The sequence below is a fragment of the Euleptes europaea genome, chromosome 1 (genome assembly GCF_029931775.1).
Source record: "Euleptes europaea isolate rEulEur1 chromosome 1, rEulEur1.hap1, whole genome shotgun sequence".
NCBI lineage: Eukaryota > Metazoa > Chordata > Lepidosauria > Squamata > Sphaerodactylidae > Euleptes > Euleptes europaea.
Window position 1 is genome coordinate 128,328,357 of NC_079312.1, and position 142,569 is coordinate 128,470,925.

At 44.7% G+C, this 142,569-nt stretch overlaps 6 protein-coding genes across 6 annotated transcripts in view; 4 read left to right on the forward strand and 2 right to left on the reverse strand.

Annotated features, from left to right (window-relative positions):
- The first annotated feature begins 12,361 nt into the window (after window positions 1–12,361).
- On the forward strand, window positions 12,362–17,612 carry MIF4GD (MIF4G domain containing). The gene is made up of 5 exons (XM_056857640.1): window positions 12,362–12,500; window positions 13,114–13,223; window positions 15,132–15,287; window positions 17,022–17,114; window positions 17,379–17,612. The coding sequence occupies exons 1-5, from the start codon at window positions 12,419–12,421 to the stop codon at window positions 17,604–17,606; spliced, it is 669 nt and encodes a 222-aa protein (XP_056713618.1). The 5' UTR covers window positions 12,362–12,418; the 3' UTR covers window positions 17,607–17,612.
- Window positions 17,613–27,129: 9,517 nt separating this feature from the next.
- Window positions 27,130–33,057, reverse strand: MRPS7 (mitochondrial ribosomal protein S7). The gene is made up of 5 exons (XM_056857627.1): window positions 32,981–33,057; window positions 31,030–31,221; window positions 29,425–29,488; window positions 28,639–28,806; window positions 27,130–27,603 (listed from the first exon to the last, which is right to left on the reverse strand). Exons 1-5 carry the CDS (start codon window positions 33,055–33,057, stop codon window positions 27,382–27,384), a joined length of 723 nt encoding a protein of 240 aa, XP_056713605.1. The 3' UTR covers window positions 27,130–27,381.
- A 3,647-nt stretch (window positions 33,058–36,704) lies between these two features.
- GGA3 (golgi associated, gamma adaptin ear containing, ARF binding protein 3) lies at window positions 36,705–79,371 on the forward strand. Its single transcript, XM_056857590.1, has 17 exons — window positions 36,705–36,770; window positions 50,938–51,022; window positions 52,251–52,326; window positions 60,310–60,408; window positions 61,309–61,432; window positions 62,122–62,225; window positions 63,875–63,955; window positions 66,612–66,749; window positions 67,513–67,594; window positions 68,684–68,800; window positions 71,960–72,244; window positions 73,611–73,678; window positions 74,095–74,399; window positions 75,683–75,945; window positions 76,503–76,672; window positions 77,251–77,361; window positions 78,716–79,371. Exons 1-17 carry the CDS (start codon window positions 36,731–36,733, stop codon window positions 78,824–78,826), a joined length of 2,259 nt encoding a protein of 752 aa, XP_056713568.1. The 5' UTR covers window positions 36,705–36,730; the 3' UTR covers window positions 78,827–79,371.
- A 2,348-nt stretch (window positions 79,372–81,719) lies between these two features.
- NUP85 (nucleoporin 85) lies at window positions 81,720–111,618 on the reverse strand. The gene is made up of 19 exons (XM_056857602.1): window positions 111,551–111,618; window positions 107,009–107,102; window positions 106,420–106,582; window positions 105,345–105,415; window positions 103,910–103,953; window positions 103,357–103,426; window positions 102,326–102,447; window positions 98,878–99,012; window positions 98,272–98,394; window positions 96,982–97,113; window positions 96,060–96,166; window positions 95,646–95,729; window positions 92,757–92,822; window positions 91,049–91,200; window positions 90,803–90,920; window positions 87,517–87,617; window positions 86,583–86,734; window positions 83,813–83,899; window positions 81,720–81,884 (listed from the first exon to the last, which is right to left on the reverse strand). Exons 1-19 carry the CDS (start codon window positions 111,581–111,583, stop codon window positions 81,786–81,788), a joined length of 1,953 nt encoding a protein of 650 aa, XP_056713580.1. The 5' UTR covers window positions 111,584–111,618; the 3' UTR covers window positions 81,720–81,785.
- Window positions 111,619–123,704: 12,086 nt separating this feature from the next.
- Window positions 123,705–131,052, forward strand: SUMO2 (small ubiquitin like modifier 2). The gene is made up of 4 exons (XM_056857663.1): window positions 123,705–123,935; window positions 126,376–126,507; window positions 128,747–128,818; window positions 130,425–131,052. The coding sequence occupies exons 1-4, from the start codon at window positions 123,708–123,710 to the stop codon at window positions 130,485–130,487; spliced, it is 495 nt and encodes a 164-aa protein (XP_056713641.1). The 5' UTR covers window positions 123,705–123,707; the 3' UTR covers window positions 130,488–131,052.
- Window positions 131,053–134,132: 3,080 nt separating this feature from the next.
- Window positions 134,133–142,569, forward strand: part of JPT1 (Jupiter microtubule associated homolog 1) — a 23,077-nt gene continuing 14,640 nt past the window's right edge. The window contains exons 1-3 of the mRNA XM_056861504.1: window positions 134,133–134,195; window positions 139,908–140,050; window positions 141,430–141,527. Of these exons, the coding sequence (XP_056717482.1) occupies window positions 134,140–134,195; window positions 139,908–140,050; window positions 141,430–141,527 (297 nt within the window). The 5' untranslated portion in view covers window positions 134,133–134,139. The remainder of the gene's footprint in view (window positions 134,196–139,907; window positions 140,051–141,429; window positions 141,528–142,569) is intronic.

The following is a 142,569-nucleotide window of genomic DNA, read 5'->3' on the forward strand; positions in this document are numbered from 1 at the left end:
AAGGAGAGAGTCCCTGTTCCAGCCCACTGGTGGCTGTGTTGGTCGGCCAGTAGTGGTTTTTAATGAAGAGTACACAGCAGCAGAGCATTTAGGGATGCACCTCTGCTGTGGGTCTCTGTCCTGATACACTGGACACATCTGTGTGAATTCATATGGCCTGTTTTGAGGGCTAGAAGTAGTGGTCCTAGTCCTCATTTCAATCTATGGCAGGTGGCACTTTTTTTTCTAGTTTAGGCAACTGTCTGTAACAACATTATGGCACAGATGGTTCTGTGCGCTGCTGGAGTATGTTACAGTGGTTTGGGGAAGCAGGAGACTCAAGTCCCTGCCCCTTCGATAAGTCGAGAAGATGACCAAGTTTGGGATCTCATGCTGGGGTTCTTCCTTATACACTCATGGTTTTTATTTAACTGGCACATGTGATACGTTTTGTGAGATTCACATTGCTTCCACTAAGTGGTGTTGGCAGAAAGTTGGCCCGTATAGCCCTTGACTTGCTGAAAACAAAAGCTGTTTGTACCTCTGAAATGTTTACTCTGGGCTGGCCCATACTTTCACTCTCTCTCTCTACCCATGCAACGTTTTCTGTTTGGCCTTCAAAGTTGACAAGGTGATTCTCTTTCATAGCAGTCACTCAGGGCAGAAGATAGATAGATAATTTATTTGCGGCACTTAGCCAGTCAAATCAGGGCAGAAGTACACATTGGGTGGCCAACGAAGCGTTCCCAAACCCATGTCGATTTGTAATGCTCATGTTAGAAGGGGGAACTTGGCAGGGAAAATGGAGGCTGGAGGAGAGGTTAAGCACACACGTGCTCTTTCTAGCACAGGTTATCCCCTGCAACCTCCCCCCATTTCATGTTTACTTTGGCTAACTCAGTATGGGGGGGGGTATTTTTTTCTGAATGAAATGTGCAGTTCTCTCAGAGCCACTTCAGATGCTATTAAAGAAATAAAGCCAGCCAAAAGTGCAAGCAGTTTTCCATTCATCCGGTGGCACTTCTTGTAATAGAGCAACTTGGGACAGTTTTTGCTGTCGTCAGAAGCGTAAACTTGCAATGCTGGGCCCACCACCATGGTCAAATGCACAGTCTGCCTTTGTGTCAGGAGTTTGCACTTCTGACCACAGGACACTTCTTCAGTAACACCTAAAGTTTAGGTTTGGCGTCAGCAACCTGGTGTGAATATGAGGGCTCTACCAGAATGTTGCCCTCTGCAGTTCATCTTCCACACCCCTTAGTCCTACAGCTTTATTTTACTCTCATTCCATCCCTTTGTCAAGGTGCACTTCACTAAGCAAAACTGCTGGTTCCAGCAGTTTTGCTGGGTGTCTTGGTATCAATAATACCCACCCACAATGGAGTCTTTAGGCAGCTGTGCTGTTGAGATCTCCGCTCCAATTATCTGTAATAGATCTAGGGTTGATTTTTTTTTTTTTCCAAGTTGCTCTTATTATCCGAGTTGCACAGCTAACACGCTACATCTCCACATGCTTAGCACAAGGAATAAATGTTTTGGGATCCATTACTGTAAGATGGTTTTGTTTTTCAACTCCTGTTGTTACATTAACACTTAACCTGGTACAGCATTTGTTTGTTTCTTAATATAAACGGATCTTTCTCAAGAGCAGCATTCTTTCAAGGATTTGGAGCATTCTCAGTTTTTTTCATTTTGTATGGAACATGTGCTACTTTTGGAAGAAACATATTAAATATATTTAACAAATATTTCTGGGGACTACTGGGCTTTTTTTTTGCAGCTGTTGTCCATTATCCTGAGAATTGAAGGAGGAACACCTTGAAATTTGCCTTTCCCCCCCCTTTCTCACTACAAGAAAGCAAAGGTCTACAAAGGATCAAGAAGGGAGAAGCTGATACATTCACACTGGTGGTCTTCATAATTAGCACCATATGTGCGTGCTTAATGTTTGAGGATCCATTACCAAGTACAAAACATTCTGTGTAAAGCAGTACGTGGCCATCTGTATTTTTAGCAGGTTGCCAACCGATTAGAAAAAAAGGGTCTGGCCTGCTCTTGTGCCTTTAAAAGCAGTTTAATGTGCACCGACCAAATGCAGCTTTGTTAGCATGGAGCTCAATGTTGCCAGTAGCTCGTGTCTCCGCATCATGCTGCACAGGAACAGGGTTGCGCTTGAAGCTGGCAATCCCGGTGGATGATAAGCAGAATGCTTGCCAAATGTTTTGGGCTAGATGCCAGTATTGATAGGGTGTGGCTTCCAAAGCTTTTGGCAATATTTCATTGTTTCTGTAGTTCACAGTCCTGCTCACAAGGGGGCACTGTTCCTGCACAGCAAGGCAGAGCTTGCTTTTTTCCTACAGTGGTATCTAATAAGATCAGCATAAGCTTCAGTCAATCCAGGAGGCATGAAAGGACTTTTAAAATAACAGATGGCTGACCTAATTGGTGCATCCAGGGCAGACAGAGGGCTGGATACCGTTTTCTCAAAAACAAGAGCAAAGTATGATGCAGGGAGGCAGGGTTAGTACTGTTTATGTTAAGTGTTTGCTTACAAGGAAGGTGCCCCATTGAGCTTTCAAAGGACTTCCAGCTTCTTCCAACAGCAAACTGCCTTTAGAGAGTGAGAGAGAGAGACACTACAGCACGGCGTGCATGTGGGTCGACACTTGGAGGATCGTGCGTTACTTGACAGTGTGTGTTGCAGAGAAGCAAAGTGCTTGCTGCCGAAGCTAACGTGGGAGCGGACTACCGCTGTTTTGGCAAAGTAAGTGTGACTACAACCCCTTTTCAACTGTTTGCCCATTTTGATCATCTGAAGGCAAAGGGCAGGGGCTCACGAAGGTTTCAGGCTGGGATTGAACCAGAGGCCTTCTGCAAGAGCTATTGCCGCCGCCACCACCTGGCGTTCCTTCCTTTGTCAGCCTTTGCAGAATATTCATCTCCAAAAGAGACTTGAGTGAGTCCTGGAGCTAGGGTTGCCAACTGCAGGAGGTCTGCTAATTCAACTGATCTCCAGCCAATAGAGATCAGATCACCTGGAGAAAAATAGCCGCTTTGGCAATTGAACTCTATGGCATTGAAGTCCCTCCCCTTCCCAAACCCCACCCTCTTCAGGCTCCCCCCCCCAAAAAAAATCTCCCGCCGGTTGAGAAGAGGGACCTGGCAACCCTACCTGGAGCTGTGTATTCCAGCATGCAGTTGCTCTCAACAGTCACCAGTAGCCTTGTGTCCCGGGAGTGTCTTATAGGCAGCTTTAGAAGCAGCTCCAGAGTAGGGTCACCTGCCTTCTAGTTGTGTCCTCCCCCCCCCCCCGCACATACACACAGGGAATATCCATAAAGTAGGAGTAGCAAAGTTGTGACGAAGGGTGAAAAATGAGGCAAAAGGTAGGATGGGCCGAGGTTTTAAAAGGCCTTTTAAAAACGGCTTGCTTTGGCTGCTCCCAGGATAACATGGCAACACCCTACATGTTTAGTAGAAAGGGAATTCTTAGATGGATCCCTGCCTCTCCAGAAATACCGAGTGAGGAGAGGGATCTTGTGGGTGTAATATTTACCAAACTGAAGTCCTATGAGAAAAGGTTGAAGGAGCTGGGTATGTTTAGCCTGAAGAGGAGAAGACTGAGCGGTGATATGGCAGTGATGGTGAACCTTTTAGAGACCGAGCGCCCAAACTGCAACCCAAGACCCACTTATTTATCGCAAAGTGCCAACACAGCTAGAAGTCCACATGGGGCTAAGGGTTGCCAGGTCCCTCTTTGCCACCTGCGGGAGGTTTTTGGGGCGGAGCCTGAGGAGGGTGGGATTTGGGGAGGGACTTCAATGCCATCGAGTCCAATTGCCAAAGTGGCCATTTTCTCCAGGTGAACTGAAATAGCAGATCTCCTGCTACTACCTGGAGGTTGGCAACCCTGCATGGCTGACCGAGCGGGGAAAGGAAAGCAGCTGGAGCTTAGCTCCCACCCCTTCAGTTTGGTTCTTTTTCCAACTGTTATCTTCATACAGATTTCAAAAGACTGTTATGCGGGGGGGCTGATGGTGGGGACAGCCCTCTGAACGCGCTCAGAGGCACCTTCGGTTGCATGAACGAGCAGAGTGGAAACCTGAGCTAAGCGAAGGGCTCGGCTCCAGCACAAACGCCAGGCGGGCCCCCGTTCGGCCCTCACCGCCAATCCCCCGCGCTGCAGTCACCAACCAGCCCGCCGCAGATGGCCGCCCAGGCGTCCCACTCCAGCCCCGTCCCAGCACCGCCTCTTCCAGTCTTCGGCAAAAGGCTCGTCGTTGTCTTCGCTTCCAGACCACGCAGCCGGCGACTGCGGAGAAGGCGCTGGGAAAGAGCCCGGTGCTTCCCGGAGGAGCCGGGAAGGCACCACTGGTCCCCAGCCTCCTCAGCCGGGGGAACGAACTCAGGCGAACTCTGCTGGGGCGATGGCACACATGCCCACAGAGAGGGCTCTGAGTGCCACCTCTAGCACGCGTGCCATAGGTTCGCCACCACTGTGATATGGTAACCATCTTCAAGTACTTGAAAGGCTGTCATACAGAGGATGGTGCTGAGTTGTTTTCTGTTGCCCCAGAAGGTCGGACCAGAACCAACGAGTTGAAATTAAATCAAGAGTTTCCGTCTAGATCACTGGTTCCCAACCAGGGGTCCGTGGACCCCCAGGGGTCCGCGAGAACTAAATTAAGGTCCACGAAATAAAGTTATAAACCCATAATACATTAATATTTTCAATTAAAAGTTCTCTATTATAAAAATATATATTCAAATATTATTCTAAGTTTAACTAACAGTTATGATTAAAGTTTATTTTCAAATTCTCGTAATTTTTATTTTGAACCTTGGGGTCCCTGCACTGAACAAAAAAGTCCTAGTGGTCCCTGGTCAAAAAAAGGTTGGGAACCACTGGTCTAGATATTAGGAAGAATTTTCTAACAGAGCGGTTCCTCAGTGGCTTTCTCGGGAGGTGGTAAGCTCTCCTTCCTTGGAGGTTTTTAAGCAGAGGCTAGATGGCCATCTGTCAGCAATGCTGATTCTATGACCTTACGTAGTTCATGAGAGGGAGGGCATCTTGGCCATCTTCTGGGCATGGAGTGGTCACTGGGTGTCTGTGTGGAGGAGGCGGTTGTGAATTTCCTGCATTGTGCAGGGGGTTGGACTAGATGACCCTGGTGGTCCCTTCCAACTCTGATTCTATGAATGGAAAATACTAGTTGTATTTGGTCATAAGCTAGAGTGACTTTCTGTGTATGGCGTGCCTCCCCTCCATCTGCACCTGTCTTTATAATGTAGTATGTTTATTAATGTGTACTGAATATTTGCCTTGTAAGGGGGGTGTTGATTGATTCTACCTGTGATTTAAGTTCTCTCTCTTCGGTTCCTGATTGGTCATTGTTGGAAGGTAATGAAGTAGAGTTGTGATGCGGGTAGAGTGGATTGGAGCTTTCATTCAGACAGTGCTTCTTTTCAGGATTACGTGTGTTATCTGCAAGATCAGTGGTCCTACGCAGAGGGTAGCCTTTATTATATACAATTAAATGTGTGCCTGGTTAGAGCAGTAATAAGCATTAATACAATACAAAGAGTGTTAATAGATAATCTTTTTGTAGACTACAGTTCATTTCTCCATGCGCCGTTTCTGCAAAACCTTATGTTTTTTAAGGCGTTGCCAGACTCTTTATTTTTGCTGCAGTGGGTTGTCAGGGGCTCCCTCCGGGGTTGCCAGCAACCTGGAGGGGAAAAAGGTCCTGTTTAATGGGATGTTATGTACCATGTGATGTTTTTATTTACTCCCATGCCATAAGAACCTTCAACTGCCCTTTCATTTTATTGTATTACAGCCAAAGGCCAGCATAAAATATAAAATATACATCCTATGATAAAATTATACCGCTCCCACTTACAGCATCTCGTCCTTCCACTGCCCATTTCCTCATATTAAGCCTCTGTTAAGGAGCGAGGGCACTTTTTCTCCAGATTGTTGATAACCCTAATTACTTCTTGGGAATGATATCTCACTTTGGTGAGAAACGTGGACTCTGATCTGGAGAAGCGGGTTTGATCTCCCACTCCTCCACATGAGTGGCGGACTCTAATCTGGTGAACCAGGTTGGTTTACCCACCCCTACACATGAAGCCAGGTGGGTGACCTTGGGCTAGTCACAGCTCTCTTAAGCTCTCTCAGCCCCACCAACCTCACAGGGTGTCTGTTGTGGGGAGGGGAAGGGAAGGAGATTGTAAGCCGGTTTGATGCTTCCTTAAGAGGTATAGAAAGTTGGCATATAAAAACCAATTCTTCTCCTCCTCCTTCTCCTTCTCCCCCACCCCCGAAACCTGAAACGCTGCTCCTGGAACGAAAAAGTTGCTCCTCTTGAAAGAGGGTTGCCAACCTCCAGGTACTAGCTGGAGATCTCCTGATATTACAACTGATCTCCAGCCGACGGAGATCAGTTGACGTGGAGAAAACGGCCGCTTTGGCCATTGGACTCTAAGGCATTGAAGTCCCTCCCCGAAGCCCGCCCTCCTCAGGCTCCGCCCCAAAAATCTCCAGGTATTTCCCAATCTGGAGCTGGCAACCCTATCCTGAAAAGAGATCTTTTTTTTATTAATAAATTTTTTAAATTATTTTTCAAACTAGTGCACATTCTATTTTATCATTCCATATATATAGTATATAATATAAACAATTTCTATCTTATCACTTTTTAAATTATTTTTCAAACTAGTTCACATTCTATTGCATCATTCCATACATATAGTATATAATATAAACAATGTCTATCTTATCACTTTATAAATTATTTTTCAAACTAGTTCACATTCTATTGCATCATTCCATACATATCGCATATAATATAAACAATTTCTATCTCATCCCTAAACACATATATATAACTGACTTCCCCTCTCCCCTCCTCTGTCCATTTAATATCCTCCTTTCTCTCTTTGTACTTAATGCCTAATCCATTATAAGAAACCACATTGATCATTATCTTAAAACCTGATCTTTAACCTTGGTATCTTAATTGCTTCCCAAAGTTTGAATGAGATCAAACTGAAAAGAGCTCCGTCACGCGCTTCACGGTTTGTCCGTGCGAACGCAAGCAAGGGGTGGGGGGGGGGGGAGAGAGAGAGAGAGAGTCGAGGACCCTTCGTCCAGCAGGTGGCGCCCTTGCCGCCGCGCTGTCCCCGCCCCTCCTCCCCCTTCTCGGCAGGGCTGGCTAGGAAATGACCTCAGCGGAAGCCCCGCGGGTTGGCCCAGCCGTGGCCGGGAGCCGCCGCCGCCGCCAGGCCGCGGCGAGGGTGACCCGGAAGAGCGGCGGCCGGCCGGGGGCTCCGCCTGCCTCGGGGCGGCCCGGCGGCAGGATGCCCCTTCTGCACCTGCACTCCATGCTCGAGCTGCTGCCTTTCCTGCTCCTCCTCCTGCTGTTCTTGGCCGTGGGCTTCCTCGTGATCTGCCTCCAGCGACCCGACCCGGAGTCCAAAAAGCATTAATGCGCGTGGATCGGGGAGGGCCTGGGGCTCCTCGTCTCTCCCGGCTGAAAGTGCAGGAAAAGCAGGTGGGTGACACTTTTTTTGGGGGGGGGCTCCTCTGGGCCTTTCTAACTTGCCTTAGGGCGGTTTCGGAAACAGACTTGCAGCTTTGAAGTGTGTGTGTGTGTTAAGTGCCGTCAAGTCGCTTCCGACTCATGGCGACCCTATGAATGAAAGTCCTCCCAAATGTCCTATCTTTGACAGCCTGGCTCAGATCTTGCAAACTGAAGGCTGTGGCTTCCTTTACAGAGTCCATCCATCTCTTGTTGGGTCTTCCTCTTTTCCTGAATGAAAGTCCTCCAGAATGTCCTATCTTTGACAGCCTTGCTCAGATCTTGCAAATTGAAGGCTGTGGCTTCCTTTATTGAGTCAGTCCAATAAAGCTTTGAAGTGGGTGGAGCCATTTCTGTGCTGACTTGGCTTGGCTTGCCCTGGGGTTTAATTCACGGCGGGTAGCCGTGTTAGTCTGTCTACAGTAGCAGAAAAGGGCAAGAGTCCAGTAGCACCTTAAAGACTAACACAAATATTTTCTGGCAGGGTAGGAGCTTTCGTGAGCCACAGCTCACTTCTTCAGAACAGATCTTCTTCAGATCTGAAGAAGTGAGCTGTGGCTCACGAAAGCTCCTACCCTACCAGAAAATATTTGTGTTAGTCTTTAAGGTGCTACTGGGCTCTTGCCCTTGCCTTAGGCAGCTTCAGAAACAGACTTTCAGCTTTGAAGTGTGTGTGTTAAGTGCCGTCAAGTCGCTTCCAACTCATAGCGACCCCATGAATGAAAGTCCTCCAAAATGTCCTATCTTTGACAGCCTTGATCAGATCCTGCAAATTGAAGGCTGTGGCTTCCTTGATTGAGTCAGTCCAATAAAGCTTTGAAGTGGGTTGGAGCCATTTCTGTGCTGACTTGGCTTGGCTTGCCCTGGGGTTTAATTCTCGGCGGGTAGCCGTGTGAGTCGGTCTGCAGGCGTAGAAAAGGGCAAGAGTCCCAGTGGCACCTTAAAGACCGACTCAAATATTTTCTGGCAGGATAGGAGCTTTCGCAAGCCACAGCTCACTTCTTCAGACCCCCGCGGTGTTAATAGGCTGCCCTCTGCACGTGTTCAGGGGCAATTAAAGGCTGATTCAAAGATTATACGGGTGGTTTAATTGAAATCGCGTAACATGCAGACAACGGTATAGAGAATCCATAGAGAATCAGTCTGTACAGAATTGCTAAAAGGAGGCGGGGCTGGAAACAAAGCATCATTTTCTAATTTGTAGATGTTAGCGAACTTTTAAAATAAACATGGGAGACAAATAAGAGATTCCCGATCACAGGCTTACCAGCTGCAGCAAGCGGAGGAGTAAGATGAGAGACGTGCAGGAACTACAAGGAAACACTTCCTTAAGATCATTCACAGTGGGTGGCCGTGTTAGTCTGTCTGCAGTAGCAGAAAAGGGCAAGAGTCCAGTAGCACCTTAAAGACTAACACAAATATTTTCTGGTAGGGTATGAGCTTTCGTGAGCCATAGCTCACTTCTTCAGAACAGATCTTCTTCAGATCTGAAGAAGTGAGCTGTGGCTCACGAAAGCTCATACCCTACCAGAAAATATTTGTGTTAGTCTTTAAGGTGCTACTGGACTCTTGCCCTTGCCTTAGGTGGTTTCAGAAACAGACTTGCAGCTTTGAAATGGGTGGAGCCATTTCTGTGCTGACTTGGCTTGGCTTGCCCTGGGGTTTAAATCAGACTTGCTCGTCCACATTTGGCGCACAGAGATTGGTCAATGAGGCAGGGCGTTCAAACCGCCACCGGCCTTTGGCATGCCGCATCCGAACTAGGCTCCGTCCCATCCGCAGGCCTGTTTGCGTCTGTGTCGGCTGACAGTTGGGTGCACACCGTGGGTTATCTCAGCTCTGCAGGTATGCAGGTGGGACGCACCCCCGTCCGTTGAACTTTGGCAATCCTCTCTCAGCAAAAGTGATTGGGAAGGTCAAGGGATTGGGAATATGCATAGGGAGATGCCTTATATGTGTGGTGAGGGAGGCACACAAGGTAGGAGAGCCAGTGTGGTGTAGTGGTTAAGAGTGGTGGTTTGGAGCAGTGGACTCTGATCTGGAGAACCGGGTTTGATTCCCCACTCCTCCACGTGAGCGGTGGAGGCTAATCTGGTGAACTGGACTTGTTTCCCCATTCCTATACATGAAGCCAGCTGGGTGACCTTGAGCTAGTCACAGCTCTCTCAGTCCCACCTACCTCACAGGGTGTCTGTTGTGGGGAGGGGAAGGGAAGGTGATTGTAAGCCAGGTTGATTCTTCCTTAAGTGGTAGAGAAAGTCGGCATATAAAAACCAACTCTGCTTCTTCTACTGTATGTACAGGATTTTTGGTCAGTAGTAGTATAAACATCATGCTGAATCTGTCAGACTGTGATAATGTCACAAGAATGGTGAAGCCAAACCCACGCCGGGGCAAGGGCAACTGCCTGAAGTCCTGTGCTGAGCTTTGTTAAGAAGCTGGCTTATACCGAGAGATACTGTCCATCCATCCAGCCCAGTATTGTCTCCCCTGACTGGCAGGAGCACTCCCAACATCTTTCCCATCCCTAAAATCTGAGATCCCTTTTTAAAGTGGAGATCTTGGAATTGTGCATGGGACCTTTAGGTGCTCTACCACCGATCTCTGTGTCCAAACTGCCAATTACACAAACAGGACTGAAGGTGCTAGCATGCCTCTGACCACCCCACACTTTGACCAGAGCACAGTACAAATCTAGTCGATGTGCATGCTAGAGGAACTGTACAATCACCTCCGTGCATGGTGAGAGTAACCACATGCAGAAGTCATTGTTTTCATTGGCTCGAAAACCTTGACAACAATTCTGCATACAGTGGATGTCATTCAGTATGCACAGAGGTGAATAAGTTTGTTGTTCTGATTAATAGACTACTGAGCAGGATTTATGTGTGTGCATAAAAACCAGTTGCAGGCACATCTTTGGAACAAAGCCATGAGTGGCTGTACGCATCCCAAGACTTTAAAAAGAAGCCTGTTTACATTGTATTTAAGATTTGCTATAGCTATTGTGCCCTGACCTGGATGGGCCAGGCTAGCCTGATCTCGTCAGATCTCAGAAGCTCAGCAGGTTAGCATTTGGATGGGAGCCCTGGTTAGTATTTGTATGGGAGACCACCAAGGAATACCAGGGTTGCTATGCAGAGGAAGGCACTGGCAAACCACCTCTGTTAGTCTCTTGCCATGAAAACCCCAAAAAGGGGTCGCCATAAGTCGGCTGCGACTTGACGACACTTTACACACACACACACACACACACACACACACACAGCTATTGTAATGAGAGCCAGTGTGGTGTAGTGGTTAAGATATTGGACTAGGAGCTGGGAAACCCAGGTTCGAATCCCCACTGGCACCATGGAAGCTTGCTGGGTGACCATGGGCCAGTCACATACTCTCAGCCCTGACCCTGGCTAGTATTTGGATGGGAGACCTCCAAAGAATATCAGGGTCATGACCCGGAGGCTGGCAATAGCAAACCACCTCCAAAAATCTCTTGCCTTGAAAACCCTACGTGGTCGCCATAAGTCAACTGTGACTTGATGGCAAAAAAAAAAATTGTTGTAAAGCACAAAAAGTTACATAACATATCCTTAACAAGCACTTCTCAAAAATGCTGCCTTTTGGGGTTTTAACACTGAAAAATCCAAGAGCAGGTCTTTGGATTGTACTTGAATCTTGCCACCACCCTCTACTAATATATGCATGCCCTTCTGTACTCAAAATGGTGCTATTACATCATTTACCTACAGCATTATCGAAGCCAAGGTGGTTTAGGGGGGATAAGGAATTGTTGTGAGGATGAGAGTACACCGGGCAGTAGTGGGCATGTAGGTTAGATGCCTGAGAAACAGCTTTACTGGAGACGGGGGAGGTGTCTTAAGGAATCTACTGGAGGAGAAATAAATGTTTTGGTCAATGGAGAGGAGGAGGTCTTTTCAGGCATTGCGGAAAACACAGAATTAGTAATGCAGGAGTGGGGCAATTAACACATCAATTTGATTGTGGATAACAAGGAGGGCCCATGACATAAAACTGGAGGCTGAAAGGTGGAGAGGACTAGGAGCTTGAAGAGAGGTCGAGGCCTCTTGGGTTGGTCGGAGCTAACGGGGAACCCAGTGGGGTATAAAAATAGCTGTTTTTCCTCTTGAGCTTCGCCATTTGATTGGACCCCAGATTATTTAATTCTCCCCCCTGGAATGATGCCTTGTTTCTTCACCCTGACGTTGTGTGTGTGTGTGTGTGTAAGTGCCATCAAATCGCTTTCGACTCATGGCTACCCTATGAATCGGTGTCCTTCAGAACGTCCTATCATTAACAGTCTTGCTCAGGTCTTGCAAACTGAGGGCCGTGGCTTCCTTTATAGTGTCTGTCTGCTGCATAAGCACATGTCATAGCCAGGGAATTCTGATGAGCGAGCAATGTGTTTGGCTATTTGTCAATTCATTGTTTAGAAGCTGGATGATAAGCGTTTGGGTCTGGAACTGAATGGTGGGTAGGTAAGGTTGAATGTTCTTATGCAGAACAAATATATCCTTCTTCCTCCCCCATAAAAAAACTAATGTGAACAGAATAATGTGAAGTCCTGAATCAGAAGGATCTAGGGGGAGGTAGTTATAGCTGTGGTTGAAGAGATTTCATTCCAACTTTGTATTAGTTTTCAGGGGCTCAATTGCATTGCTGTCCCTCCCATATGATTGGCACTTCTGTTTCCTTCTCCGTAGCAAGCCAGAGTTTCTGAAATCTAGTCCAAACTCCTTTCTTGTCTGAATAACCTGTGTCTGCTGTCTTCTGTCTCCACAGTTCGCCACTTTCTACTGCTTCCCTGACCTAGCACCACTGCAGCAGAGCAAGAGATGGGAGACACAGGCAAAGAAGAGTATAAAATACACTCATTTGATGTAGAGATTCAGCAGTTACTGAAAACAGCCCTCAAAGGTTGGCACCTCTGTCTTTTTCTCTGGCCTTTTTCCCTGCAGAAATCAACATGATTAAATTTGAAAAACTGCTGAACCTGTAACTTTTAGAACCTGTTACTATTATGCATTTTAAGTAGTTTGAAACTGGTTATCATTTTCTCCCCACTCCCCCCAAAAGAAAAAGAATAACAACCTTGGGAATTCTGTTTTCATGATGATTCTAAAAATACTTACCGGTAGTTTGGATTCCAGACCACTTTATATGACTATAGTCCCCAAATGTTCTTTGATGGGAGCCATGGCACTTCAACCTGTTTGAAACAGGATTAAACTTGTATTGAGGATGTAACTCAGGTTAATCATGGGGTAGCTTTCAGTGCGTCCCTCATCTCTTGGCCTCAGATTTCTCCCATCTTTAAAACGGAATAGTTAACGGTCTTCCTTGCAGGAAGACTGTGATGAGAAAAGGTTTGTTGGAGCAGTCTATGGAAAGTCCATAAACTAAGCAGACAGAAAAAAATGAAGGAATCCAGAAATAAAGGACACATTTGCCGCATTATTTTAGACATTCAAAAATATGCCAGTGTGTTTTTTTTCAGTTACTGTTAATAGTGTTGCATCATTTTCTGTAGACCCCAGCAGTGTAGACCTGGAGAAAGTGGCCAACGTAATTGTGGACCAGTCCCTTGAAGACTGTGTGTTCAGCAAAGAGGCTGGGCGTATCTGCTATACCATCATTCAGGTGGGAAATTGAGAGTCCTTGTTTCACATTATTCATTCAGTCATTTATATTGTAAACACTTGTAGAACCTGTTTCTTAAAACCATTAAAAGTGGAATTGGCAATTTGTTCTGCGTTGTCAACCATGTGCACCGATCCAGTTTGCACGTACTGAGCACTGCTTTAATGAATGTGGCTGTCAATGGCAAAAAAATGAATTGCATCTCAACATGAGACTTCAAGCCAGCTGAGTGACCCCAGTATTACTAGTCCCAAAATGTGCAAAAATGTTAATGCGGTCTCATAAAACATGAGGCAGGATTAGAAAGCATGAGATTTAGAAACGTAAGCCCCCTTTTCTTTGCCTTCTTGTTATAGGGTCTTTCCCACATAATGCCATCATGTCTTCAAAATTATTTTCATTCAAATGAGTACTCTGAAATGAGTTTCTAGTCATCTTAACTATTCTGAAAGCATTTCTTTCAAAAATTCCCTTTTCCTTTGTTTCTTTGCTTGGAATCGTTATACCTCGCTTTCCTCCCAAAGCAGTTTACAACATCATTCTCCTGTCCTCCAATTTTCTCCTCACAACAACCCTGTGAAGTAGGTTAGGCTGAGAGTGTGGCCCAAAGTCACCCAGTGAGCTTTCACAGCAGACTGGACATTTGAACCTGGTTTTCCCAAATCAACACACCCAACCACTACAACATACAGCCTCTCTCGCTGTTTTATATTTCCAGGAGGAAATATTTTTTATATTTCCAGGATAGCATTGGGACAGTTGGGAGGTGACTGGGAGAGAATGAAGTTTTGTTTTCACTTTTTAAAAAACCCAAAAATTAATTTTAACAAAAAAACAAAAAAACAAACTAAAAGGAGCCTGTAGGCTGCATTAATCCAGTTCTGGAAGTGCATGCTGTTCATCTTGGCCCTACCACCAGCCATGATTCCTTTCCTGCAGGTGGAGCTTGGCAATGGCATGGCCCTGCTGACCTTTCTGGGTATCCAGCCCAGCTTAGGAATAGAAGGTGAATCTATCCCTCCAGCAGCAGCCCAGACTTGGTGAGCAAAACCCATTCATGGCCCCATCGTCAGTTTTGCCTCCCTGTAAACTTTATGCCCCTATAGGCTCCTCCTTCACGCCACGTCATTTTTCTGTACAGTGATGAGGTTTGAATATTGAAAGAGAGACATAAGGACAACCCTGCTGGATCAGACCAAGGTCCATCAAGTCCAGCAGTCTGTTCACACAGTGGCCAACCAGGTGCCTCTAGGAAGCCCCCAAACAAGACGACTGCAGCAGCACCATCCTGCCTGTGTTCCACAGCACCTAAGATAATAGACATGCTCCTCTGATCCTGGAGAGTATAGATATGCATCACGACTAGTATTCATTTTAACTAGTAGCCATGAATACCCCTTTCCTCCATGAACATGTCCACTCCCCACTAAAAGCCTTCCAAGTTGGCAGCCTTCACCACATTTTGGGGCAGGGAGTCCCACAATTTAACTATGCGTTGTGTGAAAAAATACTTCCTTTTATCTGTTTTGAATCTCTCACCCTCCAGCTTCAGCAGATGACCCCGAGTTCTAGTATTATTGGAGAGGGAGAAAAACTTCTCCCTGTCCACTCTCTCCAAACCATGCAAACAGGCAGTTAGATGCACACATTTATTTACTTCATTTATTCCCTGCCTTTCTCCCCATTGGGGATTCAAAGCAGCTTATATCATTCTCCTTTCCCCTATTCTCACAACAAGCCTGTGAAGTAAGATGGACTAAGTGTGTGTGGCCGGCCCAAGGGCACCCAGCAAGCTTCCATGGTAGAAGGGGGATTTGAACCTTTGCCCCCCCTGATCCTATTCTGACACTGTACCGCCTGTACAACATTGCCTTTCCACCTGGGATCCACATCTTTTTTTTGTTACAGGCGGAGAGCAAGCAGGTTGGCCAGAGTGTCTTCCGGCGAAGCCTTCTCAACCGACTTCAGCAGGAATACAAGGACCGTGATGAACTGCGAGCCCGTTCCCTCCAGGCGTGGGTCTGTTATGTCACCTTTATCTGTAACATCTTTGACTATTTGAGGGTAAGGAGGCTCTGCTGAGAGAGTGTCCGTCTTCTTCAACGTGGCTAATCCAAACGTGTGAATTCTTGGTTGGCTCCAAGGCCTTGTCAAGTGTTCCTCTCCCAACGAGGCAATATATGAATTTGAATGTGCCTCTCCCTGGAATGCAGGAATTCCTGCAGGAATTTGGCAGGAAGCAGCAGCAGCCCCAGGGGAGGGCAACAAAGATGATGAGGAGTCTGGAGACTAAGTCCTCTGAGGGAAGGTTGAAGGAGCTGGGTATGTTTAGCCTGAAGAGGAGAAGACCAAGAGGTGATATGATAACCATCTTCAAGTACTTGAAGGGCTGTCATATAGAGGGTGGAGCCGAGTTGTTTTCTGTTGCTTCAGAAGGTCGGACCAGAACCAACGGGTTTAAATTAAATCAAAAGAGTTTCAAGAAACATTAGGAAGAATTTTCTAACAGTCAGAATGGTTCCTCAGTGGAACAGGCTTCCTTGGGAGGTGGTAAGTTCTCCTTCCCTGGAGGTTTTTAAGCAGAGGCTAGATGGCCACCTGTCAACAATGCTGATTCTGTGATTGTAGGCAGATCATGAGAGGGAGGGCATCCTGGCCTTCTTCTGGGCATGGAGTAGGGGTCCCTGGGGGTGTGGGGGGGAGGTAGTTGTGAATTTCCTGCATTATGCAGGGGGTTGGACTAGATGACCCTGGTGTTCCCAATTCTGTGATTCTAAAGTTGCAGTGTATCACTTTAACTGAGGACCATCACCTTTTGTCTGCTAAAGGACAGCAGCTGCTAGGGAAAACGATAAACTATATCTTGAAAATAAAGCTAGAGGCAGCTCCTGTTGAGGATGAGAAGGAGGCTTTTCTTCCCATCTGGGTGAATGAGATGTCCCTGGGGGGCGGGATCTGTTACCTACGTGGAAACATTCCACACAGTTCAGAGGAAACACACACACACACACCCGGTAGCAAGCCGTGCTAGATGTATCAGTGCAAAGATAGCTGGATTGCAGACTGTACATGTGCAAGTGCAGCCCTTAGCATTCTCTTTTGAAGAGATGCATTTGAACACATGAAGCTGCCTTATACTGAATCAGACCCTTGGTCCATCCAAGTCAGTACGGTTTACTCTTACCGGCAGCAGCTCTCCAGGGTCTCAGGCAGAGGTCTTTCACATCACCTTCCTGCCTAGTCCCTTTAACTGGAGATGCCAGGGATCGAACCTGGGACCTTCTGCATGCCAAGCAGATGCTCTGGAGCCATGGCCCCTCTCCTTGCAGATTCTTGTTATGAGTTTCTCAGGGAAACCGTTCATGTCTCTTTCTATACTGTATTCAGCAGACTCCCGGTAGTTGTGCATCCAATGCAGCAGGTTTGAAACTCATACCTCAGTATCTTTGCTGTCTTTTAAAGGTGCCACAGAGATCTTTAGTGTTCTACTTGCAAACTGTTTAACCTTGCTATGCTCCCAGAATTTTTAAGGATAATTATTCATTTAGAGAACCTTTATGCTGCCTCTTCAGGAACCTGCTGGATGTGGCTTACAAAATAAAGCAAAAATAGAAAAAAAAAAAAAAAAAAAAACATATGGGGAAAACCCCAAGCCCAGCATTCAGATATATACCCTAAAAACTGATCACAGGCAGCTTAAAATAAATTTGGGTGGTGGTTGTTTTGCAAAAATGAGGTGTCTTCAAAAACTCAGATATGGCTGTAACATCACTTGACAAATCCACTCCCCGTTAACAGGTCAACAACATGCCAATGATGGCATTGGTGAACCCGGTTTATGATTGCCTGTTCCGACTGGCCCAGCCTGACAGCTTGCAGAAGGAGGAAGAGGTGAGTGTCACAGGGACACAGCCGGGGCGAAAGCAGATTGGACAATGAAAAGGCACCTCCTGCTTGCCTGTACTCTGGCTGTTCTGCTTTGGGGCTAGAGAATCTACACCCGTCATTTTGCATCTTTGCAGGAGGAAGACAGGAGACCTGCTCTTTCCTTTCCTTGTTGATCTGGTTTCCTGCTAGAATTCAGCCTGGGGCCATAAGGGAATGTCATTCAGGAGCTGCACCTTGACAGACTGCATTCTTTCCCCTTCTCTTAAGGTGGACTGCCTGGTGCTGCAGCTGCACCGTATTGGGGAGCAGCTTGAGAAGATGAACTCTCAGAGGATGGATGAGCTCTTTTCCCTCCTAAGAGACGGCTTCCTGCTGCAGGAGGGGCTCAGCTCCCTTTCCCAGCTGCTCCTGCTGGAGATCATTGAGTTCCGGGCTGCCGACTGGAAGATGACGGAAGCGGCCCAGAAATACTATTACAGCGAGGTCACAGATTGAGCGGGCGATTGCCGTCACCTGCTCCTGCTACCCGGAGGCAGGGTTTGAATCTCTATTCTGACTCCCCATTCACCAGCAAAGTTCAAACCAAACAAACGATGCAACTTTTTTTGCTAACTTTTCTTCGCCTAGCACTTTTTGTACATAGAATATATAACGCGCTCACATAATAGTCCCTTTATTCTGGGTAACTGGTGGCAGAAACTGGGGAGAGCAGGGAAGCCTGATTTAGGAGAAAAGGATATTATTTCAGAACATGGCATTGCACTAAATAGGGACCTGTATTGATCAGTCACGAGCTGGCCTGGCCTTTTCTTCATAGAGTTGCTGCCTCCTGGAAACTTACTTAAGGGAGGAGCTGTGGCTCAGTTTGCAGAGCATCTGCTTGGCATGCAGAAGGTCCCAGGTTCAATCCCCGGCATCTCTAGTTAAAGGGACTAGGCAAGTAGGTGATGTGAAAGACCTCTGCCTGAGACCCTGGAGAGCCGCTTCCGGTCAGAGTAGACAATACTGACTTTGATGGACCAAGGGTCTGATTCAGAATAAGGTAGCTTCATGTGTACTTGCAGACGCTGATTGGAATGTATGCAACTTAGATGCAGCAAGGTAGTGGTTTAAAACTCACCAGAGAATAATCCTATGGACTTTAGAAACCTTCTTCAGCCTCTGCGTGGAAAATTATTCTTTAGTGGTGTCGGGATCTTCCATAGCTGATCTTAATTTACCCTTTGGTTGAGAAGGGAAAAGGGGATTTTATAATCGAAGTGGTAGCAGAGAATTTTAGTTTGCTTATGAGCCCTTTTGAGTGCTTTCAGAAACTGTGTTTGCCTCTCTGGCGTAGACAGTCACTGTGAGACAGGAATGACATCTAGGCAATTTTACCTCTGCTCTGAATGTTCAAGATGTTTGGTCCATGAGCCAATTTCCCTTCCACCATCCGCTAACGGCAACTAGTTGCCTACCACTTCCTGTTGTTGGTTTGTTAATGGAAAACAGGCAGCTTTTCCAGCAAATTGCCTCTTCTTTCGAGCAAACGGAGGTGGAATTAGCAATCGTTATTTAATATACCAGCATCACTGCCATGAATTAAATGCAGAGAGTAGGGTGTGCCATCCCTGAAAATAAGATGTTTGAAAGCGGAGATTCTGCTTAGAGCTAACTCATTCAGAACTTAAGGGGACAGAATTGTACCACTTCAGACTGCAGGGATGGATGTGCCTATTTGAATGCTCCTCCAAACTGTCCCTGAAAATGGAAAACAAGCGTAGCCATGCAAGAAGGCAAGGCCTATCATATTGCCTTGCTAGCTTTCTCCAAGCAGGGCTTTTTCTAAAAAAAGAAAGAACATGCAATCATGGTGTCCTTTATTGGCAGTCCGTAGTCACCTATTAGGAGGGGGTAAACCTTAACAGTATTTCTGAACATGAATAGTGTGGTCAAATGAAGTGCTTGATTCCGAGTCCCATGCATTGAGCACCCAGCTTTTTTTCTTTTCTCTTTAAAAAATCTCAGGTAGGGGAGAACCTGATTCTGTTGGGATGGGGGTGGGTGGGATTTAAGCTTCCCTTGGCCTGGTTTCCATTGGAAATGGCCCCAGGGAGCCACTAATTTGCCCTGCTATTTTGAGCAGCAGCCCTGTTAAAACTTGTGTGATCCTTCAGTGACCAAGGGACACTCACCTCATGACAGAAACGTCGCTTATATTGGCAGAGCACAAAGTGTTACAGAAGCTGCTGTCCAGCCATTGCCTGCACAAGTTGGTGATTTATGCTTCTGGAACAGCACATTGGAGTTTATGGTCCTGGAGAATACAGCGGCACTTTTTTTTTTAAGTAGGATGAGTACATTAATTCCTGTGTAGCTGCAGAAAGGGTGCTAAAACAAACGCTTTCAACCTGTGGCTGATTCTGTGCCTCACCCCTTCTTCCCTACTCCTGGCTGGCTTGGGTGTAGCAAGCCAGAAAGGCAGTGCCTTTTCCTCCTAGGAGGGGGGAAGCCCACAGGCTACTTCTAACCCTGGCCCTTTCAGCAGGCTTAAGTCCTTTGAGAACACAGAGCTGGGCCCTTATTTTGTCACATTTGTACAATTAGTACTTTGAGCTACAATACTGTAAATTTCTTTTAAGAAGGTTGGTTTGCTTTGGCAATTTTTTTAAATAAATAAATGTCTTGCACTTCTGCATGTACTCGTCCTTTACTTTCCCACTCATCAAGGTCTTATTAAAAGGGGGCTTTGTGGCAGGATTGCAATTAGTTCATCTGAATGGCTTCTATGCAGTCCCACATTGGGACTGCTCAGGCGCAGGCCAGCCATGGATAAGAATTGTTAGCTTCTAGCAAATTCCAAAAGAGTGCTCCCCCTCCCCTCGGGGCATGCAATCTCCCCGCCCCTCGGTCACATGACCCAAGGAGGAGGGAGCACTCTTCCCTCCAGTTCTCTTTCTGCTGCCACGGAGAGAGAACGTGCTTAGCTTCGTTCGTAGCAATGGAGTCTAAGAAAGTTCCACCGTTTAAGAAATGCTCTTCTTGTGGGGCGAAGGTGGCAAAGTCCGATCCTCACAAGGAATGCCTCCTTTGCCTGGGAGAAGGCCACGTTTCCTCTTCCTGCAAGAGCTGTGGCAAACTCACGGCCAAAGCTCTCAGGGAACGTTTTACCCGCCTTATCTCCCACCTCTGCAAGGAGTCCCTTCATCCGCAAGGGGACTCGCCTGACCATCCATCCGGTAATGTTAAATCTTCTGAAGGGGCCCTAGTTGGTGAGTCCATTGGGGTTCCCTCGAGGAAGCCATCCTCAGTCGTTCTTCGGCCGGCGAACTTTATAGCCCTGGGCTCCCAAGGTGGCTGCGGCTCGTCAAAGCATGTTTCCCGCTCCAGGTCCCCCAGGCGCTGTCCGCCTTCCAGACCGCCAAAGTCTCCATTGGAGTCGTCGAAGAGTAGTCGACGCCGTTCCCTTTCAAAGTCGCCGAGGTCTTCTCAACACCGATTGTCATCGACACGGTCGCGGCTCCAACCTCGGGTTGAGACGGGTCTGCGCTTCTGATTATTACTGTGGAGGACTCTCCTCCCCATCCCCTGGCTACCCCCTCGGCTCCAGATCCGAGCAGGGCCCAGGAGGTCTCAGCAGAGTTCAAGGAGCATCTCCTTCACCTCTACAAGGATGTGCCGCAAGTATCCTTGAACGAAGGAATTGCCTCGGGGCCTCAGCAGCCACAAGATGGCGTCGTTCAGATGCGCTCCGAAGGGGATACTCGGGAACCGCCAAGTCGTTCTCACGGACGAAGTCGTTCTCCACGCCGGAGTCGTTCTGTTTGTCGGAGCCGCTCTGCCCTCCGGAGCCGCTCTGCCCTCCGGAGCCGCCTCAGCCGCCGGAGCTGTCCCAGCCGCCGGAGTCGTCCCGGCCCCCCGATCCCTCCCTCTCACCTGAATTCGATGGGGACGATGAAACCCGCACATCTCTTCCTTCACCGGAGGACACTGTTGGGGACTCTAAACCGTTATCCCCTGCTGGAGACGTCCGTCTCTATGCGGAGCAGTTGATCCGCATGGCAAAGGCTCTCAAAATAGAGGTCAAACCAGAGGATTCTGGCCCTATTGACGACGTCATGGATATTCTGCATAATCCTGATGTGGGCCCTGCAGTATTTCCAATCCTGAAGAGTCTCCTAGAGATTCTCCATGCTAATTGGGCTAAGCCAGCCTCCGTCCCTTCTTCCACTAAGCGTATAGAAAATTTGTACAAAATACGCAAGGAAGGTGGGGAATTCCTTTACCAACATCCCCCCCCCCCAACTCAATCATAGTGGAAGCCCTACCCGGGAAGTTCAGGTCTGGGTTGCACACCTCCCCACGAGACCCAGAGGGCCGTAAGTTCGACACGTTGGCCAGGAAAGTTTACTCTTCCACTGCGATTAGTGTCCGCATCTCAAATTTCATGGCCATGATGGCCAGATACCAATATTCCCTTTGGGATCGCGTATCCCCCCAGATTGCCCTTGTCCCTGATGACCAGCGCCCTTCGGTCCTTGCAGTTCAATCAGAGGGGATGTCTCTGGCGAGGCAGCAGCTGGCGGCTGCCCGGCACGTGACAGACTCGTCTAGCAAGGCCATAGCTTCTGCGATAGTCATCCGGAGGCATGCTTGGTTGCGTCAATTTGCGCTTCCTCATGACACCAAGGCTCGTATAGAGGACCTTCCTTTCGAAGGGACAGATCTATTTAGCGACCAAACAGACACCTTTTTAGATCACCTTAAGAAAAATAAGACGAACGCTAAATCCCTTGGAATCACTCGTCAACCCTCTGATGCTAAGAGGCGCTACTTTGGTCGCCCAGCTACCCAAACCACTCGCCCTTATAGGTTCCAGGCCCCTCCTCATCAGCCCCCCTTCCACCCGTCCTTTCCTCGCCCACAACAGGACAGGAAGTTCCCTAACAAAAACAGGTCTCGTAGGGGCCAGGGGATCTCCGGGTTCTTTTCCCAGGGCAAAGCAAGCATGACTAGACATGTCTGTTAATTTTCGTGACCGGTTGTCACTGTTCTTCTCTGAGTGGTCGTTTATCACTACTGATGTTTGGGTTCTTAATAAAATATGGTTATTTCATTGAATTTGACACTCTTCCTCCTTTTAGACCTGTTGGACATTCTGTTTCTCCTAATTCTGATCTCCTCCTTGCGGAGGTCCACACCCTGCTGTCTAAGGGAGCTATATCTGAGGTGTCACCTTTAGATCTGAATCAAGGGTTCTACTCCCATTTTTTCCTAGTGGATAAGAAAGGTGGAGGGAAACTCCCTATCCTGGATCTGCATATCTTTGTCAAGACCAGGAAATTCCGTATGCTTACCCTCTCTGAGGTGCTTCCCTTCCTTGATGCCCACATGTGGTTTGTAGTGCTGGACCTCCGTGATGCCTACTTCCATATAGCGATCCACGAACAGTGTCGCCAGTATTTACGTTTTTGGTGCAATGGCAAGTCCTACCAATATAATGTGTTGCTGTTCGGCCTCTCAACCGCCCCCAGGACCTTCACTATGTGCCTTGCTGTCATAGTAGCTCATCTTGCCCTCAAGGGGTGTGTTATATTCCCCTACCTTGATGACTGGCTGGTGGTGGCCCACTCACAATCAGAATTGTCCACACAGGTGGACTTGATCCTTTCAACGCTTGATAATTTGGGCCTTTTGGTTAATTTCGAAAAGTCTCATTTGACTCCCGCATGAGCCCAAACATTTATTGGGGCGTATCTGGATGCCCACTCGGCCCGGGCCTTCCTACCGTTGCCGAGGGCCTATGCCATCAGAAAACTGGTGAATAGATTTGTTCACAAAAGGTTCCAGACAGCGCATCAAATACAAAAGTTATTGGGCCTTATGGCCTCCACCACGGCGGTGATGGAGTTTGCATGACTTAGAATGCGTCCACTCCAAAACTTGTTTCTTAGAGCCTTCAGGGTTAACGTGGACTCCCAATATAGGCGATTGTCCATCCCCAGATATGTGTTATCTTCTCTGCAATGGTGGACTCTTGATGTTAATGTTCTAACGGGGGTACCCTTTCTCAGACAATCTCCTGACAGATTTCTGTTTACTGATGCTTCCCTGCTGGGTTGGGGGGCCCACTGTGATCACCTTACCGCACAAGGTTGGTGGTCTCTCTCAGAGTCTCGACTGCATATTAATTTACTCGAGCTGTGTGCCATCCGTCTTGCTCTGTCTTCGTTTGCAGGGTACCTGAAGGGACGGCACGTTCAAATCGCCACAGCAGCACCACCGCCCTGTATTACCTAAACAAACAGGGCGGCACATGGTCTGTTTCGCTCTCCAGGGAGGCCAGCGACATTTGGGAGTGGGCCATCCATCACGACGCCTCTCTCCTACTATCCATATTGCGGGCAAGAGCAATACGTTAGCCGATGCTCTGAGTCGCCTTCCAAACCAGTCGCACGAGATTGCACTGAACAAGTACCTAAACCATATTTTCCAGCAATGGGGCCGTCCTCAAGTAGACCTGTTCGCCACGCAACACAATGCAGTGTGCCCCACGTTTTATTCGAGGGCGGGGGTCAGTCCAGGCTCAATGGGGGATGCCTTTCAAATACCCTGGAAGGGAACCCTCTTCTATTTCCCCCATTCCCTCTACTTCAGAAGGTCATCGCCAAGATGATCCAGGACAACACGGATGCCATACTTGTCACTCCTTTTTGGCCCAGGAGGTCGTGGTTCGCAGTGCTCAGGTCACTTGCAAGGGGACACTACCTCATTCTCCCAAAAGACCCCTCCCACTCACCTCCCAACCTCCAGCTGGCCGCCTGGAGGGTTCTACCTCAGGCCTATGGTCAGATAGGGTAGCCAAAGTACTCCTCCACTCACTTAAAGCCTCCACACATCGTTCCTACGACACTAAGTGGAAACCTTTTTCTGATTGGACTGCGGGCAAGGGCATCTCACCGGTTTCTTGCCCTTTGCCTAGTGTTTTTGAATATTTACTGTTCCTTAAAGATGAGGGCTTATCTAACTCACCTATCAAAGTTTATTTGGCCACAATATCGGCTTTTCACCCAGAGATTGACTCCTTTTCAGTTTTCTCTCACCCTCTTTCCAAAAAGTTTTTAAAGGGCCTGAACAATCTGTATCCACCCACTGCCCCGCCAGTTCCCCAGTGGAGCCTGTCTCTAGTGCTTACCCGCCTGATGAATCCCCCCTTTGAGCCCTTGGCCACCTGTAATTTGGCCCTGCTTTCGTTTAAAACAGCCTTCTTGGTTGCAATCACCTCAGCAAGGAGGGTGAGTGATTTGTCAGCCCTATCCCATTCCCCTCCATACACTACCTTCCACTCAAATAGAGTTCTCAGATTTCCTTCTTACCCAAAGTAGTCTCTGCCTTCCACCTATCACAGGACATTGTCCTCCCTGTTTTTTCCCCTAACCCATCTTCGGATGCTGATAAGGCCCTACATTCCCTCGATGTCAGGAGGGCACTCCTTTTCTACATTAACCGAACCCAGTCTTTTAGGGGCGTGGATAACTTCTTTGTCTGTTTTGGGGGGAAACATAGAGGACAGCGGGCATCTCCCCAGATCATTTCAAGATGGATTACATCTACTATCAAGTTGGCCTACGACCTTGCCCACCAGGAATGTCCTCCCATGATCAAGGCTCACTCTACCAGAGTGTACGTGGCCTCCATTGCCTTCTCCTCAAGATATACAGGACATCTGTAAAGCTGCCACCTGGTCCACTCCATCCACGTTCATGAAACACTACGCTGTGGATGTGGATACAGCAAGAGATGCAGCAGTGGGACGTGCAGTGTTGCAGTCCTTATTCCGGTGATTGTCCCACACCCTCCATCCTGGTAAGCGAGCTCGCTATTCTCCCAATGTGGGACTGCATAGAAGCCATTCAGATGAAAAACAGTTTCACTTACCTGTAACTGTTGTTCATCTGATGGATCTTCTATGCAGTAACACATTCCCTCCCTCCTTCCCGCTGTGGGACCGTTCCGCTAATACGAGTGGATGGTTCCGTGGCGGCAGGCTGGAGAGTGCTCCCTCCTCCTTGGGTCATGTGACCGAGGGGCGGGGAGATTGCATGCCCCAAGGGGAGGGGGAGCACAATTTTGGAATTTGCTAGAAGCTAACAATTCTTATCCGTGGCTGGCCTGCACCTGCGCAGTCCCAGTGTGGGACTGCATAGAAGATCCATCAGATGAACAACAGTTACAGGTAAGTAAAACTCTGTTTTTACCGATGGCAGACATTTCCTTCCTGTGACTAAGCTGCTTTCCCCCACTCACCCTTTAGCCCTGAAAGGTGTAGCAAATACATGTAGGTAAGCATAAGAACATAAGAAAGGCCATGCTGGATCAGACCAAGGTCCATCACGTTCAGCAGTCTGTTCACACAGTGGCCAACCAGGTGCCTCTAGGAAGCCCACAAACAAGGCGACTGCAGCAGCATTATCCAGCCTGTCTTCTGAAGCACCTAATATATTCGGCATGCTCCTCTGATCCTGGAGAGAATAGGTATGCATCTTGACTAGTATCCATTGTTACTAGTAGACGTGAATACCCCTTTCCTCCACGAACATGTCCACTCCCCTCTTAAAGCCTTTCAAGTTGGCAGTCATCACCACATCCTGGGGCAGGGAGTTCTACAATTTAATTATACTAAGCATGCTAGTAACGATAAAAAAAGTGGTGGCCTATGAGATTTTCTGGCTTTATTTGCAAGGCTGTTTTATGGCCTGTACAGAGGCCGTTCTTTGGAGAGAAGCAGGAGGCACAACATTCAACAGTTTATTTATACAGTATGACAATTTATATAACCCTTCCGGTGTGATTAATCATACAATTTTTATCTTCATCTTCCTCACACCATTTTACACAATAGGCCATCCTTGCCCCCGTTTTACAGATAGAAAAGCTGAGCTAAGAAATTACTTAAGATTAAGAAGAGTTGGTTTTTATATGCTGACTTTCTCTACCATTTAAGGAAGACTCAAACCAGCTTACAATCACTTCCCCTCCCCACAACAGACACCCTGTGAAGTAGGTGAAGCTGAGAACGTGTGACTAGCCCAAGGTCACCCAGCTGGCTTCATGTGTAGGAGTGGGGAAACAAATCCAGTTCACCAGATTAGCATCTGCAGCTCATGTGGAGTGGGGAATCAAACCTGATTCTCCAGATCAGACCCCCCCCCTGCTCTTAACCACTACACCACGCTGGCTCTCACACTAACCAGCCATTGCCCAGCAGAAATGCCACATGAACCCCATAGATCACTACTCACCAGGCCACACTGGTTCTCGGTTCATGCAGCTTGCATGAACGCGCAGCTACAGCTGGGGCTGATGTACTTCCCATTTGCATTAGCTTTCCACAGGTACAGTTCATTATGTGGTCAGCAGTTGGATGGCTTGCAATAGCAAGAGATGGGTGAGCCGTCATAAATAGTACATCAAACAATTTTAATTTGTACTCACCTTATTGCAAGTACAGTGCCACATGCTGACACATTCAACTGTCAATCATGGGGTGTAAAGAAATCAAGTGGTGAAATGCATATATGCATGACATATGGTGCAGAAAGGCAATTCTCATCTGGAACCAAGGGCGAAATTTTGAATGTTGGGTACCAACTTTCCCATCATTCTCTTTGAGGCAGAAAGTTAGTTGCAGCCCTTTGATTTCTCCCAAGTTCCTTTTAAGTTAGGTATCAAATTTCACTCATTACAATCAACCAACCAATTTAAAAAACAAAAACAAAAGTAATTCAGGAAAGGAGAATGTTTCAGATATCAAAATGTGGTTTCCATCTTTATTACCATTAGTTCTTAGTTTGGCTCTGCTTCAAATATGGATGTCTGCAGAAGACTCCAGTAATAATATGGAAGTTAAAATTGCCTTTTTTGCTAATCCCCTGAAGAATAATGTCTGTGCCTTAAAGCAGGTCATTCTGTAACATGAATACACACTCTGACAGGTAAGAATTCAGAATGCAACAGCAAGTGAAAAGCAAGGGCTTGTATATATTTGAAGTCATCTAGGAAACTGGAGTAACCAGAACTTTACCTTGCAAGAGTCAAGAAAAGAACTCCTATAATATGAAATTTTAATAGGTAATTTGCTCTGAGATTTGTTAAACATCATTTGAAAAGAGTCATTTGAGAAGCACCCTCAGGCATGTGGTATGCTAAGAGACGCATCTGGATGTTCTTTGCCTTCCTTAAGGTGAAATCTCCGTCATCCAAGAATATGTTTGCCAGAACGGTGCATTCTCTACCACCAACGAAAGTGGGCGAAGGCCCGGTTAGCCTCTGCCATTTTGTGCAGCTCGTGCTTTTTCTTTATTATAGGGCCTTCATTGTGGAAGGCTGCCATCAGCTCATTGGAGAGTTTTTCAGGCATGAATGTCTTCCTGTGCTTGTTTTCCCTGCACTCAGTGATCATCCACCTCATAGACAGAAAGCGCCGCCGGTTGTCCTTCAGGGGGGTAGGGACCTGCAGGAGACAAAGATTAAATGTACTTTGTATTAAAGACACCCTGGATCTGAGCAAAAGAAACACCCAGCAAATGCTTATGGTGGCGCTTATTCCCTGTCCAAGATTTGGGTTTCAGAGCACTGTCTTCTTTTGAGCAAGAACTGCAGTAGGAGAGTCAAGGTGCTGATAGACTGGGAACTTAAGCTGCTGGGGCAGAGACTTCTGAAGGCAATACAATGTCTGGCCTTGCCCTGCCTTCTGAGTCTTAAAGGAGAACACTGCCCTTTCTCAGCCAACCCTTTACTTAGCAGCATCATGAGCTTTCCAGAACTAAAAGGTGAAGCTCAGGATGGCTCAAGTGCATATAGAGTATTGCTTTGTACATATATGGGAGTAGAAAAGAGCAGGAGTCCAGTAGCACCTTAAAGACTATAAGGGCACTTTCACACAGCCCAAATAATGCACTTTCAATCCACTTTCAGTGCACCTTAACGATTGTTTGCAAGTGGATTTTGCTGTTTTAAAACAGTAAAATCCACCTTCAAAGTGCATTGAAAGTGGATTGAAAGTACATTATTTGGGCTGTGTGAAAGTGCCCTAAGAAAATTTCTAGCAGGGCATGAGCTTTTGTGAGCCACAGCTCACTTATTCAGATATCTAGGGGAGGCTTAGATCCATGAAGAGCTCTCAATAAATCTTCAAAGTAACTTAAAGAATAATGCCCGATAGATTGTTTTGAGAGGAAGGGTTGTTGCTCTCACAGTCAGTGCCTGTAAAGTGTGCCCAGATAGACACAAGCAGCAGCAATCCTAAGACGCAGCTGCTCAAGATGGGAGCTGGAGTTGCTCTTCCCTCTCCCTCCCACATTATTCTGACAGCATCCAGTGTTTATTGCAATAGAACTGGAGACTGCTGGGGTCTCTTTAATGCCACCCAGTGATGAGGACAACAGGCTTCTTTTTCAGGAGGAAGGGAAACAGATAACGACAACCTGAGATGAAGGGAAACAGATAACGACAACCGTCTTAGCTCTTGAATAGGCCAATGACTTACCTGGTAGGCACGACCTCCTTTCTGGATAGTCACCAACCCAATAACGGGCTCACAGTTTTTCAGTGCCTGATGGAAGATAGTGTAAGGGTTGCACTCAATGTTTTCTCTCTCCTTCTCATCGGCATTATAGTACTTCTCGAGTTGCTTCCTCTTAATGGCTTCTAAAGTCTGAATTACAGAGAATAGATAAGCAGAGTCCTTTGCTCTTTCTCTGAAAGAATCTGTAAGCAACAGCATTTGGTCTACTCATGAATGAAGGAAGCATTACCTATACACATCTCCCAAGTTTTTCTGGGCAGAAAATTCAATTTCTAAACTAAGCACATGCAGGACCCTCAACTGTCGAGTTTCCTTTCTAGCTACTGGAAGCCTGATCCTGACTCATTCAGGCCACAGGACAAAGACCAGACAGAACATTCAACTTTTAAAACATTCTCAGATGCCATAAAAATCTTTTTTTTAAAAGAGAGAAACTGGGGAATTCTGGATTTAATGCAAAAAGCAAGGGTATACAACTGGATACGTGACTGCAGATATATGGAACTACCCATGTATAAGAATAGATATGGGACATTATACATCATTTGTGTTGTTTGCAAAATTTAGAATTTTTGGTTACAAAGCCAGGAAGGAAAAAAGAGTGCAAACACATAAAATGGGCCGAGGGGCGGAGGGTCATACTAGAACGACTAGGGAAGAGGTAGGCACTTTCTATATCTTTTTTAAAATGGGGATACTGTTCCTTTGACAGATTGGCAATAGTGAGACAAAACCATTAATAAATACCTGATTCATGAGGGTCCGGGCCAGAAGTTTATTCCCTCCCATCATCATGATGCTAGTGAATTTGCTGTAATGACAAAGCACAACCATGAGTGTCCTAGAATTCTGGGTATCATTCCCAAGGCACAAGATCCCAACGATCTTACACTGATCAACCACAACATTATGTATGGAGATCAAGAGCAAGAATGCCAGTTACTTCATGTCTGCTTTCAGTCTTCTTATTGTGTTCATTCTAGAGGGGCAGTTCTACAGCAATGGTGGCTCCCGCAGCGATATCCTGGAGGGCTACCAGCCCGACAAGCCCTTCTGTATCAGGGAGAAAGACACAAGACCTTACTGGAAAGCACTGCAAAGCAAGGACAGAGGACTGCCATCTGTGCACCTTACAGGCATGTGGCTACTAAGTGGATAACATTGCACAGTGCAGAAGTGGGTTATGACATCTGTAAAAGGCACTTTTACAGGCACTTAATGAACACATTAAGCTGCCTTATACCAAATCAGACCCTTGGTCCATCAAAGTCAGTATTGTCTACTCAGACCGGCAGCAGCTCTCCAGGGTCTCAGGCAGAGGTCTTTCACATCACCTACTTGCCTAGTCCCTTTAACTGGAGATGCCGGGGACTGAACCTGGGACCTTCTGCATGCCAAGCAGATGCTCTGCCACTGAGCCATGGCCCCTTCCCAACGGCCCTTCCATCCATTCAGTAGCCATCCTCTGGCATAGTGCTAAGGGGGCAGCACCCATATCTCTGTTACCAGACAATGCCTTCCAGTATTAGTGTCAGCTCTCCTTTTCCCATGCAGAGGCATCAGCGGAAGTTGCTAGCCCTCCAGTAAGTGCTGGACCAACTGCCACTGATTAATAGCCCAGAGAGGCAAAGAACTTAAAAGCTGTCAAGCAAGCAGAACACAGTTTAAACTTAGCATCTGACTACATTCGGGAGGTTTATAAAAACTAGAGATGGGGTCAGCATTACCTCTGAAGATTAGAAGAAGAGTTGGTTTTTATATGCCAACTTTCTCTACCACTTAAGGGAGACTCAAACCAGCTTACAATCACCTTCCCTTCCCCACACAACAACAGACACCCTGTGAGGTAGGTGGGGCTGAGAGAGCTCTAAGAGAACTGTGCCTAACCCAAGATCACCCAGCTGGCTTCATGTGGAGGAGTGGGGAAACCAACCCGGTTCACCAGATTAGCCTCTGCCACTCATGTGGAGGAGTGGGGAATCAAACCCAGTTCTCCAGATCAGAGTCCACCGCTTCAAACCACCACTCCACACTGGCTCTGCATTGCCTTTATCTTGCAGAACAAAGCATGGAATAGACAAGAGAGAGGAAATAGTTTTGTTGCATTGCAGCAGTTGTTTTATGAAAAGCTAAGGAGTATTCTGGATTGATCTAACCCTCATTAGAATAACTTCCAACATGGCCCTGCCACTTCAGGTCACCCAACTGATTATATTTCCTGGATCCTTCAACTAATAGTTGTTGCTATTTGTTACATATTGATTATTAACTAGATTTCCCAATAAAAGCAATGAGACTTCTTTGTTAAGCAGTAGACATAGCTGATCTACTGATATATAGCCACATTCAGACCTTATCATTGGATCATAGAACACAGAACAGGAGACATTGGAAGGGGCAGCTTTTATGGGTCGGACTGCTTTTAGCTCTCGTTCAGCCTTTTCCTCTTCTGTTAATCGCTCCGGAGGCTTCTGATATGCTTCTTTGTTTATTTCTGGCTCAAGATAAATGGGACTGTATCGGCTCCACCTGATCTGGGTCAGCCTGCAAAGAACGGAAAAAGTATTTGGCAACAACAAAATTTCAACCCCAGGAAGTGGAAGTATAGAACTCTACAGGTTCTACACCCCTGCATCCAGATCTGTGACCCAATTACATGGCTGCATTATTTATTTTACTTAAAGTTTTATATCCTTCCCTTCTACTTAATAAGCAATCCGGGCAACTTACAAAAGGTATAAAACAATAAGCTATGGGCAGGTTCATATGGTGATGCACACTGGGTACCGGTGGTGGTACAACTACCCAACCCCAAGGCCATTTATTTGTTTAAAACATTTCTGTGCCACCTTTCCACCCAAATAAGGTTGCCCATTTTCAAAGGCAGCCCCACTTACAGCATATTACAGTAGTTCAGTCTCAATGTTACTAGAGCACACATGTATAGGATCAGACTATTTAATTTTCATATTTATGTTCAGGATTGTTAAAGTATAGTTAAAAGATGGATGCATGTTTATGGTAGATTATAATCCACAACTGGCTGCCAGAATGAAACAAAAGGATGATAGTTTTCCATATTAATGTAAAATGCACAGATGTTATTTTGTAACAAAAATAAAGCAACAGAGTTTGCATCCATTTAGTAACAGGAGATAAACAATTCATTTAAATTGTTTATTTTACCCCTTCCTAGCACCAAAGATACATTGCAGATTCAGATCCACCATCTCACCCCATGGCAAATTATATAAACATCCCAATTTAAATAATTTCCCCCATTTTTCTTCAAATTCAAACCAGATGTTATCATAAACAAACATCTTACAGTTATAGGAAGGAAAAGTGAAACCACAAGAACCTATAACCATTAATTACCCCAAACATGCATTGTAAATTAGGGAGGGGCATGCTTAAATAAGCACCTTCATTCATAGAACTACTGGCACTGCAATCATTTAGAGTTACTAATGGGGTTGCCAACCTCCAGGTGGGGCCTGGAGATCTAGAGTTACAACTACTCTCCAGCCAACAGAGATCTGTTCCTCTGGAGAAAATGGCTGCTTTGGAGTGTGGACTCTATGGCATTCTACCCAGCTGAGGTCCCTCCTTCCCTTGCTCTCTCCCGGCGTCACCCCCAAATCTCCAGAAATTTCCCAGCCCAGAGTTGGCAACCCTAGACTCTAGTATCAGGCTATTGAATTCAGTGGCTTTAGAATGGAAAACCTCTACATTGGATTACACTGCGAGTCACCTGGACCACAATGCACTACAATTTCTTGAGTTGCACCCACTTCCTGCTTTTGGCACACGGTAGCTTGGATAGGTGGCTGATGGATGAACATGCATGCATTTTGTGTATGGGGGGGGGCTGGACTCTATTACCTTTTCGAGTTCTTTTGCTATAACTGTCAGGTCTATATTTCAAGGACATGGCACATTTTGAGGCCGCGGTGCGCGTACACTATGCTGTGTGTGTAAAGTGCTTTCAAGTCGCAGCCGACTTACGGCGACCCCTTTTTGGGGTTTTCATGGCAAGAGACTAACGGGTGGTTTGCCGGCGCCTTCCTCTGCACAGCAACCCTGGTCTTCCTCGGTGGTCTCCCATCCAAACACTAACCAGGGCTGCCCCTGCTTAGCTTCTGAGATCTGACGAGATCAGGCTAGCCTGGGCCACCCAGGTCAGGGCACACGATGCTAGACAGAGTTATATTAAGCAAACAAACATTCTTCATAGTGAAGATTGTGCATCCCATATTATTAACCCAAATTCTGGGCACCCTTATTTTAGTACGCCACTTACCCAGGCAACCAGACCTTGGTAGAGCCGTGCAACTGCCGCCCCGCTACCTGGAGCCTCTCCATGACGGGGGCAGCCATCTTGGATCTGTCCTCAGGACCCTACCGATAGGTGCCCTAAGATACTGCCTGACAGCTTCGCTTCCTTCCCGTGACGTTCGAAGCCGGCTTCTGCGTAGCGGCCTTTGACGTGCAAAACGTGGTCCTCCATAGGGGAGGGGAAACCAACACCCCAGAATGATTGCAGGTTAATCTGTATTCTGCTAGTTCGAAATCTTGCAGGCTCAGAACGCGACCTCTTCTTTTTAAAAACTAGCTATTTGTCATGCTGCTGCCAGAGGGAGGCTGCCCCTGCTAAAGTTTCTTCTTCAACATAACTTAGAAATCCGCTTCTGCCGACGTCATTGCATGCAGGGGTCGCAAATCAGCCGTGCTGGGGCACCGCAGGATTTGCAGGATCTGAGCAGGGCTGTCCAAGACAGGACATTTTGGAGGACTTCCATTCATAGGGTCGCGACTTGACGGCACTTAACCCACACACACACACACAACACACACACACACAGGGCACCGCAGCGCAAGGCTGATCTGGGCTGGATTGCGTGCCGAGGGAAGGCTCGCGCTTGGAGGACAAGGGCGTGGGGAAATGCCCCAGCTGCAAAAGAATCTGAATGGCGCTGGGAAACAGGTCGAAAACGCTAAGGGCGAGCGAAATAATCTGGCAGTTGGAATGCCTTCCCTACCAAGAAAGGTTTTTCCGGTTTAAAGGAAAGACAAAAAGTGGGGGAGGGATGAGCTGTACAAAATTATGCCTGGGGCGGAGAGAACTTTTTCTTTGCTCCCCAAATAGTAGAACTTGGGGTCGCTCAAGTTGATCAGCACAGATTCAAGACCCGGAAAAAAAAGTGCTTCTTCGCAATACACTTAATTAACTCGGGGAACTCAGTGCTTGGGATGTAGTGACGCCTACTGGTTTGAGCAGTTTTAGTTTCTTACTTATTACATTTTATTCCATACTTCCTCCAAGGAGCTCATTGTGGTTCTTATTTTTCTCATAGAAGTCTGGCATCTTGGGCTAGGACAATGTTTGCAGTTTTGAAATGACAAGCAGGCTTCCAGTCCAAAGGGCATTTCAACAGTAGGGTTGCAGGTTCAAAAGCTGACTGGTTCAAGAGTTGCTGATTAAACTTTATGAGTTCCAGCAATTCTGGGTGGGGGGGGGGGAGGGAAATAAGAACATAAGAAAGGCCCTGCTGGATCAGACCAAGGCCCATCAAGTCCAGCAGTCTGTGCACACAGTGGCCAACAAGGTGCCTCCAGGAAGCCACAAACAAGACGACTGGAGCAGCACCATCCTGCCTGTGTTCCACCGCACCCAAAATAATAGGCATGCTCCTCTGATACTAGAGAGAATAGGTATGCAGTGTGACTAGTATCCATTCTAACTAATAGCCATGAATACCCCTCTCCTCCATGAATATGTCCACTCCCCTCTTAAAGCCCTCCAAGCTGGCAGCCATCACCACATCCTGGGGCAGGGAGTTCCACAATTTAACAATGCGTTGTGTGAAAAAATACTTCCTTTTATCTGTTTTGAATCTCTCGCCCTCCAGCTTCAGCAGATGAACCCATGTTCTAGTATTATGGGAGAGGGAGAAAAACTTCTCCCTGTCCACTCTCTCCAAACCATGCATAATTTTATAGACCTCTATCATGTCTCCCCTCAGCCGCCTTCTTTCCAAGCTAAACAGCCCTAAGCGTCTTAACCGCTCCCCATAGGACAGTTGCTCTAGTCCCCTAATCATTTTGGTTGCTAAGAGATAATCGTCCACACCTATACTCCTCCATCTTCAGGAATGTCTTGTTTGAACAACAAATGAAGAGGTTGCTTCAAGCACAAAAAAATATCACATCTGAATCTCTTTCGATATTTCTTGGAGAACCAATATAGTGTAGTAGTAGAAGAAGAATTGGTATTTATATGCCGATTTTCTCTACCACTTAAGAAAGAATCAAACTGGCTTACAATCACCTTCCCTCCCCCTCCCCACAACAGACATCCTGCGAGGTAGGTGAGGCTGAGAGAGTGTGACTAGCCCAAGGTCACCCAGCCTTGTGTAGGAGTGGGGAAACCAACCTGGTTCAGTAGATTAGAGTCCACCGCTCATGTGGAGAAGTGGGGAATCAAACCCGGTTCTCCAGATCAGAGTCCACCGCTCCAAACTACTGCTCTTAACCACTACTCCACGCTCTCCTGGAGTGTTAAGACAGAGACCCAAATTAGATACCAGACAAAAAAGACTGGATAAAAAAGATGCTGGAATTGACCGAGATGGCGAAGCTTACAGCTTTGATAAACCAGAATGATAATGTACAATTTATGGGGGAATGGGAGGCTTGGAGAACTTACTGTGAAAATCATTTTTTAATGAGACCATTTAAAGGATACTCTTTGATCTAATCCCTTATTTATACTTTGTATTAATTTTTATATTAGGTATTGATTTAATAATGTTGGATAGGATAAGAACAGGTTAATTAAAATAATATTGGGGTTAGCTCCGTTAGCAAATGTTTATACAATTCATTTTTAGATGGAAGAGAAAGAGGGGGAAATCATTTTATTGTTAAATTAGAGATATTACTTGTTTTTCTTTTTATTATTACTATTATATCGTTTCTGTTGATATATTAAATGAAGAAAATAAAAAAATTATTATTAAAAAAAAAAGACAGAGACCCCAATTCAATTCTCCACTAAGCTATGACATTCCTTGGATGACCATAGGCCTCTTGCTGAGCAAGAGGCCTATGGTCATCCAAGGAATGTCATAGCTTAGTGGAGAATTGAATGGGGGTCTCTGTCTTTTTTATATAATATAATATAATATAATACAATACAATATAATATAATATAATATAATATAATATAATATAATATAATATAATATAATATAATATAATATAATAATAAAATAATATATTATATATGACCATAGGCCTCTTGCTGAGCAAGAGGCCTATGGTCATCCAAGGAATGTCATAGCTTAGTGGAGAATTGAATTGGGGTCTCTGTCTTTTTTATATAATATAATATAATATAATATAATATAATATAATATAATATAATATAATATAATATAATATAATATATATGACCATAGGCCTCTTGCTGAGCAAGAGGCCTATGGTCATCCAAGGAATGTCATAGCTTAGTGGAGAATTGAATTGGGGTCTCTGTCTTTTTTATATAATATAATATAATATAATATAAATAATAATATAATAATATAATAATAATATATTATATATGACCATAGGCCTCTTGCTGAGCAAGAGGCCTATGGTCATCCAAGGAATGTCATAGCTTAGTGGAGAATTGAATTTGGGTCTCTGTCTTTTTTTATATATATATAATATTTTTTTTATTTTCTTCATTTAATATATCAACAGAAACTATATCTGTCCAGAGATTACAATGGGGAGGGCCTAAACTCTTGGGGAAGGGTGAGATAAAAGCAGGCCTTGAGATGGAGTGCGACTAGAACAGGCGCGGTGCACCTGAGAGGTACAAACCAGGAAACAGCGACCCAATCAATCACAAAACGACACCGTGGTTCTAACAGGACAGGAAGGTGCCAGGGAATAGGAACTTCTCTCTCTCTCCCCCCCCCACCAAAATGGGCGTGACCTGCCTCAGCTCGGCTGTGACGTACCCCGGCCAGGGGGCGGAGTCTCCAGGCCGGCCGGCAACATGGCGGAGGCGGAAGGGGAAAGCCTGGAGTCCTGGCTGAGTGAGTAACCCCCGTCCTCTCCCCTTCCGCCGAGCGGGGGTGGTGGCAGCTGGGCTTCCCCCCTCGGTTTGGGGGGGGGGGGAGGAAGCAATGGCGTGAAGGAGGCCCAGGAGCCCCTCTTGGGGTGGGGTGGGGGGCTCCGGTGCGAGAGGAGCGTGAATGGGGCGAGGGCAGTCCCCAGGGAGGTCCGGAGATGGGCTGGGGCAAAGGGGAGAGGCGGCGAGGCGCCCTGGGCAGAGGTGGGTCGAGAGGCAAAGGAAGGCTGTGCCTCGGCTGGAAGAGGGCATGTCGGCAGGGGCAGCAGGCTTTTCGCATCCCTGGTGCCGAGCTGGGCTGGCCGACATGCGCTCTCCCTTGGTGTTGTTGGCGGCGCAGAATCCCCTTCTTCTTTGGCAGGTGGGCAAAGGAAAGGTGGGCAATGGAGAAAGCTGACAGGAAGAAAATAAGATTCCTTTGAAATGTGGTGTTGGAGGAGAGTGTTACGGATGCTATGTACTGCCCCCCCCCAAAAAAAAACAAATCAGTGGGTTCTAGATCAAATCAAGCCTGAACTGACCCTAGAAGCTAAAATGACTAAACTGAGGCGGTCGTATTTTGGTCACGCCATGAGACGACAAGAGTCACTGGAAAAGACAGTCATGCTAGGAAAAGTTGAGGGCAGCAGGAAAAGAGGAAGACCCAAAAGAGATGGATTGACTCAATAAAGGAAGCCACAGCCTTCAATTTGCAGGATCTGATCAAGGCTGTCAAAGACAGGACATTTTGGAAGACTTTCATTCATAGGGTCGCCATGAGTCGGAAGCGACTCCACGGCACTTAATGCACACACACACACGCACGAAGGAAAGGTGCTGCTTACCTAGGGGCACCCGACCTGTGACTGTCACCAGGCCCTGCCCATCCTTGCCCCTGATCTTTGTCCAGCTTTCTTAGTCTCACCCTGCCCATCCTGATGACTTACCCTCACTTTCTACCCAGAGCTGTTTTCCCGTGGCCCAGAGATCTTGAATCCTGGTCTCCTACTTCCCCTTTCTTTAGACCATACCAGAAGGTCTTTTTCTTGCCAAAGTGTATGCTCCCAACAAGTCTCTCTCTTGCCAGTAATTGTCCATATGCATGTGTGGGTATATATTTATTTTACTTCATTTATACCCCACCTATTACCTACAAAGGGACCCAAGGCATCTTACAGCATTCTCCATTTTATCCTACATAACAGACATGCACAGCCTTCTATGAATAATTGAGTCCATACAGCTTCCGTCAGCCCCTCCCCCTGTCTCCTTTATACAGAACCTGGAGTTTAAGGTAGTGTAGTATGAAGCATGATCAAGGAGTATCTGTGTTCAAATGTCACCACTTCCTTTGCACTTCACCATAATGCCGTTAAAATATTTCCTAATTAGTAGTATACGCAGTCCAGGCATTTCCTGTGTGTAAGTGGAGCATGCCTTCTGGATCTGGCAGGTTGTTATATTTAAAAAGGGTGGTGTGAACTGTTCATATATTTACATACCAGTTTTCCTGAATAAACTTAAAATGGTTTTCATATAAAAGAAAACACCAATATACAATAAGTGAAAAACCAGCAGTCTAAAACCACTAAAGGCCAAGCTAATACCATCATTCAGCCCAAGGTGCTCCTTAATAGGTCTGCCTTACATTTCTTTCTAAATTTAAAAAGAGAAGGTACGGTCCTCACATCATTTGGCAGCTTGTTCTGTAGAGACAGAGTTGCTGCTCCAAAAAATTCTCCCCTGGGCTGTGGCTGTTCTCACTCAAGGAGAGAAGAAGGCAGACCCTAGCAGGAGGACCATAATGTCCACACAGGCACATAGATGCTATGCTTACAGACTATTTCAGTTGTGTTCCCAGTATCATTTTTGTCAAGATAAGCTATTCTTTGTTTCCTGACAGGCTCCTGCATAGTATAGTATCATGATATCTTAGTGAATCTCTCTTGCTTTTGATCATTTCCTGTCCTGTTTGTCCTTCCACTGTCCCCCAATTTAATTTATGTGGGGAAATGTTGCAGTTTCTGAAAGACTGAGAAATATCTGAATGGGACCCATCCCTGTGTTTCCTGGGTCTCTTCATCTACCCAATTGATTATTGTTTTCTCTCTACTATCTGATTCTTTCATCTTGCTCATTTTGTGCCCACCCTCCCATTTCAAAGTGCAATCTACAGTTCCTAAGTGCTTCCAGATAAAAATATACCAAAGTAAGATTTCCTAGGTTGCTTCATGGCGGTAGAAGATAGGCCTTTACCCATTGCAACAAAATGAGCTCCTTCTCCAATACAGATTCAGCAAACTGTTGTGCACTTGAATGAGCAGTGCGTTGAGACTGAGATATCTAAGCAGAAATCCAGAGTTGCAGTGGACACAGACAGTCTGAAGTCTGGCTCCATTAACCAGTGATTCATTTCTAAAAGGAGGAAGGTCATGAAATTCTGTGTTGTCTTCCTTCTCTAATAGTGCAATCCTAAATATAGTTATGCATTGGCCTTAGAAGATGATAATTGCATTATAAACAACTGGTTCCCTTGCTATAAAGAACTCTCCTAGCTGATTTGCATTTGTAGGTTTTCAGGGTGAACTATATTTAGTTCATATTGGATCTACAAGGCTCTACAATTAATGTTTTACATTATAAAAGACAAAAACAAATTATTGCTTTTGCTAAAATAAATATCACACACAAGCTTTTTTCTTTTACCATTCTGAGTGTTTTACACACATGATGCCAGTACTCTTTACAGCAATCTTGTAAAGTAGGTTGTCATTACCACATATTGCATGTGACCAACTGGGGCTGAGAGAAATAGCTTGCCTAAGTGAATTCATGGAAGAAGTGAGAGTTCAACCAGAAACTTCCTGGTGCATAGTCCTTTAGCCATTATACCATAGTAAGCACCTCTAAGATTTTGCTGCAAGGACAGATACTGTATATGATCCTTAAAAAAAAAAAAAAAAGAACGTTTGTTAAAACAATGTTGTTGCATTGAACAGAATACAACTGGCACATAGTACAACAGCAATACTGTTTTATGGACTACTATCTCCTGGTGAAAGAAAATCCGAGCCTTGAGTTTCAAAGAATTTCATATTCAGGACTAACTATTTGAAAGTCAAAAACTGGTATTCTAGTTCTCCAGCAGAAGCAAGATGTAAAGCTAACAAAAGATACAACTAAGCTGTACTACTGTTGGCCTTTGGTAATGGTAATATATGTCACATTCCCATACTGGATCTGTGTGTTCTCACATGCGTGTTTGCTTGCATGTAAAATCATGTTTCCTCTTCTTGCCACCACCGCAAGATATAAAACCTGGCCTCTGAGTAACCAGTGCCTTGGGATGCTCTAGTAAGGCTGCCTCTGAGCAAGTACAAAGGGTGGAGCTCCCAATTACCATGGCTCCCCCCTTGGATACATTGTCCTTTAGCGTGTAAGAGCAGTCTTAGCATGTGGGTGAGATTTCAGACCCATTCTGCTTAAAGAGGAAAGAAGCTTTATTACTAAAAATTAAACTAGAGCACATACACGGCCCAAGGTCACCCAGCAAACTTCCATGACGCGAGTGGGGATTTGAACCTTGTCCGACACCTTAATCACTGCACCATGCTGGCTCTCAAAATCACTGCCATAGCCCTGCTGATTTGAAGAGCAGAGTTTTAAGGTTGTGAAACCTAGAAACAGCAATGTTTTAAACTGAGAAGCTCTGAAATTCAGCTCATAGGGAAATATTAATACAGAGCTGGGGACTGAGATACACACGGCGCAAGTCCCCTTTCGGTAGTTGTTGCCAGCTCCCCTTTTATCTGCACGCCCTCCCTCCCAGCCTGAATGGATGTATTGGTGGAGTAACACCGTGAGCAAGTCCCTCGAGGCACACACCAAACATGGGGAGCAACTGCCATGCTTGTGTGTCACAGGGAGCTGTGCAGCGGTGAACTCAGCAGAGCATCCTGGGACGACAACCACAGCAACTGCTTCCAAGGAAGCCTTGTTGGGAGAAATCAGGGTGTGCCAACAGTAATCAAGCCACACCAGATAAGAAGACAAAGATGTCTCTCCCTGTATCATCTTTTACATGATATGCAATCACTGACTGTTAATCCAATTCAGAGGTTAAGTGCCCTGTGACAGTCTGGAATCTCTGATTCAAAGCTTCCTATTGTCCCCAAAGCTCCTACCCAATACATGACTCAATTTAATATCTTCAGCTTTTGTAATCCTGAAGCAGCAATGGACTCTGATCTGGAGAACCGGGTTTGATTCCCCACTACTCCACATGAGCGACGGAGGTTAATCTGATGAACTGGACTTGTTTCCCCACTCCTCCACATGAAGCCAGCTGGGTGACCTTTGGCTAGTCACACTCTCTCAGCCCCACCTACCTCACAGGGTGTCTGTTGTGGGGAGGGGAAGGGAAGGAGATGGTAAGCAGGTTTGATTCTTCCTTAAGTGGTAGAGAAAGTCAGCATGTAAAAACCAACTCTTTTTCTTCTTCATAATTCAATCAATAGCTGCCCGTCCTGATGCCGTTTAGTCAGTTCTATAGTCTTCTCTTGATTACTCTCAAGTATTCCTTTATCCTCTGTTGTAATCTTTTGTTTTGGAAAAGAACCCATTTTAGGCTATGGGCCAAAAACTTGAAGAAAGTTGATAGGAAGAAAGTAGATTCCTTTGAAATGTGGTGTTAGAGGAGAATGTTACGGCTACCATGGACTGCCAAAAATACAAATCAGTGGGTTATAGATCAAGTCAAGCCTGAACTGACACTAGAAGGTGAAATGACTAAACTGAGGCTGTCGTACTTGGGTCACATTATGAGAAGACAAGAGTCATTGGAAAAGACAATCATGCTAATAAAAGTTGAAGGCAGCAGGAAAAGAGGAAGACCAAGCAAGAGATAGATTGACTCTATAAAGGAAGCCACGGCCCTCAATTTGCAAGACTTGAGCAAGGCTGTTAAAGATAGGACATTTTGGAGAACATTGATTCATAGGGCCGCCATGAGCCAGAAGAGACTTGGCAGCACTTTAACACACACACAACTTGGCTTTAGAATCAGGAAAGAGAATCTCTCTGATCCTGGATACCAACTGAATTGCAGCAGACTTCCAACACACACTGGATTCCTCCTCCCATCTCATTTCTTTGCAGAATAGGTCAAGTAATCTTTGCTCTCCCCCTGATCTATCCCCCCCCCCTATTTTCCAAACCACTATTCCACATTTTCCTTGCCTTTAGCTCTAAGATTAACTCCGGCTCCAGATTGGAGTAGCTCTGCTGAATATTTGTAAGTTGTTTCTATATTAACTAGGATAAGGAATGTGTTTATGCCTTGGTTTGGCATTTGCTTAAGATAAGTCCCCCCCTTATTGTACCAAATCCCTCAGTAAACTCTGTATTCCTTTTAAATCAGATCTCTGTCATCCTTTTCTTACTGAAGACTTGCTACTCACAGCCACCACTTTAAAAACACATAAACAACAGTAGGAGGGCCAATTGGCAATATGCCAAATGATACAAAAAAAGTCTTCACCTGCTGGTGAAAGACACCAGTAGATTGAGCCAGACAAATCCCCCTGGGGAGGGAGTTTAAAAATTTTGGTGCCACAACGGAAAAAGCCCTTTCTTGGGTTGCCACCCATCTAACCTTTGATGGTGGGAGCAACTGAAGCAGAGCCTCTGAGGATGACCAGAGTTCGTGGGTAGGTTTCTATGGGAGAAGGCAATCCTTAAGGTATGTTGGTCCCAGTCCTTACAGGGCTTTAAAGGTCAATACCAGCACCTTGAATTGAGCCCAGGAGCAAACTCGAAGCCAGTGTAGGTGGAACAAGACTGGAGTGATACGGTCCCTATGACCCACTCCAGCCAGTACTCTGGCTGAAGTATTCTGTACCAGCTGTTCACAGTTTCCACAGCCTCCCTGGGATCTGCTGGTAGCACAAGATCGAGCTGAGTGTCACCTATGTATTGATGGCAGCTCAGCCCAGATCTCCAGATAACCTCTCCCAGTGGCTTTACACAGATGTCAAAAAGCGTGGGGAACAATATGGAACCTTGGGGAACCCTGTAAGCCAAAGACCAAGGGTCAGAGCTGCAGTCCTCCAGCACCACAATCTGAAACCTACCCTCGAGGTAGAACCACAGAAAAGATCCTCTTAGTCCCAAAAGGTGATCCAAAGGGTTACCATGATTGATGGTATCAAAAGCTGCCAAGAGGTCCCGGAGAATTAACAGGGTTGCACTCCCCCTGTCCATCTCATGCTGAATGTCATCCACCAGGGTGACCAAGACCAATTCAGTCACATAAACAGGCCTGGAATCATATTGGAACAGATCTAAACAGTCGGCTTCATTAAGAAATCTCTAAAGTTGGTCAGCCACCACTCGTTCAATCACCTTGCTCAAGAATAGTCCATTTCAAGATGTTTGTTATCATTTCCCCCTCTTTCATCAGGGAGGTTTTGTTTTAAATCATCAGTTCCTGTTTCCTATTCCATAAATGTTCAACATATGAATGAATAGTTGTCCTTGGTTTATATGGAAAGTATATCTGAACGTAGCTTCGTTAATGTTTCAGGATTCGAGGCAGCAAAGGGGCGTTTTACACATAATGCATTGTTAAACTACTATTGGAAGTGGTGTGATGTTTTCATATCAAACATTTTGGGACTACCCTGTGACAGAATTGTACATTGGTTTAGTACAACATTTGTACATTGTGACAGAATTGTACATTGGTTTAGTACAGCAATTTACAGGTTCGTGTCAGTCAAAGGGTCTGTAGAAACTTTGTGGAAGTGAACTGGCAATTATCAGTGTCTTTGTGTGTTTTGGGGTGGGAACATAACCAGTGCAATTAGTGATGATCTTGACCAGGGGTCCCCAGACATTTTGAGCCTGGGGGCACCTTTGGAATTTTGAGGGGCAGTGGTGAGCACAACCTCAACATTGCTGCCGCAGGAGACAGAACAAAACAAAAAATGGCTACTGCAAGAGGAGGAGTCAAATACCTCCCTCCTCGCACCTGAAAGGGGAATGGAAGTATGCATTGACTATGGGAAACCCCAGGTGCTTATCAGCCCTCCTGATCTTCCAGTGACCAGCTGATGTTGCAGCTGTGGGAAACCCTTTTATTTGAATATGGGTATTCAGTTAACCCCACCTGTTTGGAGAGAATTGAACAATGACCAAATAGAGGCCTATGCCAAGGCCATCAAATCAGTGCTGAGTACTGAGGGTACAGTACAGTTGGTAGTTTGTATCATCACTGGGAACAGAGATTACTTGCATGGAGCAATGAAAAAGCTGTACTGTGTGTGGGCACCAGTCCCTTCTCAGGTTATTAATGCTCGAACCATCACAACCCATCTCAACCAACTTAGGAGCATAGCGCAGAAAGTTCTGCCGCAGTTCAACTGCAAGCCGGGAGGAGAACTCTGGGGGTGTAGACATCCCTTTGGAACAATTATGGTGATTGGAATGGATGTGTATCATGACCTTAGCAGAGGAAAGCGCTCTGTGGTTGGCTTTGTGGCAAGTATCAATCAGACTTCGACAAGGAGGTACTCAAGAGTTGAATGTCTGCCTTACAATGGCCCTGCCCACTTTCCATAAAGTTCAGCAGTTGCCAAGGGAAGTATCAGTGGGAGCCACATTGGAGAAAGGTGATCTTAGCCCCGGCAGTGCAATCTTTCTAGTATGGGAATAAATATTATAGCAGAGAAGACATGAATGCCCCCCTCTTAAACACCCCCCATCTGATTTCTTCCCAGATATTACAATTATATTTGAACCAATAAACATGAAAGAACTGTATGACCAAAACACATTATCTCTGGGGCCAGGCTGATAGAACTGCTAGAAGTATATTAGTGTCCCTAGCACCGGGGTCCCCAACATGGTACCTGTGGGTGCCATGGCACCCACCAGCCCCTTTTCCTGGCACTCACCAAGAGTTGTTAGAAAGTGGGTGGGACCGCATTGAGCACTTGGCCAGGAGGGCTTCTGGTTGGCCACTGGAGATCCAATTAGCCTGGCATATAGAAATAATGTTGTTTCAGGGACAACAGAAGTCATTCCTCTTTCCCGGTGTATTGTTTACAATTACGCCCTTTTTCTTTTCCCTTGGGGCTCCTCTGTGTGTGTGGCTCCGTCTCCTGCAACAGCCCTTTTGTGGTTGCACCCACCACCCTGTGTCAGAATTCCCAAGGTGCCCACGGGCTCAAAAAGGTTAAGGACTTCATTTTTCTACATTGCCTGTAGGATATTCAAAGCAATTTGATTAGTAGGAGCATAGTTTGCATCAGGCTACATTGTGATGACTATGGGGGTTACCGCACTTGTATTCCCAGCGATGTATTAAGAGTTTGAAAACGTTATAAAAATACTGTTCGCACTTCGTTAGGCCCCTTTAGCTGTGAAGACGTCTTCTAACCATTTATAAGCCGTGGTATCCAAAAATCCTTTTAAAGCGATGTTTTTATAAGATTTTCAAACTCTTAATACATCGCTGGGAATACAAAGTGCGGTAACCCCCTATGTTGAAATGAGGCTAAATGGGAAAGTCTATGCCGAATCCCTGGTCTCACTGCACTTACAGTGCAGAATGGAATATCCTGAAAATCTCAACTTTTTTCAAAAACAGGTTTCTTATCTTTAAGGCTGCAAAGATAAGTTTGAAAGTTAGTGGACAGTTGGGGCAGGGTTTCATTGGTCTACATAATTCTTTGATATTTCTCATGAAGTATTGCAGAATAATTTATGCTAAATAATCAAATATATGTACATTTGAGTAATGTATAGAAGTAGAATTGTGGATTATTTTGATGAGAATCTTGACTTTTAAAAAAATACTTGTTAAATATACACTGCTTTGTGTTTGGAAACACAGTAAATATGAGTAAACAAGGTCTGATCTTGGAATCTCACTTGTGCTACAAAGAACAGGATTTCCTAAAGTAGTTTTCCTGACCTTTGTTTGTGTAAGTGCATAGGAAGGAAATCTCCAAAGGGTTGGGGCAGAAGAACTGGGAAGAAACATGTAGCTGCCTTTGGCTTTTCTTTCTTTCTTTCTTTCTTTTTTTTTGCAGTGTATCTCTTCTATCATGGCAAGCATGTAAGTAGGCCAGGCACTCTGAGTATAATTCTCTTCTGTTGATTGATTTGTAGAGTTGCCAACCCCCAGGTATTAGCTGGAGATCTCCTGCTAATTCAACTGATTTCCAGGCAACAGAGACCAATTCTCCTGGAGAAAATGGCCACTTTGGCAATTGGACTCTATGGCATTGAAGCCCCTCCCCAAACCCCGCCTTTCTCAGGCTCCGCTCCAAAAACCTCCCACCGGTGGTGAAGAGGGACCTGGCAACCCTACTGATTTGTGAATGTTTAATATTGATTTTATAGTTTTAGTAATAGGATCCAAACCACATTTTACTAACTTGTCAACAAAAATATTATGTGGAACCTTATCAAAAGTCTTACTGAAATAAAGATAATGTTGTTTGCATCACAATCCAAACTTCCTGAGGACCTCTCCCAGTGGCTTCATGTAGATATTAAATAGCATGTGAGATAAGACCAAACCCTGAGGAATCCCGAAGGCCAATGGCCATGGGGCAGAGCAGGAATCCCCCAGCACCACCCTCTGGGACTAGCCTCCCAGATAGGACTCAGACCACTGGAACACAGTGGCCCTTAGTCCCAGCTCCAAGAGGCAGTACAGTAGGATACCATGGTCAATGGTATCAGATGTCACTGAGAGATCTAGCAGAACTATCAGCGTCACACTCCCCCATCTAGTTCTTGGTAGGTTATCAACCAAGGTGGCCAAAGAAGTCTGTATTCCAAATCTTGACCTAAAGCCAGATTGAAACGGATCTAGAAAATAAGTAGGGTAGTAAACCTTTGTGAAGTATATTTGATGTTGTATATGGGTGAATGCAGAACACTAATGTCAGAAACTGTAAACAGTATCTGGGTGATATTACAGAGTCATAGAAGGATGTACAGAAGTGATGTGAGAATTATAGCAGTATGGGGTCTTCATTTACATTTGTATGTGCATGAACAATGGCCACGGCAGTACATACTAAAACAGTTGTGAAGTCACCAAATGGAACAGTTTTTTTAAAAGTGTAAGATCACAAATAAGATCCATATGTGTGAAAGGGTAGGCTAATACAAAAACGTATCAGCTGATAACTTTTATTTATTATCCCTGGAATATTAGGGATGTTTGTGAAGTTTCTAGAGGCAGAAAGTAGACTGCATTTTACTGGTGGACTACTTGATATTTTCTGATGGTCCACCTCACACCTCCTAATTGCTGGACCAACCTGGCAGTTCTTAACTTTTAAAGAAGATTTTAATTCAGAATTATTTAATTTAGATTAATTGTGCCTTAAATGTTAGAAGATCCTGAGTATTTTTTATTTATTTATTTCATTTTTTTTAGCTCAGCCTTCCTCCAGGAGCTCAGAGTGACAAATATACTTACTTCGTTCCTTTTTTATGTATTTGAGGTATATTACGCTGAGAGATAATATCTGGCCAAGGGCATCCAGTGAGCTTCATTGCTGAGTAGGGATTTGAACCCTGGTCTCCTTAAACCTAGGCAAACAACCTTGCTTTGCAAATCTGTAAACAGATCATTAGACCCTGGGGATGCTAATAAAAAAAAACATGCTAGGCTGCAATCAGCCGATTTTTTTATGCATATATGTTCACAAAGTTAAGTTATTCAGACAGTTTGGCAGTCTGCGTTTTCGTTTGTCTGGTAAGATTTTTCTTTTCCTTCTCTGTTCTTCTTAGCTGTGATGATTACCTTGATTGCATTTGTTGTCTTTGTAATATAACCCAGAGGTGTGTTGTTCTGCCCAAAGAATGAACAGTCTTTCATTCTGTGACATTCTTGGTCAGTTCTGTAAAAAGCAGGTTTAATCAGCTTCTATGCTGATCTGTGTAGAACAAGTGAATGACAAATCTTTGTTGATACCTTGGGTTCCACAATTGCTGCTTACAAAATCTATGAAAGGCAGGCCTTGGAATAATGAAGTTTGATTCTTGTTTCCAGTGAGAAATAGAAACTCCTCCAGTGAATACAGCAGTGCCAGCTACCAAACAAGAGTATAATCTATGTTCGAGAGAATTTTATGATTCCCCCAAAAGATTATCAGAAGAAGAGTTGGTTTTTATATGCCGACTTTCTCTGCCACTTAAGGGAGACTCAAACCGGCTCACAATCACCTTCCCCTCCCCACAACAGATACCCTGTGAGGTAGGTGAGGCCGAGAGAGTGTGACTTGCCAGAGGTCACCCAGCTGGCTTCATGTGTAGGAGTGGGGAAACAAATCCAGTTCACTAGATTAGCCTCCACTGCTCATGTGTAGGAGTGGGGAATCAAACCAGGTTCTCCAGATCAGAGTCCACCACCCCAAACCACCGCTCTTAACCACTACACCACACTGGCTCTCAGGGGCTCAATAATGAGAGGATCAGTAATATTTTACAGCTTCCCTGAAAGATAACTTGCCCAGTGCAATTGATCTTCTCTTGCTATCTGCAGCTACAAATGAACATAGGATGTGCCCTAGGACACAATCCCAGTTCCAGGGGGCCACAATGAAGCATATGAGTCTTGACCTGTGCTCCACACAGGCTGAGAACCTGCCCCCTGAGTACTCTGCAGTGTGCAAGACTTTCATGGCAGACACATAGGCATTCCTTGGCAGATGAAGTGATATGAAAAGGTAGAAAACCTGAAATATTGTGCTACAAGAACAAGGCCCAGAAATTCCAAAGATTTAAGAGCTGTCTGACACTCAAATTCCAAGGGTGCTTTAATGTGTAGGTTTTCTAGTAATCCAAAAGTAAAACAGCAAGAAGAGACCAGAAATGCTATGGCACTTTAGAGATAAATTAGTTTCTTTGTTGTGGCAGGAATTTTTTTATAGGCAAGCACCTTCATTGTCATTTATATGACAATACAGATGTCCTGGAGTCGGCAAGCTAACCACTGGAGGTGAATCATCCAAAACTAAGCGCTGTTGTTCCATTCAAATTAAAGGGACAAAAGTTCTTAATTTGGGATGGTTTGCTCCCTTGGTTATTAAGTGGCTGCAAAGTGCTGTTTTGATCCTTGCAATATTACAAACTGTTTAAGATGGTTGAGTGTTTTCAAGTGCTTCTGCACTTTGACTATTCTATGAGCAGTGTTCCATGAATAAAACTGACTATGTATCTACAGCTCATTCCTGGGGAAATTGGCAGACATGGAACAAAATAGCAAATGGAAGGTGATGAATGAATATTTGCTTAACTTTCTGGAGGTCATTGGTTCTTGTGGGTTATCCGGGCTGTGTAACCGTGGTCTTGGTATTTTCTTTCCTGACGTTTCGCCAGCAGCTGTGGCAGGCATCTTCAGAGGAGTAACACTGAAGGACAGTGTCTCTCAGTGTCAAGTGTGTAAGAAGAGTAATATATAGGGGAGGGTATGATGCCTGGGATGTATGTATTTAAATATATAGTAGTAGCTTAGGGTGCCTTGGGCATGCCGCATTATATTCCTTACCCTGTTGTGTGCACTTTATTTATGGTCCAGATGTATGGCTATTCCTTTTTATTGTCTTGGTTTTATTATTAATTTAATTGTTGTCGAAGGCTTTCATGGTCAGAGTTCATCGGTTCTTGTAGGCTATCCGGGCTGTGTGACCGTGGTCTTGGTATTTTCTTTCCTGACGTTTCGCCAGCAGCTGTGGCAGGCATCTTCAGAGGAGTAACACTGAAGGAGACACTGTCCTTCAGTGTTACTCCTCTGAAGATGCCTGCCACAGCTGCTGGCGAAACGTCAGGAAAGAAAATTCCAAGACCACGGTTACACAGCCCGGATAACCCACAAGAACCGATGAACTCTGACCGTGAAAGCCTTCGACAATATTTCTGGAGGTCATTTTTATAATATGCTCTTCATACTCAGATGATTTGGAAACAGTTTCATGACATGTCGCATTTGAGACTGATCTGAAGTATATTGAAGCCAAGGAATTGGTTTTAGATCTTGCCTCCTTCTGAACATGGGGTTTGGGGTTCCCATTGTAACAGAAACCCTAAAACCTTACTAGGGCACAAGAGTAACACCTAAAACATCTGGGAACTTGGACACCTGGGGCTTTACATTTGGATGACCCATTTATTTCCATTCCACACTAGACTATCCCAACAGAGCTAAGAATTTTTGGACAAAGGACAGTCTGGTTTGGGCCAGACCACCTACTTGTCATGGAAGTTCTGAGCCATTAGCAGATGCTTTATGGGGATGGGACTATATTTAATAACTCTCTGATTGGTAACAGTAGCCTCTGACATCAGAGGTGGGGCTTTGCATGCATTGGCTACATATCTGGACATCTGGGCCTTTGTCTTCAGTTTTCAGTCTTCAGCAGAAACTTGGTCTACAGGAGGTTGGGTAGGGGTTAAGGGCTCCTCCAGTATCTTGTTACTGCAGCTAACTGCACATACTCTGAGAAACCTGCTACAGCCTAGTTAACGTGTACTTAGCTAAGTTAGTCCAACTTTATTGTTTTTTATTTGAAAATCTCTGTGCAGTGTATCTTGTGTGCCTTCCCTGTATTTTGATTTGCCCTTTTCCCACCACTTTTCTTAATCCAACAACACTTTCCCTTTTCTCTCTCTTTTATTAATACTTTTTTTTTGCTTTGCTTAGTACCATTTATTTCTCTGTGATATTTCTCTGAATCTCTTCCCTATGTGCTAGACTGCATGGATGCTACATAGTTGGTTATAAGGTATTTTTTAGGGTTTCTACCCTGTCACTTCATTATTGCTCTAGTCCTGCACTAGAAGGGTACTTTCTTTGTGGGTCAGTCTAAATGTTCTCAGGAGGTTCCTGAGTGGTGGCAGCTGATTACCAGGGTGTTTTCCAGGGAACTCTGGCTCTACAGGAGTTTCCCAGCAAGGAAAGACATTGTTCCCCCCTTCCTTCCAGAGCACATACTCTGTAAATTATTTTTGAAAGCAAAAAAAAAGAAAAGGGCAGAGTGTGCTAATTCTCAGCCACTATCCTGTCCAAGAGAAACAAGGTGCTTTTGTTTGTGTGTTGACTTAACACACTTGTTCTTTCATTTTGTCAGATAAAGCCACCAACCCTCTGAATAGACAAGAAGACTGGGAATACATTATTGGCTTCTGCGATCAGATCAACAAAGAACTTGAAGGGTATGTGTTCAAAACTATGCAAACAGCCATTCAGGGTTTCACAGTAGAAGTTGAAAGTTGGAGTTCTCAGTGCTTCACTTAGTATGATTCATGAGCCAGCTAGAAGTGGGATAGTTATTCACTATAGATTTTGATAGGCATTAATATTTTTTAATCTTCTAAACATGAAAAAGTAGCAAAAAAGCTCTAACTGTAAAAGAGGCAGACCACTTTCAGACGCTGTGACAAAGGAACCAAAGGCTCATTCTGTCATAGTAATCACAACCTCTGGCATCTGTGTCGAGTTTTTATGCCTCTAAAAGTGTTTGCTTATTGTCATAATAAACTGTCATGAACCTTGACACTTCTGTGAAACTAAGAAGTATTATATTTAACCTACCAAGGAAGTGAAGGGTAGAAAATTACATTGTGTCACGACTACATAGTAAGTTTTGGGTTGCGCTAGCAGTCAAACAAAGGCATTCCTGATTGCTGGTAATCTGCTTGACATACCCAACAAAGTAAGGACAAAACATTTGATGTCAGTGAAAGATTTCAAGGCTACAGAATGCTGGGTGGTTTTTTTTCTGTTACAACATGAGCCTCATAAGAGGATTTCATAAAGCCTTCTAGAGGGAACTGGTAATCAACACTGTCATTGGGTAGATCATTTTGGAGGACCAAAGTAAAATCTTTGGTTGCATCCTGTGATCTCCCAGCAGCTATTTCCAAGCCCTGGAAAGTTTATTCCTGGGGTCATAAAATCTATGTGGAGTAATAGGCAAATAAGTGGAGGGGGACTGCAGTGGGAATGACAAAGGGAGCAAAATTGGTCCACCTCTTGCGTGATCAGAAGTTAGCAGACAAAAGAGGAAGAAGAGAACCGTTTTGCTCCTCCCCCCCTCCCCACTGCAGCCTTCATCTTGCATGGCTCTTACTCAGTGAGGGTCCTGCAAATCCTGTAATAAACTTTTCTATCTGTTCTTGTAGGTTATCCGGGCTGTGTGAATGTGGTCTTGGTATTTTCTTTCCTATTGTCAGCAATAGCTGCTGAGGGGAGAGGAGCCTGGAACAGTGGGAATCGTTGTGCTGGGTCCAGACCCTTGACACTCTCAGCATTCTTTCTTCCCCTTTCGTCTTTTTTAGCCTTTATATTTGCAGAGCGTACCTTAAAGATCTGCTTGCAGCCTATGCAGTGACAGCTGCAAAAGCAGATGGAAAATGAGAATTTTCTACTCATTTGTTTCAGTCCACAGATAGCCGTGAGATTACTGGCTCATAAAATCCAGTCACCACAGGAATGGGAGGCAATCCAAGCTTTGACAGTAAGTACCCTTGTAAAGAGTCCCCCCTTCCAGTATGGTGTAGTGGTTAAGAGCAGTGGTTTGGAGTAGTGGACTCTAACCTGGAGAACTGGGTTTGATTCCCCACTCCTCCACGTGAGCGGCAGTCGCTAATCTGGTGAACCCAGTTGGTTTTCCCACTCCTCCACATGAAGCCAGCTGGGTGACCTTGGGCTAGTCACAGCTCTCTTAGAACTCAGTCTATCCTACCTCACAGGGTGTTTGTTGTGAGGAGGGGAAGGGAAGGTGATTGTAAGCCAGTCTGATTCTTCCTTATGCGGTAGAGAAAGTCGACATATAAAAACCAACTGTTCTTCCTGATGTCTTTGCCCAAGAGGTAGAAGATCTTTGTTGTAGAGAATAGTACAGCATGAATTAACTTGATCTTGGGTGCCAGCAACACATCCTTACACTTAAGGATCTTTTTTTTTAAATTTAAAGTTTATTAATTTTCGTACATAACAATAACAAAACATAGGTTTACATAACAACATCAACTTCCTCATTCCATTTTTGGTGCATTTATAATTGCTCTACAATATTGTATACTTAGTCAATACAGTAGGGGTGAAAGGCAGACCTAGTACAACATTATACCTAAATTAAAGTTTATAAGAGGACCATATTTGAAGTATGGACGCCAACTTAGAGTAACTCACATTTTGATGAGTGTCATTGTTCGTTACATACGTAATAAAGGGAAACCATCTTTTTAAGTAGTTTGAATTCGCTTTTGCATCCTCCGAGGCTCTGATCTGTGATGATATTTTATCCATTATCATTAACTTTCACACTTTGGAGTACCCATTGTATCAATGTTGGGATGGATTTCTTTTTCCAAAACAGTGCTAAAAGACTCTGTGCTACCAAAATCAAGATTGAAGTAAGCTCCTTCTTACATATGTCTTCATGTTGGTCATCATGTAGATGTAACAATACATCAGGTAGTACCGGGTTCAATTTATACAAAATAATTTTTTCTATTTCAGAAATAATTTCCCCCCAGAATTCTTTGATTCTAGGACATATCCACCAAAAGTGAGCAAAGTCTGCTTCCCCCCCCCCGCACCCTTTCCAACATTTATTTGGATATGTCTGTTTTATCTTATGTAGCCTGTCAGGCGTCATGTACCACCTGCTCATAAACTTGTACGCTTGCTCTTTAATATTAACTGCAACTGATCTGAAGGGATAAGCTCTCCAAATTTTTTCCCATTTCTTTTTGGGATGGCCCCCCCCATTGTCTATTTCCCATTTGCTGATATAAGATGGGGTCTGTGGGAGACTTTCCAAAAGTATCTTATATAATTTGGCAATAATCCTCTTATGATACTCTTGCCTATTCCGTGCCATTATTTCGAATTGTGTTGGAGGCCTGTGCAAACTTGGTTGGATTTGGGGCGTGTGGATGAAATGTTTCAATTGCAGAAATTGGTATCATGACAGTGCCAGGGGGGAAAGCTTTTGTTGTAATGTGGTCTTGCTTTGGATTGTCTTTCGCTCCATAATATCTTGAATTCTATTTATATGAAGTTGCCTCCATATATTATAGTTGTCTCCCTCTTGTCCTGGAGGATACAGTGCGCTTCTAGTGAAAGTCATTACTGGTGATATCTCTGGTACCAGATATTTTTTATATTTGTCCCACTCCCTTAGGGTGTTCAGCAACATTGGATTTTTTCCATGTATTTGGTGCGCTCCAAGCCAGACCAATTCCTCCAGGGTAATATTGGTGCATGAGGCTTGTTCTGTTTGAGGCCATGAGCCTTTTTCTATAGGGCTTAAGTAGTTAATTATGTTTTTTAGTTGAGCCGCTGCATAGTATAGCCTCAAGCTAGGCACCCCCAGACCACCTATACTTGTTGGCATTATTAAAGTAGAGGTCTGTAATCTTGCCTTTTTCACTTTCTAAATAAATGTGTGAATAAGTCTTTGCCATATTACAAAATCCTTTCCCTCAATTTTAATAGGAAGAGTTGTAAAGAAAAACAAAAATTTGGGTAAAATAATCATTTTGACTAAGTGAATTCTAGAGAACCATGACAAATTCAACTTAGACCACTCCATAAAGGATTTTTTAATATCTGCTATTAATGGGCCATAATTTAATTTATGCATGTCATTTATGTCTTTTGATAAGGTGACTCCCAAGTATTTCCATTTGGGGGGCGGATGGTCTAATCGGAGATTTGTTTTTAACTGTAAAATGTTCTATTCAGACATGTTTAGCGTAATGATATTAGATTTTGAGTAATTAATCTTATATCCTGCTATAGTTCCGAAAGACTGGATTGTTTCCATTAGACAGGGTAAGGTAGATTCTATTTTTGTTATGTATAGAATAATGTCATCTGCGAACAGACTTATCTTATACTGTGAATCATCAATTTTTATTACTTCTATTCCTGCATGCGTTCTGATAGCTTCAGCTAGGGGTTCAATTGAGAGAGCAAATAAAATAGGGAAAAGAGGACACCCCTGTCTTGTGCCTCTTTGTATTTTAAACTCAGTTGATTTTAAGTTATTTACTGTTAAATATGCCGTAGGTGATTTATATAATGCCTTGATGGTCTGGCAAAAGCCTGGGCCAAAATTTAAATGAGCCTGGGCCAAAATTTATGGAGATACGGACTTTCCAGGCGATTGAATGCCTTTTCTACGTCCAATGAAATAATAGCGGTCTCTAAGTGGTTATTCTCAGTGTTCTATAATATTGAGAGTTTTCCTGATATTGTCCATAATTAATCTGTTTGAGATAAAACCTGTTTGGTCTGGTGATCTATACTGATGGATAAACCGATTAAATCTAGTGGCTAGCAATGATGTAAATATCTTAGCATCATGGTTAAGGAGGGATATTGGGCGGTATGAAGATGCCAAAGTAGCCTCTTTTCCGTCCTTTGGCAATACAATGATCCAGGCCTCACTCCATGAATCAGGAATCTTTCCATTCTCAATAGCTTCATTAAAGATTTTCATCATAGGTTTTATTAGGATACCTTGATTTTTTTTTTTATAAAACTCTGCAGTGTATTCATCCCTGCCAGGAGTTTTATTATTTTTCAGCTTTTTAATAGCTGATTTAGTTTCTTCCTCTGATATTGGGGAGTCTAAAAAAGATTTGTGTTCCGATGTCAATTTTTTCATGGAGCACTGCTCTAGAAATTTCTCAATTTACGTATGATCTGGGTTGTTTGACGTATATGGATCTATGTAGTATTGTTTAAAAATTTCTAAAATCTCTTCATTTTTTGTTTTTATTTTTCCTGTCTTATCTTTCATTGCATCTATCAGATTAGATGCCTTCCGCTGTGCTACCCTTCTGGCGAGTAATTTGCTAGCTCTTGCACCTGATTCCTAATAGTTTTGTTTCATGAATAAGAGATTTTTTTTTGCACCGTGTGTGATTCTAACACTTCCAATTTAATGCGTTCATCTTAAGAGCTTTTTATATGTTTTCCTCCCACCAAATTTTTTATGCCTGGTTTCCAATTTCTCTATGGATTCCAATACTGTCTGTTTTTCTTTTTGTTTTTTGTAGTAAGAAGCCATGGAAATTAGTTTACCTCGGATTACAGCCTTGAATGCGTCCCATACCACTTGCGATGTTACCCCGCAGTTCTCATTATGCAGGAAAAAAATCTTTAATACTCGTTGTTTCTGAAATTATCTCTTCCTTCATTAAAAGAGAATTATTCAGTTTCCAGTCTGAGAATTGCTGTTTATTTTCCTGTGAGCTCAATGAGCAGATTACCCAAGCGTGGTCGGACCAAATGATTGGTCCAATATCTGCTGCCATTAATTTAGAGACTTGGGTCACCGGGATTATTATAAGATCTATACGGGAATAAGTTTTATGAAAGTTAGAATAGAAGGTGTAGTCTCTCTCTCCCCTGTGCAAGATTCTCCATGCGTCGCAGAGTCCTAAGGTCTCTAATAAATCTTTAAAGTTTGATTTTACATTTTTAAAATCTTTAAAGTTTGATTTTACCTTGCTCTTTTATATTTAGATTTATTCCATACAGGGTCTGGCGCTAAACTAAAATCACCTCCTATAGCTAGTTCTCCTTCCCCGAATTCAAGTAATTTAGAAAGCACTTCTTCATTATACTTAAGTTGATGATCATTGGGTGTGTAAATAGATCCAAGAGTAATTTTTTGACCATGGTGCATACTTTTATAAATATAAATCTTCCAATTGGGTCTATCATTGAGTCTTGTAACTGGAAATGGTAATTTTTAGAGATTAGTATTGCTACTCCTCTTGCCTTAAGAGGATCCAGGGGCCTGGAATTGTTGGGAAAACCAAGGTATGTTAAGAAGTCTCGAGGAAGCAGTTTTTATATGTGTTTCTTGTATAAATAGTACATCTGGTTTCTCCTTATTCAAAATTAATGAAATTCTTTTCCTTTTGATCGGATTATTCAGCCCCTTGCAGTTATATGTCATACACTGGACAACTGAACCTGTCATTGAAGTTTTTTGAAAACTATTAGTATAGTTATATCGTGATGTAGAGCGCATTCTGAATGTGATTTTGTGGTTCTGTCAAGTTGCACAAATCTGAATTTCTTTCCCCTCCTACATAATGTTGTAGTTTTGATCTTTAGTAGCATGGTGTACCATGCTTGATGGAACAGGAACGTAAAACTAACAAATGAAAAAAACCTGGACATTCTAAAACAAAACATTAAGAGTGTCAACAAGCACACCTGAAAGCAGGTGTTTCCTCTCGGGAGTGAGGAGGTTCTCATGACCCCCTCAGAGAGTTCTTGGAACTTCCTATACAATGAGGAGTAAAGTCTTTGGGGAGATGTGTAGGTTTACACACTAGAAATGCTCTCCCCCCGCTCTCCTATCTGTTCCTATATGAAATTGATAGATATTCTATAATCAGTTCGAGCCCTCTGTCAAAATATCCTGTGAGATCAGCTGGACCCCTAATTTAAAACCTGAGAGCAGACAATCAACATTCATCACATCTGTGGCTAAGTCTTTCGTCCTAGTCAGCTTTACTAAAATTATAAGTATAATAAGACCATCATTCAATGAAGCAGTTAGAGTCTACAGTCCTCCTCCCCTCATAGTTAACTTATGCTAATTGGGTTTCAATGTAATGAAAATACTAGGGTAATGTTAGTCATCAAATCAATGAATTAAATTATTCAACCTCATTTTAAGAACTAAGTTATCCTTTAGTCAATTTAAGAGCCCATAGCGGCCGGTCACAACCACGTTTAATCTGAAGTGGCTGTAAGCTACCTTAGCCTCAAGATTTGATTTCAGGCCTTATTCCTGTCTTTGTATGTTTTCCATGGCCTAAGTTAGAAAATTCTTCATAATTAGCTTAAACTCTCAGGGCAAAGGAAATATGTTTGTTGGTCATTTTATAACTGGAGAAAGCAACGTGGTTTAACACAGTTGCTGCTCCAGTAACTGACTTATCAAAATTTATAAAGCACTTTGACTGACCCAGCAAAAATGATAAAATTTATAATAATCTCCTAAATCATCTGTGACTAAAACATGCTTCATATTCAGCTTTTGTATTTGGGTTAAGAGAAATCTGGATACTGGACTGTTGTAACCCTAAAAACCAGTTGTTGTATCCCCCTCCTTGAAGATTAGCCTTCTTCAAAACACAAAAAGGCCCTAAAACCATGTAGAACGTTCTTCACACTCAGTTTTCAACTATAACTAAAATATGCTTCACATACAGCTTATAACTAAGGAAGTCCATTATAATAGAATACCCTTCTAGAAATGCTCTTCCTCAATGCTTAAATATATCTAGACCCACTAAAAGATATCAATTCCTATCCTCCTCTTTTTTTATAAAAACAAAATTAAATAAGTGTAACAAAACATTTGCAGCTGTATCTTATTTCAGACTCCGCTGCACCCTTTTCATACATAGAATACACTTCTGTTCTTTTTAGCTTTGCGAAAACTAAACATTGCCTTTTGACTCAGCATTAACCTTCACCCAAATAAAATATGCTTAGTATACAGCTGTAACAAATATAGCTCTGAGGCAGTATGTCCCTCAGAAATTATACAGTACAACACAGTGTTTATAACTGAAACATGCTTCTTACGTAGTTATTACTCTTGGGTCAAATAGAATACTCTTGTTAGCCAGCTTTAACCAATTAACTTACATATAACTCTACACTCTTCAAGGGTTGGCCCACATTAAGACACCGACCTATCTATAACCATATAAAGGGAAGGCCTTAGTGATCTCTATTAACTAGAACCAATGCATTTGTACTAAGAGGGAGCATGCACAGAACTCTCAAGCGAGTCACAGCTCTGCGGCCCATCGGCCAGGTTTTATTCTGGAGTTAGACTCAATATAGAAACAGTTTATAGGCATGTCAAAATATATGTCTGAAAAGCAGAAACCTGGAACCCCCGGCTCTGTTTCAAACGATCGCTTATGCTTTGGCGAAGTTGAGGTTGGAGTCGAAGCGTTTGCAGATTTACCAGGCGAAGGATTTCTGGTGCCCAAATCATATAGCAGTTGCTTTCCTTGTTGCTCAGCAGAGGCCGTGAAAAGGTGGTTGTCATACGATACCACAAGTTTGGCGGGAAACCCCCATCTGTATCGGATCCGGTTCTCCCGTAGGGCCTGAGCAGCCATCTTAAGCTTCTGCCTCTTCCAGAATTTCTGGGGCAATAGCTGCAAAAATTTGTATCTTCTTTCCCTTGTGGGTTAGGGTTCCGCTCTCCCTTGCCATTCTGAGGACTTTAGCCTTTGTCCTCTCGTGAGTAAAGCTTGCCAATATGTCTCTTGTAAACCTTGGGGACTCTTTGTGTGAAGGGCCCACCCTGTATGCTCTATTTATAACTGGAGCTGTGCCTTCTTCCAAGTCAAGCACCCCCGCTAGCCAGTTTGAAAGAAACAGTGCTGGATCGCAAGGTGACAATAAGGAAGTGTTCGCTGGTGATTGCCCACTACTAAACCTCCTGGTGAAATTGACTAGCAAAGGACCGGGCGATCTCTCTGGCTCCCAGGCATTTGTTCCGCAGCGCCAGAGATCTCACAGCGGATCTCTATTGAAACGCTAATGCCTGGCGAGCAAAGGAATGAGAACGGGGGTGGGTGGGAAGGAGACGGGGCTTGCTCATCCGTGGCCCGACTGGATGCCCTCGCTGACACCTCTTCTCCAGCCGAAAATCCTCTAAATCGTAAATTATTTTGCCTTAATTTAGCATCCAGTGACAGTACCTTATGAAGGAGGTCAGATTATCTCCGTTCTAGGTTTTGAATTTTCATTTGGTTAGAACTGGCCATGTCCTTAGCCTCCCCTGCTGTTGCTGCTGTCTCCAAGAGGCCTCTTTTGAGCTCCATTAACTGCGCATTGATTGGGGCCAGCAGGCTCTCCATTCTGCTGATTATTTGTTGCTGTGTGTCTAAAGAGTTTCGCAAGATGCCCTCTTTAAAGGCAGGCACCTCGCTGGGTCGGCTTCTCCTTTCCTTTGGCCACCCTTTTTTTGCCTTCATGGTTTGCAGCTTTTTCTTTGTTGAGTTCTTTCTGCCCAGCAAAGAACAGCTTCGGATCTGGTTTTCCTCTGACAGGTGCTGGTTGATCTTTTGGCCCTTTCCTGACCATTTGGATGTTCGGATGGGTATCTAATAGCCTTTTATTTTATAAAAAAGAGCGGGAGGAGGGCAGCAGTTCAAGGTTATGCTACCATCCGGTTCTGTAGCCCCCTAGAGGCTCCACTTAAGGATCTTTTTGAGCTCCTTCATAGCCACCCTTCCCAGTGTCAAGTCTCTTTCTGATTTCGGCTTGGTCTCCAGGGAGTTCCATCTTAAATTAATTTGAAATGGTACAGGTCACAGTTGAGGTGCTCATAAACATCCTGTGCTTACATCAGATAGGCTAGGAATCCTCATCCAGAAAGGCCCATCCTTATTCTTGGATTTATCATATTTTGATTTTTGCTTCTCTGTAGGTGCTGGAAGCTTGTATGAAGAACTGTGGGCGAAGATTTCATAACGAAGTAGGGAAGTTCCGTTTTTTAAACGAATTAATTAAAGTTGTTTCTCCAAAGGTTCGTATGAAGTTTGACCTTTGTCTAGCCTGCTCAAGTCCTTAAAACGCATTGTTCATGAACATCTTTCTGGGATAGGGTTAGGTAGAAAGACACAAAGAACAAGATTAAAAAGGCATTTAGGATAACTGAGGTGGATATAATAAAGGTTTTCATAATGAATGGATTAGCCAGTGAGCTAGAGTATGGGTAGTTGAAAGTTCTGCATTTTTTTTTCATTCCTAGGTATCAAGAATCAGAAGTTAGGTTTCTTATTGCTAGTGTTACATTTTGAAATACTGTTTCTATCCCAAAATGTGATCATCAGAGCTTGATATTGTTCAGTTTGTTTCACCATGCTCATTTATACATGTTATTTGGATAATGTAACTAAAGGCTTATAATGAAACTTTTATGCCCCTATGAAAAAGGGCATTTAAAAACCATGCATATTGCCTCTTAATTTATCCTGATGAGACAAATAGTTTCAGTCTATTCTGTCAGTAATAAAACAGTTACTTGCATTAAATAATGTTCCTGATCTAGCTATTAAAACTAAAATTAGAAACGTCTTTGCTAAGTCATTATGGTTTAAGGAGTTTTTGCTATTTTGGTTTACCGTTTCCCCACCTAAGTCTGTTTGAGATAGATATAATCGTTTTTTAATAGTATATTTTTAAATCTCAGGGCCCTTACTCAGAAGAGTTTGTTGGAAAATAGTTTTGGTCTAGTAATTAGCACCTGTAACATCCTGAGGAGCACCTTAGTACTTGTGTGACTATTAAGAGACTGCACAGAAAATGTTTACAGCATAGTTTCCCTCACAGTTCAGACTTGCAGTGGTCCATAGTAGAGTCTTGTGTCTGAAGGGAGAGAAATCCACATCTTTTCCTTTTTTTCTTGTTTTTCTTTTTTTGGCAGTACCTAGGTGACAGAGTGTCAGAGAAGGTCAAAACCAAAATAATTGAGTTGCTGTACAGCTGGACGGTAGCCCTGCCAGAAGAGTCAAAAATCAAAGATGCTTACTACATGTTGAAGAGACAAGGTCAAGAGCAACTTCCTCCTTGCCTTTTGTTCTTTTTCTTTGTTGTTCAATGGAACGTCATAACATAACGGCTAAGATAGGTAGTATCTACAGTTTATCTAAGGTAGACTTGCTCAGCTGAAGGTAGACTTGCTCAGCTGAATAAGACTTGATACATAGATAGATACACGCATTCTTGCAGCTGTACTGAGAAGTGTTAAGTATTGTCACAATATAAGTCTGGCTGCACTGTTGTTATCCCACTAGCTACCCATTCCCCACTCTGGATGTTAAGTTCATCTTTGCTGCTCAGGCAAATGCTTGTCGTGTTAAAATCAGGTCTGACGATACCAGAAAGTATCAGCAGGTAGTAGAATGATGGCAAATTCACAGCCTCAAGGGCAAAAAAACGGTCTTCTAAGGTCAAGATCATGGGGACAAGCATGTCTAAACGCAAGCAACTCCTGCAGTGAGCTTTGTCTGTTGATAAACCCCACAAATCTGGATCAAGATTCAGAGCAATGTCTGGATCTTGATTACTAATGAGGTAGCAAACGGTAGTCTTTTCCAAGCTCCTGCTGGAACACCATCAGCAAGTAGCAGATGCCTTGACATGCTACAGCTGTCTGTTCTTTTGGAGCAAAAAAAATAAAAAATAAAAAATGTTGTGCCTGTAAAAGAGTGACATCACTTTCTCCTTTTTCTTTCAGGCATTGTTCTGTCAGACCCTGTAATTCCTATGGAGAGAACTCTCATCCCTTCTCCTCCACCTCGCCCCAAAAATCCTGTGTTTGATGATGAGGAGAAATCCAAGGTAAAGTGAAAGTGAGAACTCTCATAAGCAACCATCAAATATGCTTATGATACTTGCCAAGAGGTCAGCTCAATCCCCCCTCCGTTTGTTGCTCATACCTGTAGTCTAAGTTAAGAAATACAGTTCTAAGTCTCAAGTAGTTCTTAGTTTCCTTTGGTGTTGTAGCATAACAACTGTATAAGTTTTAATGAAGATGTTTGTAATGTCTAGGAACAGTGTTACTCCTTTCCGTTTCTTCCTTGCTCCCTCTAAGCATTCTGAAGCAGAAAGCGTTGTCAGAGAAATTAGAGAATGGCTCCTTTTAAAGTCAGAGCTGCATCCAGATGAAAGTCTCACAACTCAGCAAAGTATTAACATTCTTGAAGTTCTTTATTTTTCACTGAAGAAGCACTAAAGTGAGGGAAGGGTTGGAATATTCAATCCACCTGCCAGTGTGGTGTAATGGTTAAAATGTCAGACTACAAAATGGGAGACCCAGGTTCCTTTCTGCACGAAACTCACTGGGTGACCTTGGGGCCAGTGAATCTTATTCCGTCTAGAATTCCTCACAGAGGCTGCGAGAATAAACTTGAGAAGGGCAAAATCATCCAGGCCACCTTGAACATTGTTGTGTGTGTGACAGAGAAAACGTGGTGCAAGAATAATATTTACTACTTGACATTTATATAGCTCTTTTCCTAAGTGCTTCACATCTGATATGCCTGATTCCTTTTCTCTCTTTAATCAGTGGTCTGATTTCTGTCATCAGATGGGTGGTAGGAGTCAAATGGACAAGCTGCAAATAGTAATCTAGAGAGCAAGTTGGTGGTGGTGGGTGGAAACACACAAGCGCTGGGTACTGATACAAAGTCCATCTTCTCCGTTCCCCCCTCCCCCTATTTCTAAGAGAAACCCACCCCTAGTTATAGATGTCGTGGGTCTGAGAAAACCAGTAGAGATACAGCATTGGTCCCCACTGTTATCTAGGGGGGTAGATAGTGATTTCCTGCTTTCAGCTGCACCAGTCATAGTACTGACACCACTTCCCTGAGTGCATGAAAAACATTCCAGTGGAATCCACGGTTCTGGCCTCTGATCATAAGCATACTTATAATCAGAAGTAACAACCATGGATTCCATTAGATTGTACCATCAGGCTGCCAAGAATCTAGACCAGGGGTGTCAAACTCATTTGTTACGCGGGCCAGATATGACATAAAAGTCATTTGGTCGGACCGGGCCTGCCTCACCAGCCCAGATTGAGAGTAGGGGAGGGGCTGCATCCGCCCCCAGGCCTTGTTTGAGACCCCCGATCTAGACTTTGCTGCTTTGAAGACAAATCTAAACTTAATGTATTCACTTAAGGAAGGCCTGTCTTGCCTGTTTGCAGAGCAAGGCTTTCATGTTGTCTCCTGCACGTTCATAAACCTCCAATTAAAAATAAATAAGAGCAGATAAAAACCATGTTCACAGAGATAACTATTGCCGAAGGGAAACTTCCAGAGGCAAATGCAGACATGGAGGGTTAAAACAATTTGCCAGATCACAAGAGTTGTATGACACCCCCGGTAATGAGTCCTTATGTAATGCTCTTGAAAACTAGGGGAAATTGAACTAATCCTAAACGCTTTTCTGACATTTTCTCCCCCACCCTCCCTCTTTTTTTACAGCTTTTAGCAAAACTGTTAAAAAGTAAGAATCCGGATGACTTACAAGAGGCAAACAAGCTTATTAAGACTATGGTGAAAGAGGTGAGATTGAGCACTAACTGACACATGAACAAGGGTGATGATTGATTAGGGCTTTTTTAAAAAATCTGAAGCATTTTAGAATCTCTTTGGGCTGCACAATGTTAGAAGTCATTAATTCTTCTGCCCTCCTTAAGCAATGACGATATCCGTCATGAGCAAAAACAAATTCTTACATGAGTGAGAAGCTGTAACGAGAGCCAGGTTAGTGAGCTAAGGCAAGGTGATTTGTAGTTCACTCTGGGAGAAAACCTAAGCAGGTCTAGTCATGAAATAAACTCCATTTTAGTCCGTGGGGCTATCACGATCCATGCGTACCAAGAGAAAGACTGCTTTCCAAAATGTTCGATTGGAGTTTTAATTTTTCTCCTTAGTCCCTTTACTTATTTTACCTCAGTAGAAATGAGACACCAGAGGCTTTTTCAAGTTAACAACCAAGAAACAGAGATTTATTAAACACTGTACAAGGGATGGACTTGGAGGGAAAACGGTAGGTAGGGAAGTCATAGAACCAGAGCTAGTTTATACGTTTTTCTACAGAGAAGGCATAGATCTTAGATGGCTTGGTTTGTACAGAATTACAGTTCTTAAATTAAGTTCCCAAATTCAGTTCACAGAATTTCCTATAGATGTTCCTATTCAGACTCTGCTGCCTAGCTAACAGGGAAGTATGGAGATTATACAATCTCTCTCCCCCCAGAGAACAAAGAAGTATGGCGATTGTTCCTCAAATCTCTCTTCCAGTTCTCTCTATAGATCTACCCCACTTTTGTGGCAGTAATCCCTTAACAACACCCGTATCTGGAATATCTCCTTCCCAGAGCCTGCTCCCTTCCAGTGACCTGAGAAAGGGCCCTTTTCTTCCCAATCTCTGCCTGTCACACCACAGGAGTTGTTTCACAACCGCTTAGGCAAAACTGAACCCTCAGGTTTCCAGAGTCAAATTTAGCTACTGAACACACAATTTACCAAAAACAGACTCCCTCCCTTTTTTTCAGAAAAGAGATAGCTCCTTAGCTCTACCCACTCCCTGCCAGTTTTTTTTCTCTCTCTCTCTGAGCCTCTCTGAAAGATTAACTCTTTGTTCGTCACAGGGACTTACTCCCAGGGAAGCGGTTGTGGCACTGCAGTCTCTGCCTACCCATTCTAGATTTTGCTCTGGGCCATTGGTTTAACAGAGCCTGTCACCTTGGCCTGCCCTGCTTGTTCTTCCATGGTCAGCCTAACCCTAAGCAGAACCCTATCTCAAAAGTAAACCTGTGCTTTAATACGAAATCATCCCAATAACAAATGCAGCATGCTGGCTGTATAATGAAAGTTAATCTTGTTTACACAAAATGTGTTAAATAACACCAGGTAAATGACAACAAAAATACATCTGAACTAGCTCCAAGAATAAACAAATGATGTACAATTAACAAAGCAGAAACCAAGTTCAGGAATCCAGGTCTTCCATAACATACAATTTTCTCTTCTTAAACCATCCAGTTCAGTTGCAGGACAATGTTCCAGTAAGCAGGTCAATTGCAGGTAAGAATCAAGATCAGTCAGACGGAGATTCCAGATATAATTCCATCCGTTTTCGCAGCAAGCTTCATCAGTCTACAGTAATGAATCAGTATCATATATTCATATCAAAATGAGAAAACACATATCTTCAGATAGAACCTGCTAAGCCTGTTGTTACAACACTTTAGCGATCTAGCAATATTTTGGTGCCATTTAAAACAAAGGAGAGGTGCTGTGACGCTACCAATGACACTACCGGTGAGGACAGCACCCTCCCTTGAAAATCCTCATTATTGAAGGCATGTGTGGAAGAAAATAAACTGACTGCACAACTGTGAAAATGCAGAGGGAGGGCAGATGTGCAGAGGAACTGTGCCCAAACCGATTCCAGTGCTTGTGGATCAACCGCTAAGCAAATCAGGAGTAAGTTGAGCTGGCAGAAAAGCCCTGTGCTAAGAAGGAGAGCGATTGTAGAGATCACATCTTGTCTTCGTGGTGTTTAGACAAAGAAGGAGGTAGAAAAGAGGAGGATCAGCCAGAAGGAAGGAAGTTTATTAAGAATCGCAATCTAGGTAAAGAAAGGGACAGCATCAAAGCAGAGAACAGGAAGGACACAAGAGTCCTGACCTATCTGTCTTTCTAGCTCTGTTGCCCCCTAGAATCATAGAGTTGGAAGGGACCACCAGAATCATCTAGTCCAACCCCCTGAAGTCCTGGCGTGGACTAGTACTAAGAGACATTGCAGGCACACTTCCTGTGTTCCCATGACCCTAAGTTCCTCCTCTTCTCCTGCTCTCATTCATACAGTCCAAGGCTGCCCTTCCCCTTCCAGTACATGAAGCTCTCTCCAGATGTTTCAGACAGGATTGTTTCAAGGCTGATCTATGCAGATCAAGTAAGTCTGTAATCCAGCACATATTGGAGCCTGTGTGACTTGCATAGGATTGAGTCTGCCCATTCCGATTTTAATGAGGTCTTCCAAAAATAAAAATGTGACTTTTCTTATAGAAGGACATAAAATCTTTACAGCCAGAATTCTAGAACTTCTGGGTGTTGGATACTCAGGCTTCTTGGGTTCTTCAAGCCCATCCTGCCCTGGTTGATGATGCAAGAAAAAATTTTTTTATTTATTTTGTTTTAAAATGTGAAGGATGAGGCACGAATACAGAAAGTGACAAAGCGCATGCACGTCTTGGAGGAAGTGAACAACAATGTGAAGCTGTTAAATGAGATGTTGGTTCACTATAACAAAGAGGACTCTTCAGAGGCTGATAAGGAGCTCATGAAGGTGGGTAAGAAATTTTTTTCATGTAAAATATTTAATGCTTTCTATACTGCCTGTTTGGCCATGGCACAATGTAACTGCTCTCTTCTAAAGCAGAGGTATTTAACATCCAGGTGCTGTGGAACACAGGCAGGATGGTGCTGCTGCAGTCGCCTTATTTGTGGGCTTCCTAGAGGCACCTAGTTGGCCACTGTGTGAACAGACTGCTGGGCTTGATGGGCCTTGGTCTGATCCAGCAGGGCCCTTCTTATGTTCTTATGTTCTTAGGTTTCCATGCAAAATTAGGGCACAACTAAAGGTGAAGCAAGAGATCCCTGATCTAGATTTCCTGCTGTGTGTATAGCAGCCTGGCCAGGGAGTGGGGGAATGGGGTCCAACAACTAGAGAGAGGAGTGTTCTGTATGGCAAATAGTGCTGGTTATTTTTTTAAAAAAAAACCCCAACAACAGCAGTTCCATGACCCCAATCTTACACACAAAAAACCTCCCAAAGCGCTGTGGCCCTGATGCAAACCCCTCTTTCCCATCAATGGCTGCTTTCAAATAAAATTAAAGATTTCTGGAGATCTGATCATTGATCTCTAGCATCATGTCTAGTATAACCTCAGCTTCTGAAGGCCCTTTGAGTACGCATGAGATGGTAATGCCTCAAATTTGAATAAAAACATGAATGTTTATGAATGGATAAGTAGGAATGAGTAAGAAAAGAGTTGCACCTGTTGTCAGGTTTGGCTTATTGGCTGCCGTCTCTCACCATTTATTTCCAGGAGCTCTTTGACAGATGCGAAACGAAGAGGCGGACGTTATTCAAACTGGCCAGTGAGACCGAGGATAACGACAGTAGTTTAGGTAAAACAGAAACCTTTCAGGGGTGGTGTTGGTTCTCCTGAATGTATCTTAGGTTACAGGTGTGACTAAACTGTATTTGCATGCTTCTCTTGTACTTACAGATGTGCTCTTAATCCGTTTAAGTCACAGGGTGAAATATTGAATGTTAAATGTCACATGGGCCTCTGTCCCCTTTCAGAAATGAACTGCCATTCATAAGTCACCCAAATGCTTTCCAAAGTATTAACCACGTTTCAGGCTTCAAGGCTCATAGAGTCATAGAGTTGGAACGGGCCATACAGGCCATCTAATCCAACCCCCTGCTTAACGCAGGATCAGCCTGGAGCATCCCTGACAAGTGCCTGTCCAGCCACTGCTTAAAGACTACCAGTGAGGGGGAGCTCACCACCTCCCTAGGTAGCTAATTTCATTGTCAAACAACTCTTACTGTAAAAAATTTTTCCTAATATCCAGCCAGTACCATTTCTGCCCGCAATTTAAACCAATTATTGCAACTCAGAGGAGAGAGTTGGTAAAGACCATGTCCCTACTAGCCATTCACTGCACACTGTGTGTATTTTAGTGTTTATTCTAGCCATCTCTGAATTGTCTGCTACCACTTGTACTGAGTCATCATTTCCTATTGGAGGGGTGATTTCTTATTACACAACTCCAGTCATACCAGGCAAGACAGAATGAACACTTTATGAGCTTAATATAAATTGTCAGTTGATAAGATACTGAAGGACCTGTTTGGGACCACAAGCAGTGATTCTGCCTGTATACAAAAAACAAACAGTGGTTTTACGTAATTGGTGATTAAAATCTAGTCAGATGGGGCGAGGGGGAAACCCTATGTTGGATAGTCAATGGTGTTTCTTAGAATACCACCAAATCTTTTTGTATTTCTCATTTTTGCATATCGTGCTAAATTGTGATAGAAATAAATAGTATGAATGCTTGGAAAGTATATAACTGAAATACATACAGGGTCTTAGTACCTCTTTTTTGTCTTGGGAATAAATTGAACGAGTTGATTATACGGCTAGATTTGAAGGTGCAATGATTTATATCTATGATCCAGTCTCTCTCTCTCTTTCTCTCTCATAGGAGATATATTGCAAGCCAGTGACAATTTATCACGGGTGATAAATTCCTACAAAAGAATTATTGAGGGGCAAGTCATCAATGGTGAAGTAGATACTTCTGTGTTGCCCACGACAGATGGTGAGTCACATTCCTTGGGGACTGGGGTCCTTTTTGTTAGAAGGCCTGTTTCCAGACCATTATATAATTTTAATGCATAGTTTAAATCTCTTCGTACTGAAATGGCTTCACAAAATTAAGCCTTCTCAAAAGCACCAACTCTCCCTTGTTCACCTCCCTGTCCCTTTTCAGCAGCCCCCCAATTGCTCCTAGATCATACTACCTTTCTAGGACTACACTGGGGGCAAGGAATGAGGGTCTCTGCTGGTGGGATATGCAGACTGAGAAAGGGGGACACACAGAGCAGGCCTCACTGTGAGGCAGGGTAAAGCACATTGGGAGTCTGTGTGCCAAACTGCTGTACCCTGAATAGTTTCCTTCTCAATTATACCCCCCAGTAGCTGTGGGAAAGTTTTCAAGGTAATACTGGCACCTACAGTGTGCAGTTTCTATTGGGCGATACAATCTTGGACAAAGCGGTGTCCACTCTAGGATACTGGTATCATCTTGGAGACTGTTCATTGATTACTAGGGCCTCCAAGATGGTGCTAGGATTTTCTTGGGCAGTGCTACCTGAACAAGCTTGACATTTATCCAGCCCTTCCCTCTGTTGTATAATGATCTATTTTCAATTCGCCACTGATAAGTGTGAACAGTTGAGTTCATGTTTGTCTTTAGAACTGATTTTACGTACTACTATGGTTACAAAGTGTGTTTTGTACCATGAGTGCATGTGGCAGAGAAGTACAACCAGTCCCAGCTCCCTGGGACATGTACTGGTATGATTCATACAGCTAGAAATGTATTTGCCCTTACATTTGTATGGGTATACATAAAATTTATCCATAAATATGTAACATCTAAAGCTGCCCAAATCTTAATGATGAAGGTGGATGAAATGTTTACCAGTGATACTTCATGGAGAGAAGTCGCAGGGCAAGCCTTCCTGTGAGTTCTCATTTAGGGGTAGCAGCAGTCACACAATTAACAAGCCTGGGGTGTGAATCCTCACAACTAGGGTTGCCAGGTCCCTCTTTGCCACCAGTGGGAGGTTTTGGGGCGGAGTCTGAGGAGGGCGGGGTTTGGGGAGGGGAGGGACTTCAATGCCATAGAGTCCAATTGGCAAAGCAGCCATTTTCTCCAGGTGAACTGATCTCTATTGGCTGGAGATCAGTTGCAATAGCAGGAGATCTCCAGCTAGTACCTGGAGGTTGGCAACCCTACTCACAGCCCAGTGAGGTAGTCTGCCACCAGCTCTTTCCTCAAATACCAAACTCATTTAGAAGCCAAAGAGCAAGCCTCTAACCCTGTCCAAAGTTTAATCAATAACACCAACTTTGTAGGGTAGGCCACCCACAAAGTGGGTTCACAAAATAAAGTTCTGGTAGGTAAGCCACCTGGTCAAGGTACTGAAAATTAGATTGAAGCCACCCAAGAGTAAAGAGACCACAAAAGCAAAAGTTAAGGAAGTTTATTGAAAAGTTGTGCAGGTTACAAGACAAAATACATGAGTAGTGAAATAGAAAACAAGAAAGCTATGTCACAAATTCTTATGCATTCAGTAACTTTGGTTCAAAGCTTAGGCAAAGGCAGAGTCAAAATGCAACGGCAAATAGGTTACCAGTTTTCCAAAAAGATTTCTCAAAAGCTCCTTCCAGCATAACATCAGAGTTTCAGAGTCCCAACATCACACCCTAGGGAACAGTCAGAGAACCAGTGTGATGGGCCATAATGCCAGCAGGCATGTCAGGATGCCATGGTTTGCTTAGCTCAAGGTAGCCATCTTTATTTCTGAAACTTAGAGTGGGCTGAGCTCAAAGACCCAATCAAATTTCAGAAATATACATTAAAGTAATGACGCATCTGATTCCGGCCCTATGACTCAAAAGGTCACATTGTAATAGGTTGGTGCGGAGATCTGGCTGCAGTCCATAATTCATGCCCAGTCCACTCATGTGACAAGATAAGGCACTAATTGGTATGGTATGCAATTAAGTGAAAGGATGGCCTTGGCAATTTAGGGAGGAAGCCATAAAGTGGAGACACCTGGCTTATCTCCCCCGAAGATGGAACTGTTCTCAGCCTTGCAAATCAAAGCTTTGAATTCCAGCTGTTACAAGTTAATATCACAGTGTTAACTCCATATAGGCCTGAACCCCAAAGTATTAACAACGGATTGAAGGAGTTTAATTCCTTGACACTTCACAATTTACTTTACTTGGTCCTCCAACCTGCCCCACTGTCTTATATTCTAATAGCAAGGATATGAAAGTATCTGAGGATACATAAATCTGGTGACTGGAGCTGTGAATGGGCAAGACATCTTTCTACACACCTGAAAAGAGCCCCAGGTTTGCAGGAAAATGTGAAGCCTGAAATAAAAATACATTGGGGGGATTAAAACACTCAAAAATGATAGAAGGAGCATCTGTAGCTTTAAACAATGGATTCCCTCAGTGGCTGTTGCTGTCAGCCACAACATCCAGGCTTCAGTTTCTGTGAATAAAGGACAGTGGAAGGGGGCAGGCTATAATGTCATAGAGTCCACCCTCCAAAACATTTTCTTCAGGGGGACAGATCTCTGTTGACTGGAGTTCAGTTGTAATTTGCAGGGACCTCCAGGTTGGCAGCCCTAACCCTGGCAGTAACCTCTGAGTGACTCGATACCTGACTTGCATGACTCAAGTCGGCCCAGCTGCCTGCTACTGTTCAACAGCAGCCACCCTGTGAAAGTCAGTGTGGTGTAGCTGTTAGAGGTTCAGAGCAGGGACTACAAGACCCAAGTTCAAATCCCCATTTTGCTATGGAAGCTCACTGGGCGATTATTTTCCTTCACTTTTAAGTTCTGGTAAATTGAAACCAAAGTGAACTCCCACCTGCAGCAGACTTGAAGAGAAGAGTAAATGCTCTTCTAAGCTAAGATCCTGTCTTCATGAAGCCAGTGGAGGCTTGTACAGTTGTTTGGGGACTCTATTTATGTACAGGTCACATGTTGGCAAAATCTCGAGAATCCCCTGCCTTAGTGCAGTGGTTTCCCAGGAGTGTTATTGAGTCTTCCCTGCGTGCTGTACCAAAGGTACCTATCAAGAAACTGGGGGAAAGGTGAATTTGGTTTCTAGCAGAGAAAGGAGACTGTGATCCATACTTGCTACTGTGCCTGTTTTCTCCTTATCGCTGCAGGAAGTGAATCTGCCAATAACATCAACACGCTCATTGACCTGGCAGGACCGGACATTTCTAGTAATCCGCCACCCCCACCACCACCGATGCCTCCAGTGACACTGACGCCAGCACCACCAATGCTAACTCCCGCACCAGTCTCCTCAGAAATCCCCATCCTTCCGCCTCCGCCTCAGATGGCTGGTCCCTCTCGGAGTCATTCCTCCAGCCAGGCTGAGGCCACTGCTCAGTTGGCCAGTATGGGCAACTCCCTCTCGTTGCTGGATGAGGAACTTCTCTGCTTAGGTAAGGCAGGTGTGCTTGCTGCGGACTACTGCCCAGTAGCATTGCTTGTTCTGGATGTACTACCAGATACAATGAGGTTGAAGTCTATGGGCAGCTGTGCACCTTCTTGCAAGATATGGTTGTGAGGAAACTCCCCCCGGTATCTAATGAGCTGGTAACCTTGGATTTTTTAAAATTTACCTTTTGCTTTAGTATGCTTGTTTGAACTTGCTGGGTCTAGTAAAACATATCTAGTCCTTAGTATGAGAGCAGGATCTCTAGCATGCAGTACTTTGCTTACCATACTCTCTTCATATTGTGTAATGACTGCAGACTGAACAGTATGAGATCATCCATCTAGGAATTTTGGGACAGACTAACTTTGTGGATTTACCAGGTGTGCCTGGAGGCAACTGACATGCCAGACCAATACTTCTGTTGAACATTTCCTGGCTCCTCCTTTCTTCTTGGCGAACATGGCAATGATCTAATTTCCTGCTCGTCTGATGAGTTTTGCACTTGCTTGTGGGCTGAAGTTCGTACTGCCTTCCCCTCTGTTTGCTCAACCTCTACAGCGTGTGGGTGTGAGGGGGAGACTGAGCCCTGCATGGGCCTGGATATATATATATTTTCAAAGGCACAACAAAGAGCCCCAAAGCACGACCTCAACCTAAAACTTTAAACCTGACTTGAAAAATGTAGTTGTATGAAACCTAAGACTGGTGCATATCCATTAACATAATGTTTATCATCTGGGTTTAGGAAGAAAAAAGTAAAGTACTGAGAACAATAATGAAAATGGGAGGGGCTGTGGCTCAGTTTGTAGAGCGTCTGCTTGGCATGCAGAAGGTCCCAGGTTCAATCCCCAGCATCTCCACCTAAAGGGACTAGGCAAGTAGGTGATGTGAAAGACCTCTGTCTGAGACCCTGGAGAGCCGCTGCCCGTCTGAGTAGTCAATACTGACTTTGATGGACCAAGGGTCTGATTCAGTATAAGGCAGCTTGATGTGCCCATGAGTTTAACTACCTGTGCAGTCCTAAACAGAGTTATACTCTTCAAGTCCATTGAAGACAGTGGGCTTAGAAGAGTATAATACTGGTTGGGATTGCACTGCAGATGTGCCTTGATTGACTTCATTCATTGCCCACTCTTCAGCCTCACCAGCCCCATGGGTAACAGGCTGAGAGAGAATGACTTACTCCAGGCTGTGTTCTTCCAGGTGAGTGTGGATTTGTATTCAGCTCTCCCTTCTCTCTGTCAGACATCCTATCCAGTACACCACGTGGACTTTCATGGGAACTTCTCCAGCTAGGTGTGTTTTCACCTTCCAAAATGTTTTGCATGTCTGTTCTCCGCCCGTCCCTTAACATTGCCTCTTGCATTCAGGCTTGAATGACCCAGCTCCCACTGCAGCCAAGGAACTAGCTGAGAGCAATCAGTGGAACATGTTCCAGGTACTTCGCTTTATGCTCTTGGGAATAAACTGTCACCCAGAATGATACGTTTTAGGGGACGCCATTGGGTTCGGGAACTGGTAGCATGCATGAATCTGCACAGGACTGAGGCTTGCTCCAGCTTCTGCTCCCGTGAGGGATACAGGCAGTAAGTACCAGTCTGTTGTTCCCACCCAATCAAGATTATCCTCATTCTCATAACTGGTCCTCTAAGAGGTGAGGTGGTAAGACCAGTGTGGAATGGGCTAGTGTCTTTTGTGAAGCGTTACTCTTTTGCACTTCTGCCTCCCGGTCCCCCGTCCTTGTAGAATATGCCCAACTTGATGGAATGCCACCATAGATGGTTGTAATGGAAGGGAAATATTTCTCAGTGGACTGTAGGGATCACTGTGATCTGCCTGCTTCCTCTGTTGCAGAATGAACCGATAGACTTGAACTTCTTGAATCCAAAGCCAGTTTCGGTTGCCTGCAACTCTGCGGTGAACCCTCTTCTTCCTGCTGTGTGTGGAACGTCAGCGCCTAAGGCTTCCACATTCACGGCCCCTCAGCCTATTCCCAATATCCCCGTCCCTACATCAGCCCCTTTTATATTCTCTTTGGGACCGCCGCTGGGCCCTCCTAGTGCCATGCCAGTCGCCCCTGGGTATCTTGGCTCTGCAGTGGGAAGCAATGGTCTGCACAAGATGGATCCATTGGGACATCTCCTGGATGAGACTAAAGGGTAAGGAATTTTTTTTCTTGCACTCTTTTATTGAAAATAATCATGGCAACGTCATTAATCAGACTCCCCACCACCCAGATTTTAAAAGTGGGAATTGGGGCACTTCCGATTAGAACACGCAGCAATGTGAATTATATGACTAAATGATTTCTTAAAATGAGCAGGTATTTCTGGGCAGGGCACATCATGTTCACTCCCAGCTCCCTGTTCGTGGCACACTGTGACAGCTGAGTGCTTAACTCGGCTCCCTGCACCTTTACGTCACACCCTTCTTTAGCAGTGACCTAGTGGCATGGGTTGCAATTGGTGAGGCAGTGTTAAAGAATAACTGCAGGATTACCGAGGAAACCTGGAGATGAAATAGGAATCTGAGGTAACATCTGCTTTGCCACCCCCTTCCAGAGTGATTCCCACTAACACCTTCTTTTCACAACAAAAGAAATAAGATTATTGTCTCTTCCTTAGAAAAACCTATGGTTTGGGGGATAGCTGAAGAAAGGTAGCAGCTATTTACAGCAAGGGAGAACAGAAGCTCTGCTTTGAACAAGTTACAATTTCACACACCCACGGCTTTACCAAACTGACAGGCTGTCAGAGAGAGGGAGGGATTTTACATAAGAACATAAGAAAAGCCCTGCTGGATCAGACCAAGGCTTATAAAGCCCAGCAGTCTGTTCACACAGTGGCCAACCAGGTGCCTCTAGGAAGCCCACAAACAAGACGGCTGCAGCAGCACCATCCTGCCTGTGTTCCACACCACCTAATATAATAGGCATGCTCCTCTGATACTGTAGAGAATAGGTATGCATCATGACTAGTATTCATTTTGACTAATAGCCATGGATAGCCCAATCCTCCATGAACAGGTCCACTCCCCTCTGACAAGAACACTCCTCCACATAAAGCCAGCTGGGTGACCTTGGGCTAGTCACACTCTGTCAACCTCACCTACCTCACAGAGTGTCTGTTGTGGGGAGGGGAAGGGAAGGTGATGGTAAGCCGGTTTGATTCTGCCTCAAGTGGTAGAGAAAGTCAGCATATAAAAACCAACTCGTCGTCTTCTTCCCACCCATCTGTTGAATCGGAATGTGAATCCAGAACCATCCCTATACACTATATCTCACAGGTGGATAGTACTGCATTTTTATATAATAATTGCCACATACAAACTGATTGTTCACACAGCACCAGAGAAGGAAAGCAGATACAGGGCGGCACTGGAGAAGTTACATGTTTATGATTATTCTTTTAGTTTTTTTTAACCCATGTTCTCTCCATTTCAGGATTTCATCCCAAGTAAACACAGCAACTTCCCTGTTCCATGTAGAAGCTGCATTACCCGCTGCGACTTCTTCACCTCTGACGTCTTCTACCGGATTGCCACTCACTACTGCAGGAGTTCCTACAGTTCCTTATCCAAGCAGCTGCCCTGCCGGGTCAGGAAGCCCCCTCTTCCAGCCAGCCTTATTCCAGCAAGGAAGCCCTCTGAAAGGACCCGAGATCTCTTTGGCCAACGTCCACGTCCCACTGGAGTCCATTAAACCGAGTAGGCATTTTCGGTGTCTCTTTGCCCCTCCCCCCCTTGATATTTGACTTTGTGTCACAAGTCTTCAAAGTCTTTTTCATGGTTCTGGAAACTGAGGGACAAATCCTTCCCTTTTACTACCCAAGCTACCCTCCTGCAGCAAGTTCTTTGGGAATGGTGTAAGGACAAGTTTTTGGAAAACTTGCATGACAGCATTTCTTCCCCTTCCACACCTTAGTATTGGAGTTCTCCCATTAGGTGAGGAAAATCCTCTTTTTTCCAGCCCTTGTGGTTTCAGGAAAAGGCTTGAAACAGTTGTCAGTTGTACTATTCCTTCCCCTAGCGGCAGCGAAGAAAGAACTGGAGGGACGGCCGCTCGCCCCGTCACATAACCATTCGGGCAGGAAGAACCGTTGACGGGGGGAGGGGCGAGCAGCGCATACCTTCAAGAAGCTTTCCAGCAAAAAGTTCTCCTTGGCTGGCCTGTGCATGCGCAGTACCCATGTGGGACTGCACAGAGACCACGCCAATGAACAAATGTATTCTTGCATCATGTGAATGCATTCTTCTCCTTTTAGGCAGTGCTCTTCCTGTGACTGCTTATGACAAAAACGGCTTGCGTATCCTTCTGCACTTTGCCAAGGAGTGTCCGCACGGTCGGCCTGATGTGCTGGTAGTGGTGGTGTCCATGTTAAACACAGCACCCCTTCCTATCAAAAACATTGTGCTACAAGCTGCAGTGCCAAAGGTAGGGGTTCCAAGATGGTAATCGCCAGCTACTGCAACAACAAGAAACCAGGGCCCTCTTACTTCTGGAGGAAAGTGGGAAAGGAGCTGTCCATCTTGGGAATTATGCTGGTGCCTGCCAGTTATTTTCCAGCAGCTTCTCATGAGAAGCAGGAAACCTTTCCTGGCACCACTTTGCATGACAGTGGCGTGGATCTAGCAGAACTTTTGCGTGTCCCTGGGGCAGGAGGCACATTTTGGGTTACAGCATGAAGGGAGTCAGTAAGTCACACTCTATGGGGGGGAAATCCTTCCAGCCACAGAAAAGCCCCAGTGGACTCAAGCCAGTAGTTACGAACCACAGCAGCAGGCTTCACTCCGGAGCACCTAAGGGTGAAGTTAAATTCCATTAAATCAGTGGGATTTCCTTGTCATGAACGTAGAATCAAACTGCCAGTTAGTGTGATTTATCTCCCTAGCCCTGTCGGCCAGTATTGATTTTTATGGTTTGATCACTGCTTATTAAACGTATGGTGCTCACTCAAATATTCCATCACACAAGTGTTATCTAAGAATCTGTCCTTTGGTTTTTACCTGCAGTCCATGAAGGTGAAGTTGCAGCCGCCTTCGGGGACAGAGCTAGCTCCATTCAATCCCATCCAGGCACCTGCTGCCGTTACCCAGGTCATGTTGCTTGCAAATCCTAGAAAGGTGAGAGGGGCTCAGGCTTACGGTCGAAAATGTCTCCATCATTCCTGCTAGGATGGATAATTCTGTCACATTTGTTCATACTGGACTGTTGAAGTTCTCCAAATAAAATGTATGCACTCTCCCACCCCCCTTGATGGTTTGGGCAAAGAGGGAAAAAGCACACATGATCTGTAGGAGCCTAAACAGTTCAGTTTGAGAAATAAATGATTCAGCAGCATAGATACCCTTTGTTCCGACTGATTCATGTCTCCAAACAGCAAATGGCCTTGGCTATCCTCTGTGTTCTTTATGTGAGCTTCCAGAGGCATCTGAGTGGCCGTGGTTGGAAACAAAAGGGTTGGATGCAACCAGCTTTTCCTCTGCTAAAACAAAAGGAGGGTCCCTCTTTGACCATCTTCAAAAGCTTGCTAGGGATCATGGATAAAATCCATGTGAGATGGGGAGGGGGAGTGTAAAAAGGAAGAGAATTGGGAGAGATTGAGTGAAAAGGCCAGCTAGATCCAACCCAGGATTCTGTTTCAAGGTGGACTGATGTAACCATCCAACTCTTAATGTTAAGTCATTTCTGGATCTGCTCAGTATACCTTTGTGGCTCTCAGAAATTGAAAGATTGGCACACATATGTGGCACTTGGGCCTTTGACAAGGCAGCCAGACTACACTGTCTACCATGTAGTGGAATCTGCAACCTGAAAACTGGGGGAGAGGTGGAAAAATTGCAATCTATATTACCCTTCTGTCAAACTAAAACCTGTTTTTCTACTTTAGCATAAAATTTGTCTTTTATAACTTAGCATATTCAACTGTATTATTTGGCACATTTATGGAATTTAAAAATATGAATGTCTGGCAGTTCTAACCTAAGAACACTTTCCTTGGAGCCAGCCCTGCTGAATCTCTAGGTTTTTGTCTGGACATTTCTAGTCTGGGGCCATGTAAGAAATAAAGGGCTATATTTTGTTCACTTCAGCTGTCTAACATCTTGTTATGTCTTCATATTTCTGTTCCCCTTACTCCAATTCTTATGTAATATAAGGTATCCAGTGTTTGCATTTCTTCTCCAGGCAGCATTCTGTTTTAATACTTTGCGCCCTTGCATAAGCGCAGGCGTTCTACATTGTTCTCTCCATGAATGTGATATCCCACTGTTCGCAATTATTTATTGATGACCATACTTTTAAAGTCTCTGCTAGAGCTATGATTAATTTTAATCTTGGGCCCCAGTGTGGATTGTTCAGAGCTATTGAGACATGCATTACAAAACAGGCCATCAAATTGAGGGTGCACTCATCTGTTTTTTTCTGCCGTGCTTAACTGCCATGTCTTTTTGGTGTTTTTTCCCTTCTTTCTTGCAGGAGAAGGTGAGGCTGAGATACCGACTGACCTTTGCTTTGGGAGACCAGCCCAGCACAGAAGTGGGGGAGGTAGATCAATTCCCCCCAGTTGAGCAATGGGGGAACCTATGACCTAAAGTCATCCCACAGGGACTGGAATGAAGGTGAAACGGAAGGGGTATACGAGGTACCCAGTGGTGATAGTTAACTTTGTTCACATATCCTACCCACTCTGCCTGTAGCTTTAGTCCAGAATGTCTCCTGCACTCTGGGGTGAAGTGGTCTTGGGACATTAATGCCAAGCATGAACTTGTGTAGGCAACGAGGAACCGAGGCCTGGCAGGCATTCCTTCTTGGCCAATCCAGTCCTACCTTCCGTTTTGTTAGACTTGAAAATGATAATTCTGGAGAACTTTTAAGCAGAAAGGGAGATGATTGATGGTCTCTCTCTTAATAATGGCTGGATACCTACAAAGGGCTATGATGCCTTCGTAAGCTCCTTTGGGGCAGAGCCCTAACAGATGTTCCTATGCTACATTTTTTTTAACCTCCTTGGTGCCAGAACTAGGACAACCTGTAGGCTTGCTGAGCAATAACACAGGATCCAAAAGAGGAGGTTTCTGCCATGTCCTGACACTCCATTTTCTTTCTTAGGCAACATCTATCTTAAAAGCCAGCACAAAACCATGAATAACAGCTGTGCATTTTACACTTGTGCCACACGTGAATGTAGCACCCAGCTCTGAATCTGCTACCTTTGATTTTCTACTTCCAATGGCAATGTGTGCTTTCCGGGCAGCTGTGAAGTTTTGTATGAACACGGCTCGATGGTAGTTTTTCTCTCTGCTTTCAGAAACAGCACTGCATTCTGTTGAGAAGTAAAACTGATGAGTCACAAAGGCAGAGTTGACCCGTTCGAGAGGCGAGCATGGAGATAATACTGAGAAAGGGAATCACCCACTTGGCCCAGTTCTTAGTCAGGGTCAGAGGGCAGAAGTGGGAAAGCTAAGGTCTTGATTATTCTCCTGAAGGCAGTATTATTAGTTAGGAACATATAATGTACATAAAAACAAAAGGAAAGCTTCAAGGGAGCCTGCAGCTAAAGGAAAAGCAAAGCCATGACCATGCATGTGCTGGATCGATTGTTCTCTTTTTATTCATTCCAAGTATTTAAGTGGTTAAGTGCAATTGTCTCCAGAAGGAGAGATGCCAGCTGTGTTCAGATGTATCTCAACATGAGTTATATTTGTAAGCTGGCAGAAAACTACATAAGTGGTATCACTGCTTTGGATGTAGTAGTCACTTCTATCTGCCACAATACAATTTTGAGCTAAATATACTCAAAGAATCTTTGAGCAGACTGCCTTTCTAAAATATATAGATATATCCAGTTGCCCTAAACTAATAATTTCACTTTACTGTGAAGATGAGGCTGTGTGGAAATAGTCTGCATTAAGTCTCGTTCAAAGCGAAAGGCATTAAGCGAAATGTGTAACATTAGACAGAAATCACGACAAATATAAAATGGTCAGATCTCTTGAAATGGTATGTGTAGGCAATGGTGTCAAATTGTATAGGTACAAAGCAAATTACCACAATATGAAAAGTTCCAGAGGCAGTTGGGAGGAGTCAGAATTGTGTATATAACTATCTACAAAGAGAGGATGTGACTGATAGGCCAAACGGGAGCTGCAGAGAACAGCAAAAATTAACTGATGGGGAAAGGGTGGCGTTTTTTTTCTGCTTCCTGACCTGAACCTCAGTGGTATTTTAGTCTCCCTGCCATCTGGTTTTTGCTTAGGCTGTTGAAGTTTGCCATGTGCCATAGTCTAGCCATAGAGAAGAGGTTTCGCTGCAAGTCAGTTGAGGAAGCTGGGGGTGGGGGGAGAAGCAGAAGTTGTTTCTACCCCAATGGCTTTCTTTGTGTCGTGCCCATACTGCATAATCCAGCAGAAAGATCCCGTAGTTTCACTGTGTGGAAGTGTACTGTTACAAGCTTCAGAAATTATTTATGAATGTTACTTGTTCATAGGCAGAAGTCGCAGCTTCCTACCAACACTCAAGACTGTACATATGTCTCCAAAGCATTTTGTTTTTCTTTTCTGCACGTTCAATAAAATAGCTTTCCTTACTCTGCTTCAGCTGCCTGTCAGCCATTCGGTACTGGTGGGTGTTTTGTCTCCTACATCGTAGGATTCTATTTTTTTCAGCAACGACTGTATGTAAAGACTGTTCCAGTTCCATTACCTGTGTTATAGCTGAACAAAATGTCCAGATAAAGGATCACATGATTTTTTTCATGTGCAGGTAGTAGGGCAGCTTACATGAAAATTTAGTAGAATCTTTTAAACACTTAGGGAGCTGTTTAGAGACTGATGACAAACAATCTATATGGAGCAAAAAGTGAGATGTTGCCAGGTGGTACAGCTGCCCCATGGGGTGGACAGCTTTTTAAACATTACTCCAATTATTTTTAAAAGGTGTGTCCTTTCGCTATGGTCAGCAGAGTCCACTTACATATCAAAAGGCAGTTTTGGATCTGGTTTGATTCCCCACTCCTCCACATGAGCGGCGGACGCTAATCTGGTGAACTGAATTTGTTTCCCCACTCCTACACATGAAGTCAGCTGGGTGACCTTGAGCTAGTCACAGCTCTTAGAGCTCTCTGTCCCACCTACCTCACAGAGTGTCTGTTATGGGGAGGGAAGGTGATTGTAAGCCCGTTTGAGTCTTCCATAAGTGGTAGAGAAAGTCGGCATATAAAAACCAACTCTTCATCCTCTTCTTCTAGATCTGTTTGAGCATATTTATTGGGCTAGGCTTTGTCGAGACCATCTGCTGCAATCCTATGCCAACACACCTCGAAGTATCGATGTCTTACCATAAGTCATTATAAACTGCCAAAGCTCTAGGCAGGTGAAACTGAACGTTAGGTCCAACATCAAGGAAGAGAGAGCTTTTTCAAAAGGCAAGCTTCCACATGGCAAAAGAAAATTGACAAGAGGTAATGAAAAAAAGCCATTTATTCCTAGAAAAACAGTCATATGTACAGTCAGCCAGTGGAGCGAAGTTTGCAAGTTGCTCCATAAAGCTATTCTTCCAACGTGCCTTCTTTTACAATGGCTCGTGCAAGATTTCGTGCCAGAGCGAGCCTCAGCATTTCCACCTTGAATGTCTCAGTGTCATCATCCTAGAAGCAAAAATAATTTTAGTTCACCAAACACTACTACAGATTGGGTTTTCCTTTCTTTCTCTGGCTTTCCAGGAGTACCATAATCTCTCAGTAACAGAAACAAACCAAGCAGCCAGTCAATTTCCTACATATTTTCTATATCCTTTAGAGCCACACCAACAGACTCCTATGCAATTTGATATGTTTGTTCAGCAGTCATCTTCTCAAATAGAATAGCATTTCTAAAGGTAAAGGTAGTCCCCCGTACAAGCACCGGGTCATTACTAACCCATGGGGTGATGTCACATCCCGATGTTAACTAGGCAGACTATGTTTGCCTTCCCCAGTCATCTACACTTTACCCCCAGCAAGCTGGGTAATCATTTTACCGACCTTGAAAGGATGGAAGGCTCAGTTAATCATGAGCCGGTTACCTGAAGCCGACTTCCGTCGGGATCGAACTCAGGTCGTGAGCAGAGCTTTTGACAGCAGTACTGCAGCTTACCATTCTGCGCCATGGGGCTCTCTCATGTTTGTAGATAGGAGTGGATAGGAAGGCGGCACGATATAGCCCATTCTCGTCAGGTCTCTGGTTAGTCTAAAGTTATGTAGAACCTTTATGCACTCAAGATTTAATTGCCCTTTTTCAATGGTTTTGCTGAGCCATCTGCTAAGGATCCCTTTTTCAGACATCAGTCAGGGGACTCCTTGGTTCATATCATTTTGCAATGCCCTTATGTGTCCAACTTACGCTAAAATGGATTGTGCCATGTTTTAATAAATGGTCCACATTTTCTCAAGCAACTTTACAGCAAAAGGTCCAATTCCTCTTAGAAGACTCTGACCCACAATGTACTTATTTTGTTGCTCTTTTTTTAGAGGTTGCAGAGAAGAGTTGAAGGGAGGTGATTTTAGATATGGGTCTTATTTAAGTCTTATGGTTTTATTGTTCAAGATCCTGGTCTAGGAACAGGGAGGTTGAGTTGAGATCCCAGAAGCTAAGCAGGCTCAGTACCAAGGAAGATGCTGTAGAGGAAGGCAACGACAAACCACCTCTGCTTCTCACTTGCCTTGAAAGCCCCTGGCAGGGGTCGCCATAAGTCAGTTGCAACTTGATGGCACTTATGTATGTGCCTAAGAGTGGATACCTTCCAGATGTATCAAAATGGCTATTTCATAAAGGACCAACCACAAAAAAAGGCCCAGGGACACGCAAGGCATAATCAGCAATCCTTGATCAGAAGAGTGGCATTGCCACACAGGCTTGTGTTGAGAGAAGTGGTCACCCCTGAAAAACATTTAGGGGTGGCATCCTTGTCAGGGAGCCCATATCCCAAGATGGAAGCCACTATTGAAAAGGAATGGGCTCTTGTAGATGCCAAGTGGGCAACCTTAAGCAGGGGAAGAGGGACAGCTAGGTTACAGCTAGAAGAACGTCACTGGTGCACAGGGACATGTGAGGAGAGGTAGGTGTTGGTCCTAGGCAATAAAGAGCCTTAAAGGTCAACCAGCAACTTGAACTGAACTACTAGCAAACAGACTAACAATGTAGCTCTTTTAAAATATGCAAGACGTGCGTTCCCATCGGCTAATCCATGACAATAATTGGGCTGCTGCATTCTGAACCCGTTGCAGTTTCTGGGTTTTACAAAACCATGAATTAATGCAGCCAAGACAGCTGAGCCTAACAAAGGGGAGAGCTGGCAAACCAGATGCAGAATGCTTTAATGGGAAGGACATTTTTCATGTACACGCAAAATATTAAGAGCCTGATCCAGTCACATTTAAGGATTCAATCTCAGTGATCTCAATGGGAAGTTAAGCAAACCAATGGAACATAAAAAGTACTTAACTTTGGTTGGGCTGTGCCTTAAGTGCTAAAAATATAATGCATCAAGGAGCCCTAAGCTGTCACTATCCAGCAGTCTGCCTTTGAACAGGATTACCTGGACTGTCTGGTTTTTTGATTTTGTAGCCATCACATCTTCCAAGCATCGCATTAATTCGTACGTCTGATCAGCAGAGAATATCACCTGGAGAAAAACTGTGGTCAGATTAACAAATTGCCATTTCTCTAATTTTTATTTCTTGAAAGTGGAATATGATACCTTGATCAGTGGGAAAACAGCCCTTTAAGCATGACTCATCTCTGCTAAAGAGAAAACCTGAAGCTCCCATGTACATTGCATGCATCATTTGGAGTTCTGCGAGCAGAAGCTTTTAGGAAATAGTATCGCACCGCTTAGGATCCTCCTGCAGCTTTCTAATGGCAGCTGTGTACCATGAGTTACAGCCAAATAAAGTTGAATTTTGTAGCTGACCGCTGACCACTTCCGCCCTAAATATACACTTACTGAGAACTTACACTAGTAGGCAACAACTCCTTGGACAAACTGAGCATCTAGAGAAACCTTTTTAAAAATTTACAGCAAGCATAAAGGGCCTGTAAGATTTGAAATGTTCCGCCAGACCAATGTTTGAGGGTAGCCATGGTTTCCACCGTAGCTGGCCTCCCTGCCTCTTCCTTATATTCCATCTGAGCTTTCAATAGGGGACCCTGACTGCTTTTCCCTGGGCTGGCTGCGGACCTGTGTGCTGATAAAAGTGCAACAGCTCGATTTTAGTTTCAGAAACTGTTGCTTTTAAATCTGAATTGAACTTCTTTTGTATAACTAGCTGTTTGTTGTACTACTGTATTTTTAATGGATGTTAGTTGCTCTAAGCCTGGCTTCAGCCGGGATAGAGAGCGGGATATAAGTCCAATAAATAAATTAATTAACGGTTAGCTGAACCCATCTGCAGCAAGACTAAGCTCTTGTAAAGGTAAAGGTCCCCCGTACAAGCACCAGGTCATTCTTGACCCATGGGGTGACATCACATCCCAACATTTTCTAGGCAGACTTTGTTTACGGGGTGGTTTGCCAGTGCCTTCCTCAGTCATCGTCCCTTTATCCCCAGCAAGCTGGGTCCTCATTTTACCGACCTCGGAAGGATGGAAGGCTGAGTCAACCTTGAGCCAGCTACCTGAAACCAACTTCCGTTGGGATCGAACTCAGGTCGTGAGCAAAGCTTTGGACTGCAATACTGCAGCTTACCACTCTGCGCCACGGGGCTCCTAAGCTCTTGTAGTTAGTGTTTAAAAAGCAGGAAGAAATTGCACATACGTGTGGAAAAAGAAAACACTACTGAAGGAGACAGTGCTGTCATAATGCAGGACTTAACTGCCAGTGCATTGATCGGGCAAATATCTGCTCAGATCACAACTAAGACAGGAGATCTCTAGGCATGATAAATGAATGTGCCCTAGAAAGTTCATGAAGCCAACTAGCAGGAGGTGACCCTAGATATGAGCGGGACCTGGCGCATGAGGTAAAAATGGCTGAACCATTAGATATCAGCGACCATGGGGCTATCAAATTCAACATACATGTGACCATTACATTTCCTGGAAAATGGAACACAGCCACGTTTAACTTCGAAAGAGGTTAATTTCTCAAAAATGAGGGGATTAGTTAAAAGGAAGGCTGGATGGTCAAGTCTCCAGTATGCAGCAGTTTTTAGATGATACCAAACAAGGGGATTATGAGGAGTTTCAAAGAGACTTCTCCTAACTGGGTGAATGGCCAACGACATGGAAGCTGAAATCCAAAGTAAGTATAAAATTATGCACACCAGAGCAAAATCATCCTAACTTCATGTAAACCCTGATGGAGTCTGAGCTGGCAAGGACAGACTAAGGCATGAGGATTCTGGCAGACAGCTGAAAATACTGACTCTCTGTACAGCAGCAATAAAAAAGGCAAAATCCATATTAAGAAGGAATGAAAATAAAACTGCCAGTACAGTAATGCCATCATGCAGACTCCTTTGGAGTAAAGTGGACTTCTCAAAAAGAACAGTGTCGGAAAGGGCAGCCAGAACTATTATAGGGTTTGAGCACTTGCCCTTACACAGCAAGGCAAGGAAATCCAGTGTGTGTGTGTGTGTTAGATTTTTTTTAAATGAATGAGGGTGACACAGGTCTGCAAAACTAGGCATGGTGTAGAGAAAGTGGACCAAGAAACCTCTCTCTCTCATATAATACCAGAACTTGGAATCACCCTATGAAATTTATCAGCACTAGATTCAGGCAGGCAAAAACTTTCACACCTGTTAATTAACTTGTGGACCCGCTGCCATAAGATGCAGTGATGACCAGTAATCTGGGTGAATTTAAAAGGAGGGCTGGACAGATTTATGGAGAATGGGTTTATCACTGACTATTAGTCCTGAAAGTTGAATGAGACTTCCAGGCTCAGAGGCAGAAGGCTGGCTAGCAGTCAGCAAGTCCCAGGATGTTGCCTGCAGGCCCTGCTTGGGGTCTTCCCTGTGGCATCTGGCTGGTCACTGTTGGAAACCATCATGAATGACCACTGGTCTTATCCAACATGGCTACAATTATTTCTTATGTTCCAAGCAGATTAAAAAAGAGGAGGTTCATATTTTCCATCTCTCTTCTGAATAATACAAAGTTTTAGGAACTAAAGGATGTACTGGTGAGCTAAACTGCCACCTTTGCCTGTCTGTTCACAGCAACTTAACACTGAAACAACGCTCCAGTCTGAAAGCTATTTGGGTCTATGTACTTTCCTGCCTGGTATCAGTTAGCCCAGAGAGATATTCCTTGCGACTAATACAACTGAAAGGTCATCCACTGTTCAGAAACTTCACACTTGCCTCTTTCTGCTCCAGGAGTGGAAGTGCGTCAGTCAACAGGGTCATCCAGAAGGAGGAAGGAGCAATGCGAGCCGTCATCAACGTCAACAGTAGCTTGGCTGCTGGGAAAAACTGTTTTTCTCCATACATCCGATGAAACTCCCGATACTTCCCTGTATCCAAACGCCAAATCAGTCCACATTTCCAGACACTAACATCCCTGGTGCTCTTGGAACTACCCACGCACGAGCCAAAATCAAGTGGACCAGATTAACACTGATCTGATGCAAATGCTGCCAACGGTAGGATCACTTCCTGTGGCAGCTGTAGCTGCGATTGAGCGCCACCTGAGCCTGGTACAGACAACACCCTTGCGTGTTCACTCAACACATGAGGAGGGAGAGCAGGCAGGAACATGCTGGCCCTGCCCGGCCACCCCCTTGTGATCTCCATGGGAGCAAACCTCTACCTGCAAGCAAACCATCTCCCCGTGATCAGCAACATCCCAACAGCAGCACTGCTATAATCACAGGGAGAGGGGGTGTACGTGTGGGCACTTCCTTTGCGCATTCATGATGTGTAGACGGCTCAGTAATCACATGGAAGCAATGGGTGGGGCCAGTGCGGTTGTGCCCACTCTCCTCATGCCACACATGAACACATGGGGCACATAAGGATCTGGACCAAGCTTCAGTGCTAACGCATCTAGAAGCTGCTGTTTCTAATGAAGGTGCTTGTACATCACAAAAGAACACCTCTATTTTAAAGAGGTGGCAGCTTATGAAATATGGGTAGCTGCTACATTCTCCTAGAGATGCATAAGTAGAGCCGTTCTCTGTCCTATGGAATTTGCACATATGAACTTACAAGTTGTGCTGCATTAAGTGTTGCACAAGAACTGATATTATCTTACACTGCCATTTTTTAAAAAGGGCTGTGAGGTGGTAACTCTCACCAAGAAACGTCAGCCGGTCACTAAGCAGCATGGCTGAGCCCAAGTTGTCAATGAGGTCCAAGTCTGAGAAAGTGCCCCTCTCGCAATAATCCTTCAGGAATCTAGGGGAGGGGGAAAACCAGATTAGCACTCTAGGCGATCAACACATGCACATTGCTACTTCATCCCCACAAGCCAACCCCTCAAAGAAAGTCTCCTATAGACTGAAAAACGGTAGTGGAAAGAATTACCTTTTAGTGCCTAGAACTGTGTCCCCCAAACTTTAGACAGCCTGAACTAAAATCATACTCCAAATTATTTACTTTTACTTGTGAAAAAGTACAAAATTTGGAAGGAAGCAAGGCCAGAGAAGTAGCTCCTGCAAAGAAGGAACCGGCAGCATCCTCTATGGGTGGGAACTTCAGGCTCACAGGATTATTTAAGTAATGCATTGCTTGCAGCACAGTGGGTCTCTTGCAGCAACACACAGTTTGGGAATTAATGGGCCAGAATGCGCCCTTCTTTTGCTATTATGACAGATATGTGATAATTAAAAGATAAAAATTAGTCTTGTAGCACTTTAAAGATTATTGAAGTATAAGCATTTCTGGGTTAGAATGCACTTCTGACATATGCAACAAAATAACATGACTACCCCACCAGAATTAAAGAATGGCATTCATGAAAATAATCAAAGCAAGGCATAAACAAATCTAATAATGACTTGCAGTGCATTCCTAAAGAGAGTTACTCCAGTCTAAGCCCATTCATTTCAGTGGGCTTAGACTAGAGTAACTCTGTAAAGCAGCAACTATATCTTCGGAACTAGTTCTTTGAAAAGCTTTTCAAGTTGCCTGCTTAGTGCTTTTGTTATGATTTTCTCAAACTTGTAAATGGAAACCTGGATTTATCACAGAATGTGGCACAACATAATAGTACTCTCTCTCTACTGCTTATTTTCAAAGGACTCCCAGCCTCAAAAAGTTTCAATTTTTAATGCTAAATGTTATATAAATGAACTAGAGTGAGTGAATATATCAGTACCAGTAAGATCAAGTTATTTATTATTTCTCTATCAAAGCTTACATGAAATTTATAATTCACAGTGGGTAGCCGTGTTAGTCTGTTTGCAGTAGTCAAAAAGGGCAAGAGTCCAGTAGCACCTTAAAGACTAACAAAAATATTTTCTGGTAGGGTATGAGCTTTCGTGAGCCACAGCTCACTTCTTCGGATACAGCTAGAGTATGAATCCATCGGTCTTTAAGTAGAGGAACAGTATGTAAATGTGAATAGCAGGCTTGATGGGATTAGGTGTGATATGCAGAAGAGTCTGTGATGTCCAGGGGAGAGATGGGTGTGGAGAAATTTATAAATCTGCCTTATGAAGACTCTGTTGAAACCCACAAGTAACTGTTTGTTGTGATTGAATATGGCCTCATTTTATCTTAGAAAATCTGGGTCCGATCTCTCCCCCCACTTGTTCATACCAGCATTTCTTTGGTAACCTAGAATCCATCATATTTTCTAATCTGCACAAGTACTGGATCATCCTTTAATTTGTTCTAGCTTCAACAGAGGAGAGCCCTATCTCTGCTCTCAAAGCAGGAGTTCCAGGAAGCAGGAGTTCCTGGAAGCAGGAGTTCCAGGAAATAGTGATTAAAACCATTTGAAGAAGATATTTTGAAGAGACTCTGTTAGGACAATATTACCCATTCCCAAAATCTCAAATCTTTAACACATTTGAGCAACTGCTTTCCCACGTAACTGTTAAGGTCAGGTTCTACTCGCTGACCTTTCAAACAGAAAAATCTTAAGATCAAATAGTTTGTGAAACTGTATGTTTAACTGCCTCCAAGTGAGTTCTCCAAGTAAGTTCATTAAAATATATCCCCAGATATTTTTTTAACAATTGTACTTCTCTATGAGGCATCTTGTCTGTAGTCCATTTACCGTATTTTTCGCTCCATAAGACGCACTTTTTTCCTCCTCAAAAGTGAGGGGAAATGTCCGTGTGTCTTATGGAGCGAATGCCGGCTGGGCGCGTGCGCGTCAGGACGCGCGAGCCACGTTCCCCGCCCCGACAGCCAGCTGGGAGGCGGGTGGGGCTGCACACAGCCGGCTGGGCGAGTGCGTTGGCTCGCTCTGTGTGGCCCTGCCCGCCTCCCAGCTGGCCGTCGGGGCGGGGAACGCCGGCTCGCACCGTCCCGACGCACACGCGCCCAGCCGGCATTCGCTCCATAAGACAAATTTTTAGAGGAGGAAAACAAGATTTTTTCTTGTTTTCCTCCTGTAAAAACTAGGTGCGTCTTATGGAAAAGTGCGTCCCTTGGAGCGAAAAATACGGTATATTTGCTAGATCACTTTCCAGCTAGGCTGCTCCCTCTTACGTAAGTGTCAAACTTAGCTAGCATCCATCTCAGGCTTATTTGGTTTAATGGTCGGTCATCATAGGATATAACTATTTATATGCTGTCTGATAAAGATTAAGATATATCTTACCATGATGCATTATTTGCAGTTTCATCAAAGAAAATGTGATCAAGGTATGTGGGGAAACAGAGGTCTAAAAACACTGTTTAATATAAGTGGTGCCTTTGACTGATACGGACACACACAATTTCTATTTTTATTAATAAGTTTAGCTTGGCTAGATGTAAAGTTCTTGTTATTTACCAACGATTTTAACCTATTTTGCCAGAGCCTTTAGCTACAGCAATAAAGTTTTATTGTTGTAAATATATTAGTGTACCTCATCAGTGTAGGATTTGTATAGTGATTAGCTGCTTGGTCACAAAGTGGCTATGCTGCTCACAACTGGGTGATGGAGATCTTTTATTTAGCAAAAATGCTGCATTCTAGACAGACTGGAATCCCCATTTCTTCTCTGTTGCATTGACCACAGAGCTAACTTCTTTCACAGCTACCCCAGAGCACTTCAGCACCTGAATCCTACTAGAGGAAGAAGAAGCATGCTCCCAAGAGATGGCACAGGGACTTATAGTACCGTGCAAAAGCAACGTCCTTGAAATGCAAGATGGAGTTCCCCTTCTGTGCTGCCTCGTGTGCAGGAGACCAATAGGAATGGGCATATCAAATGTCAGCAGTGTTAGGCAATCTGCGTCTTGTCTTTCCGGCACAGTGAGAACCCTAACTGTGGCTATGCACAATCCACTTCTACCAACCAAGATGTATCCAACGTGATTGCAGAGATTAGTTTTGAATGGACTCCTGTCCTCTAACAGCTGCTAGGATTATCTCCAAAAACCTTCAGAGGACTTCCTTTACTCCTTTTCAGTTTCAAGCCTACCTGTCTGATATGAGGGTAGCAAAAGCAGCATCCTTTGCTCGAATACTCCATGACAGCGCAGAGCCTAGGCGGTTGTTCCGGACAGCTTTCATGGCCATGATTTTGCAAACGCTACGAACTTTGTAAAAGACATAAAAAAAGGGGGGGGGGAGAAAAAGCAAGCACTTTTAGTGATTGGCAGTTGCACAAATATAGTACTATATATTTTTTAAAAACACAACAAAACCAAGCCTTGCAAAGATTCACCTTGATCATTCATCATTCTCTGTTCACATATTCTCAGTACTTTGAGGGCTTTATGTTCTGTGTCCAGAGGAATCCGTTCAATGTGAAGCTCCAAGTATGCTCTACCATACTCAGGACAGTAGTCAAAATAGTCTACTGCAAGCTGCCACAAGCTATGAAAGAGGAAGGGGAACGATCAAACAGCATTTTTCAGGAGACAGCACACATTTATTAATCAGAAGCCACTAACAGTGCAATCTTACACAGTTACTCCACTTTAAGCCTGTTGATTCAAAGGGCTTGGACCTACAGTGCATAGGAGGATTGTGCTGTAAAACTACAGCTATACAACTATTCTGTTTCTGCATGAATGCTTTTCAGAGGTTCCTTTACAGACACTCCCTCACAGAACCCCAGCAGGGCATTTCTTATGTTCTTTAAAAGTTGGACTTCTGAGTCTTTGACCAACTGGCCTCCTAGATTACTCAGCTAGGCTTTCATATGATCAAGGACACCCCGAGTATTAAAAAAAAAAATCACAATTCCTTAAAAGATGTAGTAACTGCTGACAGTATTAGGTGTAGGACATCCAATTGCCTTTATCTCCTTTTTACCTACCTATATACCATAGTCAGAGTGAGAAAGTAAAAATTATTGGCCAGTAAGATGTTTTGCTTCTTAAGGAAGGAAGTATGTTACAAAGCTCTCAACAGTAACCCAGCAGTTACACATACACAAACAAAAGAAGAACAAGAGTTGGTTTTTATATGGCAACTTTCTTTACCACTTCAGGAAGAATCAAACGGGCTCACCTTCCCCTCCCCACAATAGACACCGTGAGGTAGGTGAGGCTGAGAGAGCTCTAAGACAGCTGTGACTAGCCCAAGGTCACCCAGCTGGCTTCATGTGGAGGAGTGGGGAAACCATCCCAGTTCACCAGATTAGAGTCTGCCGCTCATGTGGAGGAGTGGAGAATCAAACCCGGTTTTCCAGATTAGGGAGCTCTAAACCATCGCTCTTAACCACTACACCACACCAGCTCTCATTTGTACAGGCTACTTCAGTAAATCCAAGTAGTAGAAGAAGAGCTGGTTTTTATACCTTGATTTTCTCTACTTTTAAGGAGACTCAAACCGGCTTACAATTGCCTTCCTTTCCCCTCCCCACAACAGACACCCTGTGAGGTAGGTGGGGCTGAGAGAACTCTAAGAGAGCCCTGGCTAGTCCAAGGTCACCCAGCTGGCTTCATGTGGAGCAGTGGGGAAACCAACCCGGTTCAACAGATTAGCCTCCACTGCTCATGTGGAGGAGTGGGGAAATCAAACCTGGTTCTCCAGATTAGAGTCCACCACTCCAAACCACCGCTCTTAACCAGTATACCACACTGGCTCTGCCTAGTGAACTCCGTCATGTGACATCACCCCATGGGTCAGTAATGACCTGGTGCTTGCACAGGGGACTATATTTACCTTTACCTACTCTTACCTAGAAGCCATTTGGTATAACTACTCTTCTAGACTAGTGTCCTGACCTCCCTCCTTGCACATTTAAAGTATGAGTTATCATTGGAGTACTCCTTTAGTTTGAATACAGAATCCTTCAAGGACTCTTAGTTTAACACATCCAATGACAACTTATGTGTAAAAAATACATTTTCCTTCAAAGTAACTTTCAGTCTTCTACCCCACAAAGTTATGACATATTCAAAACAAGGAAACAAAGATCCTACCTATGATGGCAGAAGAGTCCAGAAGCATACTCCAACAGGAGATATTCACGCATATTGGAGCCAAAACTGGAAGAAAAACACACTGTAACTACTTCCTCACTTACACCAAGAACTGGACCATAGCTGACCATTGTTAACAGCTGCCATTGGTGTAATCACATTGTTTTATAAAATGGAAAAAAATATTTAAGGGAACTATACTCTCTGCCTCTGGAGCAAAGCTGGTTTCATAGAAAAGGTTTCTGCAACTTTCTCTTTTCTCAGCTTTGTGGTACATGACTTGGCTGGTGCAAGGGGAGAGCAGAGTTCCACACTCTAGAGCTGGGGTGGGGAACCTTTTTTTTGCCAAGGGCCATTTGGATATCTTTAACATCATTCGGGGGCCATACAATAAATAAATAAACAAATAAATATAATCATTATTAGATATTTGTGCATCTTATGCAGGTCTACTCTAAATCCTAGTCAAGTCCAGTCAGTGGGCTTACTCATTGGAAAGTGCCAGTAAGTTTGTCCTGCAGATGTCTAGGATCTTAACCTATTGGTGGCCTACCCATTTTGGCCCAGAGAAACTATGAAGTACACTTTCTTTATTGAGAAATTTTATATGCTGCCTGGATCTTGACTTGGATGGCCCAGCCCAGCCTGATCTCATCAGATCTCAAAATCTAAGCAAGGTCGGCCTTGGTTAGTACTTGGATAGGAGACCACCAAGGAATACCGGAGTCGTTCTGCAGAGAAAGGCAATGGCAACCCACCTCTGTTCATTTCTTGCCTGACCCGGCAATGCCGTGGATTGAACTTGCAAGGGACCAGATTGGGGAGGGGCACAGAGTACATAGAGATGCTGCACGTTTGGTAGTCCATCCTGCCCCTGGGACCTTCTGCATGCCAAGCAGATGTTCTGCCACTGAGCCACAGCCCCTGCCAAGCAGATGCTTTACCTCTGAGCCACAGCCCCTGCCAAGTACATACTCTACCTCTGAGCCACAGCTCCTGCCAAGCAGATGCTCTACCTGAGCCACAGCCCCTGCCAAGTAGACTCTCTACCTCTGAGCCACAGCCCGCCAAGCAGATACTCTACCTCTGAGCCACAGCCCCTGCCGAGTAGATACTTTACCTCTGAGCCGCCAGTTCGGGCCTCCAGTTCAAGCTCGGCTGGGTCGGGTCGAGCAGGAGGGAGCAATACGGCGCGCCCCACCTGCTTCTGCGTTGGCTTCGGGGGAGCGCAAGGGGAGGGCCACGGAGGGACCCACGGAGCAGGCAGCGCGGCCAGTGTGCACACCCGTGTAGGGGGAGATGGCGGCGCACGTTTTGGGCGCCCCAGTGGTGTGCAGCACGCAGGCCGGGGGATCGAGCCGGGCGAGGGCTGGAAAGGGGTCCTCCACCGGTGGTGCAGCCAGCGTGCACGCCGGTGCGGGGGAAGATGGCGGCGCAAGTTTTGGGCGCCCCAGCAGCATTCGGCCGCAGTGCGTCCAGCGTGCAGGCCTGGGGATCGAGCAGAGGGGAGGACTGGAAAGGGGCCCTCCGGCGGCAGCGCATCCAGCATGCAGGCCGGGGAATTGAGGTGGGGGAGGGCTGGAAAGGGGCCCTCCGGTGGCGGCGCAGCCAGCGTGCGGGCAGGGAGATTGACCAGGGGGAGGGCTGGAAAGGGGCCCTTGGCAGGCGGGCCGCGGGCCAGATAAAATGATCCCGCGGGCCGCCAAAGGTTCCCCACCCCTGCTCTAGAGGCTTAGCTAGAGACTACCTACATTTCAATCTACAGACTCACATGAACATATAAAGCTGCCAGGCTGTGTGGCTCATGTTGTCCAGCATTGGCAACCATGGCATTCAGCAGCTTTCCCAGGTCTTACACAGCTGTTCCTCAGCGCCTGCTCACCAAAATCCTTTTAAATGGAGGTGCCAGGGACTAAACCAAGGACCTTCTGCATGCAAAGCATGTGCTTGACGCCAACAAAACTGTGGTGGAGCTTCAAAGTTCATTGTTTATTCGGGACTACAGCAAAAGTTGTGTGATTTATCTTAGCAATATGTGCCACAGGACTGCTGACAGCCAGAAAACAGGAAGCGTTTTACTCATATTTCATCAGTAAAACCTAATAGTGTGGTGGTGGTTGAGAGTACAAGCTAGAAAGTGACCAACTCTTACCTCAATCACAAACACACCAGAGGTCCTAGCCAAGATGCTATTCTGTCAGTTGCTCTCTTACAGGATTGGTGAAGGATTACTGAGATAATGTACGGGACACACTTTGAACACAGTGAAGTGCTACATAAAAGCTAAGTGTTATCCATAAAAGTTTGTCTACATGGAAATCTTCGTAACTGTCTCTAGCCTGATAAACATATTCTTTCTGAGTTGCCAGTCACCAAGAGACCTCTCAACCGCCACCGTCCATTTACTTAAAACACTTTTATGTTGCCTTTCCAAACTGCGAACATTGCAAACATTAAAACAGCGCTTAAAATAGAAATATATTTTAAAACATTGAAAACAAAACATCAAAACACATAAGCACACAAACAGGGAGGAGGGTTAATAAGAGTTAGTGGGGAAATGCCAAGCAAAACAAAAAAAGTTTTCACCCATAGGTGGAAGACAATTAAAGAGGGAGACAGATGTATTTCCCAGAGGAGGGAGTTGCAAAGTTTCACTGCCACAACCAAGAAGGCCTTTTCTTGGGTTGCCACCCGTCTAGCCTCAGATGGCGGGGGCACCCAAAGCAGGGTCTCTAAAGATGGCTGAAGTGGTCGGGTAGATTCAATATGGGAGTAGGTGGTCATTAAAGTATGCTGGCCCCCAGCCATGTACGGCTTTAAAAGTGAATACCAGAACCCTGAATTAGGCTTGCTTACCACTGAATACAAGAATTAAGAAGTACTCACTATAGGTTGTGAGACTGGAGGAGATTGCAATGATCCAGCAGGTCTGTCAGATGAGCCACAAACCACCAGTTGCTCAGAGCAATACTGCACAAAGAAAGGGGGGAAAGGGAAGGGATATAAAATTATAATTGATGACACACTACGCGTAAAGACTTCTTTCGAAAGCTTAGCAAAAACCAGCCCAACACCATGCAATTTATCAAGCTTTATTACATCTAACAGAATCTTATGCATTAGCTCTGTGCATATTTCATTCAATACATTGCTTTTTTTAATATGCACTTTCCTATTTTGTTCAGCACCCACTACTACATTCATATGCAATTTCTTTAAATACACGAGAAATTCTGGATTATGAGGCAGATTGAAGGACAGATCAAGCGCTCTAAAACACCAATGATTAAGTAAAGTCACCTGCATTCCTTAATCACTTGATGGATGTCAAATTCAAAGGCTGCCAGCAAGATAATGTCCAAGGGCTCAGGACTACTCTCACTCCCAAGAAATTGGTCCAGGCTTGACTACAAACAAAGAGATGAGGCACATTCAGTGTCAATAATGTGTGTGCCAGCACCAACCTCAGTTAAACTCCTAAAAAACACACAGCAGCAAGAATACAGAAGAAAATAAACAGAAGGAGAACGGAAACAGATAAACAGCATTTTCCTTACATTCTCTCAGTAAGAGTCAAGAAAACACAAACTCCTACTACCATACGGCCAATATAAACAAAGCGGATCACTTACAATACTGGTCCAGCAGCATTCTCCATTTATAGACAGTGGTAAAATCACAGTCAAACCAGCTCTTCCAAAGTCAAGGCCAAATCAATGACAAAGAGGGCTGAGGCACATGAAGCTGCCTTATACTGAATCAGACCATTAGTCCATAAAGGTCAGTACTGATCACTGAGACTGGCAGCGGCTCTCTGGGGACTCAGGCAAAGGTGTTTCACATCACCTACTACCTGATCCTTTTAACTGGAGATGCCCGAGGTGGAACCCGGGGCCTTCTATTTGCTAAGCAAGTACTCTACCACTAAGCCACACACAGAGACCCCACTTCTGGAGGTGGTGTCTGGTACAATAATTTGGAAACTTTCCAAAATTTGCTGTTTGTTAAATCTTACATGAGATGGGGAGAGGGATGGCACAGTATCCAAACTGCCACTTTCGCATGCACCGCCTCAAAATTGTGTCATCCCTCCCATTCCCACTGACATGGAGGGCAAGAAACCAGGATGGGATGAGGAGGGATCACTGTCAAACGCCTTTCTGCTTGGGTGGAAGAAAGACTCAAGCCAGTTCTTCTCCCAAAGCCGCATTTCCCAAATCACCTGTGCATAGAGATGGAGTTCCATAGGCTTCACAGTCGGATGACAATACAACAACCGGGTTACCAGAAAATGGTACCATGTAGTCATGAGATCTTTCTTCTCTAGAATGGTGTTTTCATCTCCCAATAGGATCTAATGACAAACAGACAAACCACTTAAGTATTCCCCAGCAGAGACCCTAAAGAATACCAAGTTATTCATTCAGTCTCTAAAAACTGGGCTGTTAGAACTACATTATTGCCAGTTCTTCTGATCAAATACTGTTTGTGCATTTTTTTGTCTCTGTGTAATGGGTGGCAAGAAGCCTTTCTCCAGAGAAACAGGCAAAAGAGGGAAACAGCCATGCTGTTCATCACAAGTGCCTTCCCTCCAAAAATCTTGCCGCTTTATGTTCCTCCCCTCACCCTTCTTTCCTGCCATACCATGATCAAGTACGTAAAAACCTTTTTTTTAAAGAGAAGCAGAAGGCGAAATACTAGATTCGCTGGTGTTCCTTGAGATTTCTCCCCTTTAAGAAGAGACGAGAGCACGTGCGCTATGGTGCTCCAGCAGGCAGCGCTCCATCTCCATCTCTCAGTCCTTTTTAAAAGTTTCCAAAAAAGGTACAGGCCTGGGCTACAAGTGGTGTCACCGACACTAACCAGTGATGTATGCCCATGAAATTTGCAGAGCCACATTCTACACAGTAGTCCAGATCACAATAGGCCAGGTAATGTACTGTTTCCCAGCAACTTGAAAGATTGTGGCTTGGAATATTTCCTCACAACAGATGCCTTAGCATGAGGAAAGGCTTTGGCTCCCTGCAACAATGAACTAACATTGCAGATCAAAATACAAAGCAGGGAACTACTACCTCTTGAGCCTGCTGTTGCGCAAAATCTATAAGTGTGATCTACATAACCACATTTGTTTTAGAAATGCAGCCTTTCAGCGGGGATCATCAATAAGCAAACGTAAGTTGTTACATCTGGATAATACACTTGTTTCTGAATAATCAGCTTTAGAAACAATAGTAATTTGATTAATAGCCCCATGCAAGCCTCAGAGCTTTTTACTCCCCCCATCCCTGCTCAAATACCCACACTCAGCCCTTTTGCTGGATGTATCTGCCTTGCAAGGGGTAAGGTGGAGCTTAACAGCCTCAAGGCTTCCCCAAGATCATACAGTGCCGACTCATAGAAAAGAGCAGATCTTAAAAGTTAAGCTTCCTTTAGATTCTTCACACCATACTTGTAGAACCTGCAACCCATCATTGACCCACCAGTTCTTCCATTCTAAAATCCCACACACCTTGCAGATGGTTTCCATGTGAGGGTTGGCAGCAAACGTCCCATCTTGCAAGAAGCGCTGACATTCGTCATGCCAGTGCTGCCATTTCAGTTCCATCTCTGTCAGAGTTTGTGTATTACCAAGCTGGAAAGTAAAATATATAAGCATGCAAGTTTTTTCCTTTGACAAGAAGGGTCTCTAAGGTCCTCAGTGCAGCATTTGGAACAACTTGCCTTGAAATGGGGGGGGGAGGGGAAGCTGATACACAGAGGTCAGAAATAGCATAACATTTTTTAAGGGCATGGGTGGGAACTCCAAAATGAAACATCCAGGACAATGGATGGTGATGAATGCTTTTGTACACATTTGTACAATTTACATTACTAAACCTTGCTGTCAAATATGGGGGTTTGCAACACAGCCAAATATCAAAACAATCTCCCTCAAGCTGTATATCAAACCTGTTTATTAGAGATATACAAGCAACTGTTACCAAAACAAAAATGACTGTATGATCTCGCACAACGGGGGGGCGGGGCGACGAAGACTAGAAATACCACCTCTGTGAACAGCCCACTGAAAAAAGTTCCTCAGCAGAACTAGAAGAGAAATCTACCGACTGCGTACACTGAGGATAGGCATCTTCTTCATCAGCTCATCCATAATTTTGCACATGCTCACTGAAGCAGGACTGGCACTGGCTTCCTTAGAGAGCAGTTGCCGAGCCTCGTCCATTCGTCCTTGAAGCACAAAGATAGTTATCTGGGGGAGAAAAATTCAAAATGGATTGTAGCAGAATATAGAACTGAACCTGAGAAATGACCTACACATTAATACCAGTGCTCAGTCCTACGTATATATTGTTGCACCCAGGCACACAGTAGCTTATGTCAAGGTAGCTACAGCATTATCTGCCCCTGTGTGGGGGAGGGGGTAGTGGTCTATGAGTGTGGGTGCTTTGCACCAACAGGGCGCTGGTTGGAATCCAAGGCGTTATTTTATTTCAAGGAGCACTGTGACAGCATGACAAGGATAAACTTGCGTCATACAATAGCACAGATCTGTTGCAATAGATAAGTGAAAAACTAATTTTGGGAAAAGGAGGGCTAATCAGTCCTACTAGGCAAACAGAACTGCATTGATGTAAATAACTCAAAGGCCTCCTTCCTCTCTGCTAAAAAAACCGCTTAGGATGTTACTACTTGGTGCAGTTGACAATGGTTGCTGTTGTAACTATAGTTACCAGTGGCTTCACTGAATATCTTGCTTGTGGAAGTTATCATCTTGGCCATTATAGTGCAAAAGGAGTAATTTTTTAAAAAGCTCGAATCCATGTTTTTGTTAGATGAAAAAAACACAGCAGAAGCTGGTACCTGGTTGTTTGGGACCAGTGACAAGATCTGCATGACATGGGGAAGCAGCTCCGAGATCAGATATAAGACTGTAACAGGCAGAGGTATCAAGATATGCCCACAATGTTCCATAACATCCTAGTCAGAACCTACCCAAAAGGAAGGGGTTCTAAAGTTGACTGGTTAGTTATTTGCTGACCCTCCTGAGTGTCAGACTAGGTTATGGGAGGTCCAGGTTTGAGTCCCCATTCTACCATGAAGATTTCTGTGTAATCTTGGGCCAGTCACATACTCTCAGCCTAAGCTACCTCACAGGATTGATGCAAAGATAACATGGAGAAGGGGAGAATGTTGTACGCCAATCTGGATTCACAATTAGGGCTGTTGATTCGGTTCGGCCCGAACTGAAAATCAGCCGAATTTCCCCTGATTCGGTGGTTTTTAGTTCGGGAGGAACCGAACTCAAAACTGGCGGGCAACCGGGGGGCCCGAATTCAGCGAGTTCGGGAGTTCGCGAATAAATTCGGCAAATTCGGCCGTCAGTAAGCAGCATAACCGTCAGTAAGCAGCATTCTCCTCCCCCGGCCAATCGGTGGCCAAGCTGGGTCTTCTTCTGGCCAATCAGTCAGGATTGAGTACTGGAGGAATCAGCTGATGTGCGGCCCGGCCAGGGAGAGAGAGAGAGAGAGCGAAATCCTCGTGTGTGTGTGTGTGGGGGGGTGCTTGTGCACATTCGCTCCTTTCTGTGGCTGCAGGGGGTGTATTTTTTGGGGTACAGACACAAAACTTTCACTGGAGCTTCAGATGAAGCTTCTTAAGATACCCCCCAAGTTTTGTAAACATTGGGTCAGGGGGTCCCGAGATATGGGCTCCCCCCTTTTTCTTTCCATGGCTGCAGGGGGCGCATTTTTGGGGGTACAGACCCCAAACTTTGAGCGGAGTTTCAGACCAGTGTTCTTAAGATACCCCCCAAGTTTTGTAAACATTGGGTCAGGGGGTCTCGAGATATGGGCTCTCCCCCTTCCCCCCCCTTTTTCCATTTATGTGGCTGCAGGGGGCGCTTTTTTGGGGATATAGCCCCCAAACTTTTAGCATAGCTTCAGACACTTATTCTTAAGATACTACCCAAGTTTTGTAAAGATAGGTTCAGTGGGGGCAGAAATATCGCCTCCCCCCTTTTCTCTTTCCATGGCTGCAGGGGGCGCATTTTTGGGGGTGCAGATCCCAAACTTTGAGCGGAGTTTCAGACCAGTGTTCTTAAGATACCGCCCAAGTTTTGTGAACATTGGGTCAGGGGGTCCCGAGATATGGGCTTTCCCCTTTCCCCTTTTCCCTATTGGGATGAATGGATCAGCCGATCCTGTGCATCTTCTCCAGAGCAAAACCTCCCGTGCCTAATTGGAATCATCTTGGATTACAAGTCCTCTTCAGCCCCTCTTGATGGAACAGAAGACAGCCACAGTAAGACCCCTTTGGGGGCTTTAATCTATAATTTTTCTCCTGTGTATGTGTGTGTGTGTGGGGGGAAAGCAGAGTCTGTGTGTGTGTGGGGAGGGAGCAGTTTCTGTGGGTGGGGGGGGGAAGCCAAAGGGGGCTTTCGTCGGTTCTGCCTGGGGTGTGTGTTCCCCCTCGAGTCTCTTGCTCCCTGGTTTGAGGGGGGAGGTTTCAGTTGTGTGTTGCAAAGGTGTTGTTTAACAAGGTTGTGTTGTTTTGCAGTTGTTTTGCAGTTGCTTTGCAAACGTCTCAGCTGTTGTCAGGGCTGGGAGCTTTGTGCGTGGGCGGCAAGCTCTGCTGAGAGATGCACATTAAGGGTGGGGGGGACCCCTTTCAGGGCCCATATCTTAGCCCCCCCTGACCCAATCTTTACAAAACTTAAGGAGTCTTTCAATAAACGTCCTTTGAAGCTCTGCTGAAAGTTTGGGACCTCTAACCCCAAAAATGCCCCCCCCAGAGCCGCGGAAAGGTGCAATTGTGTTTTTAATGGCTTTATTCGGCCGAATTTGTTTCCGAACTTTGAATTCCCGCCGAATTGAACGGATCCGAAGTGGGGGAGTTCGGACTTCGGCATATCCCGAATCTAAACGGGCTGAATTTGGCCGAATCCGAACTATACCGAATTTTTTTAAATTCAACAGCCCTATTCACAATATGGAGAAAAGTGCGGTATAAATGAAGTAAAATAAAAAGAAATAAAGCTATATGCTAAGTAGAGAGGCTAGCCTAGTAAGCTTTGGGATCTTCCACTGTGTTCATCTGTCTTGTGAGTGTCAATCATGAGCACCTCCAAGCTCCGCCCCCCACTGATGGAAAATTTCCCTGCTATTTTGAATGCCGATATTCTTCTGAATTATTCTTGATATAATAGTTAGTGTAATAGTACATAACTGCGAACACATGGGATAATTACCACTTCCCTTCTCAAATTTATCCAGTGACATACTGCACAAAGCTAGAAGCTAGTTTGCTGGAGGATTAACCCTTGCATTCATTCACTAGCAAAAAAAAACACCTGGAATACAGAATTTCTTCTTCAGACTCTCACAGATGGTACAACCACAGTAGAGCTTTCCTTCCTTAGGGAGATTTAAACTGCACGGATCTTACTTCTTTAGGAAAGAGCTTTCATAGCAGTACTTTATTCTGGCTCCAGCTTCATCTTTTCAACAAATAAAATCAGACAGCAAGCACATATGCTTCCTTGGACAAGATAATTCTTCACTCACTGCATTCCAAAAGTTTTCATGTTTTGCTGGACTTTCACTCTTCAAAACTTCACAGACCATGTTGTCTACATCACACACATGAAGACGAACCCAGTCAAGAAGGTGAAGGAGGAGGGGACCAGCTGAAAAAAGGTTATATATTCTCATAATCTGTGAGATCTGGAAAATTTTAGCTCTACAACTATTATGGAGTGGGGGAAGAAGAGATGCAAATAACAGGGCTGATTATATTCTGCTTCTCTTAAAGCAATTATCAGTCTTACAACCTATGTCTCTGCCTTTTGATCTAGTTCTAGGATATGAACAAGCATTGTCTCTTGCCTTAGCTCTATCCTTGGAGGATACCACTCTAATTCCAATTCATGTTTGCTAACCTCTGCTTCATACACACGATTAATTTCCTAAACAGATATAATTTCACATAGAACAGGCATGCACCCCTCATGCACAGTCATACATAAGTGCATGTATGACTAACTTGCTGGATATACCACTACCAATTTGATTCCACACACACATGCTCATGATGTGCAGTGGCATACATAATTTCCCACAATATTTGTGTCAAAAATTAATTTTGTGAACAGCAGCCTTACACCCATGTGGGAACACTAGTTATGAAGCACCAGAGAATTCAACCCACGCAAGCAGAGAACACCAAATTCTCTGTAGATATTATTCTTACATACTTGACTACTTATTATACTTTAGTTTGCATGAAACTCAAGCTGAGAAGAAATTTATTTTTTTAACTCTCCACAACCATTGAGCAACAAACTCTGTACAATAGAAGAGATGGTCAGCATTGAAGGGAAATAATAAGCCAGGATCAGGATGCAGTATAAGAGGCACAGTGTATTCCTCGTTCAAGGTAGCAAGAGGCAACAAATGGAGATCATGCTTTTGAAAACCCTTCCTAGTACCGTTTTTATAGAAATATCCAACAGCTAAATGCAGCATAAGCAATTCTGAAAAATAAACATGCTACACAAACGTATGCCTTTCCATCTACATTATACTACAATCTTCACCTGGTGCTGCTTCAATAAACATGATCTCACAGAGATTCCAGATCAACTCCATAGCAGACAGAATGGAGACCTAAGAGAGACGTACACCAATTAAAGGCCAACAATCGTTTTGACACTTTCAGCTTGGAGCCATAACACAAGGATCAGCAGTCAAACAATCAAACGTTACTCATGCATGTTTTTATGTGCAGAAATAAGATGCTACTAAAATAAGTTAGTGTCTCTGCCATACATTATATTATTTGGATTCAGGTTTCAGATCCAAGGACAAGGCAAACATACAGCTGGCATCAATGAATGAACTCACTGTGGTTGCCACGGTAATGTCCTGGCCTCCTCTGGTGCGTGTGAAACTGAGCATGATGGGATGGACACTCACTACCCCTACTCCGGCTTGGAGAGGTTGGCCATTTAAAGTGCAGCAAGGACCTCCAAAACAAGCTAACAGTACCATACCCATGTTGGGGGGGGGGGGAAGGAGAGATCTTTGCGGTAGATGCTCGTAAAAGTTTATTCTCAGTGGTGACAGTTCACAACAATATATTTAAGTTACCTGGGTACTGTGCTGCGTTCTCATTACTGGGTCGCGCGCCGAAACTACAAAAGACAAAGAAGTTAAGACTTCCTCCTTTTCCCAAGCTGATTTTATGTATTTGTTTAAAGGGTTTATACCACTTTCGCTAGCCCTCAAGGAAGGATACAAATTAAATTTTCAGAATAAATTAAACAAAGCAAAAGACTAAAACCTTAGCAGTAAAAGCAGATCGTTGAAGCAATAAAAACACACTTTTAGAAGCAATAAAAACACACTTTTAGAAGCAATAAAACCAGCAATCAGCATTTTTTTTAAAAAAATGACTCAGTAAGAATAAGATTTAGGGGCGGGAAAGGTCAGTTTTATCACCAGTGTCCTCCAGTATAATACAGCTTCAATAGATCTCTGCAAGTCCAGAAACGAGGAGAAAAAGACTTGGTTCCCAAGACTGGGGTATATAGTTTAAAAAGCCCTGTCGACACACCCGTGAGAAAGAACTTGTTCAGACCAGATCCACCAACGTGTCCATCTCTCTCATTGTAAAGAGACTTGAACATTCTTCAGTATATTTAGCTACTTAGCAATTTATTTCCTTACACTATGCCCTGCCCACTATCTGTGCAATCATCAGCGTGTTAGGAGCCTTATTTATGATGTAATCCCCAAAATAGATCTTAATCCATAGTATTTGGATTAACCCATAGTGACTAAAGGGAACTTCCATATTCAGAGATAGTAAACTTCTAAATACCAGTGCCAGGAGGCACTGAGCGGTGGTTTGGAGCAGTGGACTCTGATCTGGAGAACCGGGTTTAATTCCCCACTCCTCCACATGAGCGGCGGAGGCTAATCTGGTGAACTGGATTTGTTTCCCCGCTCCTACACACGAAGCCAGCTGGGTGACCTTGGCCTAGTCACACTCTCTCAGCCCCACCGACCTCACAGGGTGTCTTTGTGGGGAAGGGAAGGTGACTGTAAGCCGGTTTGATTCTTCCTTAAGTGGTCGAGAAAGTTGGCATATAAAAACCAGCTCTTCTTCTTCTTGGCCCTCCATAGTAACTGGTTGGTCACTGTGTGAAACAGATTACTGGACTAGATGGACCACTGGCCTGATCCAGCAGGGCTCTTCTTATGTTCTTATTTACAAATTGAATTGACGTGCAGAAGCAAGACCGTGGAAGACTATTCAATTACAGAACCATTCAGGTTGCCCTTAAAATATTCTGTTATAGAAATAAGCCCTGCCTGTTTCACATTACTAGTGTAGAATATTGTATTTACCTGAAAGGAAGACAATCCTGAATGTAAAATTATCCCCATACAAACATTACATACAAATGTTTGTTACTTTACTTAACTGTAACTCGTATGTGAATCAAAGATGACCCACTCTTTTTTTCTTGACAGCGTACGTGGGGGGGGATATTTCTTTCACGTAAATGAGGTAACTTACCAGCCATCTGGTGTGAATCTTCCATACAGGCTCTTATGACTGAACGGTAGCTCTTGCTGACTCGAACCAATCTGTCAAAAGTAAAATAAAATGTTTATAAAGTTTTTTAATTAATCTATAATACAGATTTTGCACAGGTTACATCAAACACAAATATACAATCAACAACTTTAAGTTAACAGTTTCAAGCAAACAAAACTCAACACCACTGAATATGATAATGCATATGAAAAAGCAGCCATCAGTCCATCCATTTATATAAATTATGTTTACAATAATACAACTAAGTTTCCTCATATTTTGAATATAGTAGTTAAGAAAGGATTTTTCAGTATTTCCTTGGGGCAACTGTTATGTAGCATCCAAACAATATTTTCTAATGTGCCTTGCTCCACAGTTTATTAGCATTACTTATTTTATAGGGGACGGTATTTCAAAATAGGGTTTATATGTAATAGAGATTTTATAATATTCCTTGCAAAAAAAGCCCCACATGCATAGATAGAAGTATCTTCCTTTCAGTTGACACAAGCATTATAGGTATATTTCAATCCTATTTTATATGAAAAAAAGTTTCAGAAACATAAGAGGCTAAGGCAAATAAAAAGAAAATATCTGGATCAAATAAATTCCCTACTGGTTTCATTCATATGCAGCACCAAACCATTGCTGGCATAACATGAGTGGGCCTCATTCTTACACACACTCTCCTCCCCTTCTATGATTCCTTTACTCACCAATTTGAAGCAAATAAAATTTTGTTATTACAGCTAAACTGTAAAATGGTTTGTGTTTGCTCTCCAAACCAGGATCTGAAGGTGGTTTGCCAGTTTGGATGCAACAACAAAGTATGGTTGGTCTCAAAAGAGAAAGGGAGGGTGGAAGGGACGGAAGTTGAGGGAGTAGGGTGAAATAACAAAAGAGGAGGATGGAAGTTGAGGGAGTAGGGTGCAAATAACGCTAAACCATGATCTGGCATTACATTTGTAAGCTACTGTTTTAATTAACAAATTATTATAGATTTTGGATGGTGTCTGGATACTTTCACATTGTTAAGACCCTTCAGATCACTTACTGTGTTGTCCTTGACTTTCCAACCTTTTCTTTCTCATCCTTCTGCAGCCCAACAAAGATCCCGTGCGATTCATTGAAAAGTTTCCGCAACGTGTGGGAGTATACATCTTGATCTTTGCGAACAACATAAACGAAAGGGCAGCCTGGCCTTTTCTCTTTCTGCTCTGAAACAAACCAAAGGGAAGTTTTAATATAAAATTACCCTGTTACACTTAATATGAAAAGTGATATGCAATTGACAAAACCCAACCAAAACAACCTCCATTATTTTATACTCTTACTGTAACTAATCTGAATTAGGATACTAACGACATCCAGAAATAACAAAACCCCAACAAGTTCTAGATTTAATTGGATCTTAACAATCTAGGATCATGAAAACATACAGACCCTTGAAGTAAAAAAAGCTGTACAAGAGTTTTTACATGTACCCATGTGCTTTGAAGTCCAGGGCAGAAAAAATGAACGCAACCTTCACAAAGAATTCAGACCCACAAGAGCTTAATAGTACATTAATTTGCTATCTTACTTTGGTCTACTCACTAGCACGAATTCATCAAAAATGCATATTCATGACAAACATTGCTAACCTGTTGTTCCATACAATGTTTCACACACCAGCATCTCCACAGGTCCCCACTCAAAACGTAACTGCTTCTGCTCAGAGTTCAGTTCTGGAATCAGCTGTATGACAAATTGAAGAGCAAACATAGGAATACTACTTAAAGGGGTTTAGCTTTTAAGTACACTTTGTAATAAATTTAAATGAGACCAGGATTCATTACAAAATCTGGAATAAGTAAATAAAACCATTCCTTCTCCATAAAATCATAAAATCTTCTCTATGCCTTTCTCCATCTGCCAAGCACTGGGCCATATATCTCCTGTTGTTACTGTCAGATTGCTAGTGGAGCAAGAAAGCTACTTACTGTTTTTTTAAAGGGCTTTCTATATGAGACTGCCACACAGGTTTTGCAGAGCAACATGTTTCCACCTTCATTCCATTCCCCCAGAAAACTGAAAAACCATTATCCTGTATGCACTGATAATGCAGCTGCAACATTTTCTTCCAACTCATTCTGGTCTGGAAGAGGGCCCCCTCCCTTGACACAACCAATCTGGCCACCTAGATTCACACTACAGTAACATCAAGAGTAGACTACTGTAATGCACTCAATATAGATCTCCTCTCAAAGTCAACTTGCTAACTCCAGCTGGTGCAGAATGCCGTGGCTAAGTTATTATCAGAAGCTAGGCGGAGCATTTTATTTATTTATTTAGATTTTTTAACCCGCCTTCAATCACCGGCCAAGGCCGGGCTCAGGGGGGCTAACAACGTTAATATAATAAAATCCAGTAAAATACTATGAGATCACAATATAAATAAACAATTTAACAATCCCAACACATCATAGAAACAAGTAATAACAAACATGTATATAATCCCCTTAAATAGTCCCTCCATTAACTGCCCATCAGTTACCAAGCTCAATTCATCCCTCATATCTGTGTGACCGCATCCCCCCCTTGTTCCACCATGACAACTTTGCTCATCAGAGCAGGGCCTCCTGCAGGTGCCACCCTGCAAATGGGAAAAATCAACAACTGCCCATACTTGTACATTCTCTGTTGTGGCCCCCACCTTATGGAATGGCCTGTCTGGCAAAATGTTTTCATGACAGAGCACCTGCTTGGTATGCAGAAGGTCTCTGGTTCAGTCTCTGGCGTCTCCTGCTAAAAGAATCAGGTGGTAGGTAACGTGAAATATATCTGCCTGAGAACATGAAGAGACACTGCCAGTTTGAGTAGACAATACTGACTTGATGGACTAATTGTCTGATTCAGCATAAGGCTGCTCCATGTGTTTCAGAAAGATGCTTTGCTGAAGAAACAGGGACTATGGACTATACACTATCCTGTGTATAGTATGTACTGTCTGTTCATGTAAGTATGATCCTACAATTTAATTTCTGGATCATTTAATGTGTCATGTTAATGCTTATGCTTTGGCTCAGTTTGGTTTCAGCTCCATTTTCAGATTTCTTCAATCCAAATCTTACTGCTTTGTTTATCAGATGTTTCATCCTGTTGTATTTGACCTACACTGTGTAACCAATCATGAGTCTTGGTTTAAAAAAAAAAGGCAGACTATAAATAACACACATAGAATAATAAATAACTTGAATCTTAAATATAAAACTGATCAATAGAATAATGAGCAATGTTCCTTCTTCTTGATTCAAGCATTTATAACTGAGAACCAAAATTTAACGTTTGGATGTCATATTTATATATGCAACCTTAACTATCTAACAAAATGTACTTGTAGTCACAGTATCACTGTGGCATAGAGAACTACGACAGCTATTTAAATGGGGGGAGGGTAAAACTTAAGACAGCGACTGCCCAGGTAGTACATGGGAGTTTGCTTTCATACGTTCATAGCCAATAGTCCTTTCCTCTAAACTGAGGCCTACTGCACCAAGGTTCAATCCTAAACCAATAACAGCCCATTTTTCATCACTTCTGCAGCAAAAGAAAACCACCACCTGTCACCACCAGTGGGGAGGGCTAAGACAGTCAGTCCCCCCCTCTCAATTTTCCATCACTACTGCTCTCATTGAATGACATTTAGCTGACACTACTGAAGAAGATGGGGAGGGGGGCGGAGAGAAGACCAGTTCTCCAAGAATTTTTCATACAGATTCTTAGGCTTTCTGTAAATTTGTATTGTTATAAGAAACCTGTTGGTTTTATTACAGTTTAGCACTACCATATCCTGCAGTTTTTATGTTCAGTCAGAACTCCACCAATCCTCCGCACAGCAGTATAGAAATGCCTCACGTTAACCTAGACCACGGGTCGCAAAAGCGCAGCTCCCGAGCCGCATGCGGCTCTTTGAACCCTTGAGTGCGGCTCTTTCCAGTCCCACCCAGCTGGCTGGCGGGGGTTTGAAGCGCTTCCCGCCCCTTCCACCTTCCCCGAACTTCCAAGGGCCCTCCCGGTTTCCAGCCCCTTTCCTCTCCGGTGGGTGGTCTGGTCGGGGGGCCGTCTGGTGTCCGTCCGGGCCCGTCTTCCCGCCGGCCGGCCCGAGAGCTACCTCCCCCCGGGGCCTCCTCTAGGCTGCCCCGCTTTGGCTCCCCTCTCCCTTGTTGTAAGGGCCGCCTGGTGCTGGAGCCGTCGGCATCTGTGCTCCGGCCCGCTGGGGTGTTACCCTGCCCCGGGTCGCTCCTGGCCTCGCCTCTCAGCCCCGGCATGCTGGCCAGGAGAATGCCTTTCCGGCCCGCCCTCCTGTCGGCGATGGCTTTCGGGGGGCCCGTCACTCGCCCCTCCCTGCTCGGCCCAGCATCGCGGCTTGGCTCCATCCACACCGTGCTCCCGCCGCACCACCTGTTCCCCGGGCTTGGAGGTAAGTGGGGCGCGGGGCCCATCAGTGTCCCCCCGGGGCAGTCCTGGGTCAGGTCTCGAGGGAAGGTAGGAAGGACCCCAGGCGGCGGCGAGGAGGAGGTCTTGGATTTGCCACACAGATGCACATTTTCCCCATCCAGATTCTCAAAACTCTGCATGGAGCTTATTGGCCATTTATGAATGGGAGGTTTTGACTTGGATTTGCCACTCAGATGCACAACTCAACAATAAGCCCCCCTGCAGAATTTTGAGAATGCAGATGGGACAAATGTACAGTGTTTGTCAGTCATTGTCATGATTTAATTTTATGGATGCTTTACTTACTTTTTCCCTCCTCAGAGGCCATGTCTACCCACTGGCTTTCTTGTCGGTAGACCTGTACTCCGAGTAGGGGGAAAAGTCCCCCTTCAGAGGCCAGGTCTACCCATTGGCTTCTATGGGCCTCCAGAGGCCAGGTGTACTGCCAAGAAAGCCAATGGGTAGACCTGGCCTCCCAATGGGACTCAGCCGGAGGCCAGGTCTACCAATAGGTTTTTATGGCGACGAAGACTCCAGTCGAGGACTCCGGACGGGGAGGGGGAAATGGCAGGGATCATTATTAAGTATGATATCAAGTTTTATTCAGTGTACCTATAGTTTAATTAAGACTTAAAACTTTAATTAAAGTTTATTAAGTTAATAAACAGTGTACCTACCTATATAGTTTAAGAAATTTGGCTTTCAAAAGAAATCTCAATCGTTGTACTGTTGATATCTGGCTCTTTTGACTAATGAGTTTGCCGACCCCTGACCTAGACTTATATTATCTTGAAACAAGACTTATCATCCATTTCTACTTCCAGAAACAGTTGTTTTGCTTTTGCTTCCTATATCCACTCTGAGGCACAGTTCTGCCTAACTCAAAATCTCACATCTTTCACTACCATAAGAACATAAGAAAGGCCCTGCTGGATCAGACCACGGTCCATCAAGTCCAGCAGCCTGTTCACACAGTGGCCAACCAGGTGCCTCTAGGAAGCCCACAAGACAACCGCAGCAGCACCATCCTGCCTGTGTTCCACAGCACCTAATACAATAGGCATGCTCCTCTGATACTGGAGAGAACAGGTGACTAGTATCCATTCTGACTGTGTGTGTGTAAAGTGCCTTCAAGTAGCAGCCAACCTATGGCGAACCTGTTTTGGGGTTTTCACGGCAAGAGACTAACAGAGGTGGTTTGCCAGTGCCTTCCTCTGCACAGCAACCCTGGCATTCCTTGGTGGTCTCCCATCCAAATACTAACCAGGGCTGACTCAGCTTAGCTTCTGAGATCTGACGAGATCAGGCTAGCCTGGGCCATCCAGGTCAGGGCTCCATTCTGACTAGTAGCCATGAATAGCCCCTTTCTCCGTGACCATGCCCACTCCCCTCTTAAAGCCTTCCAAGTTGGCAGCCATCCCCATACCCTTGGGCAGGGAGTCCCACAATTTAACTAACGCCGCCTCCGTTAAAGGCGCTGTGCGGAAGCAAGAGGTCGCCCTGCCCAGTCCAGCATCGTGCCGCATTTCCTTGCCCGCGTGCGGTCGCGTGGCATAACACAAACGAACCTTTTCAACCTTGCAGCCCTGCCCTTGGGCCCAGCTCCCCGCTCCCAGCCCTCCCCGTGTATTTCGTCTCCACGGCTCTCTGCTAGCCGCCACTCCCCTCAACGCCGCCAATGTCTGGCCCAGAGAAGAGCGACATACAGTGAGCGGCGGTTCCACGTCCAGCTCCTCCATGCTGCTCAGCCCGAGCAGAACTCCCGCGGCTCCCTCCTTCCGCCTCGCCGAGCCTGAACCTCCCCAGCCAATCGCCGAGCCTCCCGCACAGCCTCGCGCGCACTCCGAGAAGGACCCTCCGCCCTTACGGAGAGACAGGCTCTGCTCCCGTCTTGGGGGGGGGCTGTCTTTCCGCACTGCCTGCACCGTTTCGAAACCCTTTTCTTCAGACGTATCCAATCCGAGCAGCGCTGCTTGCCTCTGGTTCAACGTCTGTCAAAGGCGGCGAACGGAAGTGAGTAGCGTGGGGAAGGGCTCGCGTTCGGGAGGTGCCGTGGAGACAGGCACTCCGTGGGGCACCTCGACGCAGTCTAAGGGAGGCCCCCTGTGAAATGGACTCGCTTGACAGGGCGGGAGAGCGCGTGGGCGGCGGGGCGGTTTCTTTTCCCCGCCCAGCAGTGGGATGGTGGGCGGAACCAGCCGGAGAGGATGCTGCTTGCAAAGATTGCGGGTCGCCTCGTGAGGTTTTTGTTTTGTTTTGTAGCTTTTTAGGTAGATGGTCAGAAAAAGAAGGTAGTTGTCGTCCCCCCCCCCCTCATCTATATTTGTTTGGTGAATAGAGCCAGCATAGTGTAGTGGTTAAAGTGTCGGACTGAAATGCCTTGTAGTCTTATAGAGTCCAATGAAGACAACGAGGAGGAGGTTAAAGGAACAGTTCCTTATTTAGCTAAACAGAGACCCTGGGGGTGAAAGAACCCACAAATAAGATGCAGAGTTACTCGCCCGAGAAACAAAGGAAAGTCAGTATCATTTATGCATTCGCATGGGGCAGGCCCATGGCTGCTGACAAGCAGATTGATACACAAAAGCACCAATGCACATTCAGTGTCTACTTTAGAGTGAAGTAGCATAACCTATAAACATTGGCCGAAGGCTGTCTCTAAGCAAGTTCAAGGTCTTGTGATCTTAGTAACTAGAAAACACATTCCTAAGGATGAAGGTAATTCAGAGCTCTCTACTGGTGAAAGGCCGTACCAGGCACAGAGAGCATGATTTGTTGGTTCATGGCTCCTGGATGCAAACTTCCCAAAGCTTCCATGTGTGTGCGTATGAATACAGAGTGTTCTAAACCAGCCCTTATATCGGGGCATTACAGGACTAGGACCTGGGGAAACCAGGTTCAAATCCCCACTCGCGCCATAGGTCACTTGCTGGGTGACCTTGGGCCAGTCACACACTCTCAGCCCTGACCCCTGGCTGGTTTTTGGATGGGAGACCTCCAAGGAATGCCAGGGGCATGGCAGGGAGACAGGCAATAGCAACCATTTATGTTAGACTATTTGTCTTGAAAACCCCACTAGGGTCGTCAAAACTTAGCTGTGACTTGACAGCAAAATAAATGTTGGGCTCTGCCCCAGATCCTCCAGGAGCCAGAAATGTGTGATAAGAGTGACATGGTCTGGAGACTAGGGGGTAGGGATGTAAGAAAGGATGGGAAACAGCTAGTGGATTTTTTAAAACAAAGATGGTGATGGATATAAAACAGATTTGATCTGGAAGAATTTAATCTTTATCTTTTGCTAATATAAACATAACTATATAGAGGCTCACTGAAATCGCTCATCAGAGGTGCATCATCAGTAATCTGGTGTGGCAGAGAGGCTTTGGACCTGAAAATCCTAAATTAAAAATCTTTGCTCAGACACAAATCTCACATGTTTTCTATATGTGGTTGGGTCATATATAAATAAGACACTTTTCAGTCAATAATCCTAAACACAGTCAATGACCTGAGAAAGGTGTAATTTTCATTAGGATTGTAAAGATATTAGAAGCAGTAATAATAATTTTAATGTAAAAAAAATGAATGCAGGAATCTTATGCACACTTACTTGGAGGTAAATTCCATTGGACTCCACCTTCATTTGGTCACTTACACTACACTAAGCATATAAAATAGTATCCTCACATTGCAAGCCACCCTAAACATGCTCACTCAAAAGTAAACCCCATTTTATCCCACCAAAGTGTTCTTTTTTTGCCATCTTTTTTTGCAACCCCATTGAGCAGAGGTGTCAAACATAAGATCTGAGGGCCTTATACAGCCCCCTGAGAGCTCTTATCCGGCCTGCAAGCCAGCCACCCCCACCCCCCAATCTGGGCTGGTGAGGCATGGCCTGGCCCGGCCAAGTGACATTTATGTCATATCTGGTCCTTGTAACAATCTGCCGTAGGGGTTTCAGGCAAGAGATGCTTATAGGTGGTTTGCCATTGCCTGCCGCTATGTTGTGACCCTGGTATTTCTTGGCAGTCTCCCATCCAAATAGTGACCAGGGCTGACCCTGCTTAGCTTCTGAGATCTGATGAGATTGGGCTAGTGTGCACTATCCAAATCAGTGCAAAGTGTTTTTAGGATTACAGTAAAAACAACAACTTTAAGACAGACTTGTCCTATATCTGTGTCTTTAAGTCTTGGTATGTGAAAGTACCTAATTACTCATAGAATGGCTAGTGCCAACTCAGGGTCCTCAGTATGGTGAACATCTCAAATATTATAACAGAGTTTAAATACAAATATATATATAAAATATTTAAAACAAGTAACATATATAAACTCTTATAAACATAGACACAGCTAATAAGAATTAGTGAAGGAACACCAAACAAAACATTCTCCCCCACTGGGAGACAGACATATTTCCCTGGGGAGGGAGTTCCAAAGTTCTGGCACTGTGACTTAGACCATTTCCCAGATTGCCACCCATCTGGCCTCAGATGGCAGGGGCACCCAATGCAGGGCCTCCAAAGGTGATGGGATAGTTTCATATGGGAGTAGGCAGTCCTTTACTCTAGCCCCAAGACATATAGGCCTTTAAAGAACAATACCAACACCCTGAATTGAGTCCAGAAGCAAATTGGGAACCAGTGTAGATGGAACAAAACAGGAGTGATATGGTTGCTAGGTTCAGATGGTAATAGAGTGATATGGTCCCCACATTCGAGGTATGTTGAAGAATGTGTTTATTTGTGGTAGCCTGATGTTATATTTTTGTATGTTAATTATATAATGAGGAACTTATAAAATGCCACCACTTTACTTAGACTTGCAGCTGATTTTGGGTAGACAGAGGTGATTAAAAATATTGATCAATGGCTTGGACATGATGGTGCAGTATCACCTCAGTTTCAGTGATTAGGAGGAAATGAACACATTTCTACATCCTAGTCAAACACTCTAATCACACCATGCTGGCTTCTGCATTTGCAATACTCAACTCGCAGGTGCTGTGAGCAGAATAAATTTAGTTTATAAACTTTTTTGCAAAGATTCAGGGAACCCGCTTTTGATCTTCTAAGGAACTCCTCTTTTAACTGCCATTGATCCTCTTGTTGCAGAACAATCTATTGCATGTTTTAGGCACACAGGGCTTTTTCGCACACTCAACTTACTCATGATTTTCTTGGCAGTCGATCTGCAAACACTGGAATCGGTTTGGGCATGGTTCTTCCTCACATCTGCCCTCCCACTGCATTTCCATAATGTGGAGTCAGTTTATTTTTGTCCCGAGATGGGAAATAATCCCATCATCTCAGGTCTCCTCCACAGCACCCAACTTACCCTGGACTGGCTGTGGGACCCGCCGCCACTGCAGGTGCTCTCCAGCAGCCAAGCTCTCCTGTTGTTATAGGTAACCCTGCCACTGCTAGGCCCGACCTGGACCACGCTCCTGCTTTCGACGTCACAAGAGATTGCAGGAGGAGGTCAGCTAACAGAAGGACGCTAGCTGGCTCGCCGGGAGCAACTGCCCCACCCTTCCGACTCTCGGCTGTTTGGCAGTGGGCAGGGCGGCGCAGAGCCCAGCAGCTGACAACCAATGCAGAGGGGAACCCCGGGGAGCTGAGGGAAGCCTCCCAGCACAGGACCCTTTATAGAATTGGGGTAGGCGAAGACATGGCGGGCACTGGGCAGAGCCTTGCTGGCCTGGCCAAGATATAAGGCCAGAAGGAGCCAAGGCTAGGGAGGAGAGCCACGGGTTGCTGAAGGTCTTAACTACCAGCACCCAGCAACCGGTCCAGCCCAGGCCACTCTCAAAGTCCTTCCAAAGGAAGAGAGCGCTAGTTATGACCAACACAAAACCGCTATTTTGGAAAGATATACCATTTGTGATGAGACTTGTTTACAGAAATTCAGACCAATGACCTGCCATAAGGAAGACCCTCCGCGGGCCTTTGTGACAGCACTAAGGGATGTGGCTTACCAATGGCTACAACCGAAAGTCCCAGAGAATAAAGCCATTGTCGACTGCATAGTCCTGGTGCAACTAGTGCAAGTGGTTCCTCACAAGCCTCGAGCCTGGATTCTTTGCAAAAAACCTCAGCTCTTTGGAGATGCCATGACCCTGTTGGAAAATGTAGTCACGATCGAGGCACGGGAACCCCCAAAGGAGGGTCCTTGGGGGGATATTCAACCTTGCTTCGGGGATGGACCCAATCGAGGAGGCTGAGCCAGGCCACTGCCCCAGGTGCCGCTGTTAGGAGGCCCTCGGCCACATTGGATACCACTGGAAGGCCCTCGGGGGGGACCGCCTCCTACGGGAGAGAGTTCTAAGGCAGGTGTGAAGGACCCGGGCCCCAGCAAGGAAGACCTAGCAGTGGGCCCCTGTTGCACCTGTGGGCAGTGGAGGCACTTCCGTTATAAATGCCCATTCATGGAGTGTGACCTAGGGTGAGAGGAGGTAATGCAGGTCAGACCCCCAGGGGACCGGCCCAGCCCTTTGGTCTTAACCATCTAACTCCAGGTCTCGGCCTTGGATGGTAGCGTGTCCTCAATATCCATGGCATTTACCCATCTCTTGCCCCCAAGGCTGCCAGTTGTCTGGACCGCCACAGTAGCATGCTTTCACTGCCAAGTGAAGTATCTGGTGTTACGGGTTTCAGCGGAATGGGGCGGACAGCTTTATAATTTGGATGTTGCAAGGGTCCACACCTTGCCCTACTCAGTCCTAATTGGCCGTGATGCCCGTTTTTGGGCAATGCTAGCGGAAATCAGCCAGACTCCGGGGAGGCCAAAAGGGAATCCAATGCTTCTCATCGAACCCAGTGATGACAAGCAACCAGGCCCCTCCCGAGGACCCACTGCAAACCCCAGGTTTTTCATCGGAGACTGGGGAAGAGACACTGCCTTCCAACTGTCACAAGAGCAAGACCCCTCATTAAGAGCCATGAGAGAAATGGTAGCAGTGAGAGATGGGCAGGTACAAGTTGGGAGGAGGGCTACCCAGTGGCCCTTCATAGTTCAGGAACAGGGAAGATGGTATCAGGTAGCCTTGGAGAAGGAGAAAGAGGTCAGGCAACTGTTGATCCCACACGCTTATAGAGCCCAAATTTTGGAGTTCAGCCATGATCATCCTTGGGCAGGGCATTAGTGGGTAAAGAACTCGTTAGCCCGTATCCTAGTTAGGTTTTTCTGGGCAGCAGTGTCACAGGATGTGAAGCAGTTTTGCCGTTCGTGCCCTCAGTGTCAGTGGGGGGGATGGGACGACAGGGCCCTGGCAAAAGCACCCTTGAGTCCCTTGCCAATTACCATTCAAGAGCATTGCAATGGATTTTGTGGGGCTTTTACCCAGAACACCGCGGAGGGTTCAGTATATACTAGTCATACTCGACAATGCTACCCATTATCCAGAGGTGCTTCCCCTTAGGACCATGCACACACCGGGGGTCTGTTGGGCGTTTTTTTTCCTCCCATGTGCGCTTGCCGAGTGAGGCTCTAACAGACCAGGGTACATCCTTCATGGTCATCGTTACCTGACAGTTATGTCAAACGCTAGGGATTCGACAGGTAGTCGTTGGTTGCTCACACCCCAAACCAATGGGTTGGTAGAGCTGTTCAACCACACCTTAAAAAACATGCTTAGGATATTGGCAGGGGCCTGATCCAGTCAATGGTATATGTACCTAGACCCCATTTTATGTGCTGTAAGGGAAACCCACAAGCTCCAAACAACTACTCTTAACCACTACATCACACTGGCTCTCATTTGTAGAGTTGGTTTTTATACCCTGATTTTCTCTACCTTTAAGGAGCCTCAAACCTGCTTACAATTGCCTTCCTTTCCCCTCCCCACAATAGACACCCTGTGAGGTAGGTGAAGCTGAGAGTGCTCTAGGAGAGCTGTGACTAGCCCAAGTCACCAGCTGGCTTCATGTGAAGGAGTATGGAAACCAACCCGGTTCACCAGATTAGCATCCATCACTCATGTGGAGATGTGGGGAATCAAACTCGGTTCTTCAGATTAGAGTCCACTGCTCTTAACCACTACACCACGCTGGCTCTCCCGAAGATAAAGAAAAGACTGTATTTGCCACCCCTACTGGTCTGTACCAATTTCGGGTCATGCCCTTTGCACTGCATGGGGCTGCCGCCACATTCCAGCGGTTGGAAGATCAGGTACTGGCCCAGTGTTATGGTTACAGTTTGGCCTACATAGATGACATTGTCATCTTTAGTCTCGATTGGGAGACCCACTTACAACATTTAAAGAATGTCCTTAAGGCACTGGACGCAGGGGGCTGAAGGCTAATCCTGCCAAAAGCCACCTGAGTTTCCGAGAGCTTCGATAATTAGGATACATCGTGAGCCACGGGCAACTGCGACCCCTACCGGAAAAGGTCACAACCCTCGAAGGTGCTCCTTCACCCCACACCAAGAAACAGCTCTGACAGTTTCTCAGGCTGGGGGATACTATAGTAAATTCATTCCCCATTTTGCAAGTTGAACCTACCCTCTGACTGTTTATGGAAGACCCAGCCAAACCAGACTCAATGGACGGAAGCACAGGTCCAGGCATTGTTAGATCTTCAAGGGGTACTTTCTCAAGGCCCGGTCTTTAGAACCCAGACTTCCCTGAACTCTTTTTGGTTCACATGGACACATCGGCCTCAGGGCTAGGGGCTGTGTTGACCCAGGACATAGAGGGGCAAGAGCACCCAATCATGTTCTTGAGCTGGAATTTACATCCTCCAGAATGTAACTATGCTACAGTACAAAAAGAAGCCTTAGCGGTGAAATGGGCTATAGGCTCTCTTCAGTATTATCTGGTGAACAATCCCTTCGTTCTCGTGACCAATCACGCCCCACTCCCACTCCAGTGGTTGCATAGAATGAAGGACCATAATCCTTGGGTCTTGCAGAGGTACGTGTCACTGCTACCCTTCAATTTCACAGTGCAACATCAGCTGGGGGTCCAACATTTCACTGCCGATTACATGTCCCGGATCTTTGAACACACGGAAGATGCAGAGCAGACATCACTAAGGGGTGTGTGTGTGTGTGTGTGTGTGTGTCCCGAGATGGGAAACAACTCCGCTGTCTCAGGTCTCCTTCCAGCACCCAACTTACCTCGGGCCCCAACAAAACACCCGGACTGTCCAAGGGACCCCGCTGCCACCACAGGTGCACTCCAGCAGCAGAGCTCTCCTATCGTTATAGGCAACCCTACCGCTGCTAGTCCCGACCCAGACCATGCTTCTGCCTCAGACACGATGAGAGATTGGAGAAGAAGGTCGGCCAACAGAAGGATACTTGCCAGCCCGCCAGGAGCAACTGCCCGCCCACCACCAAACAGCTAATGGTCAGAAGGGCGAGGGCAGGGCAGCGCAGAGCCCAGCAGCCAACAACCAATGCAGAGAGGAACCCCGGGGAGCTGAGGGAAGCCTCCCAGCACAGGCCCCTTTATAGACTCGGGGTAGATGGAAATGGGGCAGGCACTGAGCGGAGCCTTGATGGCCTGGCCAAGATATAAGGCCAGAAGGAGCCAAGACCAAGGAGGAGAGAGCCACAGGTTGCCAGCACCCTGGCCTCCACTGAGGGAGAGGACAGTTCAAACTCTCCCTCAGACTGGTCTGAGGCCGAGGAAGCTCCCAAGGCCTCACCTCCAAGTGTCACGGTAGGGAAGTGTTGGATGGCTTGAAGATTCACAATTTTCTTCTGCACGTGCCTCAAATAATCAAGATTTTCAAAGGAGGCTGCTGTCATCATTGGTGGCACACACACCCTTTGTTGTTTTTTGTGCAAGCTTATATTGATTTAGCGATATTTTACTATTTATTATTCATGTTATTTATAGTTTGAAGATGACAACAGTCCAATAATTAAAAAGTGTGCTGGAGATGGGTGGGAGTGAGCGGGACAAAGAAAACTGACAGAAACATGACACATGAGGAAAAAGGCTACTCACAATCAGCTTCCAGAAAAAAAGTTGGGGTAAAAGTGGTCTCAAAAGAAATGGGGGGAAATGGAGGGGGACAACTCCCCCCAAGCAAAAACTAAAAGCATGAAAAGTGTGCAGAAATCAGAGGATAAACCAAAGCATATATGGAGCCAGAACCAACAACAAAAAAAAAACATGCGGAAAAGCCACCAGTCAATGTAGGATACTGAAAATTCCTCCTGGGCCTCACCACTGCTGCAAGTAAACTGAGAGTGCAACTAAAGAACATCTGATATTCTCTTGTGATTGCACAATACAAGGGAAGATGTAGTAGGCAAGCTGCTTTTCAGGAAAGCTTGTATGCCATTACTGTTCTTATCAAGGAACACTCAATAAGTTTATGAGGAACCACAGGATTCCTTTGAACACTGAAAATGACCTGCAAAGATATCCCCAAAGGTGGGACACAGGGAGGAGGTTTTTTTTTTTTTTTGGCCATCAAATCGCAACCAACTTATGGTGACCCCATAGGGTTTTCGAGGCAAGAGACATTCAGAGGTGCTTTGCCTTTGCCTGCTTCTGAGTAGCGCCCATGGTGTTCCTTGGTGGTCTCCCACCCAAATACTAACCAGGGCTAACCCTACTTCACAGACATTATCTGATGACATTGGGATAGCCAAGGCTATCCGCATCAGGGCCCTGACCTGGATGGCCCAGGCTAGCCTGATCTCGTCAGATCTCAGAAGCTAAGCAGGGTCAGCCCTGGTTAGTATTTGGATGGGAGACCACCAAGGAATACCAGGGTTGCTGTGCAGAGGAAGGCACTGGCAAGCCACCTCTTAGTCTCTTGCCATGAAAACCCCAAAAAGGGGTCGCCAAAAGTCGGCTGTGACTTGATGGCACTTTACACACACACACACACACACACACACATCCGCATCAGGGCAAAATTGTGCCTGTGGAAACTGCTGTCAAGTTGCAGCTGATTTACAGTGACACCGCAGGGTTTTCAAGACAAGAGACGAACAGAAATGGTTTGCCATTACCTTCCTTTGCATAGTGACGCTGCAATTCCTTGATGGTCTCCTATCCAAATACTAACCAGGGCCAACCCTGCTTTGCTTCTGAGATCTGATGAGATTGGGCTAGCCTGGGCCATCCAGGTTGGAGCTGGTTCATATCAAATCATAGAAGCAGTTACCCCCTTCGGTTTTGTTTCACATTCATGACAAAGCTGTTTTCTTTCTATATGTTGTTGTGGCTTGCCCTCAGATCTCTGTGTCTCCATCTGTTTTAAGTGACAAAGGGAATATAAATGTGCCTTGTTGGGCTGTGTACATCATGTTTCCCATGCCACCAGCTTACTGGTTTCCATCTGGGGTCTTCCCCCACCCCCCAGTTTTATTATGGCTGGCTTCTACCACCAAATGCTCTCCCATTTTTACTATCTAATACCGGGAGAGATAGTTTTTAAAATGTGGTAGCATCTGCGCCATTGGAAGATTTAAGGTTATTAGATGATTTATTGGGTAAATCTAAATTTACATAATTTAAGGATGGAATGTTTTAAACTGCTGTCCTTTATATTTGTTGTTAACTGCCCTGTGCCCCGCTGGGGCAGGGGGTGGGCTATAGATCGAAAGAATAAATCATTAAAAAATTTAAAATGCTTCATGGCCAAGTGGAGATATGAACTTGGGTCTCCCAGTTCTTAATCTGACACTCTAATTCCTATGCAACACTGGCTCAAGTGCTTATCGCCCCCCCTGCCCCCACCCCAAGAAGACAGCTTTACGTGAAAAATTCCCAATCTACTTTTGATGCTGGAAAGGGCAAAGAAAGAGAAGTGGAGAACCACTGCTCTCACTGGAGGAAGCACTTTGGGGGGTGCAGGATCTCTCTGAGGATCTGATGTGGTGTAGTGGATCTGCTGCCCTGTAGGAGTGCTTGTATGCCTCCACCTGCACTGCCTTCTCCAAACTGAGGTAAGAAATGTCCCTGGAACGCCTCATTGCTTGGAGAAGTGAGGCACACATAACCATATGTTGGAGAATATGCAAATTTCTCTTAGAACATAAGCACTGTGCTTTATCACAGCATACATTTTAGCTTTTCAAACACCCAAGGTGAGCCTTAAAATAATCAATGAATGCTGGCAAAGTTGGAATGCCCAGCTCCAAAAATTTGATGAGGAGAACAAGTATTTTTGTATTATGTAACTAACAGATAGGTATAACTATAATGACCGTCTCATGTGCTATAATTTTATTTATTTATTCACTTTATAGTCTGCCTTTCTTGCTGAGATTCGAGGCAGATTACAAAATTTAGTAATGCAATAGGAATAGCAGAAAACCTATAATAAACATTGTCATAAAATTGGATTGCAAATTAGAAAACAATGCAGTAAAATGAGAAATGTATACAATAAACAGTGCTGAAGAAAAGTTCAGAAATTATATATGGATTTTTCTTTCTCATTCTGTTAAAGGGTAAGAGGATATTCTGGGCTTGTTTAATCAATGTTTTATATTAACAGGACTAGATTTGAAACAATAAATTCTGATTATTTACATTCATATTCGTTATCGTTTTCTTATCTGACCCTTTATTGGCAGAGGTCACTAATTCACAAGGAATGCCTTAGTTTCCACGTGCCTTTTTAATTTTTGTCTCTGACCACCATCAGGTGGTGATCCCTTCAACACAACCATTCTGCCTTGGCTATGCAGTTTCAACTACAGCATACAGAAGGGAAAGTAAAGGGCAGTTTAGAAGTAATAGAGAGAAGAGAGTTTTTCTTGTTTTATGAGGAAATGCCACTGAGTTTAGCATAGGATTGCCAGATCCAGGTTGGGAAACTCCTGGAAATTTGGGGATGGAACCTGGGGAGGACAGGGACCTCAACAGAGCCAACCCTCCAAAACATCATTTTTCTCCAGGGGAAATGATCTTTGTAGTCTGGAGGTGAGCTAGGGTGGCCAGGTCCCTCCTAACTACCAGCAGGGGATGGGGGGTGGGTAGGTTGCCAGATCCAGGTTGGGAAACTCCTGGAGATTTGCAGATGGAGGGACCACAGTGGGAGGACAAGGACCACAGTGCGGTGCAATGCCATAAAGTCCACCTTCCAAAGTATCCATGTTCTCCAGGGGAACTGATTTCTGTACTTTGGAAAGGAGCCGTAATTCCAGGGATTTCGAGGTCCCACCTGAAGGCTGGCATCCCTACAACGAGCTGTACTTCCGGGGGAATCTTCAGGTCCCATCTGCAGGCTGGCATCCCTACTTTAGTGAATTACAAACTAGCTGGTTCAAGGAGAAAATCTTAGTAGTACTAATACATGACCATAATTATTATCTGGGGGGAAAGGGGGCGAGCTAGATAACATGGACACAAGAGGAGAATGCTTGCCCACGAAAGCAGAAAGGGGCAATAACTAGGGTTTGTGCACAAACTAAATTAATTTAGTAGGAAAGAGCGAGAGTCCAGTAGCACCTTAAAGACTAACAAAAAATATTTTCTGGCAGGGTGTAGGAGCTTTCGTGAGCCACAGCTCACTTCTTCAGATACAGCTAGACTGTGAATCCATCTTTATGTGAATGTGGATCCATAATTAATTTACGCAATGAAAAAGAAGGGAGAGATGCTGTATATGAGCCAAAGGAAAGTAGATACCAACACTAAATTAAACCGCTTGCCCGGGCCAATTTGCTAAATGACCACTTCAGCAGGCCTACAGACCCGGCGGCCATTTTGAAAAGACAATACCCTCTTCACGAGCAGAGCTCGCTGCGCCCAACGGGGAGCGCGCACGTAGGGCAGGGGCGCGGACGGCTCCCCGGGCGCGCGCACGCACACCCCAGCGCCCTCCCTCCCGCCATCCTCCCTCGCGTTATGTAACGGCGCCGCGCGTTCTCGCGGCCCGCGGCCCAATGAGGCGGCGGCGGCGGGGGGAGGGGAAGGCGCCGCGTGCGCGCGCACGGCGGCCGAGGCGCGGCCCCGCGGCAGTGCGTGCGCGCTCACTCGCCCCCTCCCCCAGCCTCTCTGCCTCGGCCGCCGCGATCGCCTTTTCATCTTTCTGTTTCCCCCCCCGCGCTCGCTGCGAGGCGTCTGGAGCGGACCGAACCCGCGGACTCGCCATGGCCGATGAGAAGCCCAAGGTGAGCGGGGGAAGGCCGCGGGCCGGCAGGGAGGGAGGAAGGGAGGGAGGTGGGGGGGCAGCAGGGAGCGCAGCGCTGGCTCCACCGCGCCGGTTCTTGCGCGCCATTTTCCTCCCCTCCCCCACCCACCCACCCCCGGCCTCCCGTCTGGCTTCTTCTCGAGGGCGGGAGGGCAGCGGGATCCCTGGCGGCTGGAGAGGGCTCGTTTTTCCCTTGTAAAAGAGAACCTCCCTTCCTCCCGCGGATTCAGGGGTCGCCTTTTTGGCCCTACCTGCAGGCTGAAGGAGGGGGGGGAGGGGAAACCCACTCCCCGTGCGCTGCTCGCAGCCTTGCTAGCGACAGAGATGAGAAACGGGCCTTTTTTCTTTTCTTTTTTTGTATTGCTCCCCTCTCTCCCCAGACGCGGATGCCCCTAGTAGTGCCCGGCCCCCACCCCAGCCGGGGTCATCTTGCTGCGGGCGGGCGGCCCCCTTTCCTGCCTTCCGCGCCTCGTTTTAAATGCGGCTTTCGGAGGCGCCAAATTCTTGGCCGCTCCAAAGAGCTTCCCCCCCCTCCCTCCCTCCCTCTCTCTCTCCCTCCAGGCCTCCGTAGGATCCTGTGTGTGGGGAAGGGCCGTGGGCTTCAGGCTGCTGGGTTTTAAGAGGGGCTGAAGGTCTATGGGGCTTGCTTTGCTTTGTGTGCGCTTGGGTGCGTGGTAGCTGAAAGATCGTGGCCTGCTATTCACATTTACATACTCTTAACATTTACACACTACTGCTGGTCTGAATTCACTCTCCTCTACTTAAAGACAGATGGATTCACATTCTAGCTGTAGCTGAAGAAGTGAGCTGTGGCTCACGAAAGCTCGTACACCCTGCCAGAAAATATTCGTGTCAGTCTTTAAGGTGCTACTGGACTCTTGCTCTTTTCTGAAGAAAGTGAGCTGTGGCTCACGAAAGCTCATACCCTGCCAGAAAATATTCGTGTCAGTCTTTAAGGTGCTCCTGGACTCTTGCCCTTTTCTACTACTGCAGACAGACTAGCACGGCTACCCACTGTGTGTTTTCCGGAGAGCTTTGTAGCGTGGTGGCTGCGTGGATTCTGTACTGGTCAGGGCGGGGAGAGAGAGTCCTTTGAAGCAGGCGCACGGAAGAGTTTTCCAAACCATGAATTTAGTAGGAATGGTCATAGGATTTTTGTGGAGGTGTAAAGCCTTCCGTGAGGCATTGTGAGTGGTTGCTTGTAATAACTGGTGTGAAAATACTGTCTTTTGACCTAGGGCGCCATATATTTTTCCTATCAGTATCTCTGTATTTGGAGGAGGGGGTAAATTTATTGACTCACAGTTTTGCAAATTATGTTTGTTGGAAAGTCCACTGATTTAGTATGATTCACAGTGGGTAGCCGTGTTAGTCTGTTTGCAGTAGTAGAAAAGGGCAAGAGTCCAGTAGCACCTTAAAGACTAACAAAAATATTTTCTGGCAGGGTATGAGCTGTGGCTCACGAAAGCTCATACCCTGCCAGAAAATATTTTTGTTAGTCTTTAAGGTGCTACTGGACTCTTGCTGATTTAGTATGGTTGTTTTAAATTATCCGCTAAGTTTGTTGACAAGAAAAGAGCCCTTAAGGGCTTCCGGTCACTTATGAGTTGGTTAGAACAGACCACTTAAAAACAAAATAAAATCCAGAGCATTTAAAAAAACAAATACTACGGTACATAAGAAGTTATCTCAAATCCCCTTTATTGGCATAGAGAGGCTACTAAAAAAAAGCATCCTAGTTTTATGCTTGCAAATTATTTTGAGAGATAGGGGGATGTGTAAAATAAATATGTTTTCTTTTTTTACATACAAATGGAGTGCTGCTGTTTCTCTTCATTCTCTTCATTGCCCATTTGAGAATAAGTGTTTCAGGGTTGTATATACACTAGAACAATAGCTTAATGCTTGGCCTGGCTCAGAGGAGGAGTTGTGGTAGTAATTAGCATGTTTGAAGCTAAAGCTCCCAAAATAGATGTAGCTTTCTATACAAGGATAAAATCAACTCTTGTGCAGATCACAGCTGCATTTTACTGCCTTAGCCTTTTAAAACCATTTTTCTTCTGTGAAAAGTGAGGATGACTTTCTTTTAAATGTTCATCATCTAGTCAGTTGCACTGGGTAATTAAATGAAGATAATCACCTATCATTACTTGTAAATATTATATGGTAGGAACATTAAATCTAGTATTTTTATTTCAAACATGGAGGCTACTGCCATAGCTTAATTTTGTTGTCTTGGTGCATTGTTACTTGATAGTAACCCACTAAAACTTCATTTATGTGAGTATTGAATGATATTTTGGGGGTTGAGCTGTAGTTTCTGTTTCTTCAGGATTGATAAATGTGGTACCCAACCTGAATGTGAAAGTATTTCTTAGGTGGAATAACTTGTCTTTAAAATCATATTTCCTCTCTTACAGGAAGGTGTGAAAACAGAAAATAATGACCACATTAATCTGAAGGTTGCAGGGCAAGATGGATCTGTGGTGCAGTTTAAGATTAAAAGGCATACACCACTTAGCAAACTAATGAAAGCCTACTGCGAACGACAGGTGAGGTGGCTATATAATGCTCAAAAAATGTTTTGAAGCACCTTCATGTCATTGAAAGAATAGTAAAGCATCTTAATACTGTGATACACATGGGAAGCTTTGTAATTAACATCTGGGTTGCCACTTATACAATCTTTCACTTTCCTAAGGAGCAAAGACAGGAAATTGGCAAAACCAAAAATGTGTTATCTTTATATAGCCTTCTACCCAAGTTTCTCCTGTCAGATGATACTGTTTACACTGTTGTGTGTGGTTGTAAGCCTACGGCAGGAAGCATGGCTGAATGTTAAATGCTGATAACAGTAACCTTAAGTCCTCTGGTATTTGCTTCTGGATTCTAATTATTTTGTGATAACAAATTAAGATATTGACAGTGAGCTGTGTTGGAAATTGAAAACGTTTGGTTTTAAGACAGTTAGGTATATATCATCTTGTCAGTTAAGATATATATGCAAGCAGTTTTGCCTTCTATAGATTCTCAGAAACCTTCACCTGTAACTGAAAAAAAAGTTAAGTGGCAGATAACTGCAGCAAAGAGCATTTGACTGCTTAAAATGTCTTTTTCTGAAACAACTTTTTTTCAGAACCGTGTTAGCAATATTATGGTGGGAGGTGTGAAATTACACTGTGCGGCTTCATATTCTGTGACACTGAGCAGTTCGTGATAGGCGTTTTCTTCATTTCTGGATTTGAACTAACCATAAAAATCTATAGAGTTGAGGATTATTCAAAGGAATGTTGTAAATGGATTACTTGCATATGTATGTGGATGAGTTGAAGGCTCCCTTTGGAAATTAATTGGTTTGACCAGGTACATGGTTCCATACTGGGCTGTTTAAGACAGCAGTGTTCCCACAAGATAGGATTTGTGTATCCTTGTGACCTTTAGAGGGTCTGCAGAGTTAGCTCTGTTGTCCATGATATTCTTACCTTGACCAGGATATCTCATTTAGATTTACCAAAGTTAAAATATTACATTGTTTGCAAGTTCTCAGCAGTAGCTGTCACCTTTGTAATGAAGGCCTCTGGATAGACTCCACCCTGAGAGGGCTGAATGTGTAACTTTCAGTTCCTTGTGACTGTTTTGGTTTTTTTGTGGCTATACCATGTACTGCAAGAAAAAGAATCTCCTTCCTAGTATCTATCCTTGATACCAGACTGTGTTTTGGGGCATAATCCTTGGTTGGAAGAGAGTACACTGGTGACCACGGGGTGCAAATGCAAGCTTTGTAAGGAGGACTGTGTCCAGTGTACATTGTTCTGTGCTTTGAAGATGCTCCAAGTGCCTCAGAAGCATAGCGCCCTCCAACCCAGTCTTACACATTAAGCATCACTTTTGGTTAGCTGGTGATGGTTGGGTGCCAGATGTGCTGCAAAGTTAGAGTGAAATGCTATGAAGGGTAGGATGAATGTAATTTTTGCTGGGTCTGTTGTCTTGCCCGTGCTGGGATTAGTTGTAGTTTTATTTTTCCATGATTGGAATAGGTGGGAGCAAGGGCTAATATATTCTTTACTGAAGTAGGAAAGTTTGCATGTGGTAAGATTGTCATCTCATCTTCACATTGTGGCAGTGGCTTGCCATAAATCACACAGGAAAAATACCAGAGGATAAAAATTAGGTATATTCTTCAGCATGCATAACAAAAGGTGTGGTTCCACAGCTTCTTAGATACTTAATGCAAGTACCCTATTTGGAACACAAACCTTACCTTCTGCTATTTGTAACCCAGGCTAGCTAATAAAATACTCTTGACCAAAATGAAACCTACTTGTTACATCCAAGATAACATTTTAAAAAGTCCAGTCCATTTAAGTAGGGGATAGGAAAGGTAATTTAATATACAGTCTCAAAACCTCTTGTTTAAGAATGCTTTTGGGGTCTGCATTATTACTCACGTATCAATAGGTAAGTAGTTTCAGTATTGCAGAAATAGCTGCTTTTCTGGTACTGATCATTGGAGGAGTCCTGTTCATTTGGAAAAGTTGTTAGATGCTACCTTCTGAAACTTGTCACCCCAAGTGTTCTGTCCAATGTTTTCTGGTTGCTGAAATCTTTCCTCTTAAATCACTGCTCCTGGTTTTGATGTACTTGTTCTAGCGTCTTCTAGATTCTACCAGTAGGGGCACTGCTGCATATATTTAACACTTAATTCCCCCACTACATTTTTAATCTACTACACAAGTGGACTGCTGTTTTGTTTAGACGATATTATTGTTTTTCCTTTTATTCTTTGTGTAGGGTTTGTCAATGAGGCAAATCAGATTCCGGTTTGATGGGCAACCGATCAATGAAACAGACACGCCCGCACAGGTAAAAACGGCAACTAAAAGATTTCTGCTGGAATGAAAATTGTAAACAGGGCAACAAATATTGACCAAGAAGTTGTTTAGTAATGACCTTATTAACTGTGATAATGGCAGTATACTAATTAGAACATTCTAATTTAGAATGAAATATGTAAAAGTACTGTGTAAAGTACCTGACCTGGATGGCCCAGGCTAGCCTGATCTCGTCAGATCTCAGAAGCTAAGCAGGGTCAGCCCTGGTTAGTATTTGGATGGGAGACCACCAAGGATGTCCAGGGTTGCTATACAGAGGAAGGCACTGGCAAACCACCTCTGTTAGTCTCTTGCCTTGAAAACCCCATAAGGGGTCGCCATAAGTCGGCTGCGACTTGATGGCACTTTACACACACACACACACACTGTGTAAATAGTAATGCTTCGTTTTTAATTAAGTATTATGATTACTTGTAATATAACTTGTAATATAACTTGTAATATACAAATTACCCAAATTACTTGGGTAAAAACATACTCTGTGAACTATGTGTTCTAGTGTAGGTTGTCTGTGACTGAATTGTGTTCAGTTTTTGTTTAACTAATATCAGTAATCTTGTACATTAACTGGTTAAATTAACATGTTGGCTAAACTATATGCAGACCAGAACTTGTGGTTTCATAACTACTAATGGTGTGGTTGTTTTGAACTAATTATCTGAAAAATGTTACTAAAGCTAATTAGCGTTCAGCTAAAATTGCCCAACTGATACCTCAACATGGAAGCTAGGTGTCATCTTTTACGTGAACTTTGCCAGGCCATTTCCTTCTGTTTAATGGAAGGATGGGGTCTGATCATATGCCAAGATTTTCCTTATGGTATTAGGTTTATGGGAACTTCCTATGTATTGTAAATTGTATCCACTGAAGTTAATGTCATTGCAACCAGCTACCTTGAACTCTGACCAACGGCTGTATGATTCAGTGTCTAAATAGCTTCCTGCAGCAAACAGAGAAATTCCTTAAATTGATGCCAGTAATGGAAAAGGGGACTTCAGAAATGTGAAAGCTGTCCATGTTTTGGTGAGCAGCATTGTGCTAAGATATCTGCTGTGCTGCGTACATTTATTCTGTAATTTGCAGAAACTCTCTGGACCTTTATGTTTATGACCTTGCCTCTTCCTGTGAATGTCATTTATTGCCCTTCATCTGTGGCTGTTCACTTTTTGAAGGGTTTGTTGTACAATATGTATCAGGTTCACATAACTGGGGGCTTTATTTACTTATATCGCACCTTTTTCCCCAGTGAGGGCCTCAAGTGCTTACATTGTTCTCCTCTCCTCCATTTTGTCCTCACAACAACCCTGTGAGGTAGGTTAGGCTGAGAGGGTGTGACTGGCCAAGGTCACTCAGCAGGCCTCCATGACAGAGTGGGGATTTGAACCTGGGTCTCCCAGACCCCAGTCCGACACTCTAACCACTACACTATACTGGCTCTGTACTGTTGCAGCCGCAGGTAAACTTCTGCCTCATAATATGTTGGCCTTGTGTTCCTTTTAGGGACATAGTGAAAAAATACAAAGGATTGGATGGATTGCTTATACTTTGAGTTGACTTTTTAATGTTTTTAAATGCAGTTGGAAATGGAGGATGAAGATACAATTGACGTGTTCCAGCAGCAGACAGGAGGAGTCTACTAAAAGAGAACCAAACTTCCTTTCCCACAGACAACACATTCACAATTAGAAAAGCGAGACTTGGTTCAGCCACATCCTGACTACTGCAGTATAGCTTTCTCTCTTCTTTGATTTCTTTTCCTATTCCTTCTATTGTACATAAAGTAACTGGTGTATGTGCACAGACATGCATATTTTTTTTAACTAAATGGCCAATGGTATGTTTTGATCAACATCGTATGGAGATTGGGTGGTAAAAACAAACTGGTCTGTGAAAATGCCCCACTTCTCCACTAGTGGCATGCTCCTTTAACTTTTATCTTTATATTCCAGTAAGTTATTTTGCTCTCATAGTTGGAAAGAAACAAAAAAAAACCTTGCATACCTTATTTGATTGGATAATTTCAATGTTTTTCTTTTATCGTTGTACAACCGAGGACGATTTTATAACTTTTTTGTACGTAGCTGTTACATGTAGAGCAATCTGTCTTTAAGTAGGGATAAATTACTCTAAACAAAAATGATCTTGGATAGTTTTCCCTTCAAGTAAAGCGTCTTGTTGTTTAAATAAACTTCTTGTTTAAAATAAGCAGTTTTAATTTTTTCTGTTTTATGGTAATACTTAGCTCTGAACCAGCTGCTGTGGCCGACAAATTCCAGTAGTTGTTTGCTCAGCTTTCAGCAGAATGTGCTCTCTGCTTCGAGAAAAAAAGAGCCAGAGACAGAGAAAACTGGCCATTGTTTTTGAGAACAGCCTTTCTTACACTGGAGACCTTTGCAAGAAACACCATGGTGTGTAATGAGACTGGCCAGACTGAAATATTCCGTTTGATTATGCAAATATTTTGTATTAAAATACTTTTAAATTTATACTTCTAAATGAGTGCATAGGTAGGTGGCTATTTTGAAAAACTTTAGATGCCATAAATATGGAATAACAAAATAGTCTGTGAAATTACAGTGCAGTTTTTTAGAAGAAGAGTTGGTTTTTATATGCCAACTTTCTTTGCCACTTAAGGGAGACTCAAGCCGGCTTACAATCACCTTCCCCTCCCCACAACAGACATCCTGTGAGGTAGTTGAGGCTGAGAGAGTGTGACTAGCCCAAGGTCACCTAGCTGGCTTTGTGTGTAGGTGTGGGGAAACAAATCCAGTTCACCAGATTAGCCTCTGCCGCTCATGTGGAAGAGTGGGAACTCAAACCTGGTTCAGATCAGACTCCATCGCTCTTATCCACTACACCACGCTGGCTCTCAGATTGTGGCTCAAATACGTTAATAAAGGAGGTGTTTGTATCTACACTTTTCAGTGTAGCTCTGGAAAGTAGAAGGTAGAGAGGTTTGACTTTGTAAGAACTGTAGGCTATTTGAAAATTCCTAAGCATCTTGCATATTATTTAAAACTTAATAAGTGATAACGATATAAATTGTCCGCATCCCCCTTGTGTGGCAAAGTGTGGAAAGTACAAAATTGCTTTTCAGTTCCTGGTACATGTAGTGTTGTGGTGTGAAGTTCCAACTGGTGCCCTTGTTGGCACTGAGATACTTTTCCACCCTCATTTTCCATTAATTCAGAAACAGCCATATATGCCTGCACCTTCTTCAGCCTCAGATGCTGAAGTCTGATTTCACGTGCTAGAAGAATTCAAAAACCTTTCTGAAAAATGGAATTTTAAGAAATCCACTTCTTCTGTAATATGTGGGGGATGGAGCCTCTATTCTAGTGCTGTAAGTTACTCCAGAGATCATTAGAAGACTAAAGCAAGTCTAAATCTCAAAAGAGTTCGTTAAATAATCAGTAATTATGCTGGATCTTACAATTGTTAGAGATTCTTATGCTTCCCTTGCTGGGATGAGGATCAATAAGTGAATCTGTGTTGATATATTGTAAACTGTGTCAGGTTCCTTCTCTGAATATACTAGCACTGAATTTTCAAGGATGGTTAGTAAATATGGGGCTTTTTGAAGAGAAAGCACAAAGGTGAATTATACGTAGTATCGGTTGGAAGGGCAGACAAAAAGGCATTTTTATGGTAACACCAGTGACATATTTGTGTTTAATGTAAATACTGGGTTCATGGTGACTTCTGCCCTACGATCTACAATCAGTGCTGTACAATGAATTTCCAGACTTTTGACTGCTGCTTTAGTCATAGCAGAGCACATGGAGGTAAAAACCTAGTTTACAACTATTTTAAAGTGGATCTGTTTAATGGGAAGTGGGCGTCCTGGGATGTCTTGTTGAGGGCTCCTTGATGTGGGTTCTTCTCAGCTGCTGGATTTAACTAGCATGGTGCATGCAAATATACAAAATCATTCCTGATACAAAATTCCAGTAGAGAAGTTTGTGTTGGTCAGCAGTGGAACGAAGGCATCAAAAACTGATTTATGATAGTAGCAGCCTATTTCTTTGGTTGAATGTGGTGTGGAAACTGGGAAAAAGACTGCTGTGCAAGGATTAGGAACCAAGGAATAAGATGCCATGGAAGTGCATAGGATGCTCAGTGGATTATACATGCTACTTTCATCTCATCCTGAGAGTATGAGGCTGCAGTCAATCACATGACAGAAGTAAAGAATGATTAGAGGCACAATTCTGTGTATATGAAACAACATGCTTTCAGGGAGTGTAGACGGTGTTTAGAGTACTGTGTGGTTATTTCAGCCCTTTTATTGCATTGAGTGGGACATAGCCATGACTTAAGGACTGTGCTTCTCATTGGTGTGCAAACACTTTCCTTGTGCTGCCTGTGGATCTGTAAAGGTAAAGGTCCCCTGTGCAAGCACCGGGTCATTCCATGGGTGACGTCACATCCTGACGTTTCCAAGGCAGACTTTGTTTTTGTGGGGTGGTTTGCCAGTGCCTTCCTGTGGATCTGTAGCAGCGGCTAAAAGTGTATTGCATGATTTTTCCAACAGGGAAGGCCAGCAGAAGCTGAGAAGCATCCAGTTTGGGGCAGATTTGTCCCAAAAGAATGAAGGGGAAAATGCTTCGGTTTGCCCAAATGGGGATTAGGTGGTATATTAAAGCTATTGTGTGGCATAGTAAGATTTAAAACAGTGCTGCTGAATCGTCCACAATTGTAAAGGTGTAAGTCTTATTTAACCATCGTGTGAAATGCTATAGCTATGCAAGCTTTTCAAGAAGAACCCGAAAACCACTCAACAGCTACGCATCACTGCCGTGCCACTCCCTCTATAGCGCGTGCGTGTGTAAGCGCCGTCCAGCCGCTGGGATCCCCCTAAATCTGCAAATTGCTATTTCATAAAGAAAGGCTTGAGAACTTGTTATTGCCTCATATGTCGCTCAGCCAATCCCAAGCGGTCTCATCTGAATGACAGCTGCATTGCCAAACGGCGAACAAAGGGGGACGAGCATCCAAGAACAACCAATAAACGCTAAGTAAAAGTAGCTGTCGGCCAGTCGTCTTAAAGCCGAGAGCTCGGTCTCCGGAGTTCGGAGGCGGGCCAATCTCTGGAGTGGCATGAGGCTGGCTCAATGAGACGGGAGGAGCGGGTTTGAACCGTCCAATGACATGGCCCCAAGGGCTGCAAGTATAAAAGGCGAGGCCGGAGGGGGGCGACCGCTGCAGTCGTCGCTTGCAGTCGCAGGGAGGAGAGGTGCGGGAACATCATCTCCCGACAGCCTGTGACTCGGGCCGCTTTTCCCATCCGCTATGACGACCACGACCACTTACAAGGGGATGGATCCCAGTGGCCGCAGCAGCTCCAGGTTCGAGAGGGGGGGGGATGAGAAGGGGGGAGACACGTGCGTGCGCGCGCGGCCAGAGCGTGGGGTCTCCATTGAGACTTTTCCCGGGGAAGAAGAGGGGGGGTTGATACACGTCGCCGCTTCCCATCCCTTGGGCGTTTGTCTGCGATGCCGGGTTGTCATTCTTGGGGCCGTCCGAGCCGGGGCTGTTCAGCCGTCCTCGGATCTCGACTCGCTCCGGGGACTCCCTAGCAAAGCCCCAGTGGGGCTTAGGGGTGCAATGGGCCGCGGTGCTAAATCGGGAGGCGAGAGGAGGTGGTCGGGGAGGGGGTTCTCCGTCCTCTTTTTTTTTTTCCCCTTCCCTTTTTTGCATCCCTTTTTCCCCTTTCGGCCCCGGAGTCCCCACCCACGCCTCGCCTGCAGCTGTCCTTCCCGGGGCCTCGTAGGGCGAGGCATCCGCCCGTTTGCCTTGAAGGCTGCCGGGGCTCCCTAGGCCCGGGGTCCCTCGCTGCACGTGCGCCTCTTCTCCTTGGGGAGCTCCCGCAGCACGCGGCGTCCCCACTTCGCCCGGCCGGCGTGGGGGGGGGGGTGGCAGGACCGCCACGCCCTGCCGCTCTGAGCATGGAGCCTTGGAGAAGCAATTGGGGGGGGGGAGAAGAATGGGGGTTCCCCGTTTCCTGCTTTGGGATGCTGTAGATCGGGGCTGGTCCTGGGGGGGCCCTTCCCTTCTGCCCCATGGGCAGGGGGGCACGCCCACCCAGGAGTGGGGCAGGGAGGCCTTTGGCTGCCTGTCGCCATCCTGATTTCCTGCCCTTTCCCCGGGGGCGCAGCTGCAAGCCCGGGCTGCCTTGAGACAAGCTCGGCTCAGCCCGGGCTTCGCCTCCGAGCCTAACAAAGGAGGCGGCCGCCCCCCCCCCCATCGACCCTGCGTCATCCCCCCCACCCATGGCTTTCCTCTCTCTTTTTTGGGGGGTGATTCACAGTGGGTGGCCGTGTTAGTCTGTCTACAGTACTAGAAAAGGGCAAGAGTCCAGTAGCACCTTCAAGACTTAACACAAATATTTTCTGGTAGGGTATGAGCTTACGGGAGCTGTGGCTCCCGTAAGCTCATACCCTACCAGAAAATATTTGTGTTAAGTCTTGAAGGTGCTACTGGACTCTTGCCCTTTTTGGGGGGTGGTTGGTAATGTCTTGGTCGCCAATGCCTTAGCCTGGCAACACTGTTACTGCCAGTGATTCTTCACGCTGGGTGGGGCTTGAGCACACTTCTATTGTCTCCCGGCTGTGGCCCTCTCTACCTGTTCAGTCCCGGCTTAGAGGCGGCAACTGCGGTCAGCCCACTTCCCTGGTGCCCCCTAAAAAGCTGCCCCCGCCCTGGTCCAACTTGTCTGTGGAACTTCAGTGAAGACTTTTAGTCTTGCCGGGACTTGTGGGGGCGTTAAGCTTATTGTCTGAAAGGTAAAGGTCCCCTGTGCAAGCACCGGGTCATCCCTGACCCATGGGGTGACGTCACATCCCGACGTTTCCAAGGCGGGGTGGTTTGCCAGTGCCTTCCCCAGTCATCTTCCCTTTACCCCCAGCAAGCTGGGTACTCATTTCACCGACCTCGGAAAGATGGAAGGCTGAGTCAACCTTGAGCCGGCTACCTGAAACCGACTTCCGTCGGGATCGAACTCAGGTCGTGAGCAGAGCTTTTGACTGCAGTACTGCAGCTTAACACTCTGCGCCACGGGGCTCTTAACTATTGTGTGTACTGTTGCTTCAAATGGATTGGATCTTCACCAGTGCCTTGGCTCTGGGTGCCTCCACTTGGAACATCTTTTCTGCTGGTCCAAAACCTGCAATATTGTATTAGCCGTTCTTGGGTTTCTAAGGGAGGTGTGGGGGCAAAAAAGATTATGGTCTTTCTGAAAATGGTTGAAGGACTGCCTTGTCTTAGACTAAAGGGAAACTGGGAATGAGCAGTTTGGCTGTTCTGGTGAGGGTAAACTTAAAGCATCACGCAGGTCTCTAGAAAGGCAGCAGACATCTCTGTGAGAATGTTTTAAAAATAATTTAAGAACTACCTGTCCTTAATCTGAAATGATGTTACAACAAAGTTCCCTAAATTGGTCTTGACACTGGCATCTCAGTAACTTCACAACATGTGGATGAACATCTTTTGGGTTTCTTGGCACCTGGGATGTCCTCCACCTATAGAAGAACATATGATCACATGAAGCTGCCTTATACTGAATCAGACCCTTGGTCCATCAAAGTCTGTATTGTCGACTCAGACCAGCAGCGGCTCTCCAGGGTCTCAGGCAGGAATGTTTCACATCACCTACCTGCCTAGCCCCTTTAACTGGAGATGCCGGGGATTGAACCTGGAACCTTCTGCATGTCAAGCAGATGCTCTGCCACTGCGTCACAGCCCCTCCCCTGAAGTTGTCCATACACAAGCCTCTGATTGTGGCTGCTTTCATGCACATTGGATAATGCACTTTCAATGAACTTTAGTGATGGTTTGCAAGTAAATTTGTTTCACACAGGAAAATCCAGCTGCAAACGATCACGAAAGTGCATTCTCCAACATACAGCAGAACCTCTTGTCTACTTCAGGCTTTCTGTCCATCTTTATCTAGAGTTCCTGTAGCTGCCCTTATTGTCTTTATCTCATGATTTCCTGGGTGCTAATCGGATGTCAAGCAGAGGTGGTATGGTTGTCCTTTTTGGGGGGAATCAAGGAGAAGGGTTGGGGTGGGGCAATCAAGGCCATAAATGACTGAGGCTAGTGAGCTATGACTTCGGGGCACGTGAATCAAGAAAAACCATTCTTTCAAATGAAAAGAAACTCTTCACTGGAAGAATTGTGATTGGGTAAACAGGCAAACTCTTTTCAAAAGTAGAACCTTATGAATTATACAGGTATATTGAAATTCTGTTGATTCTGCTTTTCGAATTACATCCTTTCCCATATCAAGCTTCTGGAAGACCCTGGCTTTTGTTTAAGCCTCTCTTTGACATTGGTAGGCCTTGCAAGCCATGCTAATAATACAGAACTGTTACTTTTCAGTTGAGGGAGTCTTATGAAAGGCCGCTTGTCTGGACAACTGACTATGGATAGTTACCAGGCAACAAAGCATAGAAGTTTGAAGTTCATTCTACACATACTGCTCCATTTGAATGCGCATCCTGTCCACAAATAACATTAGGCGCGTGTGAGCAAACAGTCTTGTAAAAGATCTCTGCGGTAACTTCTTGAAAAATAAATGTACAGGCCAAACTGAAGTTTGGTGAACTTACTGGCATAGTTTTTCTGCAGGTTTTGTTTTAGTTTTGTGTATCATCGCCAGTTACCTTTTCGGGTCTCTTCAGTTGTGAAAAGTTCCTACCCGGGCATGGTCTTGCATGCAGGAATTTACAATAATCACAGACCTACAGAGATTGCATGCGCATTGTGAGGAAATGATGGGTAGTTGAACTCCTACACATTGGCACCCCCTCCCATCTCTTGCCGCAGTTGCAAATGCCCACACTTTGAGGAACCGCTGTCTGGCCGACCACTTCCTTGTGGACCCATCAGCTGGCTTCCCTGACCCTTCTTACATCTCTGCCAGCCCAGGAAGGCTGAAAGCTGTGTCAGGCAGCTGCCAGGGCCAGGAGCACTGGGAGATGATGTCTCCCTCTCAGCCACCCCAGGCAGCCTGCAAGTGCGGAGAAAGAGAAGGTGCCCCCCCACACACACACAGTTCATGATTTTAAGTGAGCTCTAACAAAGTTTATCCTGGAATGAAGTCCGTTACTTGTTGAGGTTATCAGTGGACTTTTATTTTGCCACCTTGATTAGTAATTGCTACATTACCAGTGGTGGAAAAGACCTGCAGCTCAATACATATGTCCAGAGACCTGACAAGGTATTCTGGAGATGAGGTCTTCCTTTTGCTTTTGAAGATAGCCCACCCCCAAATCTCAGTGATCCCTCCTCCCTGCCTTATGCTTTAATCGTTGCTATGTTTGTGTGTGTGTGTTTTAGCTTTGGTTTCAATTGTTTCAATGGTGTCTTTCAGGGTGGATTTAATTTAAATCAAATTGATTTAAATCACTAGTCAGTAAACCCTGATGTGTTTGGTTTTAACGCTTTTAAGACTTTGTTTTTATTACCACTGAAAAGATTTGAAATCAGAATAAATAAGCATCCACCGTTTGTTCTGTCAAGAACTGAAAGCTCATTGTGGGTCCAAGTGAATTCCCATGAGTATAGGCTAACTGTGTTAACCAAGGGGGTCATTCTAGGCAGCTATACCAGTAACTCCAAACCATGCAGACACAAGAAGCTTTCTTATACTCTGTCAAGTCATTGGTCTGTACTGTCTACACTTCAACCAGACCTCCAGTCTCTGAAAGCTGCAAAACAGCATCAGCCATCTTGTTAAATGTCTCAGTATAATCAACAGCTTACCTTCTGTAGACTGAATACATAACAGATCTTACGCATATATATATGACTATTTTTCAGATATACATAGATGCTGTTGTGAATTATAAAATACAGATCCCTTTAAAAGTGTTAACTGAATTTTGTCATTAGGTTTTTTTATGATCAGGAGATACAGTATGACTACCATCCTGTGGGGGGTCCATTAAAATTTTTAATGTTAAAAGGGATCTTGTCACTTGAGCTTTAATGTGCATGAGATGTGAAGATCCTCCCCATCACACTATTGTTGGATGCGCTGTGGCCTAAGACCATTAGTTTACTTGCTTGCCCATTAACCTGCAGAATGGGAATAGTTTGCCAATGCCAGGTTTAACCTGAGTATTGAAGATCCAACGTATTACCCAGCACGTTTTGGGAGCATAGCCAGGATCTCTTTAGGCTTCATCTCTTGTTGGACCTACCTGATGGATACATATTTTACTGATATGGAAACTTTATATCTGCCTGTTCAGAGAATCTGCTCAAGGCAGCTAATATTAAGCTAGTTATGTTAGAAACTTTGCCATTCTTAACATAAGAAAGGTCTTATGTTAACATTCTTAACCAAGGTCCATCAAGTCCAGCAGTCTGTTCACACAGTGGCCAACCAGGTGTGGCAGTGGCAGTCTGTTCACACAGTGGCCAACTCTTCTCTAGTCTGTCCATACCCTTCCTCTGTGTGCTGCCTTTTCAAATATACTTTATCCAAAGTGGGGTACTATTCCAGCAGGTGCTTCTGAAAAAAAGTAAGAAATCCAGAACCTGCTGTCTAGAGGTGCAGTCCATTCTACCACCATGTTATGTGGGTAAAAAACCAGGCCTGTCTTTTGACAAGAACTAAAGGGAACTGGTGAGTTACAGTGCTATGTCTTGCCCTCATGTAATAGGCAACAAATTATGTATTTATTTCATGTATACCCTGCCTTTCTCCTCAGTGGGGACATAACGCAGTTTACGTCATTCTCCTCTCCTCCATTTTGTTCTCACAACAACCCTGTGAAGTAAGTTAGGCTGAGAGTATATGACTGGCCCAAGGTCACCCAGCCAAACCTCTATGGCAGAGTGGGGATTTGAACCTGGGTTTCCCCAGTCCTGGTCTGACATTCTAACCCCTACACCACACTGGATTAGTTTGAAGTGGGCTAAAAATGTACAATGCTCAAAGATGGTTGTAGGTGATATGTAGCCTACCATGAGCATATCTCTGTTTTGTGTATACTGTAACCTCAATACAGCTAAAATGCTTGAAATGTAACTTGGACATCTTTTTCTAGGGTTCTTCGCCCTCCAGGTGGTGGTTCCAATTTCTCCTTGGCATTTGATGAGCCAAAGGAGCAGCCAGTTAGAAGGAACAGGATGGCATCCAGCATCTTTGGGACTCCAGAAGAGAATCCACCTTCCTGGGCTAGGCCAACAGGTACAATTTCCTTTCCTCCCCAGGAGGTTCCCATCATGCTTAAATGTCAGACATTATGTATACCTGGATGTAGTGATTGTAGCACTTGTAGGAAGTGCCTTTTGACTTTGCTTTGAATCTGTAAAATAGCTTTTGCCAACTAATTAAAGGCAAACTAGAGAAAAGGTAACTTGAAGTTTAAGGGTTGTTTACGCTGGAATAGCCCCAGGTAGGTGAAAAGCATTCCCTTTACTGGGTGGAGCACTGAAACTTGTAGGCATTGCTCCAGGAGTCTCCTGGGGCACCTGATCCAGCAATCTTGCTGAACTAAGCAGGTCTGGGTTTGGTCAGTGGCTGGGGGGAAGCCCTCCTGGGACTCTGTAGGCAGCCTTATGTTCCATGGAGGAAGAAAGTCAAGATATAAATACGTGCTTTACTAGCGCCAGCAGTTAGATCCAGAGCAGCTGTCATCCTCAGCTTATCTCTGGTAGAATCACTGCTTTGCATCCTTCAGTACAAAAGCAAGTTTAAGCCTGAATGCGTGCTAATTACTGGCAACACAGTCCTATGCCTTAGTGCATTTCAAATTCATTACAACATTCTTACCTCTGTTTCTGGTGAAGGCTTCCTCAAAGCAGCTTTTTTTTTTTGCTGTCAGTTTGCAGTTTTCAAGGCAAGACATTCAGAGGTGGTTTGCCATTGCCTGCCTCTGCATAGCACATAGCAACCCTGGTTTTCTTTGGTGGTCTCCCATCCAAATACTAACCAAACAAGTTAGCCAGGCAAGATCAGGCTAGCCTGGGCTTCCCAGGTCAGGGCAAAGCAGCTTATAATTACCCCCAGAATATAAAACTGGCAATTAAAATGCCTTTAAAACAAAAGTAGGAAAAAACCCAAATGTGTAGGCCAGCAGTTTCTAAAATCAGCCCTGCAGCAATGGCTTACCCCAACGCAAGTTTTCACCACCTAACACCTTGGTAGTGGGAATGCCAGTTATAGTATCAGCTGCACATGTTCTGCAAGAGTTAGAGGGATATTATGGTGCAGGTGACACTTTTGTGGCTTGATTTATGAGGTCCTACCTGCAAGTGAAGGAAATAGCATAAAGCTCCAAAGCAGACTATGAATAAGAACACAAAGAAGACACCCTTTCAAAAGTCGGTGTAACTTAAGACAATATCAGGGCAGATGTTTTTGGGATGCTGAATAACTGATGCAGAAAGAGATGGAACTATACCAAGGGTGTAGGTGCTTCCAATGCAGTCATAAAGGATGCTTGAGAAAACCAAAGGTCGCCAGTTACTTCTTGGAAATGTCAAACTTGTTGCTTTTACTGTTAACATCTGCTTTATATAAATGCTAGAATGACTTAATAAAGTGACAAAACAACTTATTTGTAGCAGCCAAGCCCAGTGATGTGAGTGAAAGTTCTGAAGCACCTGGGTCCCAAAGAAGAAAATCTTCTGATGCAAACTGTGGTGACTATACAGATCCAAAGGTAAGAACGTTTTCTCTAATTCTGACTATAAAATGTTGGAAGAAAAAGCATCTCAGCCTTAGAAATGTCTTTACTGTCTTCTTCTGTTCCCTTCTTAGTTGCTTTTATTAAAGCGCTTGATTTAGGACTAGATCTTGATTAAACTGCTATTAAAGATAGCTTTACTGCAGTAATTGCTTTTTTACTTGTTAACTGAGTCTTATTTCCAAAAAGTAGGTCAATAGCTTATCATTTCAGCTTGAATGTGTTGCCATGGCCTACCTCTCCTTAACAAGATGATGAAGTTCCCATTGACTGGTGAACTGCTTAAGGAGACTTCAAAGCTTTTGCTTTTAAGCCTAGCATTATGAGTTAAACCCCGAGTTAGAAAAGATCTTGCATAGTTTCTTGGATGGAGAAGCACAGTGATTTGTAGGCATGTAACAGGGTAACTAACAGTCAGCTCTCAACATTGTATATACCAATCATTAATAATCAAAAGGTTGGCCACTTGCATTCATTTTCAGAGGGGGGTTCGTATCAGGTATTCAGTTTCACGTGATGAATTCCACCCAAGTACATACAGCAGTCTGTTGCAGCAAAACTCATTGAGACTAAGCTCTCCAGTCTGTTTTCTGGGCTAGAACCTCCCTGATTGGATGCAACAGGTTGGAGAACTGTGCCAAAAGGATTTCTATACCATCTCCCATGGTCATTACTAATCACAAGATTGATCTGTGTTGCAAAAAGTTTGGTACCTAATGGCTCTTTTTTCATCTTGTTGCTCAACTAGTCATAGATTGATAGCGTTCTGTAACAGGCCTGTAAGCTTCCTTTGGTACATATAGTGCTAATTAACTTCTCTTATGTCAGTCATTTCTTCAGTTTGTCATTTCAGCACTAATACTTTAAAGTTAGATGGTGTAGGGGTTAAGAGCGGTGGTTAGGAGCTGTGGAGTCTGATCTGGAGAACCGGGTTTGATTCCCCACTCCTCCACATGAGCGGCGGAGGCTAATCTGGTGAACTGGATTTGTTTCCCCCCTCCTACACACGAAGCCAGCT

Coding starts and splice junctions, on each gene's coding strand:
- MIF4GD (XM_056857640.1), top strand. CDS start 12,419: ATGGGAGACACAGGCAAAGAAGAGTATAAAATACACTCATTTGATGTA. Junction 13,224..15,131: donor TCTGCTATACCATCATTCAG/GTGGGAAATTGA, acceptor TTTTTGTTACAG/GCGGAGAGCAAGCAGGTTGG. Junction 17,115..17,378: donor GCTTGCAGAAGGAGGAAGAG/GTGAGTGTCACA, acceptor CCTTCTCTTAAG/GTGGACTGCCTGGTGCTGCA.
- MRPS7 (XM_056857627.1), bottom strand. CDS start 33,057: ATGGCTGCCCCCGTCATGGAGAGGCTCCAGGTAGCGGGGCGGCAGTTG. Junction 28,807..29,424: donor CCCGGACCCTCATGAATCAG/GTATTTATTAAT, acceptor TCTGTAATTCAG/ACTTTAGAAGCCATTAAGAG. Junction 27,604..28,638: donor AAGGAGGTCGTGCCTACCAG/GTAAGTCATTGG, acceptor TGTCTCCTGCAG/GTCCCTACCCCCCTGAAGGA.
- GGA3 (XM_056857590.1), top strand. CDS start 36,731: ATGGCGGAGGCGGAAGGGGAAAGCCTGGAGTCCTGGCTGA. Junction 60,409..61,308: donor TTAAAGTTGTTTCTCCAAAG/GTTCGTATGAAG, acceptor TTTTTTTGGCAG/TACCTAGGTGACAGAGTGTC. Junction 67,595..68,683: donor GGATAACGACAGTAGTTTAG/GTAAAACAGAAA, acceptor TCTCTCTCATAG/GAGATATATTGCAAGCCAGT.
- NUP85 (XM_056857602.1), bottom strand. CDS start 111,583: ATGGAGGAGCTGGACGTGGAACCGCCGCTCACT. Junction 91,201..92,756: donor GGACTCTTCTGCCATCATAG/GTAGGATCTTTG, acceptor CCTCTTTCATAG/CTTGTGGCAGCTTGCAGTAG. Junction 86,735..87,516: donor TGACCGGCTGACGTTTCTTG/GTGAGAGTTACC, acceptor GTTTGGATACAG/GGAAGTATCGGGAGTTTCAT.
- SUMO2 (XM_056857663.1), top strand. CDS start 123,708: ATGAGGCGGCGGCGGCGGGGGGAGGGGAAGGCGCCGCGTGCGCGCGCA. Junction 126,508..128,746: donor AAGCCTACTGCGAACGACAG/GTGAGGTGGCTA, acceptor TTCTTTGTGTAG/GGTTTGTCAATGAGGCAAAT. Junction 128,819..130,424: donor AAACAGACACGCCCGCACAG/GTAAAAACGGCA, acceptor TTTTAAATGCAG/TTGGAAATGGAGGATGAAGA.